The sequence below is a fragment of the Ranitomeya variabilis genome, chromosome 4 (genome assembly GCF_051348905.1).
Source record: "Ranitomeya variabilis isolate aRanVar5 chromosome 4, aRanVar5.hap1, whole genome shotgun sequence".
Classification (NCBI taxonomy): domain Eukaryota; kingdom Metazoa; phylum Chordata; class Amphibia; order Anura; family Dendrobatidae; genus Ranitomeya; species Ranitomeya variabilis.
The window spans coordinates 750,578,267-750,680,437 of record NC_135235.1 but is presented as its reverse complement, the minus strand read 5'-3'; the positions used below and the strand labels follow the sequence as shown (position 1 = coordinate 750,680,437).

General features: G+C 46.8%; 1 protein-coding gene across 1 annotated transcript; it reads right to left on the bottom strand.

The window, feature by feature from the left end:
- Positions 1–9,988: 9,988 nt before the first annotated feature.
- On the bottom strand, positions 9,989–101,792 carry PITPNC1 (phosphatidylinositol transfer protein cytoplasmic 1). The gene is made up of 9 exons (XM_077254697.1): positions 101,575–101,792; positions 57,413–57,561; positions 39,496–39,584; positions 38,875–38,882; positions 34,289–34,360; positions 33,873–33,968; positions 30,143–30,298; positions 29,999–30,062; positions 9,989–14,810 (listed from the first exon to the last, which is right to left on the bottom strand). The coding sequence occupies exons 1-9, from the start codon at positions 101,620–101,622 to the stop codon at positions 14,515–14,517; spliced, it is 978 nt and encodes a 325-aa protein (XP_077110812.1). The 5' UTR covers positions 101,623–101,792; the 3' UTR covers positions 9,989–14,514.
- Positions 101,793–102,171: the final 379 nt, after the last annotated feature.

Below are 102,171 nucleotides of genomic sequence, written 5' to 3'. Positions count from 1 at the left end.
ATAATGGCCACACATGACGCTCCATACTGTACTGTATAATGGCCCCAAATGATGCTGCGTACAGTGTACTGGCCCCACGTGATGCTCCATACAGTATAATGGGCCCACATGATGCTCCATACTGTATAATGGCCCCACATGATGCTGCGTACAGTGTACTGGCCCCACATGATGCTCCATACAGTATAATGGGCCCACATGATGCTCCATACTGTATATTGGCCACATATGATGCTCAATACTATATATTGGCCACACAGTGCTCCATACTGTATAATGGCCACATGATGCTCCATACTGTATAATGGGCCCACATGATGCTCCATACTGTATATTGGCCACATATGATGCTCAATACTATATATTGGCCACACAGTGCTCCATACTGTATAATGGCCACATGATGCTCCATACTGTATAATGGCCACATGATGCTCCATACTGTATAATGGCCACATGATGCTCCATACTGTATAATGGCCCCACATGATGCTCCATACTGTATATTGGCCACACATGATACTCCATACTGTATATTGGCCACACATGATGCTCAATACTATATATTGGCCACACAGTGCTCCATACTGTATAATGGCCACATGATGCTCCATACTGTATAATGGCCCCACATGATGCTCCATACTGTATATTGGCCACACATGATACTCCATACTGTATAATGGCTCGACATGACGCTCCATACTGTATAATGGCCACACATGATGCTCCATACTGTATATTGGCCACACAGTGCTCTATACTGTATAATGGCCACACAGTGCTCCATACTGTATAATGGCCACATGATGCTCCATACTGTATAATGGCCACACATGATGCTCCATACTGTATATTGGCCACACATGATACTCCATACTGTATAATGGCTCGACATGACGCTCCATACTGTATAATGGCCACACATGACGCTCCATACTGTATAATGGCCGTACATGACGCTTCATACTGTATAATGGCCCCACATGATGGTCCATACTGTATAATGACTGCACATGATGCTCCATACTGTATAATGGCCACACATGATGCTCCATACTGTATAATGGCCACACATGATGCTCCATACTGTATATTGGCCACACAGTGGTCCATACTGTATAATGGCCACATGACGCTCCATACTGTATAATGGCCCCACATGATGCTCCATACTGTATAATGACTGCACATGACGCTCCATACTGTATAATGGCCACACATGATGCTCCATACGGTATATTGGCCACACAGTGCTCCATACTGTATAATGGCCACATGACGCTCCATACTGTATAATGGCCACACATGATGCTCCATACTGTATAATGGCCACACATGACGCTCCATACTGTATAATGGCCCCAAATGATGCTGCGTACAGTGTACTGGCCCCACGTGATGCTCCATACAGTATAATGAGCCCACATGATGCTCCATACTGTATATTGGCCACACAGTGCTCCATACTGTATAATGGCCACATGATGCTCCATACTGTATAATGGCCATACATGATGCTCCATACTGTATATTGGCCACACATGATACTCCATACTGTATAATGGCCACACATGATGCTCCATACTGTATATTGGCCACACAGTGCTCCATACTGTATAATGGCCACATGATGCTCCATACTGTATAATGGCCACACATGATGCTCCATACTGTATATTGGCCACACATGATACTCCATACTGTATATTGGCCACACAGTGCTCCATACTGTATAATGGCCACATGATGCTCCATACTGTATAATGGCCACACATGACGCTCCATACTGTATAATGGCCACACATGACGCTCCATACTGTATAATGGCCCCAAATGATGCTGCGTACAGTGTACTGGCCCCACGTGATGCTCCATACAGTATAATGGGCCCACATGATGCTCCATACTGTATATTGGCCACACAGTGCTCCATACTGTATAATGGCCACATGATGCTCCATACTGTATAATGGCCACACATGATGCTCCATACTGTATAATGGCCACACATGATGCTCCATACTGTATAATGGCTCCAAATGATGCTGCGTACATTGTACTGGTGCCACGTGATGCTCCATACTGTATAATGGCCACACATGATGCTCCATACTGTATAATGACCACACATGACGCTCCATACTGTATAATGGCCACACATGACGCTCCATACTGTATAATGGCCCCAAATGATGCTGCCTACAGTGTACTGGCCCCACGTGATGTGTTATGACCCCAATGGCAGAGGGTCTCAGGAATAATGCTAAGTCAGTAAATACAGAAAACCAGCTCATAGGGCAGTGGTAACTGGGCTGACCATATAACTAATCCTAGCACCACAAATACCAGCAGCCGGGGAACGTTCCTACGTTGATCCTAGACGTCTCGCGCCAGCCGGAGAGCTAACTACCCCTAGAAGGGAAAAGAAAGACCTTTCTTGCCTCCAGAGGAAATACCCCAAAAAGTTGGATAGAAGCCCCCCACAAATAATAACGGTGAGGTAAGAGGAAAAGACAAACATAAGAATGAGCTAGGAATTTAGCAAAGAGAGGCCCACTAGCTAATAGCAGAATATAGAAAGATAACTTATATGGTCAGCAAAAAATCCTATCAAAAATATCCACACTGGAAATTCAAGAACCCCCGAACCGTCTAACGGCCCGGGGGGAGAACACCAGCCCCCTAGAGCTTCCAGCAAGGTCAGGAATCACATTTAGTACAAGCTGGACAAAAATGATAGCAAACAAATAACCCAAAAAACAAAGAAGCAAGACTTAGCTTAATTTAACACGAACCAGGACTAGCAAACAGGAGCAAACAGAATGTGTCTGATAACACCGATGCCAGGCATTGGACTAAGGTTCCAGGAGGTTTATATAGCAACACCCCTGAAGTAACGACCCAGCTGGGTGCAGACAGAGGGAAGGAAATCCCAGAGTCATATCACTAGTAACCACTAGAGGGAGCCAAAAAAGTCTAATTCACAACAGTGATGCTCCATACAGTATAATGGGCCCACATGATGCTCCATACTGTATATTGGCCACACAGTGCTCCATACTGTATAAAGGCCACATGATGCTCCATACTGTATAATGGCTACACATGATGCTCCATACTGTATAATGGCCACATGATGCTCCATACTGTATAATGGCCACACATGATGCTCCATACTGTATAATGGCTCCACATGATGCTCCATACTGTATATTGGCCACACAGTGCTCCATACTGTATAATGGCCACACAGTGCTCCATACTGTATAATGGCCACACATGATGCTCCATACTGTATAATGGCCACACAGTGCTCCATACTGTATAATGGCCACACATGATGCTCCATACTGTATAATGGCCACACATGATGCTCCATACTGTATAATGGCCACACATGATGTCCCATACTGTATAATGGCCACATGATGCTCCATACTGTATAATGGCCACATGATGCTCCATACTGTATAATGGCCACACATGATGCTCCATACTGTATAATGGCCATTGGCCACATTATGCTCCATACTGTATAATAGCCCCACATGATGCTTCGTACTGTATAATGGCCACACATGATGCTGCGTACTGTATAATGGCCACACATAATGCTCCATACTGTATAATGACCACATTATGCTCCATACTGTATAATGGCCCCACATGATGCTCCATACTGTATAATGGCCACACATAATGCTCCATACTGTATAATGACCACATTATGCTCCATACTGTATAATGGCCCCACATGATGCTGCGTACAGTATACTTCCCCCACGTGATGGTCCATACAGTATAATGGCCCCACATGATGCTTTGTACAGTATAATGGCCCCACACGATGCTGGGTACAGTATAATGGCCACACATAATGCTGGGTACAGTATAATGGCCACACAGGGTTACCCCTCCCCCATCATTGCCTTCTCCATCACTACACACACATACACACACACACACCTTTCACCGCGCTCCCTCGCAACAGCCGGCAGCTTCCACTCCCACGGCGCTGAATCATCCAGGTGCGCCGCTGACTGCTCACGTCGCTGCAGCTGTGATACGCCACTGATAAAGACCTCCTGTGTCTCCTGTGCCAGTCAGTGTCAGAGTGAGGAGCAATATCTGCTCCGATCCGACAACCAGCGTCTGCTCCGTACACCTCGTACACATGCGACTCCGCTCCATACACCTCGTACACACACGACTCCGCTCCATACACCTTGCACATGCGGCTCCGCTCTGTACACCTCGTACACACACGGCTCCGCTCCATACACATTGCACACGCTGCTCCGCTCAGTATACCTTGCACACACGGCTCCGCTCCGTACATCTCGTACACACACGGCTCCGCTCAGTATACCTTGCACACACGGCTCCGCTCCGTACATCTCGTACACACACGGCACCACTCCGTACACCTCGTACACACATGGCTCCGCTCCATACACCTCATACACACAAGGCTCCACTCCATACACCTCGTACACACACAGCTTCGCTCCGTACACCTCATACACACACAGCTCTGCTCCATACACATTGCAGACGCTGCTCCACTCCGCACACCTCGTACACACGCTGCTCCGCTCTGTACACCTCATACACACGGCTCCATACACCTCGTAGACACGGCTCCACTCTGTACACCTCGTACACACACGGCTCCACTCCGTACACCTCATACACACACGGCTCCACTCCGTACACCTCGCACACACACGGCTCCACTCCGTACACCTCGCACACACACGGCTCCACTCTGTACACCTCGTACACACACGGCTCCACTCCGTACACATTGCACACGCTGCTGCGCTCCGTATACCTTGCACATACGGCTCTGCTCCGTACGCCTCATACACACATGGCTCCGCTCCATACATCTCGTACACACACGGCACCACTCCGTACACCTCGTACACTCACGGCTCCGCTCAATACACATTGCACACGCTGCTCCGCTCAGTATACTTGCACACACACGGCTAAGCTCCGTACACCTTGTACACACACGGCTCCGCTCCATACACCTCATACACACACGGCTCCGCTCCGTATACCTCGTACACACACAGCTCCGCTCCATACACACTGCAGACGCTGCTCCGCTCCCTATACCTTGCACACACACGGCTCCGCTCCGTACACCTCATACACACACGGCTCCTCTCCATACATCTCGTACACACACGGCTCCACTCCATACACTTCGTACACACACGGCTCCGCTCCATACACCTCGCACACACACGGTTCCTCTCCATACATCTCGTACACACACGGCTCCGCTCCATACACCTCGTACACACACGGCTACGCTCCATACACATTGCACACGCTGCTCCACTCCGCACACCTCGTACACACGCTGCTCCGCTCTGTACACCTCATACACACGGCTCCATACACCTCGTACACACGGCTCCGTACACCTCTTACACACACGGCTCTTCTCCATACACCTTTCACATGCTGCTCCACTCCGTACACCTCTTACACACACGGCTCTGCTACATCCACACTGTAAACACCTCCTGACCTCACACATACGCTTACCCTCCTCCAGCGCCATGAGAACCAGCAGAGTCCTGTACACGGAGGTCCTCCCGATCATGTGACCCCCTGACTCCTCCCATCCTGTGACTTCATCACAGGTCCTGTGCGCACAGAGCAGCCAATATGCTGCTCTGCGGGTGCAGGGGCTCAGGGAGCTGACCGGGTGATATTACACACCTCCCAACCAGTGCGGGACAACTAATGTCCCGCCCGGGATCGCGGGGCTGACTGTCAAAATCGGGACAGTCCCGCTGGATCCAGGATGGTTGGGAGGTATGCTTTAAATCAGAGAGTCATAGTGCACAAAATACTTAATACATAACATCTCTCGCATGTCGACTTCACATCAGCACAATTTTGGAATTATTTTTTTTTTGCTAGGAGGTTATAAAGGTTAAAAGTTGACCAGCGGTTTCTCATTTTACTTTTTTTCACAAAAAAATTACTTTAGATCTAAAGTTATTTATATTCACAAAGGTAACAGGAGAACATGGGCCCTAAAAGTTGTGCGATTTCTCCTGAGTACACCGATACCCCATATGTGGGGGGAAACTACTGTGATGACAGATCTGAGTGGGGACTTGCTTTTTTTGTAGATTGAGTTGAAGCTTTTATTGGGAACATTTTACATAACGTTTGGGATCACATTTATCCTGTGCTCTACGCTGAGCACTTTCTTTGGGGTTTCCATCTAAATCTCTTGAGTGACGTGACAGATGAAACCCCCGTGGGATCCATTCACTATGAGCAGGGCTGGCGTTAGCACCTGGCGTACCCGGGCAAGTGCCGGGGCCCTGGCGAGACAGGAGTGGCCCATTCAGGGCCGGCAGCTGCCAGTGCCTGGGGCCCCTGCTCCCCCTGCAGGGGGGCCTGCCTGTCGCAAGCGCCAACTCCCCGCCGCTGCTTTGAACTTTACCGGCGTCTGCCAGTAAAGTTCAAAGCAAATGATGGAGAGAGCGTCACCTGACGCTCCCTCTCCCATCATTCCCTACTCTGCCTCCGACACTGCCGCTGCGCAATGATGTCATCGCGCACTCGCTGTGCGTCAGGCAGTGCAGAGGCAGCCGTCGAGACCTGTGCAGGGAGGGAGCAGCGCAGCGCGGGAACGTTGAGGTGAGGAGTGGTTTTTTTTTGGTAACTATAACTGAGTACTGGACTATGGGGCCATTCTTGGGGGGAGGGGAGCTGTGCTGTATACTACATGTCTGTGCTGTATACTACATGGCTGTTCTATACACTACATGGCTGTGCTATATACTACATGGGCCATGTAATATACTATGTGGGCTGTGTTATATAATATGTGGCTGTGCTATATACTATATGGGCTGTTATATGCTACGTGGGCTGTGCTATATACTACATGGCTGTGTTATATACTACGTGGGCCGTGTTATATCCTATGTGGGCTGTTATATGCTACGTGGGCTGTGCTATATACTACATGGCTGTTCTATAATCTACGTGGGCCGTGTTATATACTATGTGGCTGTGCTATATACTATATGGGCTGTGCTATATACTACATCGCTGTTCTATATACTACGTGGGCTGTGTTATATAATATGTGGCTGTGCTATATACTATGTGGCTGTGTTATATGCTACGTGGGCTGTTATATACTACATGGCTGTGTTATATGCTACGTGGCTGTGCTATATACTACGTGGGCTGTGTTATATACTACATGGCTGTGTTATATGCGGTCATGAATTGTGGTATGTGTTAAAGGGGGGGCCCACTGAGACTCTTTCGCACGGGGCCCTCAAAAACCTGGAGCCGGCCCTGACTATGAGGCAGCAGATTTACTCTGGACTCCGTCTGGCCTCTGTTCAGCGGTGTCCTTTTTGTCAGAAGTCCACAAAACTGTTGCTGACGGCACTTTTATGCAACTATAAAAAGACGGACACCACCATATCGCAGGTCCTATGATGTCCACAGTGCGTCCATCTCCCTCATTATAGGGAATCTTTCCGGAAGTCCTATCTGAATCACGTATTTCAGAGATTTACAGGGAAACACCGATGCAAGCGCTCAGTGTAGAGTGCAGGATAAATGTGCACAGAACCTTACTGCGAATGAAAAAAATCAACAGCATGTTAAGAATTGGTTTTATTTATTTTTGACACCTTTCCTCATGCTGTATAAGTGATTAGGCGACTTTATTCTTCGGGTCGGTGCGATTACAGCGATACCAGATTTATATTGGATTTTTATGATTGGCAGCTGTCACACACTAAAAGACGCTTTTTATTGCGAAAACTAGTTTTTGCATCACCACATTTTGAGAGCTATAATTTATCCATATTTTGGCCCACAGAGTCATATGAGGTCTTGTTTTTTGCGGGACGAGTTGACGTTTTTTATTGATACCATTTTCGGGCACGTGACACTTTTTTGATCGCTTTCTATTACATTGTTATGGAGACAAAATGAACAAAAACCAGCATTTCAGGAATTGCTTTTTGTTTTTTTTTTACACAGTTCCGTGTGCGGTAAAATTGATAAGACCGCTTTATTCTTCAGGGCAGTATGATTACAGCGCATAGTTATAGCGTTACTTTATGTTTTGGCGCTTTTACACAATTAAATCTTTTATAGAAAAAATAATTATTGTAAGAGCTATAACATTTTTATTTTTCTGCTGATGATGCTGTATGGCGGCTCGTTTTTTGCGGGACAAGATGATGTTTTCAGCGGTGCCACGTTAGTTTATATCCGTTTTTTTATTGCGTTTTATTCCACTTTTTGTTCTGCGGTATGATGATAAAGGATTGCTTTTTGCCTCTTTTTTGGGAAAGTTTTAAATGCCGGGTCCTTCCCGATGCGGCGATACCAAATATGTGAACTTTATTCAAATAAATGTATTTATTGGAATAATATTTTTCTTTTTTTTTGTTCTTTATTTGGGAATTTAAAAAAAAATATTTTTACACTTTGCAATAACTTTTTTTTTAAACTTTTTTACATTCTCCCAGGATGGGACATCACTGTGCAGTGACAGATCGCTGACCTGACAGTCTGCAATGATTCTGCACTACAGAGCATCAGGTCAGCATCTGACAGACAGGAAAAGAGGAGTCTCAGCTCGTGCTGTTAGCAGGCGCTCAAAAGCCACTTTGCCTGCAGGACCTTTAAGGACCCCGCAGCCATCTTGTGGCTGGGGGTCCCCATGCAAATCACCAGCACAACGCGATCGCATTGCGTTGTGCTGATTTGAGCACGGAGGGAGCTCACTCCCTGTGTGATGCTCCTCGATGTCGCTGTCACTATTGACAGCGGCTTCAGAGGGGTTAAACATCCACGATCGGTGCTAGCACCGATCGTGAGCATTCCTGCAGGATGTCAGCTCTCACCTAGAGCTGACACTCGCACCGATCGCCGCGGTGCACAGTGTGAACCCACAAGATCACGGCGACGCACATATACATCTCGATGAGCGAATGTAGCTTCCGCAGAACAGTATGTTGGGAAGGGATTAAAAAGACTAAGGACGGCAACACAAAACCACCTAACAGGAACTATAGGGGTTGCTCAGGCACCTCCCAGGTGGGGAAGCCTTTAATGCAAAATGCCTCCCAGATGATAGCTAAGGGCATTGCCATGTGCGCTCTGCCCCTTTAAGAACAGGGGAGTGCACGCATGCGCACACTAGACACAATGTAGTGTGCACACCAGGAAGTGACATAGGCCGGGACACACCGGGGACTGCACCGGCGTCCCAGCACAGGGGAAAAGGGGGCACTGTACAGGGGTGCTGGCAGTATCGCTAATTTTAACTATTTTTCAATATTTTTTAATGATTTCATGATAAGAAAAAAAAATATTTTCGATTGAGAACATAGACGCAGTGGTGTGTAGAGATGTATCTGTGTACCAGTACAACCTACCTGCAATGAAGAAAAATAAAGAACGGTTTCTTATACCTAGCATTGCAGACTGTGGCTCGGAGCTGTTGCTGCTGCCTCCAGTGCTACACGTTGGGGGACTGAATCATGCAGAAAACTAGAGTTCATTTCTTCTGGGGCGGCTGAGATCTGATGTTCTTCGTTTGGGAGGGGGCCAATATCCCCGGCCCTTGCCTAGGCTAGTAATATCAGCCAACAGCTATCTGGTTAGTAAATATAAGGGGGAACCTATGTTATTTTTTATTGGGGGGGAGGGGGGTTCCTCTATAATAACCAGTAAAGGCTAAGCAAACAGCTTTGAGCTCATATTCATAGCCTGGGAACCTTTACGGCTATTGGCCCCTTCCCAGCTGTCAACTTTCCCTCAGCTGTTTATGAACATAAAGGGGAACTCCAAAACTTAGAGGTTGGGTCAGATATATGTAAGTGTCATATTTATGATAATGAGAAGAAGGGGGTCATACGCATATAAATGAGGGGGAGGAGTCAGATTTAAAAGACAACACAAACTCTTGTAAAGATTTTTTGGAAGTTTATTTACAAGACGACATAAGGAGAAAGGAAAAAGAAGACAATAAATAAGGTGAGAAGATGGCAGTCGTGCGGATTATCATGCGCTGGTTTCACAGTCGGTGGTGGCGGGCGATGGGACGAGCCCCCTCACTATTAGTACAGACAGTGGACGCCCGGACACATTTCTAATAATGAAATGTTTCCTTCGCACAGAATAGTGAAGGGGGAGGGAGAAGAGATACACATCCCTGATTAAAAAGGGAAAGATCAACCTTTTTTTTTTTTAACCTTTTGTCGGTTTTTGGCGCCGTTTTACAGTAAAAAAAAACAAACCTACAAATAAAAAGTAAATTAGATTTTGTGTTCAGTCGGGTCCCGGAGAGAAAATTGTTCACAGAAAAAATCATGTAAAAAATCATGAACGAGGCACAAACAACAGTCGCTGCTGGAACCAATCGGGGCCCAAATCTAACAGTAACACGAAAGTTTCCAAAAATCAAAGTTTTTGTACATTTTTTTTATTTTTTAATATATTGGTCCTGAAAAATGTCACAGTCCGACGGAAGAAAATCATCCCAGGAGAAGGGAGCCATAGAACAGGAAAAAATAAGTGACCCCCTATACCAGAAAACGGAAGAGCCGGATCAGCGGCGCCGGGGATGAAGGGCTTTTCTCACTCCCTGAGCTTGTAGATTGGTACGAGCCAAGAACATGGCGACTGTGGCCTCCTCCTATATACGGAGAGATCTACCTGAGGGTCCCGGGACCTAGATTCAGACACTTGCCCACATTACACTGAAAGGTAATTATTGTCGGCCAATCGGATTGTACAATCGGTTGAGACTTGCGAAGGATAGCCAATCCTAACCCTAAACTGAGATTAATGTTGTTCATTGACCCCCTGTCCGGCCCGGATTTTGCTAATCGAATGATCACCAGATGGGGAAAATGGCGGGGCGAAGCCTTGGCTAAATCTGTAACCTCCAGCTCATGGCTAACTTCTTTACTGCAACCTTACTGGCATTGGGCAGCCATTTACCAATGTCATCAGAGTAGACATTAGAAAGGTGTTCAGAAGCCTTTAGGTGGAGGTCGAAGACCCTCTAGGGTGGAGGCTGAAGACCCCCTTGGTTGGAGGATGGACACCCCCTTGAGTGGAGGATGGAGACCCAATTGGGTGGAGGCCGGAGACACCCTTGGCTGGAGGATGGAGACCCCCTTGAGTGGAGGATGGAGACCCATTTGAGTGGAGGCTGGAGACCCAATTGGGTGGAGGATGGAGACCCCCTTGAGTGGAGGATGGAGACCCCCCTTGAGTGGTGTATGGAGACCCAATTGCGTGGAGTACGGAGACCCAATTGGGTGGAGGATGGAGATCCCCTGGGGTGGAGGTTTGAGACCCCCTTGAGTGGAGGCTGGAGACCCCCTTGGTTGAAGGATGGAGACCCCTTTGAGTGGAGGCTGGAGACCCCCTTGGTTGGAGGATGGAGACCCTTTGAGTGGAGGCTGGAGACCCAATTGGGTGGAGGATGGAGACCCAATTGGGTGGAGGATGGAGACCCCCTTGAGTGGAGGATGGAGACCCAATTGGGAGGAGGCCGGAGACCCCCTTGGGTGGAGTATGGAGACCCAATTGGGTGGAGGATTGAGACCCAATTGGGTGGAGGCTGGAGAGCCCCTTGGGTGGAGGATTGAGACCCCCTTGGGTGGAGGTTTGAGACCCCCTTGGGTCCAGGCTGAAGACCCCCTTTAGGTCAATCCTGGAGGTCACTAACCTCCAGCACGAGACCCATGGCCAGAAGAAGGTGCATCCGTAATAAAGTGACCTCATGCCTTCCTGGACGGAAAACTATCAGGAGATCTCTCTCCATGTTTTTTTTTTTTTTTTTCATTTAATTTTTTTTTCCAAAAACATTTAAAAAAATTCTGTACAACATTCCAAAAATCTCCTGTTCTCCCAGTCCATAGGACGTATCCCAAAGATGGAGGCTACCTGACAACGTCAAATCATTATCTGGAGAGACATCTTCCGAAATATGTCCCAGGGCAGCTGTGGATACAACGTATCCCTAACCGTTAACGGCGCCGGTATTATCTGAAAGCTTTAGGAATTTGTGGGGCCGATTAGCCGTGGCGGATCAGTTCTTCTGATTGTGTCGCCGATTCTTCCACTGTATGAGATCATTTTTCTTTCCTTTACAAAAACTATTCTGGAGCCAAATCTGTTCCGTCTGGGTCACAAAATGAACAACCTAATTAGCGGACGGCGATATAGTCGGCCGCCATAATAACGAGTGTAAATACGATGCAAAAACACAAGAAATACGCAAATAATGATATTAGAAAAACATTGAAAACAGAGAAATATATAAAAAAATGGCCAAATGCCAGAAAGTATAAGCGCCCCTACTAGACGTCTAATTATAATATGTGCCGCCCTCTTGTTCTAAGACACAAAATACGAGAAAAAAGCAGAACTAAGATGTGAAGAAATAAAAAGACCCCGATCGTCTGATCTAAAGTGAGAGACTTGTGATGGCTATGTACACATGGCTCCTTATTGACATCTGTGGTTTCCTTGCTGTCCTGAGCCCAGCAAGGTGTCTTCATGCTACATCTGTATGGAGGATGCGCGTACCCGTTAATCTAGAATACAATTATAATGTCTAACATGCAACCAAGCAGAAAGGCACTCCCCTGAGGAAATAAAGCCCCACCCCCAAGGAGTGAAAGACACACCCAAGAGGAAGTGAAAGCCTCTCACCTGATGGGTCAAAGCTCTGACTACAGGAATGAAAGCCCCACCCCCAGGAGAATAAAAACACACCCATGAGTGAAAGCCTCCCACGTGAGAAACGGAAGCCCCACCCCAAGGAGTTAAAGGCACCACCCCCAGGGGAATAAAACACACCCATGAGGAGTGAAAGCCTCCCACGTGGGAACTGAAAGCCCCACCCCCAAGGAGTTAAAGGCACCACCCCCAGGGGAATAAAACACACCCATGAGGAGTGAAAGCCCCACCCTGAAGTAGTGAAAGACACCTCACGAGGAAGTGAAAGCCTCTCACCTGAAGTGTCAAAGCTCTGACCAAAAGAGTGAATGCCCCACCCCCAGGCAGTAAAAGACACCCCATGAGGAAGTGAATGCTTCGCACATGAGGAGTCAAAGCTCTGACCCAAAGGAATGAAAGTCCCACCCTCCAAAGAGAAGAAAACCACACCCATGAGGAGTGAAACCTCTCACCTGAGTGAAAGCCTGACCCTCAAAGAGTAAAGGATATGGAAAGCCTCTCACCTGAGCAGTGAAAGCCCTACACCAAAGGACTAAAATACACCCCCATGAGAAGTGAACATCTTACACCTGAATAGTCAAAGCTTTTACCCAAAAGAGTTAAAGCCCCACCCTCCACGGAGAAGAAAACCACACCCATGAGGAGTGAAAGCCCCACCCTCAAGGAGTAAAGGACACGGAAAGCCTCTCTCACCTGAGGAGTGAAAGCCCCACGCCCAAGGAGTAAAAGACACCCACATGAGAAGTGAAAGCCCCACGCCCAAGGAGTGAAAAACACTCCATGATGAAGTGAATGCTTTGCACATGAGGAGTCAACGCTCCGACACAAAAGAGAGAAAGCCCCCACCCACAAGAAAACCACACCCATGAGGAGTGAAACCTCTCACCTGAAGAGTGAAAGCCCCACCCCCAAGGAGTAAAATACACCACCATGAGAAGTGAAAACCTTACATCCAAGTAGTCAAAGCTTTGACCCATAAAAAGTTAAAGCCCCACCCCCAAGGAGTGAAAGCTACACCCTCGAGGAGCGCCATTTAACTGTTCTATTTCCAGGAATAAGAAGATAAAGACTTCCAGCAATCAAAGTGGTAGCGAAATATTACTAACTAATCGTCTCTGAACTAAACTACAGCTTCCTCTATGCTCGGCAGAAGTAGCACCGGCAAACAACATGGCTCATAAATTGCAACCTCTGAGCGACAGGAGACAACCATACCGACCCGCATTCTATGGATGCTGATGGCCAATGGGGGAACCACTTTTCCATCCCCCATGTTTAGTAATGGGCCCCTACATCTGTCACTGGGGCTCCTGGACGAGGTATCACAGCCTCCCTGCAAGCTCAGTCTGCTCCTGTCATAACCGTTAGTAAAGATTGATACATGCAGATGGTCTCTCCGTAATGCGTACGCAGCTCCGCACTGAGAAGCAGATTCGGGGCTGAGCGAAACGCGTCAGCCAGTTTATACTCCCTGTCTATCGAGGGGTTAAAGCTTTCAGTCTGGAGTTCCCATAAGAAAAACAAAAAAAAAAGTTCTTTGTTCTAGAAGAATACAATATGCGAATGGTCAGACCGACGAAGTCACAGCCTGAATGTCGAAGAACAAGCAACGGGATAAATGAAGGGTGGAGCAGCGGGAAGGAGCGCCCCGGCCAGAGGAGGACATGGCTGTGGCTTCCTCGCTCCTCCTTTTAGGATTTCTACGCCTCCTTTTTGGAAGGGGATTCGGACCAGTTACTCGGGAAGAGCGGACTTGTTACTCTTAAACATGCTTTGTGCGCTAAGGGCGGGGTCCGGCAGCGTTAACGTTTCCGGGGCGGATTTCTTCCGGGGTCGGTCTTTGGGAACAGTCAGAAATTCTGGAGCCTCGGTGGTCAGAGGGGTGGAAGGTGCACTGGAGGGTCCGCTACGGGAACAGGAAGGCAGCGCAATGTCAGTGATGGATATGGCTGGCGGGAAGATCCCAATTTTCCTGTTGGTGGCTTCCTGAATCGTCCGCTCGTACTCCCGCACTTCATCCATCGTCATGTCTGCAAAAAACAAGGAAAAAAGATTCAGGGCAAAGCGACAGCTGTGACATCATCTGATGACATCGCTCCTCCTGGCTGTGTGATGTCATCAGCACTGACCACTTATATCACCACGTCGCCCATGACGGGCGCCCACTGTATTCTCCGGCAAGGTTTTACCCAAGAAGCATCACCAGGGGCGGGATGATGTCTGACCTCATGTCATTATATGAGTGATGTCATCACCAGGGGCGGGCTGATGTCTGACCTCATGTCGTTATATGAGTGATGTCATCACCAGGGGCGGGCTGATGTCTGACCTCATGTCGTTATATGAGAGATGTCATCACCAGGGGCGTGATGATGTCGGACCTCATGTCATTATATGAGTGATGTCATCACCAGGGGCGGGCTGATGTCTGACCTCATGTCATTATATGAGTGATGTCATCACCAGGGGCGGGATGATGTCTGACCTCATGTCATTATATGAGTGATGTCATCACCAGGGGCGGGCTGATGTCTGACCTCATGTCATTATATGAGTGATGTCATCACCAGGGGCGGGCTGATGTCTGATCACATGTCGTTATATGAGTGATGTCATCACCAGGGGCGGGCTGATGTCTGACCTCATGTCGTTATATGAGAGATGTCATCACCAGGGGCGTGATGATGTCTGACCTCATGTCATTATATGAGTGATGTCATCACCAGGGGCGGACTGATGTCTGACCTCATGTCGTTATATGAGTGATGTCATCACCAGGGGCGGGCTGATGTCTGACCTCATGTCATTATATGAGAGATGTCATCACCAGGGGCGGGCTGATGTCTGACCTCATGTCGTTATATGAGTGATGTCATCACCAGGGGCGGGCTGATGTCTGACCTCATGTCATTATATGAGTGATGTCATCACCAGGGGCGGACTGATGTCTGACCTCATGTCGTTATATGAGTGATGTCATCACCAGGGGCGGGCTGATGTCTGACCTCATGTCGTTATATGAGAGATGTCATCACCAGGGGCGGGCTGATGTCTGACCTCATGTCATTATATGAGTGATGTCATCACCAGGGGGCGGGCTGATGTCTGACCTCATGTCGTTATATGAGAGATGTCATCACCAGGGGCGTGATGATGTCTGACCTCATGTCATTATATGAGTGATGTCATCACCAGGGGCGGACTGATGTCTGACCTCATGTCGTTATATGAGTGATGTCATCACCAGGGGCGGGCTGATGTCTGACCTCATGTCGTTATATGAGAGATGTCATCACCAGGGGGCGGGATGATGTCTGACCTCATGTCATTATATGAGTGATGTCATCACCAGGGGCGGGATGATGTCTGACCTCATGTCATTATATGAGTGATGTCATCACCAGGGGCGGGCTGATGTCTGACCTCATGTCATTATATGAGTGATGTCATCACCAGGGGCGGGCTGATGTCTGATCACATGTCGTTATATGAGTGATGTCATCACCAGGGGCGGGCTGATGTCTGACCTCATGTCGTTATATGAGAGATGTCATCACCAGGGGCGTGATGATGTCTGACCTCATGTCATTATATGAGTGATGTCATCACCAGGGGCGGACTGATGTCTGACCTCATGTCGTTATATGAGTGATGTCATCACCAGGGGCGGGCTGATGTCTGACCTCATGTCGTTATATGAGAGATGTCATCACCAGGGGCGGGCTGATGTCTGACCTCATGTCGTTATATGAGAGATGTCATCACCAGGGGGCGGGATGATGTCTGACCTCATGTCATTATATGAGTGATGTCATCACCAGGGGCGGGATGATGTCTGACCTCATGTCATTATATGAGTGATGTCATCACCAGGGGCGGGCTGATGTCTGACCTCATGTCATTATATGAGTGATGTCATCACCAGGGGCGGGCTGATGTCTGATCACATGTCGTTATATGAGTGATGTCATCACCAGGGGCGGGCTGATGTCTGACCTCATGTCGTTATATGAGAGATGTCATCACCAGGGGCGTGATGATGTCTGACCTCATGTCATTATATGAGTGATGTCATCACCAGGGGCGGACTGATGTCTGACCTCATGTCGTTATATGAGTGATGTCATCACCAGGGGCGGGCTGATGTCTGACCTCATGTCATTATATGAGAGATGTCATCACCAGGGGCGGGCTGATGTCTGACCTCATGTCATTATATGAGTGATGTCATCACCAGGGGCGGGCTGATGTCTGACCTCATGTCGTTATATGAGTGATGTCATCACCAGGGGGCGGGCTGATGTCTGACCTCATGTCATTATATGAGTGATGTCATCACCAGGGGCGGGCTGATGTCTGACCTCATGTCGTTATATGAGTGATGTCATCACCAGGGGGCGGGATGATGTCTGACCTCATGTCATTATATGAGTGATGTCATCACCAGGGGCGGGCTGATGTCTGACCTCATGTCATTATATGAGTGATGTCATCACCAGGGGCGGGATGATGTCTGACCTCATGTCATTATATGAGTGATGTCATCACCAGGGGCGGGCTGATGTCTGACCTCATGTCATTATATGAGTGATGTCATCACCAGGGGCGGGCTGATGTCTGATCACATGTCGTTATATGAGTGATGTCATCACCAGGGGCGGGCTGATGTCTGACCTCATGTCGTTATATGAGAGATGTCATCACCAGGGGCGTGATGATGTCTGACCTCATGTCATTATATGAGTGATGTCATCACCAGGGGCGGACTGATGTCTGACCTCATGTCGTTATATGAGTGATGTCATCACCAGGGGCGGGCTGATGTCTGACCTCATGTCGTTATATGAGAGATGTCATCACCAGGGGCGGGCTGATGTCTGACATCATGTCATTATATGAGAGATGTCATCACCAGGGGCGGGCTGATGTCTGACCTCATGTCATTATATGAGTGATGTCATCACCAGGGGGCGGGATGATGTCTGACCTCATGTCATTATATGAGTGATGTCATCACCAGGGCCGGGCTGATGTCTGACCTCATGTCATTATATGAGTGATGTCATCACCAGGGGCGGGCTGATGTCTGACCTCATGTCGTTATATGAGAGATGTCATCACCAGGGGGCGGGCTGATGTCTGACCTCATGTCATTATATGAGTGATGTCATCACCATGGGCAGGATGATGTCTGACCTCATGTCATTATATGAGTGATGTCATCACCAGGGGCGGGCTGATGTCTGACCTCATGTCATTATATGAGTGATGTCATCACCAGGGGCAGGATGATGTCTGACCTCATGTCATTATATGAGTGATGTCATCACCAGGGGCGGGATGATGTCTGACCTCATGTCATTATATGAGTGATGTCATCACCAGGGGCGGGCTGATGTCTGACCTCATGTCATTATATGAGAGATGTCATCACCAGAGGCGGGCTGATGTCTGACCTCATGTCATTATATGAGTGATGTCATCACCAGGGGGCGGGCTGATGTCTGACCTCATGTCGTTATATGAGAGATGTCATCACCAGGGGCGGGCTGATGTCTGATCACATGTCATTATATGAGTGATGTCATCACCAGGGGCGGGCTGATGTCTGACCTCATGTCATTATATGAGTGATGTCATCACCAGGGGCGGGCTGATGTCTGACCTCATGTCGTTATATGAGTGATGTCATCACCAGGGGGCGGGCTGATGTCTGACCTCATGTCATTATATGAGTGATGTCATCACCAGGGGGCGGGCTGATGTCTGACCTCATGTCGTTATATGAGTGATGTCATCACCAGGGGCGGGATGATGTCTGACCTCATGTCATTATATGAGAGATGTCATCACCAGGGGGCGGGATGATGTCTGACCTCATGTCATTATATGAGTGATGTCATCACCAGGGGCGGGATGATGTCTGACCTCATGTCATTATATGAGTGATGTCATCACCAGGGGGCGGGCTGATGTCTGACCTCATGTCATTATATGAGTGATGTCATCACCAGGGGCAGGCTGATGTCTGATCACATGTCATTATATGAGAGATGTCATCACCAGGGGCAGGATGATGTCTGACCTCATGTCATTATATGAGTGATGTCATCACCAGGGGCGGGCTGATGTCTGACCTCATGTCATTATATGAGTGATGTCATCACCAGGGGCGGGCTGATGTCTGACCTCATGTCATTATATGAGTGATGTCATCACCAGGGGCGGGCTGATGTCTGACCCCATGTCATTATATGAGTGATGTCATCACCAGGGGGCGGGCTGATGTCTGACCTCATGTCATTATATGAGTGATGTCATCACCAGGGGCGGGCTGATGTCTGACCTCATGTCATTATATGAGTGATGTCATCACCAGGGGCGGGCTGATGTCTGACCTCATGTCATTATATGAGTGATGTCATCACCAGGGGCAGGATGATATCTGATCACATGTCATTATATGAGTGATGTCATCACCAGGGGCGGGATGATGTCTGACCTCATGTCATTATATGAGAGATGTCATCACCAGGGGCGGGCTGATGTCTGACCTCATGTCATTATATGAGTGATGTCATCACCAGGGGCAGGATGATGTCTGACCTCATGTCATTATGAGTGATGTCATCACCAGGGGCGGGCTGATGTCTGACCTCATGTCATTATATGAGTGATGTCATCACCAGGGGCAGGATGATGTCTGACCTCATGTCATTATATGAGTGATGTCATCACCAGGGGCGGGATGATGTCTGACCTCATGTCATTATATGAGTGATGTCATCACCAGGGGCGGGCTGATGTCTGACCTCATGTCATTATATGAGAGATGTCATCACCAGGGGCGGGCTGATGTCTGACCTCATGTCGTTATATGAGTGATGTCATCACCAGGGGGCGGGCTGATGTCTGACCTCATGTCATTATATGAGTGATGTCATCACCAGGGGGCGGGCTGATGTCTGACCTCATGTCATTATATGAGTGATGTCATCACCAGGGGCGGGATGATGTCTGACCTCATGTCGTTATATGAGTGATGTCATCACCAGGGGCGGGATGATGTCTGACCTCATGTCATTATATGAGAGATGTCATCACCAGGGCCGGCTGATGTCTGACCTCATGTCATTATATGAGTGATGTCATCACCAGGGGCGGGCTGATGTCTGACCTCATGTTGTTATATGAGAGATGTCATCACCAGGGGCAGGCTGATGTCTGACCTCATGTCATTATATGAGTGATGTCATCACCAGGGGCGGGCTGATGTCTGACCTCATGTCATTATATGAGTGATGTCATCACCAGGGGCGGGCTGATGTCTGATCACATGTCATTATATGAGTGATGTCATCACCAGGGGCAGGCTGATGTCTGACCTCATGTCATTATATGAGTGATGTCATCACCAGGGGGCGGGCTGATGTCTGACCTCATGTCATTATATGAGTGATGTCATCACCAGGGGCGGGCTGATGTCTGACCTCATGTCGTTATATGAGTGATGTCATCACCAGGGGCGGGCTGATGTCTGACCTCATGTCGTTATATGAGTGATGTCATCACCAGGGGCGGGCTGATGTCTGACCTCATGTCATTATATGAGTGATGTCATCACCAGGGGCGGGCTGATGTCTGACCTCATGTCATTATATGAGTGATGTCATCACCAGGGGCGGGCTGATGTCTGACCTCATGTCGTTATATGAGAGATGTCATCACCAGGGGCGGGCTGATGTCTGACCTCATGTCATTATATGAGTGATGTCATCACCAGGGGCGGGCTGATGTCTGACCTCATGTCATTATATGAGTGATGTCATCACCAGGGGGCGGGCTGATGTCTGACCTCATGTCATTATATGAGTGATGTCATCACCAGGGGCGGGCTGATGTCTGACCTCATGTCATTATATGAGTGATGTCATCACCAGGGGCGGGCTGATGTCTGACCTCATGTCATTATATGAGTGATGTCATCACCAGGGGCGGGCTGATGTCTGACCTCATGTCATTATATGAGTGATGTCATCACCAGGGGCGGGATGATGTCTGACCTCATGTCATTATATGAGAGATGTCATCACCAGGGGCGGGCTGATGTCTGACCTCATGTCATTATATGAGTGATGTCATCACCAGGGGCGGGCTGATGTCTGACCTCATGTCATTATATGAGTGATGTCATCACCAGGGGCGGGCTGATGTCTGACCTCATGTCATTATATGAGTGATGTCATCACGAGGGGCAGGATGATGTCTGACCTCATGTCATTATATGAGTGATGTCATCACCAGGGGCGGGCTGATGTCTGACCTCATGTCATTATATGAGTGATGTCATCACCAGGGGCGGGCTGATTTCTGATCACATGTCGTTATATGAGTGATGTCATCACCAGGGGCGGGCTGATGTCTGACCTCATGTCATTATATGAGAGATGTCATCACCAGGGGCGGGCTGATGTCTGACCTCATGTCGTTATATGAGTGATGTCATCACCAGGGGGCGGGCTGATGTCTGACCTCATGTCATTATATGAGTGATGTCATCACCAGGGGCGGGCTGATGTCTGACCTCATGTCGTTATATGAGTGATGTCATCACCAGGGGGCGGGATGATGTCTGACCTCATGTCATTATATGAGTGATGTCATCACCAGGGGCGGGATGATGTCTGACCTCATGTCATTATATGAGTGATGTCATCACCAGGGGCGGGCTGATGTCTGACCTCATGTCATTATATGAGTGATGTCATCACCAGGGGCGGGCTGATGTCTGATCACATGTCGTTATATGAGTGATGTCATCACCAGGGGCGGGCTGATGTCTGACCTCATGTCGTTATATGAGAGATGTCATCACCAGGGGCGGGCTGATGTCTGACCTCATGTCATTATATGAGAGATGTCATCACCAGGGGGCGGGATGATGTCTGACCTCATGTCATTATATGAGTGATGTCATCACCAGGGCCGGGCTGATGTCTGACCTCATGTCATTATATGAGTGATGTCATCACCAGGGGCGGGCTGATGTCTGACCTCATGTCGTTATATGAGTGATGTCATCACCAGGGGGCGGGCTGATGTCTGACCTCATGTCATTATATGAGTGATGTCATCACCAGGGGCAGGATGATGTCTGACCTCATGTCATTATATGAGTGATGTCATCACCAGGGGCGGGCTGATGTCTGACCTCATGTCATTATATGAGTGATGTCATCACCAGGGGCAGGATGATGTCTGACCTCATGTCATTATATGAGTGATGTCATCACCAGGGGCGGGATGATGTCTGACCTCATGTCATTATATGAGTGATGTCATCACCAGGGGCGGGCTGATGTCTGACCTCATGTCATTATATGAGAGATGTCATCACCAGGGGCGGGCTGATGTCTGACCTCATGTCATTATATGAGTGATGTCATCACCAGGGGGCGGGCTGATGTCTGACCTCATGTCGTTATATGAGAGATGTCATCACCAGGGGCGGGCTGATGTCTGACCTCATGTCATTATATGAGTGATGTCATCACCAGGGGCGGGCTGATGTCTGACCTCATGTCATTATATGAGTGATGTCATCACCAGGGGCGGGATGATGTCTGACCTCATGTCGTTATATGAGTGATGTCATCACCAGGGGGCGGGCTGATGTCTGACCTCATGTCATTATATGAGTGATGTCATCACCAGGGGGCGGGCTGATGTCTGACCTCATGTCGTTATATGAGTGATGTCATCACCAGGGGCGGGATGATGTCTGACCTCATGTCATTATATGAGAGATGTCATCACCAGGGGGCGGGATGATGTCTGACCTCATGTCATTATATGAGTGATGTCATCACCAGGGGCGGGATGATGTCTGACCTCATGTCATTATATGAGTGATGTCATCACCAGGGGGCGGGCTGATGTCTGACCTCATGTCATTATATGAGTGATGTCATCAAAAGGGGCGGGCTGATGTCTGATCACATGTCATTATATGAGAGATGTCATCACCAGGGGCAGGATGATGTCTGACCTCATGTCATTATATGAGTGATGTCATCACCAGGGGCGGGCTGATGTCTGACCTCATGTCATTATATGAGTGATGTCATCACCAGGGGCGGGCTGATGTCTGACCTCATGTCATTATATGAGTGATGTCATCACCAGGGGCGGGCTGATGTCTGACCCCATGTCATTATATGAGTGATGTCATCACCAGGGGGCGGGCTGATGTCTGACCTCATGTCATTATATGAGTGATGTCATCACCAGGGGCGGGCTGATGTCTGACCTCATGTCATTATATGAGTGATGTCATCACCAGGGGCGGGCTGATGTCTGACCTCATGTCATTATATGAGTGATGTCATCACCAGGGGCAGGATGATATCTGATCACATGTCATTATATGAGTGATGTCATCACCAGGGGCGGGATGATGTCTGACCTCATGTCATTATATGAGAGATGTCATCACCAGGGGCGGGATGATGTCTGACCTCATGTCATTATATGAGTGATGTCATCACCAGGGGCAGGATGATGTCTGACCTCATGTCATTATGAGTGATGTCATCACCAGGGGCGGGCTGATGTCTGACCTCATGTCATTATATGAGTGATGTCATCACCAGGGGCAGGATGATGTCTGACCTCATGTCATTATATGAGTGATGTCATCACCAGGGGCGGGATGATGTCTGACCTCATGTCATTATATGAGTGATGTCATCACCAGGGGCGGGCTGATGTCTGACCTCATGTCATTATATGAGAGATGTCATCACCAGGGGCGGGCTGATGTCTGACCTCATGTCGTTATATGAGTGATGTCATCACCAGGGGGCGGGCTGATGTCTGACCTCATGTCATTATATGAGTGATGTCATCACCAGGGGGCGGGCTGATGTCTGACCTCATGTCATTATATGAGTGATGTCATCACCAGGGGGCGGGCTGATGTCTGACCTCATGTCATTATATGAGTGATGTCATCACCAGGGGCGGGATGATGTCTGACCTCATGTCATTATATGAGAGATGTCATCACCAGGGGCGGGCTGATGTCTGACCTCATGTCGTTATATGAGTGATGTCATCACCAGGGGCGGGATGATGTCTGACCTCATGTCATTATATGAGAGATGTCATCACCAGGGGCGGGCTGATGTCTGACCTCATGTCATTATATGAGTGATGTCATCACCAGGGGCGGGCTGATGTCTGACCTCATGTTGTTATATGAGAGATGTCATCACCAGGGGCGGGCTGATGTCTGACCTCATGTCATTATATGAGTGATGTCATCACCAGGGGCGGGCTGATGTCTGATCACATGTCATTATATGAGTGATGTCATCACCAGGGGCGGGCTGATGTCTGATCACATGTCATTATATGAGTGATGTCATCACCAGGGGCGGGCTGATGTCTGACCTCATGTCATTATATGAGTGATGTCATCACCAGGGGCGGGCTGATGTCTGATCACATGTCATTATATGAGTGATGTCATCACCAGGGGCAGGCTGATGTCTGACCTCATGTCATTATATGAGTGATGTCATCACCAGGGGGCGGGCTGATGTCTGACCTCATGTCATTATATGAGTGATGTCATCACCAGGGGCGGGCTGATGTCTAACCTCATGTCGTTATATGAGTGATGTCATCACCAGGGGCGGGCTGATGTCTGACCTCATGTCGTTATATGAGTGATGTCATCACCAGGGGCGGGCTGATGTCTGACCTCATGTCATTATATGAGTGATGTCATCACCAGGGGCGGGCTGATGTCTGACCTCATGTCATTATATGAGTGATGTCATCACCAGGGGCGGGCTGATGTCTGACCTCATGTCGTTATATGAGAGATGTCATCACCAGGGGCGGGCTGATGTCTGACCTCATGTCATTATATGAGTGATGTCATCACCAGGGGCGGGCTGATGTCTGACCTCATGTCATTATATGAGTGATGTCATCACCAGGGGGCGGGCTGATGTCTGACCTCATGTCATTATATGAGTGATGTCATCACCAGGGGCGGGCTGATGTCTGACCTCATGTCATTATATGAGTGATGTCATCACCAGGGGCGGGCTGATGTCTGACCTCATGTCATTATATGAGTGATGTCATCACCAGGGGCGGGCTGATGTCTGACCTCATGTCATTATATGAGTGATGTCATCACCAGGGGCGGGATGATGTCTGACCTCATGTCATTATATGAGAGATGTCATCACCAGGGGCGGGCTGATGTCTGACCTCATGTCATTATATGAGTGATGTCATCACCAGGGGCGGGCTGATGTCTGACCTCATGTCATTATATGAGTGATGTCATCACCAGGGGCGGGCTGATGTCTGAACTCATGTCATTATATGAGTGATGTCATCACCAGGGGCGGGCTGATGTCTGACCTCATGTCATTATATGAGTGATGTCATCACCAGGGGGCGGGCTGATGTCTGACCTCATGTCATTATATGAGAGATGTCATCACCAGGGGGCGGGCTGATGTCTGATCACATGTCATACGAGTGATGTCATCACCAGGGGGCGGGCTGATGTCTGATCACATGTCATACGAGTGATGTCATCACCAGGGGCGGGGCTGATATCTGATCACATGTCATAGGGGTGATGTCATCACCAGGGGGCGGGATGATGTCTGATCACGTCATACGAGTGATGTCATCACCAGGGGCGGGGCTGATATCTGATCCCATGTCATACGGGTGATGTCATCACCAGGCGGCGGGGCTGATATCTGATCACGTCATACGAGTGATGTCATCACCAGGGGCGGGGCTGATATCTGATCCCATGTCATACGGGTGATGTCATCACCAGGGGCGGGGCTGATGTCTGATCACATGTCATACGAGTGATGTCATCACCAGGGGCGGGGCTGATATCTGATCCCATGTCATACGGGTGATGTCATCACCAGGGGGCGGGCTGATGTCTGATCACATGTCATACGAGTGATGTCATCACCAGGGGGTGGGGCTGACAACCTCTCGCACATGGTGTACAGCTGGTTGTCAGCAGCAGTAGATGAGGAGCTGGGGCTGTAGTAGGTGGCCGTGCTCCTCATCACCGGCGAGCCCCTTTCCCTCCATTACCACTGGTGACCCTATTTCGGGTGTGATAGTAACAGACCGGCACCTACACTTTCCCGGGCGGTGCTGCCTATCTCGTCTGGTGCCGGCGCGGGCTGGCTGCACACTTTTATGTTCGTTTTGAATTGCATATTTTTCTCGAAATGTCGGACGTCCTCCAACGTCATATCTGCAAAGAGTCCAAAGTGACAGATGTGGTGATCGGAGGACAGGGAGCAGAAGAGTCGGTGAAGGATAGGCGTGCGGGCGGGCGAGCAGAGGGCGGGCGGGCGAGCAGAGGGCGGGCGGGCGAGCAGAGGGCGGGATCTGGACGCCGCTAGCTTTATTGAGCGTGTGTCTCATAAAGTTAGTGTGAATCAGAAGAGGATTAGGCGGCGGTGATGCAGGAGGAGCAGGAGAGGTTCAGGGGAAGATGGCAGCCAGGGATCTCTTAGAAAAAGGATTCAAGAGATCGCAACGGAAAGAAGGAAAGTTCTGGAGATTTCTACTTACCTGGAGGGAACGAAACAGGAAGAAAATACTAAATTATTACAAGCTTTCTCCCACCTGGAGCGGTCGCCTGAAGACCGGAACCTGGAGATACGCTAGAGACTAGTGACATCATGAAGGTTCCAAGCAGGATAGATTAGCCATGCCTGCTCGGTATGGTCAGGATAGGGATAGATTAGTCGTGCCTGCTCGGTATGGTCAGGATAGGGATAGATTAGTTGTGCCTGCTCGGTATGGTCAGGATAGGGATAGATTGGCCGTGCCTGCTCGGTATGGTCAGGATAGGGATAGATTAGTCGTGCCTGCTCGGTATGGTCAGGATAGGGATAGATTAGTCGTGCCTGCTCGGTATGGTCAGGATAGGGATAGATTAGCCATGCCTGCTCGGTATGGTCAGGATAGGGATAGATTAGTTATGCCTGCTCAACATGGTCAGGATAGGGATAGATTGGCCGTGCCTGCTCGGTATGGTCAGGATAGGGATAGATTAGCCATGCCTGCTCGGTATGGTCAGGATAGGGATAGATTGGCCGTGCCTGCTCAACATGGTCAGGATAGGGATAGATTAGTCGTGCCTGCTCGGTATGGTCAGGATAGGGATAGATTAGCCATGCCTGCTCGGTATGGTCAGGATAGGGATAGATTGGCCGTGCCTGCTCAACATGGTCAGGATAGAGATAGATTAGTCGTGCCTGCTCGGTATGGTCAGGATAGGGGATTGGCCGTGCCTGCTCGGTATGGTCAGGATAGGGATAGATTGGCCGTGCCTGCTCAACATGGTCAGGATAGGGATAGATTGGCCATGCCTGCTCGGTATGGTCAGGATAGGGATTGGCCGTGCCTGCTCGGTATGGACAGGATAGGGATTGGCCGTGCCTGCTCAACATGGTCAGGATAGGGATAGATTAGTCGTGCCTGCTCGGTATGGTCAGGATAGGGATTGGCTGTGCCTGCTCTGGATGGTCAGGATAGGGATAGATTGGCCGTGCCTGCTCTGGATGGTCAGGATAGGGATAGATTGGTTGTGCCTGCTCTGGATGGTCAGGGTAGGGATTGATTAGCCATGCCTGCTCGGTATGGTCAGGATAGGGATAGATTGGCCGTGCCTGCGCTGGATGGTCAGGATAAGGATTGATTGGCCATGCCTGCTCGGTATGGTCAGGATAGGGATAGATTGGCTGTGCCTGCTGTGGATAGTCAGGATAGGCATAGATTGGCCGTGCCTGCTGTGGATGGTCAGGATAGGGATTGATTGGCCATGCCTGCTCGGTATGGTCAGGATAGGGATAGATTGGCCGTGCCTGCTCTGGATGGTCAGGATAGGGATTGATTGGCCGTGCCTGCTCGGTATGGTCAGGATAGGGATAGATTGGCCGTGCCTGCTCGGTATGGTCAGGATAGGGATAGCTTGGCCGTGCCTGCTGTGGATGGTCAGGATAGGGATAGATTGGCTTTGCCTGCTGTGGATGGTCAGGATAGGGATTGATTGGCCGTGCCTGCTCGGTATGGTCAGGATAGGGATAGATTGGCCGTGCCTGCTCGGTATGGTCAGGATAGGGATAGCTTGGCCGTGCCTGCTGTGGATGGTCAGGATAGGGATAGATTGGCTTTGCCTGCTGTGGATGGTCAGGATAGGGATTGATTGGCCGTGCCTGCTCGGTATGGTCAGGATAGGGATAGCTTGGCCGTGCCTGCTGTGGATAGTCAGGATAGGGATAGATTGGCTTTGCCTGCTGTGGATGGTCAGGATAAGGATTGATTGGCCGCATGGTGGCTCAGTGGATAGCACTGCAGCCTTGCAGCGCTGGAGTCCTGGGTTCTAATCCCACCTTGGACAACATCTGCAAGGAGTTTGTATGTCCTCCCTCATGTTTACTCCAGGTTCTCCAGTTTCCTCCCACATTCCAAAGACATACTGATAGGGAATCTAGATTGTGAACCCCATCGGGGACAATGATGATAATGTGTGCAAAACTGTAAAGCGCTGTAGAATATGTTAGCGCTATATAAAAATAAAGATTATTATTATTGGCTGTGCCTGCTCAGTATGGTCAGGATAGGGATTGATTGGCCGTGCCTGACCAATGTGGGCCAGTTTATTGCCTGCTTTCTATGACTATGGTATATAGTTGGATTGATTAACCTTGCCTGGTCCTTCTGGTTGGACTTGGTCCAATCGTTGATTGGACATGAAAGTTCTGTATGGCTAGGGCATTTAGGTGGATTAGTCATGCCTGATCTTTCTGATTGGACAGGATTAATAGGAACATGGCTGTACCAGAGCTACATGATCCAACCACGGACGTGGCTGATTGGTTATGTCTGTCTGTTATGTTGCACTAAAATAGATGAATTGGCCACACCTGATCTGTGGAATCAATCACTGGATTAATTAGAAATTTCTGTCAAATAGATTATTGGCCGTGGCTGTTTTGGATATATAGATGGATTGTTGTGCAGGGATTGATTGAGCATCCTGCTCTGTTTTCGGGGGGCTTATACTGGGGTTGACTAAGCACCCTGCTCTGTTTCCGGGGGGCTTATACAGGGGTTGAGTGACTAAAGATTTAGCACAGGCAGAATATACCCAGTGCTCTCTGTAGAGATATCCTATTTAGCAGACATGAATAATCGATCCTGCGAGGAGTTCATGTATAGCCTGGTATACAATATATCATCACATAGGACGGCTTGTAAGTGAATGTGCAGTTAAACTCATGCACTGTGGTTTACGACTCCATCCAAACCCCACCCATCCCTACAGCATCATAGAAAGCAAGAAACAGAGGAGATGACACCGATGCTGGGAAGCAAAGAGTTAATAATATTAAAAAATGTCTGTCTTAAAAAATGTCTGTCCAATATATCAGACTGAGTGTCCCCTTTAAAGCGACCATAGTTTAGAACCGCTGCTCCAGCAATCACCACTAGAGGGCAGCAGTCCATAATCTATAAAATCCTCAGCGCCCGATCATGGCTCCTCCAGGCAGATGTCTGCTCCCCTGACACGGCCATTCCAGTAAATACTGGTAAATACTCGGATCCCAAACAATCTAGTCATTCCGGAGCATCTTGTTGGGAACTGTCTGCAGTTTGTCTTCCTGGAAATATAGGTGCTGAGATGTTGCCATTCACATTTTCCTTTCACATTGTTCCTGTACCATCTAATTGGACAGTGTCACATTATGTAGGGACACAATCCACAACTGGTAACACCCAGTTGTCGATTTATTCATACATTTCCAGGAGAAATAACAGCGGAAGTGCACAACCCACGGAGTTCTGTTATGGTGAATAAAACCTTTTTACACTCAAACAGTCGGGTTATCAAAGCCACAAGTCCTTTATGAACAGTCGCAGATAGGAGTGACAGGGACCGCGATGGGTCCATCAGTCAGGCCTAGTGATGCTCGATCTAGAAATTATATAAAATATAAAAGTCTTTTCTCATTTATAGTAATATAGGATCATTATTTACTTTCTGTCTCAGCACCTGAACCCATTATCCTATCCCTCTCATTTGCAGTTCACCTGTTATTTTCTTTGATTTAACCATGTATGAACCACACTGATTACTTACCGTACCACTCATCCACCCAGGCGAAGGCTTGCCGGTGTCCGATGAGTAAGACATCTCTCACCACCTGCACAGAAGAGGATTTATCATTCCACTGGAAGGAGCCATTGCATGAAGATTCACCCCCCCCAGGATGACCACACTCACCTTGTGCACAAACTGCTCCACCCGTGTCTGCAGCCCCCAAACTTCAAACTTCACTGCAACCAACTTATACGAGCACATGATGGGCTGCTGTGACTCCCTCCAGCCGTCCCGGAGAAGCCCCCGTCCTGTCTTCTCAGATTTGAAGGATTTGGGGTCCTGAAACAAGAAAAAATAAAAACTGTGATGTCACCAGCTGGGGAGGGGCTGACAACTTCTCACACACGAATACAGGCTGGTTGTCAGCAGTGATCGATGATTAGCGGTTTCTGTGTGTAGATCTGATTATACCTAATTCTATATGCAGCTTTGGATGTGACTAGAGTATCACCGATTTCTAGATGTTGCTGGATTATCGGTGGCCTCAGTCTAATCATCGGTGGCCAGAGTTTAATCAGAGAAGTGTTATTTAGGGGGAAAGGTGGGGATGTGCATCACCTATATTGTGTGTCCTGGGTCATGGAGAGGAGACACAAGAGTTCATTTCTAGCACCAGCTCCTCCCCTGTATTGTTAGCTCCTCCCCTGCATTGCTAGCTCCTCCTCTGCATTGTTAGCTCCTCCCCTGCATTGGTAGCTCCCCACCCTCATTGTTAGATTAAGCTCCTCACCCTAATTGCTAGGTCCTCACACTCGTTTCCTGCTCTGGCCCCATCCCCTTGGTTTTTAACTCCAGCAACTCCCTCGTTTTCTGCTCTGGCTCCTCCCAAATCTTTGTATCTGGCCACTCCCATTCAATTCTGGCCCCTCCCCTTGTTTATATCTTCTAGCTCCTCACACTCAACAAACAAGGGGGAGGAGCCAGAGAAGGGACAATCTCTGACTGTTCACCATCCCTCCTTTTCTGGCTCCTTCCCCTTATTTGTTCCTCTGGCTCCTCACCCCCTTTTCTGGATCCTTGCTCTTGTTTGTATAGCCGATTCCTCACACTCATTTCCTGCTGTGGCTTCTCCTCCTTGTTTGTATCTCCAGCTCCTCCTCCTGATTTCTGGATTTGTCTTTTTTTATGTTGTCTCTAGCTGTGAATTCTTCCTCATCATTTGTACCTAGTCTTCACGCCCACTTTTCTGTCTCCTCCCCCTTGTTTGTATCTCCAGCTCCTCCTCCTTATTTGAAACCCCTTCTCCTCACCCTTTTTTTTTGGCTCATGCTCCACCCGCTCTTTTCTCTGGCTCGTTCCCCTTGTTTGTATCACTGGCCCCATTCTTTTCTGCCTCCTCCCTTTGTTTATATTTTCAGCTCCTCACATTTGTTACCTGCTCTGACTCCTCCTCATTGTTTGTATCTCCCACCCCTCAACCTCTTTTCTGGCTCCTCTCCTTGTTTATATCCCCAGCTCCTCCCCCTCTTTTCCTCTTCCCCTTGTTTGTATCTCAGGCTCCTCATACTAGTTTCCTGCTCTGGCTCCTCCCTCTTGTTTATATCTCTGGCTCCTCTGCCTCTTTTCTGGCTCCTGACTCTTGTTTATATCTCATGCCCCTCCCCCTCTTTTCTGGATACTCCCCCTTGTTTGTATCTCTGGCTCCTCATACTCATTCTTTGATATGGAATCGGGGCCTCAAAATGTCCCTGGAACCCTATCCATGTAGAGTACCCTAACTGTGCAGAGGGTACTCTTGAAGGTAGAGAGGCCCGAGTCTCTGACCCTTCTATGAAACCTGTTAAACCCTGATCTGTCCCCTCCCCCACCCCATGAGGCCTGGGACAGAATTGTAATGTAAACAAGACACAAAGACAAAACAGGGATAACAGAAAAACCGATGACATTAAAAAGCACTAATCAACAAGAGGGAGGAGGATTAGGACTGGGAGGAATAAACTAAATGGGAACAGGGATCAGGAGATAGACACACATGTACTACAGCAGACCACAGAACACTACTGTCAGGAAATAGGAAAGTTCTGATTACTTCAATTACACATACAGAGCTCTCAGCTGCACTTTCCTGTGCCTGCATGGGTAATCCAAAACCCCTCATTTCACCCTCTTTCAGGAATCTTTATAGCTTGGTGCTGCGAAAGCCAGACTCTGTGTAAAACCCCTCACCCCCCCTCCCACCTGATAGTGGCTAAAACTGGTACAGCAAGCATGGGATTCTATTTGTTCTTTTAAGGTTATGTATATTGGCACCGATCCAGGCAAGAGATATAAGGATTATATATTCCGGATGTCCATCGAGAGATCTATAGCTTACTGAAAACCGTTAGGCGCCAAACCCAACGAGTGTAAGCGGGTCGTGTAACTACGCCATGTTTATACTTAAAAAATTCCCCCCGACATGGTGCCCACCCTGATCATTGTTTTGTTCGTATACGAGGTTCATACAGCAAGCTATGTATAAAAATGGTTTGTCACAGCTCTGAGAAAGAGGAGGATTCAGTCCTGAGTGAGGTCACCACAGGGGGAAGCCTTGGAAACAGGCTGGGAAACAAGTGAGTGAAGCAGCAGTCTTCCAGTGTCTTTTGCCCGGGGTCTAGCTGCAAGACAGGTGTGATGCATCTAGATGTGTCGCCCATCCCCCACAGCACACGGTCAGCCAAGAGATGAAATGATCTGAACGAAATGTAAGTGTTCTTTCAACTTTAAACCCATTTTATTTGTAGTTGTACTGTACAAACAATACTTGTCTTCTTTATAATATCTTTTTATACCTCTGTAAACACTGCCTACCTTTTTTGGAGTAAAATATAAAATTACTAGCTTGTCTCTCTTTGCTCTATAACGTACTGTCATGTCCTCTGAAGTGAATTACGCTACTAATCTGGGTGGGCTCCGGACCTGTTATTAATTAAGAAATCGGAGCTGGTGGCAGCGGAATTGCCCTGTGCGTTCGGGAGGCTTTGTAGCGTCGGCGGTGTTTATAATTATTGTTTCCGCCTGAGTGGGAGTAGTTATATCGCCCTCGCTGCAGTGCGCCCATTAGCCAGTACAAAGTAAGGCAGCCTTTCTGTCGACTAATTATCCTAGGTGCGGTACTGGTCTGACCTGAGGGTAAGGGGGCGCCAGAGAGCTGCAGGTTCCAATCCGGAAGTAGGAAGTGGGATATAGATAAATCCCCTTCAGAAAGGACCAGGGGCAACCAAACAACCCCGGTTCATGACAAATTGGTGTGAGTGGTGGGGATGACAAAGGTATCCTCCCTGGGAACCATGACAACTACTACAACAACTCTACTCCAAACACTTAGCTTTAGCACTCAGCACAGGAAGACAAATCTTTCACTGGCAGGGACAAGTAGGTCTGACCAGTTTCTATAGGAAGAGGTAATGACCAGATCAGAAGCAGCTGAAATGGAGCTGCATGTTTCTGACCAGCATAGAAAGGGTCCTCATACTCGTTTCCTGCTCTAGCTCCTCCCCCTTGTTTATATATCTGGATCCTCCCCCTTTTCTGGCTCCTCCCCCCCTTTTTTTCCCTCAGCTTCTCTCCCCAGTCTCGCTTTCTGCAGCCTGTGTGGGATGCAGCTGGCCTCATCCCTTCACCCCCTGCGGCTGGCAGAGCAGCTAGACCAGAAAGGAGCTGATGCCAGGTGCTATGAATATGAAGCAATTACCTGGCGGAGCGTGGTCGGACGGTGCAGCATTAACCCCTCAGGTCCCACATGGACGCATTCCACTGTTTATTAGGTATATCTCTCCCTGGGAGGGCTGGGGGCCACCAATATGTTCCATCATCTGTAACCACCACTGATGACATCACTGCTCACCGATTCTAAGATTCTGGGGCCACTCACCTCCGACTCCTTGTAGTATCTCTCCGGCACCTCGTCGCACGCGATATCGATGAAGCAGACCTCACGCTCCAGGTCCTTCAGCTCATTGTGAAATATCTGCAAGGATAGAAGACCGGGTGACGCCATATACACACATCGACCAATCAGATTGCAGCTCCGTGGCAGGAGAAACATGACTTTATAATCCAGAATATTTGATAATCCGCCACATTCATTGGACCTAGGCCTGAACTTCCTGCGCTGACCACTAGATGGTGGCACGGCGACACGTTCATCTTTCCATGGGTTTGCACAGAACAGATGTTTTTTCTGTGGTTTACTAAAGGGTTAACTGTCGTCATGTAAATTTATGCTATTGGGGGGGGGGGACTGATAATATCTCCTGACATTACAGGAGGCTCTACGATCATACTCACATCATCATTACTCCCTTTATTGTCCTCGTACTTCGTCTCTATGTGGATGGAGAATTTAGGAAGGAATGAACACTGGAAAAAAAAATAAAAAAAATAATCCTAATCCTGCAATAGAAGAGTAAAATGGCAATCCCACCAGATTGAGCAGAAGCCAAACATACAGAGAGGAGGACGCCAAAAGGGTGTGAGTCTCTGCTAGACGTGTAGTCCTCAAAGGCGTTATATTGGAAGAATAACCCCGCCCCCGCGGAGCTAGAAGCTGGTGGATGGGGTTCTGCTGGATTCTTACCAGACATTTCTCCCAACAGTTCGGGGCTGTAAGGGTTAACAAGTTATCCAATCTACAAACATGGCCCAACGTCCATTAATTATCTGTATGTTAGTTATTTCTTCCAGAAGATTAGATGGAGTTAACCGCTAACACTTTAACAGTGAGTGTATATCACTCGATTTCAGCTCTGGGGACAGGATCTGATCATATCACTAGTTGTTAGATAATCGGGTGACGGTCTAATCATTATATCACCACATAGTCAGCTCCTCAGGGGAAGGGTCTGATCATATTATTACAATGTCAGCTCCTCGAGGGAAGGGTCTAATCATTATATCACCACATAGTCAGCTCCTCAGGGGAAGGGTCTGATCATATTATTACAATGTCAGCTCCTCAGGGAAAGGGTCTAATCATTATATCACCACATAGTCAGCTCCTCAGGGGAAGGGTCTGATCATATTATTACAATGTCAGCTCCTCGAGGGAAGGGTCTAATCATTATATCACCACATAGTCAGCTCCTCAGGGGAAGGGTCTGATCATATTATTACAATGTCAGCTCCTCAGGGAAAGGGTCTAATCATTATATCACCACATAGTCAGCTCCTCAGGGGAAGGGTCTGATCATATTATTACAATGTCAGCTCCTCAGGGAAAGGGTCTAATCATTATATCACCACATAGTCAGCTCCTCAGGGGAAGGGTCTAATCATATTATTACAATGTCAGCTCCTCGAGGGAAGGGTCTAATCATTATATCACCACATAGTCAGCTCCTCAGGGGAAGGGTCTGATCATATTATTACAATGTCAGCTCCTCGAGGGAAGGGTCTAATCATTATATCACCACATAGTCAGCTCCTCAGGGGAAGGGTCTGATCATATTAATACAATCTCAGCTCCTCGAGGGAAGGGTCTAATCATTATATCACCACATAGTCAGCTCCTCAGGGGAAGAGTCTGATGATATTATTATAATGTCAGCTCCTCAGGGAAATGGTCTAATCATTACATCACCACATAGTCACCTTCTCAGGGAAGGTGTCTGATCATATTATTACATTGTCAGCTCCTCAGAGTAAGGGTCTGAACATATTATTACATTGTCCGCTCCTCAGGGAAAGGGTCTCCTCATATTATTACATTGTCAGCTCCTCAGAGTAAGGGTCTGAACATATTATTATATTGTCCGCTCCTCAGGGAAAGGGTCTCCTCATATTACATTGTCAGCTCCTCGAGGGAAGGGTCTGATCATTATATCACCACATAGTCAGCTTCTCAGGGAAGGTGTCTGATCATATTATTACATTGTCAGCTCCTCGAGGGAAGGGTCTGATCATTATATCACCACATAGTCAGCTCCTCAGGGGAAGGGTCTGATCATATTATTACATAGTCAGCTCCTCAGGGGAAGGGTCCGATCATATTATTACATTGTCAGCTCCTCAGGCAAAGGGTCTGATCATTATATTACATTGTCAGCTCCTCAGAGTAAGGGTCTGAACACATTATTACATTGTCAGCTCCTCGAGGGAAGGGTCTGATCATATTATTACAATGTCAGCTCCTCAGGGAAAGGGTCTCATATTATTACATTGTCAGCTCCTCAGAGTAAGGGTCTGAACATATTATTACATTGTCCGCTCCTCAGGGAAAGGGTCTCCTCATATTATTACATTGTCAGCTCCTCAGAGTAAGGGTCTGAACATATTATTATATTGTCTGCTCCTCAGGGAAAGGGTCTCCTCATATTACATTGTCAGCTCCTCGAGGGAAGGGTCTGATCATTATATCACCACATAGTCAGCTTCTCAGGGAAGGTGTCTGATCATATTATTACATTGTCAGCTCCTCGAGGGAAGGGTCTGATCATTATATCACCACATAGTCAGCTCTTCAGGGAACGGGTCTGATCATATTATTACATAGTCAGCTCCTCAGGGAAAGGGTCTCATCACATTATTACATTGTCAGATCCTCGAGGGAAGGGTCTGATCATTATATCACCACATAGTCAGCTTCTCAGGGAAAGGCTCTGATCATATTATTACATTGTCAGCTCCTCGAGGGAAGGGTCTGATCATTATATCACCACAATGTCAGCACCTCAGGGAAAAGGTCTGATCATATAATTACATAGCTCCTCAGGGAAAGGGTCTGATCATTATATCAACAGAACATCAGCTCCTCAGGGGGAAGGGTCTAATAATATTCGTAGATTGTCAGTTCCTCGGGGGAAGGGTATGATCATTATATCGATAGATTTTCAGCTCCATGGGGCCATGGGTGGAGGGACTGATCACTAAATCACTTAATAGCCAGAACCTTGGGGGAAGGATCCGATCATTATATTACTACATTGTTAGCTACTGTGGGAAGGATGTGATTATATTACTAGACTGTCAGCTCCTTAACAGAAGGGTTTCATAATTAGATCACTACATTGTCAGCTCCTCTGAGGAAAGGTCTGATCATATTACTACATTGTCAGCTCCTCAGGGGAAAGGTCTGATCATATTACAAGATTATCAGCTCCTTGGGGGAAAGGTCTGATCATATTACTAGATTATCAGCTCCTCGGGGGAAAGGTCTGATCATATTGCTAGATTATCAGCTCCTCGGGGGAAAGGTCTGATCATATTGCTAGATTATCAGCTCCTCTGGAGAAAGGTCTGATCATATTACTAGATTATCAGCTCCTCGGGAGAAAGGTCTGATCATATTACTAGATTATCAGCTCCTGGGGAAAGGTCTGATCATATTACTAGATTATCAGCTCCTCGGGGGAGAGGTCTGATCATATTACTAGATTATCAGCTCCTCTGGGAAAAGTTCTGATCATATTACTAGATTGTCAGTTTCTTGGCAGAAGGGCCTGATCATTATATCACTACACTGTCAGCTCCTGGGGGAAGGGTCCTGATTATATTAATAGACTGTCAGCTCCTTGGAAGAAAAATCTGATCATTACATCACTAGCTTGTCAGCTCCTCAGGGGAAGGGCCTGATCATTATCACTACCTTGTCAGCTCCTCAGGGGAAGGGCCTGATCATTACATCAGTAGCTTGTCAGCTCCTCAGGGGAAGGGCCTTATCATTATATCACAACATTGTCAGCTCCTCAGGGGAAGGGCCTGATCATTATCACTACCTTGTCAGCTCCTCAGGGGAAGGGCCTGATCATTACATCAGTAGCTTGTCAGCTCCTCAGGGGAAGGGCCTGATCATTATATCACTACCTTGTCAGCCCCTCAGGGGAAGGGCCTTATCATTATATCACAACATTGTCAGCTCCTCAGGGGAAGGGCCTGATCATTATATCACTACCTTGTCAGCTCCTCAGGGGAAGGGTCTGATCATTATGACTACCTTGTTAGCTCCTCAGGGGAAGGGCCTGATCATTATCACTACCTTGTCAGATCCTCAGGGGAACGGCTGGATTTTATCACTAGATTTTCACATATTTACGGAAGTCTTGACTTCCGTCGTCTCTTTTAATATTAATAATTCTGATAAAACCCCGCAGGAGTCATCAGGCTCTGATTAGAGCCCAGTGACGTTGCTGACATCACTACTAGACAATTATAGGTTGTCATTCACAACCGTGATTTTTGTATCAGGCGGCCATATTACACGACACTGGAGCCGCCGACGCTGCAAGTTTTATATGGAAAAATGTTTTCTCTCTTCACGTCGCAGAAGCTGAAGGGTCACGAAAAATGTATTTTAGGTCTCGGGAAGACGTCATAGCACAAGATAGAAAAAGTCGGGATTTTTATCTGGTTGCTAGGCAACCATCCTCAGATTTCTTTTCCTGACGTTTCTTTTGTAGTCGATGATATACAGAGCGTCTCCCCCTAAAATCACAAGTTTACCCCCTCATAAATACACGTCTTGGTGACCACCCACTATGCCGCTCATACAGTCCTATGCTGCTGCCTCGTATCTGGGAAACGTGAGAAATAACCAACATGGCCGCCACCCGGCTTCTCCCACAATAATCATCCCCTATCTGGTAGTAATGTATCCAAAATCCAGACACTGATCCTTCCCTCCCTCATGTCCAGAAAATCCTGATCTTCTTGTTTTGGTGGCGTTCCCCTTTAAATGTGTAGAGTACGGGCGGCCCGCCCACGAAGATCCGTCAACAGAACACATTCATTAATAGAGGGGCCAGTTATAGGGTTAATATCACTAATGGTTCACACCCTGATGCTATGAGGGGCAGCGGACCAGGAGGCCAAGAAGGCGGCCATATTGTGTGTGTCGCTCCCCCCTCCCCCCGACACATAAATCACACGTCCAGACTTACCGTATATTCTACCGCCGGGAAACGACCACCGAGAGAAGGAGAGAAAATACACACCATTAAAGAGCAGCAACCGGGGCCACAGGGGCCCAACAAGAAGAGACCACCAACATGGCTGCACTATCACATCAGAGTGGTACGGTCAGCTGAGACGTGTATCTAATCCTCTCCTGTGTAATACTGACTGCTGAGCCGTGTATCTAATCCTCTCCTGTGTGATACTGACTGCTGAGCCGTGTATCTAATCCTCTCCTGTGTGATACTGACTGCTGAGCCGTGTATCTAATCCTCTCCTGTGTGATACTGACTGCTGAGCCGTGTATCTAATCCTCTCCTGTGTAATACTGACTGCTGAGCCGTGTATCTAATCCTCTCCTGTGTGATACTGACTGCTGAGCCGTGTATCTAATCCTCTCCTGTGTGATACTGACTGCTGAGCCGTGTATCTAATCCTCTCCTGTGTAATACTGACTGCTGAGCCGTGTATCTAATCCTCTCCTGTGTGATACTGACTGCTGAGCTGTGTATCTAATCCTATCCTGTGTGATACTGACTGCTGAGCTGTGTATCTCATCCTCTCCTGTGTGGTACTGGATGCACCGTGTATCTCATCCGCTCCCCTACCTGTGATTGTATAGGGGTAGTAGTTCCAGGCTTTCTCGGTGACGTAGAAGATCTTCGGGACCACGGCGCGCGCCCAACTCGGGAGTTTGCTGGAAGATACACAGAAGTCACATTAACCCCGCAGTGACCAGTGTCACTTCATGAGGCAATAACTCGGGAATGTTTCATCGTACCCCAGGGATTCTCACACTGTTGTTTTGTGCGTTTATATTTATATGGTAAATTTAGTGTTTATATATAAAAAAATATCAGAAATGTAACAAAAAATTCTAAAAATTAGAAAGTGTTAAAATCTACACAACAAAACAGAATAAAAAGCAAATGGAGCATAATTTCACACAAAACCCAAAAAATGGGACGGAAAAAATTATTGGCGCCCTCAGGTCAGAGTCAGAACACCCAATGCCAAAGGCAGCAAAACAGTTCCAAAATATCTGTGACCCTCCACCATGTGTAACTCTAGGTACTATGCTCTTATCTGTGACCCTCCACCATGTCTGACTGTAGGTACTGTGCTCTTGTATGTGAACCTCCACTATGTCTGACTGTAGGTACTGTGCGCTTATATGTGACCCTCCACCATGTTTGACTGTAGATACTGTGCTCTTATATGTAACCCTCCACCATGTCTGACTGTAGGCACTGTGTTCTCATCTTTGTAGCTTCAGTCTGTTTTCAGTAAACAGTAGAATGATGTGCCTTACCAAAAAGCTCTACCTTGTCTCATCTGTCCACAAGATGCTTTCACAGAAGGCTTTTGGTTACTCTGAAGATTTGGCAAACGGAAGTCTAGCCTCATGTTTCTGTGTCAGCAGTGGGGTCCTCCTAGGCACATAGCATTTCATTCACATGTGGACAGATAGTTGTCACTGACACTGATGCCACCTGAGCCTGCAGACAGATTGGATCTATTTGGACCCTACTGGGATTTATCCACCATCGAACTATCATGAATTACGACCTTTCATCAATTTTCCACATCAATAGAGATTAGCTGCAGAGCCAGAGGTAGTAAACGTCTGGACTATGTTGCTGACAGAGGACCATCCAGATTTCTGGAGATGGACCTGTAACCCAGAGATTGGCGATCTCAGTCCTCAGACCGTTCTCTTCTCCTCTTGGTGTTCTCCATGCTTAGTGCGGCACACACAGACACAATGCAAAGATTGGGGCAACGTATCCCATTCTATCTGCTCTCAGGGGTGATTTCCATATTGCCCACACCTGTTACTTGCCACAGGTGAGAGTGAGCGAGCATCACAGGCTGGAAACAAAGGTGTGACCCACAAATCAGAAAAGGGGCAACAATTCTGTCTGGACCATTTTGGGGGTTTTGTGTGAAAATATCTACAATTTTTCTCAGTTTTATTTATTGTTCCAAGAAACAGAAAGGAAATAAACCTGAGAATAAGAAATGCGGGGAATTGTGATAATGTTCTGGGAAAACATATCATCTTCAGAGGTGCCAACACTTTCAGCCATGACTGTATGTGAGTGAGTATACTGGGTGGTTACCTCTGTCGTCAAGCGACAGAGACATCCAGAAAAGCAGTGGCAGAGACATCCGGAAATGCATTATATTCTTCTACGTAGAAGCAGTATTATAGTAGCCATATTCTTGTACATAGGGGCAGTATTATAGTAGTTATATTCTTATACATATGGGGCAGTATTATAGTAGTTATATTCTTGTACATAGGAGCAGTATTATAGTAGCTATATTCTTGTACATAGGGGCAGTATTATAGCAGTTATATTCTTGTACATAGGAGGCAGTATTATAGTAGTTATATTCTTGTACATAGGAGCAGTATTATAGTAGTTATATTCTTGTACATAGGGGCAGTATTATAGTAGTTATATTCTTGTACATAGGGGCAGTATTATAGCAGTTATATTCTTGTACATAGGGGCAGTATTATAGTAGTTATATTCTTGCACATAGGGGCAGTATTATAGTAGTTATATTCTTGCACATAGGGGCAGTATTATAGTAGTAATATTCTTGTACATAGGGGGCAGTATTATAGTAGCTATATTCTTGTACATAAGAGCAGTATTATAGTAGTTATATTCTTCTACATAGGGGCAGTATTATAGTAGTTATATTCTTGTACATAGGGGCAGTATTATAGTAGTTATATTCTTGCACATAAGAGCAGTATTATAGTAGTTATATTCTTGTACGTAGGGGCAGTATTATAGCAGTTATATTTTTGTATATAGGGGGCAGTATTATAGTAGTTATATTCTTGTACATATGAGCAGTATTATAGTAGTTATATTCTTGTACATAGGAGCAGTATTATAGTAGTAATATTCTTGTACATAGGGGGCAGTATTATAGTAGCTATATTCTTGTATATAAGAGCAGTATTATAGTAGTTATATTCTTATACATAGGGGCAGTATTATAGTAGTTATATTCTTGTACATAGGGGCAGTATTATAGTAGTTATATTCCTGTACATAGGGGCAGTATTATAGCAGTTATATTCTTGTATATAGGGGGCAGTATTATAGTAGTTATATTCTTGTACATAGGGGGCAGTATTATAGTAGTTATATTCTTGTACATAGGGGGCAGTATTATAGTACTTATATTCTTGTACATAGGAGCAGTATTATAGTAGTTATATTCTTGTACATAGGGGCAGTATTATAGCAGTTATATTCTTGTATATAGGGGCAGAATTATAGTAGTTATATTCTTGTACATAGGGGCAGCATTATAGTAGTTATATTCTTGTACATATGAGCAGCATTATAGTAGTTATATTCTTGTACATGGGGGCAGTATGATAGTAGTTATATTCTTGTACATAGGAGCAGTATTATAGTAGTTATATTCTTGTACATAGGGGGCAGTATTATAGTAGTTATATTCCTGTACATAGGGGGCAGTATTATAGTAGTTATATTCTTGCACATAGGAGCAGTATTATAATAGTTATATTCTTGTACATAGGGAGCAGTATTATAGTAGTTATATTCTTGTATATAGGGGCAGTATTATAGCAGTTATATTCTTGCATATAGGGGGCAGTATTATAGTAGTTATATTCCTGTACATAGGGGCAGTATTATAGCAGTTGTATTCTTGTATATAGGGGCATTATTATAGTAGTTATATTCTTGTACATAGGGGGCAGTATTATAGTAGTTATATTCCTGTACATAGGAGCAGTATTATAGTAGTTATACTCCTGTACATAGGAGCAGTATTATAGTAGTTATATTCTTGTACATAGAGGGCAGTATTATAGTAGCTATATTCTTACACATAGGGGCAGTATTATAGTACTTATATTCCTGTACATAGGAGCAGTATTATAGTAGTTATACTCCTGTACATAGGAGCAGTATTATAGTAGTTATATTCTTGTACATAGGGGCAGTATTATAGTAGCTATATTCTTACACATAGGGGCAGTATTATAGTAGTAATATTCTTGTACATAGAGGGCAGTATTATAGTAGCTATATTCTTGTACATAAGAGCAGTATTATAGTAGTTATATTCTTGTACATAGGGGCAGTATTATAGTAGTTATATTCCTGTACATAGGTGGCAGTATTATAGTAGTTATATTATTGCACATAGGAGCAGTATTATAGTAGTTAAATTCTTGTACATAGGGGCAGTATTATAGCAGTTATATTCTTGTACATAGCAGTATTATAGTAGTTATATTCTTGTACATAGGAACAGTATTATAGTAGTTATATTCTTGTACATATGGGGCAGTATTATAGTAGTTATATTCTTGTACATAGGGGCAGTATTATAGTAGTTATATTCTTGTACATAGAGGTAGTATTATAGTAGTTATATTCTTGTACATAGGGGCAGTATTATAGTAGTTATATTCTTGTACATAGGGGCAGTATTATAGTAGTTATATTCTTGTACATAGGGGCAGTATTATAGTAGTTATATTCTTGTACATAGAGGTAGTATTATAGTAGTTATATTCTTGTACATAGGGGCAGTATTATAGTAGTTATATTCTTGTACATAGGGGCAGTATTATAGTAGTTATATTCTTGTACATAAATGTAGTATTATATGTTGTGAATTAGACTTTTTTGGCTCCCTCTTGTGGTCACTAGTGATATGACTCTGGGATTGTCTTTCCTCAGTTTGGCACCCACCTGGGTCGTTAGTCCAGGGGTGTTGCTATATAAACTCCCTGGATCCTCAGTCCAGTGCCTGGCATCGTTGTAATCAGATCCTTTCTGTTTGCTCCTGTCTGCTGGTCCGGGTTATTGCAAAATTAAGCTAAGTCCTGCTTCCTTGTTTTTTGGTTATCTGTATTGCTCTTATTTTCTGTCCAGCTTGTACTAAATGTGATTCCTGATTTTGCTGGAAGCTCTAGGGGGCTGGTATTCTCCCCCCGGGCCGTTAGACGGTTCGGGGGTTCTTGAATATCCAGCGTGGAAATTTTGATAGGGTTTTTGCTGACCATATAAGTCATCTTACTATATTCTGCTATTAGTCAGTGGGCCTCTCTTTGCTAAATATCTAGTTCATTCTTACGTTTGTCTTTTCTCCTTACCTCACCGTTATTATTTGTGGGGGGCTTGTATCCAACTTTTGGGGTCTTTTCTCTGGAGGCAAGAAAGGTCTATCTTTTCCCTTCTAGGGTTAGTTAGTTCTCCGGCTGGCGCGAGACGTCTAGAACCAACGTAGGCACGTTCCCCGGCTGCTGCTATTTGTGGTGCTAGGATTAGATATACGGTCAGCCCAGTTACCACTGTCCTATGAGCTGGTTTTTTATGTTTGCAGACTTGGTATGTACTTTTGAGACCCTCTGCCATTGGGGTCATAACAATTATAGTAGTTATATTCTTGTATATAGGGAGCAATGTTATAGTAGTTATATTCTTGTACATAGGAGCAGTATTATAGTAGCTATATTCTTGTAGATAGGGGGCAGTATTATAGTATATTCTTTTACATAGGGGGCAGTATGATAGTAGTTATATTCTTGTACATAGGGGAAGTATTATAGTAGTTATATTCTTGTATATAGGGGCAGTATTATAGTACTTATATTCTTGTACATAGGGGGCAGTATTATAGTAGTTATATTCTAGTACATAGGGGCAGCATTATAGTAGTTATATTCTTGTACATAGGGACAGTATTATAGTAGTTATATTCTTGTATATAGGGGCAGTATTATAGTAGTTATATTCTTGTACATAGGAGAAGTATTATAGTAGTTATTTTCTTGTACATAGGAGCAATATTATAGTAGTTATATTCTTGTACATAGGAGCAGTATTATAGTAGTTATATTCTTGTACATAGGAGAAGTATTATAGTAGTTATTTTCTTGTACATAGGAGCAGTATTATAGTAGTTATATTCTTGTACATAGGAGCAGTACTATAGTAGTTATATTCTTGCACATAGGGGGCAGTATTATAGTAGTTATATTCTTATACATAGGGGGCAGTATTATAGCAGTTATATTCTTGTACATAGGAGCAGTATTATAGTAGTTATATTCTTGTACATAGGAGCAGAATTATAGTAGTTATATTCTTGTACATAGGAACAGTATTATAGTAGTTATATTCTTGTACATAGGGGCAGTATTATAGCAGTTATATTCTTGTACATAGGGGGCAGTATTATAGTAGTTATATTCTTGTACATAGGAGCAGTATTATAGTAGTTATATTCTTGTACATAGGAGCAGAATTATAGTAGTTATATTCTTGTACATAGGAACAGTATTATAGTAGTTATATTCTTGTACATAGGGGCAGTATTATAGTAGTTATATTCTTGTACATAGGAGCAGTATTATAGTAGTTATATTCTTGTACATAGGAGCAGAATTATAGTAGTTATATTCTTGTACATAGGAACAGTATTATAGTAGTTATATTCTTGTACATAGGGGCAGTATTATAGTAGTTATATTCTTGTACATAGGAACAGTATGATAGTAGTTATATTCTTGTACATAGGAACAGTATTATAGTAGTTATATTCTTGTACATAGGGGCAGTATTATAGTAGTTATATTCTTGTACATAGGGGCAGTATTATAGTAGTTATATTCTTGTACATAGGGGCAGTATTATAGTAGTTATATTCTTGTACATAGGGGCAGTATTATAGTAGTTATATTCCTGTACATAGGGGCAGTATTATAGTAGTTATATTCTTGTACATAGGGGCAGTATTATAGTAGTTATATTCTTGTACATAGGGGCAGCATTATAGTAGTTATATTCTTGTACATAGGAACAGTATTATAGTAGTTATATTCTTGTACATAGGGGTAGCATTATAGTAGTTATATTCTTGTACATAGGAACAGTATTATAGTAGTTATATTCTTGTACATAGGAGCAGTATTATAGTAGTTATATTCTTGTACATAGGAGCAGTATTATAGTAGTTATATTCTTGTACATAGGGGGTAGCATTATAGTAGTTATATTCTTGTACATAGGAGCAGTATTATAGTAGTTATATTCTTGTACATAGGAGCAATATTATAGTAGTTATATTCTTGTACATAGGGGGCAGTATTATAGTAGTTATATTCATGTACATAGGAGCAGTATTATAGTAGTTATATTCTTGTACATAGGAGCAGTATTATAGTAGTTATATTCTTGTACATAGGAGCAGAATTATAGTAGTTATATTCTTGTACATAGGGGCAGCATTATAGTAGTTATGTTCTTGTACATAGGGGTAGCATTATAGTAGTTATATTCTTGTACATAGGAGCAGTATTATAGTAGTTATATTCTTGTACATAGGGGCAGCATTATAGTAGTTATATTCTTGTACATAGGAACAGTATTATAGTAGTTATATTCTTGTACATAGGGGTAGCATTATAGTAGTTATATTCTTGTACATAGGAACAGTATTATAGTAGTTATATTCTTGTACATAGGAGCAGTATTATAGTAGTTATATTCTTGTACATAGGAGCAGTATTATAGTAGTTATATTCTTGTACATAGGAGCAGAATTATAGTAGTTATGTTCTTGTACATAGGGGTAGCATTATAGTAGTTATATTCTTGTACATAGGAGCAGTATTATAGTAGTTATATTCTTGTACATAGGAGCAATATTATAGTAGTTATATTCTTGTACATAGGGGGCAGTATTATAGTAGTTATATTCATGTACATAGGAGCAGTATTATAGTAGTTATATTCTTGTACATAGGAGCAGTATTATAGTAGTTATATTCTTGTACATAGGAGCAGAATTATAGTAGTTATATTCTTGTACATAGGGGCAGCATTATAGTAGTTATGTTCTTGTACATAGGGGTAGCATTATAGTAGTTATATTCTTGTACATAGGAGCAGTATTATAGTAGTTATATTCTTGTACATAGGAGCAGTATTATAGTAGTTATATTCTTGTACATAGGAGCAGTATTATAGTAGTTATATTCTTGTACATAGGAGCAGAATTATAGTAGTTATATTCTTGTACATAGGAACAGTATTATAGTAGTTATATTCTTGTACATAGGAGCAGTATTATAGTAGTTATATTCTTGTACATAGGAACAGTATTATAGTAGTTATATTCTTGTACATAGGGGCAGTATTATAGTAGTTATATTCTTGTACATAGGAGCAATATTATAGTAGTTATATTCTTGTACATAGGAGCAGTATTATAGTAGTTATATTCTTGTACATAGGAGCAGAATTATAGTAGTTATATTCTTGTACATAGGAACAGTATTATAGTAGTTATATTCTTGCACATAGGGGCAGTATTATAGTAGTTATATTCTTGAACATAGGGGCAGTATTATAGTAGTTATATTCTTGTACATAGGGGCAGCATTATAGTTGTTATATTCCTGTACATAGGGGCAGTATTATAGTAGTTATATTCTTGTACATAGGAGCAGTATTATAGTAGTTATATTCTTGTACATAGGGGCAGTATTATAATAGTTATATTCTTGTACATAGGGGCAGCATTATAGTAGTTATATTCTTGTACATAGGGGCAGTATTATAATAGTTATATTCTTGTACATAGGGGCAGCATTATAGTAGTTATATTCTTGTACATAGGGGCAGCATTATAGTAGTTATATTCTTGTACATAGGAGCAGTATTATAGTAGTTATATTCTTGTACATAGGAGCAGAATTATAGTAGTTATATTCTTGTACATAGGAACAGTATTATAGTAGTTATATTCTTGCACATAGGGGCAGTATTATAGTAGTTATATTCTTGAACATAGGGGCAGTATTATAGTAGTTATATTCTTGTACATAGGAGCAGTATTATAGTAGTTATATTCCTGTACATAGGGGCAGTATTATAGTAGTTATATTCTTGTACATAGGAGCAGTATTATAGTAGTTATATTCTTGTACATAGGGGCAGTATTATAATAGTTATATTCTTGTACATAGGGGCAGCATTATAGTAGTTATATTCTTGTACATAGGGGCAGTATTATAATAGTTATATTCTTGTACATAGGGGCAGCATTATAGTAGTTATATTCTTGTACATAGGGGCAGCATTATAGTAGTTATATTCTTGTATATAGGAGCAGTATTATAGTAGTTATATTCTTGTACATAGGGGCAGCATTATAGTAGTTATATTATTGTACATAGGAACAGTATTATAGTAGTTATATTCTTGTACATAGGGGCAGCATTATAGTAGTTATATTCTTGCACATAGGGGGCAGTATTATAGTAGTTATATTCTTATACATAGGGGGCAGTATTATAGTAGTTATATTCTTGTATATAGGAGCAGTATTATAGTAGTTATATTCTTGTACATAGGGGCAGCATTATAGTAGTTATATTATTGTACATAGGAACAGTATTATAGTAGTTATATTCTTGTACATAGGGGCAGTATTATAGTAGTTATATTCTTGTACATAGGGGGCAGTATTATAGTAGTTATATTCCTGTACATAGGGGCAGTATTGTAGTAGTTATATTCTTGTACATAGGGGCAGTATTATAGCAGTTATATTCTTGTACATAGGAGGCAGTATTATAGTAGTTATATTCTTATACATAGGGGGCAGTATTGTAGTAGTTATATTCTTGTACATAGGAGCAGTATTATAGTAGTTATATTCTTGTACATAGGAGCAGTATTATAGTAGTTATATTCTTGTACATAGGGGGCAGCATTATAGTAGTTATATTCTTGTACATAGGGGCAGCATTATAGTAGTTATATTCTTGTACATAGGAGCAGTATTATAGTAGTTATATTCTTGTACATAGGAACAGTATGATAGTAGTTATATTCTTGCACATAGGGGCAGTATTATAGTAGCTATATTCTTGTACATAGGGGCAGCATTATAGTAGTTATATTCTTGTACATAGGGGCAGCATTATAGTAGTTATATTCTTGTACTTAGGGGCAGTATTATAGTAGTTATATTCTTGTATATAGGGGCAGTATTATAGTAGTTACATTCTTGTATATAGGGGGCAGTATTATAGTACAGTATTGTGTATGTGGCAGTATTATAATATAGTCTTGCATATAGGGGGCAGTATTATAATGTAGTCTTGTGTATGTGGCAGTATTATAATATAGTCTTGCATATAGGGGCAGTATTATAGTAGTTATATTCTTGTACATAGGAGCAGTATTATAGTAATTATATTCTTGTACATAGGGGGCAGTATTATAGTAGTTATATTCTTGTACATAGGGGCAGTATTATAGTAGTTATATTCTTGTACATAGGAGCAGTATTATAGTAGTTATATTCTTGTACATAGGGGACAGTATTATAGTGTATATAGTCTTGTACATAGGGAGCAGTATTATAGTAGTTATATTCTTGTACATAGGGGGCAGCATTATAGTAGTTATATTCTTGTACATAGGGGCAGCATTATAGTAGTTATATTCTTGTACATAGGAGCAGTATTATAGTAGTTATATTCTTGTACATAGGAACAGTATGATAGTAGTTATATTCTTGCACATAGGGGCAGTATTATAGTAGCTATATTCTTGTACATAGGGGCAGCATTATAGTAGTTATATTCTTGTACATAGGGGCAGCATTATAGTAGTTATATTCTTGTACTTAGGGGCAGTATTATAGTAGTTATATTCTTGTATATAGGGGCAGTATTATAGTAGTTACATTCTTGTATATAGGGGGCAGTATTATAGTACAGTATTGTGTATGTGGCAGTATTATAATATAGTCTTGCATATAGGGGGCAGTATTATAATGTAGTCTTGTGTATGTGGCAGTATTATAATATAGTCTTGCATATAGGGGCAGTATTATAGTAGTTATATTCTTGTACATAGGAGCAGTATTATAGTAATTATATTCTTGTACATAGGGGGCAGTATTATAGTAGTTATATTCTTGTACATAGGGGCAGTATTATAGTAGTTATATTCTTGTACATAGGAGCAGTATTATAGTAGTTATATTCTTGTACATAGGGGACAGTATTATAGTGTATATAGTCTTGTACATAGGGAGCAGTATTATAGTAGTTATATTCTTGTACATATGGGGCAGTGTTATAGTGTAGTCTTGTGTATGGGGCAGTATTATAGTATAGTCTTGCATTTAGGTGACAGTAGTGTATTCTTTTATATGGGGCAGTATTATAGTATAGTCTTGTATATAGGGGGCAGTATTATAGTGTAGTCTTGTGCATGGGGCAGTATTATAGTATAGTCTTGTATATAGGGGCAGTATTATAGTATAGTCTGGTATATAGGGGGCAGTATAATAGTATAGTCTTGTGCATGGGGGAGTTTTATAGTATAGTCTTGTATATAGGGGGCAGTGTTATAGTGTAGTCTTCTATATGGGGCAGTATTATAGTATAGTCTTGTATATGGGGCAGTATTATAGTGTAATGTTGTATATGGGGCAGTATTGCTGTATAGTCTTGTGTATAGGGCAGTATTATTATATAGTCTTGTGTATGGGGCAGTATTATAGTGTAGTCTTCTATATGGGGCAGTATTATAGTGTAGTCTTGTGTATGGGGCAGTATTATAGTGTAGTCTACTATATGGGGCAGTATTATAGTATAGTCTTGTATATGGGGCAGTATTATAGTATAGTCTTGTATATAGGGGCAGTATTATAGTGTAGCCTTGTATATGGGGCAGTATTATAGTATAGTCTTGTATATAGGGGCAGTATTATAGTGTAGTCTTGTATATGGGACAGTATTATAGTAAAGTCTTGTATATAGGGGCAGTATTATAGTGTAGCCTTGTATATGGGGCAGTATTATAGTATAGTCTTGTATATGGGGCAGTATTATAGTGTAGCCTTTTATATGGGGCAGTATTATAGTATAGTCTTGTATATAGGGGCAGTATTATAGTATAGTCTTGTATATGGGGCAGTATTACGGTAGTTTTACATTCCACATGAGATACTCCTGAGTCATTATGGCGCACTTGCTGTGAGTGGCGGTCTTATGACACATGAGTCATCTGTATACACTTCTCCGTACAGTTGGGTATATAAGGCCGGAGCCGGGGGTTTGTTGGCTGTGACAGATGGAGACGCAGCCGCTTCTTCAGAATACGAGCTGTAAACACGACAGATCTTGGGGCGAGCGGGGGCGCCGTGCTGCGAGTTACTGTGGAAATATCGCTCAGCGCTCTGCCAGGGAATCCTGACCGTGTGACTGCCGCCAATTACAACAGTTGCAGGATTGTTGTTTTCCACAGAGATCACACGGCTCTTTCCCTCATGATTTACAGTGCTGCCGTCCTCTCCAGCGGCCCAGATACAGTGAGGAGTCCAGGGCCGGGGACGCAGCACTTCTGTCTCCTGGAAAAAAACCTGAAGAGACAACCGCAGCCCCGGAGGGAAATTACATGGAGAAAGTATCCAAAATAATCCATCACCCCCCAGTACTGGTCACGTGTGAGACCCCCAGGGTCACCCCGTCCTCCAGCGCAGCCCCGCTGTGTCAGCACCGCAGCGGCCAAGACTGCAAACCGCAGCGTATTCCTCAGAAGGCGGGGAGACGGCCTGCAGAAGAGGAAGCACGGACACTGTAGCCAGGCTACACTGCACACCGACACAGCTGAGGGACTGTTACACTGTATCCAGGCTAACCTCCTGCACACTGACACAGCTGAGGGACTGTTACACTGTATCCAGGCTAACCTCCTGCACACTGACACAGCTGAGGGGCTGTTACACTGTATCCAGGCTAACCTCCTGCACACTGACACAGCTGAGGGACTGTTACACTGTATCCAGGCTAACCTCCTGCACACTGACACAGCTGAGGGACTGTTACACTGTATCCAGGCTAACCTCCTGCACACTGACACAGCTGAGGGGTTGTTACACTGTATCCAGGCTACACTGCACACTGACACAGCTGAGGGGCTGTTACACTGTATCCAGGCTAACCTCCTGCACACTGACACAGCTGAGGAGCTGTTACACTGTATCCAGGCTAACCTCCTGCACACTGACACAGCTGAGGGGCTGTTACACTGTATCCAGGCTAACCTCCAGCACACTGACACAGCTGAGGGGCTGTTACACTGTATCCAGGCTAACCTCCTGTACACTGACACAGCTGAGTGGTTGTTACACTGTATCCAGGCTAACCTCCTGTACACTGCACACTGACACAGCTGAGGGGCTGTTACACTGTATCCAGGCTAACCTCCTGCACACTGACACAGCTGAGGGGCTGTTACACTGTATCCAGGCTAACCTCCTGCACACTGACACAGCTGAGGGGCTGTTACACTGTATCCAGGCTAACCTCCTGCACACTGACACAGCTGAGGGGCTGTTACACTGTATCCAGGCTCACCTCCTGTACACTGCACACTGACACAGCTGAGGGGCCGTTACACTGTATCCAGGCTACACTGCACACCGACACAGCTGAGGGGCTGCTACACTGTATCCAGGCTAACCTCCTGCACACTGACACAGCTGAGGGGCTGTTACACTGTATCCAGGCTAACCTCCTGCACACTGACACAGCTGAGGGGCTGTTACACTGTGTCCAGGCTAACCTCCTGCACACTGACACAGCTGAGGGGCTGTTACACTGTATCCAGGCTAACCTCCTGTACACTGACACAGCTGAGGGGCTGTTACACTGTATCCAGGCTGCACTGCACACCGACACAGCTGAGGGGCTGTTACACTGTATCCAGGCTAACCTACTGCACACTGACACAGCTGAGGGGTTGTTACACTGTATCCAGGCTAACCTCCTGTACACTGACACAGCTGAGGGGCTGTTACACTGTATCCAGGCTAACCTCCTGTACACTGACACAGCTGAGGGGCTGTTACACTGTATCCAGGCTAACCACCTGCACACTGACACAGCTGAGGGGCTGTTACACTGTGTCCAGGCTAACCTCCTGCACACTGACACAGCTGAGGGGTTGTTACACTGTATCCAGGCTAACCTCCTGCACACTGCACACTGACACAGCTGAGGGGCTGTTACACTGTATCCAGGCTAACCTCCTGCACACTGACACAGCTGAGGGGCTGTTACACTGTATCCAGGCTAACCTCCTGCACACTGACACAGCTGAGGGGTTGTTACACTGTATCCAGGCTAACCTCCTGCACACTGACACAGCTGAGGGGCTGTTACACTGTATCCAGGCTAACCTCCTGCACACTGACACAGCTGAGGGGTTGTTACACTGTATCCAGGCTAACCTCCTGCACACTGACACAGCTGAGGGGCTGTTACACTGTGTCCAGGCTAACCTACTACACACTGACACAGCTGAGGGGCTGTTACACTGTATCCAGGCTACACTGCACACCGACACAGCTGAGAAACTGTTACACTGTATCCAGGCTACACTGCACACCGACACAGCTGAGGGGCTGTTACACTGTATCCAGGCTAACCTCCTGCACACTGACACAGCTGAGGGGCTGTTACACTGTATCCAGGCTAACCTCGTGTACACTGACACAGCTGAGTGGTTGTTACACTGTATCCAGGCTAACCTACTACACACTGACACAGCTGAGGGGCTGTTACACTGTATCCAGGCTACACTGCACACCGACACAGCTGAGAAACTGTTACACTGTATCCAGGCTACACTGCACACTGACACAGCTGAGGGGCTGTTACACTTTATCCAGGATAACCTCCTGCACACTGACACAGCTGAGGGGCTGTTACACTGTATCCAGGCTAACCTCCTGCACTCTGACACAGCTGAGGGGCTGTTACACTGTATCCAGGCTAACCTCCTGCACACTGACACAGCTGAGGGGCTGTTACACTGTATCCAGGCTAACCTCCTGCACACTGACACAGCTGAGGGGCTGTTACACTGTATCCAGGCTAACCTACTACACACTGACACAGCTGAGGGGTTGTTACACTGTATCCAGCCTAACCTCTTGCACACTGACACAGCTGAGGGGCTGTTACACTGTATCCAGGCTAACCTCCTGCACACTGACACAGCTGAGGGGCTGTTACACTGTATCCAGGCTAACCTCCTGTACACTGACACAGCTGAGGGGCTGTTACACTGTATCCAGGCTAACCTCCTGTACACTGCACACTGACACAGCTGAGGGGTTGTTACACTGTATCCAGGCCAACCTCCTGCACACTGACACAGCTGAGGGGCTGTTACACTGTATCCAGGCTAACCTCCTGCACACTGACACAGCTGAGGGGCTGTTACACTGTATTCAGGCTAACCTCCTGTACACTGACACAGCTGAGTGGTTGTTACACTGTATCCAGGCTAACCTCCTGTACACTGACACAGCTGAGGGGCTGTTACACTGTATCCAGGCTAACCTTGTGTACACTGACACAGCTGAGGGGCTGTTACACTGTATGCAGGCTAACCTTGTGTACACTGACACAGCTGAGGGGTTGTTACACTGTATCCAGGCTAACCTCCTGTACACTGACACAGCTGAGGGGCTGTTACACTGTATCCAGGCTAACCTCCTGTACACTGACACAGCTGAGGGGCTGTTACACTGTATCCAGGCTAACCTCCTGCACACTGACACAGCTGAGTGGTTGTTACACTGTATCCAGGCTAATCTCCTGTACACTGACACAGCTGAGTGGTTGTTACACTGTATCCAGGCTAACCTACTGCACACTGACACAGCTGACAGGTTGTTACACTGTATCCAGGCTAACCTCCTGCACACTGACACAGCTGAGGGGTTGTTACACTGTATCCAGGCTAACCTCCTGCACACTGACACAGCTGAGGGGCTGTTACACTGTATCCAGGCTAACCTCCTGCACACTGACACAGCTGAGGAGCTGTTACACTGTATCCAGGCTAACCTCCTGCACACTGACACAGCTGAGGAGCTGTTACACTGTATCCAGGCTAACCTCCTGCACACTGACACAGCTGAGGGGCTGTTACACTGTATCCAGGCTAACCTCCTGTACACTGACACAGCTGAGTGGTTGTTACACTGTATCCAGGCCAACCTCCTGCACACTGACACAGCTGAGGGGCTGTTACACTGTATCCAGGCTAACCTCCTGCACACTGACACAGCTGAGGGGCTGTTACACTGTATCCAGGCTAACCTCCTGCACACTGACACAGCTGAGGGGCTGTTACACTGTATCCAGGCTAACCTCCTGCACACTGACACAGCTGAGGGGCTGTTACACTGTATCCAGGCTCACCTCCTGTACACTGCACACTGACACAGCTGAGGGGCCGTTACACTGTATCCAGGCTACACTGCACACCGACACAGCTGAGGGGCTGTTACACTGTATCCAGGCTAACCTCCTGCACACTGACACAGCTGAGGGGCTGTTACACTGTATCCAGGCTAACCTCCTGCACACTGACACAGCTGAGGGGCTGTTACACTGTGTCCAGGCTAACCTCCTGCACACTGACACAGCTGAGGGGCTGTTACACTGTATCCAGGCTAACCTCCTGTACACTGACACAGCTGAGGGGCTGTTACACTGTATCCAGGCTGCACTGCACACCGACACAGCTGAGGGGCTGTTACACTGTATCCAGGCTAACCTACTGCACACTGACACAGCTGAGGGGTTGTTACACTGTATCCAGGCTAACCTCCTGTACACTGACACAGCTGAGGGGCTGTTACACTGTATCCAGGCTAACCTCCTGTACACTGACACAGCTGAGGGGCTGTTACACTGTATCCAGGCTAACCACCTGCACACTGACACAGCTGAGGGGCTGTTACACTGTGTCCAGGCTAACCTCCTGCACACTGACACAGCTGAGGGGTTGTTACACTGTATCCAGGCTAACCTCCTGCACACTGCACACTGACACAGCTGAGGGGCTGTTACACTGTATCCAGGCTAACCTCCTGCACACTGACACAGCTGAGGGGCTGTTACACTGTATCCAGGCTAACCTCCTGCACACTGACACAGCTGAGGGGTTGTTACACTGTATCCAGGCTAACCTCCTGCACACTGACACAGCTGAGGGGCTGTTACACTGTATCCAGGCTAACCTCCTGCACACTGACACAGCTGAGGGGTTGTTACACTGTATCCAGGCTAACCTCCTGCACACTGACACAGCTGAGGGGCTGTTACACTGTGTCCAGGCTAACCTACTACACACTGACACAGCTGAGGGGCTGTTACACTGTATCCAGGCTACACTGCACACCGACACAGCTGAGAAACTGTTACACTGTATCCAGGCTACACTGCACACCGACACAGCTGAGGGGCTGTTACACTGTATCCAGGCTAACCTCCTGCACACTGACACAGCTGAGGGGCTGTTACACTGTATCCAGGCTAACCTCGTGTACACTGACACAGCTGAGTGGTTGTTACACTGTATCCAGGCTAACCTACTACACACCGACACAGCTGAGGGGCTGTTACACTGTATCCAGGCTAACCTCCTGCACACTGACACAGCTGAGGGGCTGTTACACTGTATCCAGGCTAACCTCGTGTACACTGACACAGCTGAGTGGTTGTTACACTGTATCCAGGCTAACCTCCTGCACTCTGACACAGCTGAGGGGCTGTTACACTGTATCCAGGCTAACCTCCTGCACACTGACACAGCTGAGGGGCTGTTACACTGTATCCAGGCTAACCTCCTGCACACTGACACAGCTGAGGGGCTGTTACACTGTATCCAGGCTAACCTCCTGCACACTGACACAGCTGAGGGGCTGTTACACTGTATCCAGGCTAACCTCCTGCACACTGACACAGCTGAGGGGCTGTTACACTGTGTCCAGGCTAACCTACTACACACTGACACAGCTGAGGGGCTGTTACACTGTATCCAGGCTAACCTCCTGCACACTGACACAGCTGAGGGGCTGTTACACTGTATCCAGGCTAACCTCCTGTACACTGCACACTGACACAGCTGAGGGGTTGTTACACTGTATCACTGTATCCAGGGTAAACTCCTGTACACTGCACACTGACACAGCTGAGGGGCTGTTACACTGTATCCAGGCTAACCTCCTGTACACTGCACACTGACACAGCTGAGGGGTTGTTACACTGTATCCAGGCTACACTGCACACTGACACAGCTGAGGGGTTGTTACACTGTTTCCAGGCTATCCTCCCATATACTGACACGTTTTCTGCTACATGGTTATAAACTAACTTGTATGGACTGAAGACTTTTTGCAGCTGAAGGTTTGTTACAATGTTTCTCTCTCTTTCCCCTCAGTTTATTCCTCCAGGTGTTTGCTCCAGCTCACACACGGTAACAACCCCTCAGCAGTGTGATCAGGTCACGTTTTCCAGTTTCCATTCACTGGCAACAAGCAGAACCTGAATGTACGAGAACGTTTCTGAAATGCTGCAGCGTGCGACTGCTCTCTGTTATCAGCGCGGGATGCTGGCTGTACCTGTTCAGGTAGACCCTCTTCTCGGTCAGCTGTCCCGGGCCGTGCACAGGGTCCTCGTAGGGCTCGTTCTGGACGACCTCCACACCTTCTCCGCGGTCGCTCTGCTCGTGGCTGTGCTTGCTGATCATGTAGAGCTGCCCGATTCTGTACTGCAAGAAGGACGGAGAACGGTGAGCGACATCAGGGGACCCCCAGGTCACCACACCACAGAGGTACATGCTATATGGCAGGGCAGTTTGGGCCCCTCAGGGCCTGGATGGAGATGTGACTATACATATACCCCTCTTCTGTACATCCTACCCCCACTATGCAAGTGTTCAATCTCCCTGCAGTGCCCCCAGAGGAAAAGTGAGGTATTACACACTGTCTATTAGAATCAATGCTTTTTCTGGGCCGGGTCCTTCATTACTTTCTAGTCACACATATGCTGGGACTTGTATTTCTAATGATGATATAATGGACCTTTGTTTAACAGCAGGCTCTGTGTGCAGTTGGAGTATGACTGGGACCCTCGACATCGATGTTGCCAGCTGCAATCATTCACACGTTTAATCAGACGGGGCATAGAGAGAACACCAAGTGGGTTAGGGGTAATGGCGGCCATATTGGTTGTCACCTAGGTTTCCCAGGAACAGATTAAAAATACCTTTAAGGTTTTTTAATAAATGTTAGGCCAGAATTTAAAGGGTTAAGCCTTCTGAATATTTAATGGTCGACATTTAATAAAAGCGTCTCGCGTCGGAATTGCTGCCATATTTCAGGTCACCTATTGATCCGGAAATCTATAAGTATGCAGCGGCCACGCTGACAGGAGCAGAATGATGGGGGTCCCCCGTCCTGAGTCAGCGGAAAATGGCGCAATGAATCAGGACGGCGGACAGCAACACGTCGGGATGCAGAAACGACGTCCATTACAGAGAGCGACGACGTTCACAGCAACGCCATGAACTCGCGAGTCGGACGGAGGAGCCCTGACAACCTCACACACCACATACAGGCTGGTTGTCAGCACATTTACATGGAGTCGCGGATCCTGCCTTGTTTTCAGGGCAGCCGTTTCAGATTTCCGCTTGTTACACAACACGGGGATCACGTGACGCCCCCCGTATCATGTGCCGCGCCGAGGACTTGTGCAGATGTTATCTGCGGGAATCTTTCCATGTCAGCTGGAGACTAAACTTTTCCGAGTTCACATGTCGGTGCGTGTAACGTGTGCCCTGGCGCCAAGAAACTTAACCCTCGAAAATACCAAACGGAACTGAGAGAAGGCGAAAGTAAGTGCCCCCCGGTAATAATGAGGTGGAAGCAATCATACTATAGGAGGCGGCACTGAGTACGGAGACGAGGACTAATATTAGGGGCGCGCCATTGATTCCCGTGTCTGTTTTTCCAGCTATTGTGTCGTCTCGTGGCAACCGGTGGGGCTCCTGTCAGTGTTTATCCTCAGAGCAGCACATTCTCTGCGTCCATTGTAAAGTAAGAAGCCTGGAGATTACTGCAAAGGCGTCCAGGAATGACAAGAATGCCGAAAATGTCCCGATTCTGCCCCCAAAATACAAGGTTTTCCATAGTTCGTGTCTCACAGGGACAGGGAGGGTCCCACAGACCGAGCCAGGTGGAAACAAAGGCTGCTCCATCTGTTGTGATGGACGTCTTGGAGTGATTAGCGCGATTGTAACCGTGTGGCGTCAAGTCATTAACACATCGTCAGCGCAGGGAGCGTGCGCGACAGCTGGAGGGAAGAGCACAGCAAGAACGCAAGGATAGGACCGGACGGAGAAATGCGTCTGTACGAGCGGCCGAGACCTTATAGTGCAAAGAAGGCACAAACTCGTCTCCAGAGTCACACAACGTGAGACGACCAAGGTTCTGGTCTGGACTCCGGGTGCGAAGGTAAAGTTTAAAGAAGAAGTTGGATCCAAAATCCAAAGCAGCAGGTCCCATGATAGGATTTGGTCCCAGTCCTGAAGAACCTCTGACCCCCACAATACTACAGGGCTTACTTCATCCTGTAGGCAGGAATAGCATATGGGTCCTCAAATGTCACCATTGAAGATATGAAGATCCTAAATGACCCTCTAATTTCTAGGATCTTCCCATTACCGGGGCTCGAGAGTAGTAACTCCATAACTCAAAGAAAGAGAAAAGTCTCATAGACCCTAAGGCCAGACATGACATGGGATTTTCTCCACTAAGTAAATCACCAATAAATATCTGAAGACCGTAAATGACCCTCTAATATCTAGGGTCTTCCCCTAACGGGAGCTCGTGAGTGGTAAGTCCATAACTCAAAAACAGAGAAAAGTCTCGTAGACCCTAAGGCCAGACATGGCATGAGACTTTCTCCAATAAGTGATCACCAATAAATATCTCAAGATCCTAAATGACCTTCTAATATCTAGGGTCTTTCCCTAATGGGGGCTCGTGAGTGGTAAGTGTATAACTCAAAGAAAGAGTAAAATCTCTTAGACCCTATGGCTAGAGATGACATGGGACCTCCTCTTTCTCCATTAAGTGATCACCAATGAATATCTGAAGACCCTAAATGATGCTCTAATTTCTAGGGTCTTCCCCTAACGGGAACTCGTGAGTGGTACGCCCATAACTCAAAGAAAGAGTAAAGTCTCATTGACCCTAAGGCCAGAGATGATATGGGACTTTCTCCACTAAGTGATCACCAATGAATATCTGAAGACCCTAAATGACACTCTAATTTCTAGGGTCTTCCCCTAACAGGAGCTCGTGAGTGGTAAGTCCATAACTCAAAAACAGAGTAAAGTCTCGTAGACCCTAAGGCCAGACATGGCATGAGACTTTCTCCAATAAGTGATCACCAATAAATATCTGAAGATCCTAAATGACCTTCTAATATCTAGGGTCTTTCCCTAACGGGGGCTCGTGAGTGGTAAGTCTATAACTCAAAGAAAGAGTAAAATCTCTTAGACCCTATGGCTAGAGATGACATGGGACCTCCTCTTTCTCCATTAAGTGATCACCAATGAATTTCTGAAGACCCTAAATGACGCTCTAATTTCTAGGGTCTTCCCCTAACGGGAGCTCGTGAGTGGTAAGTCCATAACTCAAAGAAAGAGTAAAGTCTCATTGACCCTAAGGCCAGAGATGATATGGGACTTTCTCCACTAAGTGATCACCAATAAATATCTGGAGACCATTAATGACCCTCTAATATCTAGGGTCTTCCCCTAACGGGAGCTCGTGAGTGGTAAGTCCATTACTCAAAAAAAGAGTAAAGTCTCGTAGACCCTAAGGCCAGACCTGGCATGAGACTTTCTCCAATAAGTGATCACCAATAAATATCTGAAGGCCATAAATAACCTTCTAATATCTGGAGCTGTCCATAACTATGAGCCAAATGTTGTAGACCTTATAGACCCTCTTCTTTATCCGCTATCTGAAAATGTGAAGACCCCAAATAACTCATCCCTGTGGCTTAAACCTAACGGGGGACTTATGAGCAAAAACAGTCTATTACTCAATGAAAGAGTAAAGCCTTGGAGACCCTAAGGGCAGACATGACATGGGCCCGCTTCTTTACCCACCATGTGAGAATGTGAAGACCCCAAACAACTCTCTCATTCCTGTGGCCTTAACCTTATGGGGGCTTATGTGTAGAAATGGTCCATAACTCACAGAGAAAGTAAATTCTCATAGACCCTAAGGGCAGAGATTACATGCATCATCTTCTTTCTCCACTGAGTGATCATCGATGAATATCTGAAGCTCCTAAATGACCCTCTAGTATCTAGGGTCTTCACCCTTTGGGGTCTTGATGGAGGTTATGACCCATAACTAACAAAAATGGTAAATAAAAAAAAAAAAAGTTATGCAAAAAGTGTGGAATAATCTTGAACCTCAGTGTGAGGAGTGTAGTGAGAGAGCTGAGCGTCTACTGACACAAGAGCCGATCAGGGGGCCATTGTCGTAGCTCTCAGACCTCCGTTTTCTCAAATATCTGCCCCTTAAATAATGAAAGTACGAAAAATACTTTAACTTGAGAGGCCGCTGAGGAGGCTCTATAAATTAAGGCAGCGGGACCTCCGCATGTGACCGTCCCTCACGCTCTAACATGAGATGTGACAAAGTCAGGCAGCCCTTCAGTGTTTTCCCAAATGCCTAAAAATAATTGCTGCTTTGCTCGCCCGCTCTGGCACATGCGGCACTGCTGTTCTAGCGCAGAGGCGGAGAGCTGACAGCGCAGATGTACACATGGTATTGTGGACGTGACACTTTCCTTCCTTCAGCTTTTTTTTTCCTATATCCATCTGTGCGAGGAAAGAAAAATCCCTAAAGGTGATAACCCCTTACAGTAGCGCTATTTGTGCAGATCTTTCAGCTCGTCTTCCTTAGTGGGAGATGCTAATTTGGTGTGGGGTCACTTCAGGGTAAGGCTGCCCCTGTGACTGAGGCATCTGCTGACCTCCTTAGGAAAGGTCTAAGACACCTTCTGAGGACACCAATACGGGGTAATGGACATTAGGTGAAAGATGTCTGAACTCATGGAAGTTGGCAGGACTGGCCGAACATAATCCAGGAATGGGGCCTCCTGACTCTCAATCCGACACGTCATCATCTTAGAATTTCAATGCCCGATCCCTAGTTTTCACGGGCAATAAAACCGCTGCCAGAAGTGGCACTGACTTTCTCTTATTTCCTCGCAGAAAATACATGAACGCTCAGGAGAACTTAAGGCTCATGGGTATCGGGGAATCGGGAGAGAAAGACGAAAGCAGAAAGAAGGTTTGTCAGACGCCATCTCATGGAAACGCCCAGCTTGGGAGATCCACCTCTACTAGTTTTTTACCTAGTGAAAGTTTCCTTCTGTTGCACCTCCAACATTTATCCCTTCACTTCATACCCTACACAATAACCATTCCTCCTCTTCTGCCATATTGTCCAAGACTCTCTTCTTGCCCTTCATTTTGGCTAAATCCATCTTACTTGACCTTCATATTGACCAATGTTTCTTCCTAATCCTTCATATTGACCAAGACTCTTCTCCTCCACATTGGCTATGACTCTCTTCTTCGTTTTTCGTATTGACCAAGAGTCTCTTCTTGCTCTTCATATTGACAAAGACTCTTTTCCTTAGCCTTCTTATTGACCAAGAAGGAATCCTCCCCTTTCATATCCGTTAAGACTCTCTTTCTTGCCCTTCATATTGATCAAGACTGTCTTCCTTACCCTTCATATTGACCAAGATTCTTTTCCTCATCCTCCATATTGACCAAGACATTCTTCTTGCCCATCATATTAACCAAGACTCTCCTCTTCCTCCATAAAGACCAAGGCTTTCTTCTTACCCTTCATATTGCCCAAGGCTCTCTAATTCGTCCTTCATATTGACCAAGGTTTATTCCTCATCCTTCATCTAGGCCAAGACACTCTTCTTTTTCCTCCATTTTGGCTAAGACTCTCTACTTTACTCTTCATATTGACCAAGCAAAAATCCTAGCCTTTCATATTGGCAAGGACGCTCTTCCTCCTCCTCCATATTGTCTAAGACTCTCTTCCTCCCCTTCATAATGACCAACACTCTATTCCTTATCATTCATATTGACCAAGACTCTCTTTCTTGCCTTTCACAAAGGAGAATGCTCTCTTCCTTATCCTTCATGTTGACCAAGACTCTCTTCCTTATCCTTCAAATTAACAAAGACTCTCTTCCTCACTATTAATATTGGCTAAGACTCTCTCCTTGCTCGACACATTGACTAACACTGTTTTCCTCGTCATTCATAATGATAAAGACTCACTTCATGCTCTTCATAAAGACCAAGTCTCCCTTCTTGCTCTTCATAAAGACCTAGACTCTCTTATTGCTCTTCGTAAAGACCGAGACTCTCTTCTTGCTCTTAATAAAGACCAAGACTCTCTTCTTGCTCTTCATAAAGACCAAGACTCTCTTATTGCTCTTCATAAAGACCAAGACTCTCTTCTTGCTCTTCCTATTAACCAAGGCTCCGTTTCTTGTCTTTCCTGCCCATCCTTCATATCGACCAAGAAACCTCTGACCCTCATATTGTCCAATACTTTTCCCACATCCTTCATATTGACTAAGACTTCCTCCAGTTCCTTCCTTATTGGCCTGTACTAAGGAGTCTGTAGGACTTTAGTTCTCTGCGCTGGTTCCTACTATACATAAGATCATGGATGGAGACAAGCGGTCATTCATAGCCTCCAATGGGATATCCACTATGTGTGCACTTCTCATCCCACGTCTCGTCCTTCACAACTCCTAATCAATTCCTCTACCTGCAGGAAAGATGAATCCCTCGTAAGTCTGAAGAAAATGAGGGTTCACATATTTCCACCTCATCTGCTTTTCTTCCAGTAATAGTTTGGATAAGGAAGACTATTTTTTCCAAGAAGCATCCCCATATTGGGCACATCTGGCCATGGTCTCCTTCTTCCGCTTTCCTTTTAAGAGCAGAGGGAACTGGTAATAATAAATGACCCTCAAACCCGGTATTTACCCATAAAAAGCCTCTCTCTGGCCGCTGCCATCTACACATGGCTCACAGATGGCAAAGATGCCTTTATATAACTGCATCAAAAGAGGGGGAGGGGAGAACTCCCACATCAAAGACAGACGCGGCCCCCCAACTGCTTCAGCTCTCACAGCCATGGTCTCATCTACAGAAAGTAAACACAGGTGGCTGCTGGGAGCAGAAATAACCCCCAATTATCTGCTAATCACAGCAGGAAGGGAGGGGGACCCCCGAATTACTCATGTATTACTCAGGTGCAGGTGTCTGCATGGGCATCCAAGAGGAGAGGTACTGTGCAGTGTATATATAAGGGAGAGGAGAGGTGGTACTGTGCAGTGTATATATACGGGAGAGGAGAGGTGGTACTGTGCAGTGTATATATACGGGAGAGGAGAGGTGGTACTGTGCAGTGTATATATACAGGAGAGGAGAGGTGGTACTGTGCAGTGTATATATACAGGAGAGGAGAGGTGGTACTGTGCAGTGTATAAATATACAGGAGGAGAGGTACTGTGCAGTGTATATATACGGGAGAGGAGAGGTGGTACTGTGCAGTGTATATATACAGGAGAGGAGAGGTGGTACTGTGCAGTGTATATATACAGGAGAGGAGAGGTGGTACTGTGCAGTGTATAAATATACAGGAGGAGAGGTACTGTGCAGTGTATATATACGGGAGAGGAGAGGTGGTACTGTGCAGTGTATATATACGGGAGAGGAGAGGTGGTACTGTGCAGTGTATATATACGGGAGAGGAGAGGTGGTACTGTGCAGTGTATATATACAGGAGAGGAGAGGTGGTACTGTGCAGTGTATAAATATACAGGAGGAGTGGTACTGTGCAGTGCATATATACGGGAGAGGAGAGGTGGTACTGTGCAGTGTATAAATATACAGGAGGAGTGGTACTGTGCAGTGTATATATACGGGAGAGGAGAGGTGGTACTGTGCAGTGTATATATACGGGAGAGGAGAGGTGGTACTGTGCAGTGTATATATACAGGAGAGGAGAGGTGGTACTGTGCAGTGTATATATACGGGAGAGGAGAGGTGGTACTGTGCAGTGTATATATACAGGAGAGGAGAGGTGGTACTGTGCAGTGTATAAATATACAGGAGGAGAGGTACTGTGCAGTGTATATATACGGGAGAGGAGAGGTGGTACTGTGCAGTGTATATATACGGGAGAGGAGAGGTGGTACTGTGCAGTGTATATATACGGGAGAGGAGAGGTGGTACTGTGCAGTGTATATATACAGGAGAGGAGAGGTGGTACTGTGCAGTGTATAAATATACAGGAGGAGTGGTACTGTGCAGTGCATATATACGGGAGAGGAGAGGTGGTACTGTGCAGTGTATAAATATACAGGAGGAGTGGTACTGTGCAGTGTATATATACGGGAGAGGAGAGGTGGTACTGTGCAGTGTATATATACAGGACAGGAGGAGTGGTACTGTGCAGTGTATATATATACAGGAGGAGTGGTACTGTGCAGTGTATATATACAGGACAGGAGGAGTGGTACTGTGCAGTGTATATATACAGGACAGGAGGAGTGGTACTGTGCAGTGTATATATACAGGACAGGAGGAGTGGTACTGTGCAGTGTATATATACAGGACAGGAGGAGTGGTGCTGTGCAGTGTATATATACAGGACAGGAGGAGTGGTACTGTGCAGTGTATACAGGACAGGAGGAGTGGTACTGTGCAGTGTATATATACAGGACAGGAGGAGTGGTACTGTGCAGTGTATATATACAGGACAGGAGGAGCGGTACTGTGCAGTGTATATATACAGGACAGGAGGAGTGGTACTGTGCGGTGTATATATACAGGACAGGAGGAGAGGTACTGTGCAGTGTATATATACAGGACAGGAAGAGTGGTACTGTATAGTGTATATATACAGGGCAGGAGAAGTGGTACTGTGCAGTGTATATATACAGGACAGGAGGAGTGGTACTGTGCAGTGTATATATACAGGACAGGAAGAGTGGTACTGTGCAGTGTATATATACAGGACAGGAGGAGTGGTACTGTGCAGTGTATATATACAGGACAGGAGGAGAGGTACTGTGCAGTGTATATATACAGGACAGGAAGAGTGGTACTGTATAGTGTATATATACAGGGCAGGAGAAGTGGTACTGTGCAGTGTATATATACAGGACAGGAGGAGTGGTACTGTGCAGTGTATATATACAGGACAGGAAGAGTGGTACTGTGCAGTGTATATATACAGGACAGGAGGAGTGGTACTGTGCAGTGTATATATACAGGAGGAGTGGTACTGTGCAGTGTATATATACAGGACAGGAGGAGTGGTACTGTGCAGTGTATATATACAGGACAGGAGGAGTGGTACTGTGCAGTGTATATATACAGGAGGAGTGGTACTGTGCAGTGTATATATACAGGAGGAGTGGTACTGTGCAGTGTATATATACAGGGCAGGAGGAGTGGTACTGTGCAGTGTATATATACAGGACAGGAGGAGTGGTACTGTGCAGTGTATATATACAGGACAGGAGGAGTGGTACTGAGCAGTGTATATATACAGGAGGAGTGGTACTGTGCAGTGTATATATACAGGACGAGTGGTACTGTGCAGTGTATATATACAGGGCAGGAGGAGTGGTACTGTGCAGTGTATATATACAGGACAGGAGGAGTGGTACTGTGCAGTGTATATAAACAGGAGGAGTGGTACTGTGCAGTGTATATATACAGGGCAGGAGGAGTGGTACTGTGCAGTGTATATATACAGGACAGGAGGAGTGGTACTGTGAAGTGTATATATACAGGAGGAGTGGTACTGTGCAGTGTATATATACGGGAGAGGAGAGGTGGTACTGTGCAGTGTATATATACAGGACAGGAGGAGTGGTACTGTGCAGTGTATATATACAGGAGGAGTGGTACTGTGCAGTGTATATATACACGGGAGAGGAGAGGTGGTACTGTGCAGTGTATATATACAGGACAGGAGGAGTGGTACTGTGCAGTGTATATATACAGGACAGGAGGAGTGGTACTGTGCAGTGTATATATACAGGACAGGAGGAGTGGTACTGTGCAGTGTATATATACAGGACAGGAGGAGCGGTACTGTGCAGTGTATATATACAGGACAGGAGGAGTGGTACTGTGCGGTGTATATATACAGGACAGGAGGAGAGGTACTGTGCAGTGTATATATATACAGGACAGGAGGAGTGGTACTGTGCAGTGTATATATATACAGGAGGAGTGGTACTGTGCAGTGTATATATACAGGACAGGAGGAGTGGTACTGTGCAGTGTATATATACAGGACAGGAGGAGTGGTACTGTGCAGTGTATATATACAGGAGGAGTGGTACTGTGCAGTGTATATATACAGGAGGAGTGGTACTGTGCAGTGTATATATACAGGGCAGGAGGAGTGGTACTGTGCAGTGTATATATACAGGACAGGAGGAGTGGTACTGTGCAGTGTATATATACAGGAGGAGTGGTACTGTGCAGTGTATATATACAGGAGGAGTGGTACTGTGCAGTGTATATATACGGGAGAGGAGAGGTGGTACTGTGCAGTGTATATATACAGGACAGGAGGAGTGGTACTGTGCAGTGTATATATACAGGAGGAGTGGTACTGTGCAGTGTATATATACACGTGAGAGGAGAGGTGGTACTGTGCAGTGTATATATACAGGACAGGAGGAGTGGTACTGTGCAGTGTATATATACAGGACAGGAGGAGTGGTAATGTGCAGTGTATATATACAGGAGGAGTGGTACTGTGCAGTGTATATATACGGGAGAGGAGAGGTGGTACTGTGCAGTGTATATATACAGGACAGGAGGAGTGGTACTGTGCAGTGTATATATACAGGACAGGAGGAGTGGTACTGTGCAGTGTATATATACAGGACAGGAGGAGTGGTACTGTGCAGTGTATATATACAGGAGGAGTGGTACTGTGCAGTGTATATATATACAGGAGGAGAGGTACTGTGCAGTATATATATACAGGGCAGGAGAAGTGGTACTGTGCAGATTATATAAACAGGAGAGAAGGAGTGGTACTGTGCAGTGTATATATACAGGAGGAGTGGTACTGTGCAGTGTATATATACGGGAGAGGAGAGGTGGTACTGTGCAGTGTATATATACAGGACAGGAGGAGTGGTACTGTGCAGTGTATATATACAGGAGGAGTGGTACTGTGCAGTGTATATATACACGGGAGAGGAGAGGTGGTACTGTGCAGTGTATATATACAGGACAGGAGGAGTGGTACTGTGCAGTGTATATATACAGGACAGGAGGAGTGGTACTGTGCAGTGTATATATACAGGACAGGAGGAGTGGTACTGTGCAGTGTATATATACAGGACAGGAGGAGAGGTACTGTGCAGTGTATATATATACAGGACAGGAGGAGTGGTACTGTGCAGTGTATATATATACAGGAGGAGTGGTACTGTGCAGTGTATATATACAGGACAGGAGGAGTGGTACTGTGCAGTGTATATATACAGGACAGGAGGAGTGGTACTGTGCAGTGTATATATACAGGAGGAGTGGTACTGTGCAGTGTATATATACAGGAGGAGTGGTACTGTGCAGTGTATATATACAAGGCAGGAGGAGTGGTACTGTGCAGTGTATATATACAGGACAGGAGGAGTGGTACTCTGCAGTGTATATATACAGGAGGAGTGGTACTGTGCAGTGTATATATACAGGGCAGGAGGAGTGGTACTGTGCAGTGTATATATACAGGACAGGAGGAGTGGTACTGTGCAGTGTATATATACAGGAGGAGTGGTACTGTGCAGTGTATATATACGGGAGAGGAGAGGTGGTACTGTGCAGTGTATATATACAGGACAGGAGGAGTGGTACTGTGCAGTGTATATATACAGGACAGGAGGAGTGGTACTGTGCAGTGTATATATACAGGACAGGAGGAGTGGTACTGTGCAGTGTATATATACAGGAGGAGTGGTACTGTGCAGTGTATATATATACAGGAGGAGAGGTACTGTGCAGTATATATATACAGGGCAGGAGAAGTGGTACTGTGCAGATTATATAAACAGGAGAGAAGGAGTGGTACTGTGCAGTGTATATATACAGGAGGAGTGGTACTGTGCAGTGTAAATATACGGGAGAGGAGAGGTGGTACTGTGCAGTGTATATATACAGGACAGGAGGAGTGGTACTGTGCAGTGTATATATACAGGAGGAGTGGTACTGTGCAGTGTATATATACAGGACAGGAGGAGTGGTACTGTGCAGTGTATATATATACAGGAGGAGTGGTACTGTGCAGTGTATATATACAGGACAGGAGGAGTGGTACTGTGCAGTGTACATATACAGGACAGGAGGAGTGGTACTGTGCAGTGTATATATACAGGACAGGAGGAGCGGTACTGTGCAGTGTATATATATACACAGGAGGAGTGGTACTGTGCAGTGTATATATACAGGGCAGGAGGAGTGGTACTGTGCAGTGTATATATACAGGAGGAGTGGTACTGTGCAGTGTATATATACAGGGCAGGATAAGTGGTACTGTGCAGTGAATATATACAGGGCAGGAGAAGTGGTACTGTGCAGTGTATATATACAGGAGAGGAGAGGTGGTACTGTGCAGTGTATATATATATACAGGAGGAGTGGTACTGTGCAGTGTATATATACAGGACAGGAGGAGTGGTACTGTGCGGTGTATATATACAGGACAGGAGGAGTGGTACTGTGCAGTGTATATATACGGGAGAGGAGAGGTACTGTGCAGTGTATACATACAGGAGAGGTGAGGTACTGTGCAGTGTATATATACAGGACAGGAGGAGTGGTACTGTGCAGTGTATAAGTACAGGACAGGAGGAGTGGTACTGTGCAGTGTATATATACAGGACAGGAGGAGTGGTACTGTGCAGTGTATATATACAGGAGGAGCGGTACTGTGCAGTGTATACAGGACAGGAGGAGTGGTACTGTGCAGTGTATGTATACAGGACAGGAGGAGAGGTACTGTGCAGTGTATATATACAGGACAGGAGGAGCGGTACTGTGCAGTGAATATATACGGGAGAGGAGAGGTACTGTGCAGTGTACATATACAGGACAGGAGGAGAGGTACTGTACAGTGTATATATACAGGACAGGAGGAGTGGTACTGTGCAGTGTATATATACGGGAGAGTAGAGGTACTGTGCAGTGTATATATACAGGACAGGAGGCGTGGTACTGTGCAGTGTATATATACAGGAGGCGTGGTACTGTGCAGTGTATATATACAGGACAGGAGGAGCGGTACTGTGCAGTGTATATATACAGGACAGGAGGAGTGGTACTGTGCAGTGTATATATACAGGACAGGAGGAGTGGTACTGTGCAGTGTGTATATATACAGGACAGGAGGAGTGGTACTGTGCAGTGTATATATACAGGACAGGAGGAGTGGTACTGTGCAGTGTATATATACAGGACAGGAGGAGTGGTACTGTGCAGTGTATATATACAGGACAGGAGGAGTGGTACTGTGCAGTGTATATATACAGGAGGAGTGGTACTGTGCAGTGTATATATACGGGAGAGGAGAGGTGGTACTGTGCAGTGTATATATACAGGACAGGAGGAGTGGTACTGTGCAGTGTATATATACAGGACAGGAGGAGTGGTACTGTGCAGTGTATATATACAGGACAGGAGGAGTGGTACTGTGCAGTGTATATATACAGGAGGAGCGGTACTGTGCAGTGTATATATACGGGAGAGGAGAGGTGGTACTGTGCAGTGTATATATACAGGACAGGAGGAGTGGTACTGTGCAGTGTGTATATATACAGGAGGAGTGGTACTGTGCAGTGTATATATACAGGACAGGAGGCGTGGTACTGTGCAGTGTATATATACAGGACAGGAGGAGTGGTACTGTGCAGTGTATATATACAGGGCAGGAGGAGTGGTACTGTGCAGTGTATATATACAGGACAGGAGGAGTGGTACTGTGCAGTGTATATATACAGGAGGAGTGGTACTGTGCAGTGTATATATACAGGGCAGGAGGAGTGGTACTGTGCAGTGTATATATACAGGACAGGAGGAGTGGTACTGTGCAGTGTATATATACAGGACAGGAGGAGCGGTACTGTCCAGTGTATATATATATATATACACACAGGAGGAGTGGTACTGTGCAGTGTATATATACAGGACAGGAGGAGTGGTACTGTGCAGTGTATATATACAGGAGGAGTGGTACTGTGCAGTGTATATATACAGGGCAGGATAAGTGGTACTGTGCAGTGTATATATACAGGGCAGGAGAAGTGGTACTGTGCAGTGTATATATACAGGACAGGAGGAGTGGTACTGTGCAGTGTATACATACAGGACAGGAGGAGTGGTACTGTGCAGTGTGTATATATACAGGACAGGAGGAGTGGTACTGTGCAGTGTATATATACAGGACAGGAGGAGTGGTACTGTGCAGTGTATATATACAGGACAGGAGGAGTGGTACTGTGCAGTGTATATATACAGGAGGAGTGGTACTGTGCAGTGTATATATACAGGACAGGAGGAGTGGTACTGTGCAGTGTATATATACAGGACAGGAGGAGTGGTACTGTGCGGTGTATATATACAGGACAGGAGGAGTGGTACTGTGCAGTGTATATATACGGGAGAGGAGAGGTACTGTGCAGTGTATACATACAGGAGAGGTGAGGTACTGTGCAGTGTATATATACAGGACAGGAGGAGTGGTACTGTGCAGTGTATAAGTACAGGACAGGAGGAGTGGTACTGTGCAGTGTATATATACAGGACAGGAGGAGTGGTACTGTGCAGTGTATATATACAGGAGGAGCGGTACTGTGCAGTGTATACAGGACAGGAGGAGTGGTACTGTGCAGTGTATATATACAGGACAGGAGGAGAGGTACTGTGCAGTGTATATATACAGGACAGGAGGAGCGGTACTGTGCAGTGTATATATACGGGAGAGGAGAGGTACTGTGCAGTGTATATATACAGGAGGAGTGGTACTGTGCAGTGTATATATACAGGACAGGAGGCGTGGTACTGTGCAGTGTATATATACAGGAGGAGTGGTACTGTGCAGTGTATATATACAGGACAGGAGGAGCGGTACTGTGCAGTGTATATATACAGGACAGGAGGAGTGGTACTGTGCAGTGTGTATATATACAGGACAGGAGGAGTGGTACTGTGCAGTGTATATATACAGGACAGGAGGAGTGGTACTGTGCAGTGTATATATACGGGAGAGGAGAGGTGGTACTGTGCAGTGTATATATACAGGACAGGAGGAGTGGTACTGTGCAGTGTATATATACAGGACAGGAGGAGTGGTACTGTGCAGTGTATATATACAGGACAGGAGGAGTGGTACTGTGCAGTGTATATATACAGGAGGAGTGGTACTGTGCAGTGTATATATATATATATATACAGGAGGAGAGGTACTATGCAGTATATATATACAGGGCAGGAGAAGTGGTACTGTGCAGATTATATAAACAGGAGAGAAGGAGTGGTACTGTGCAGTGTATATATACAGGAGGAGTGGTACTGTGCAGTGTATATATACACGGGAGAGGAGAGGTGGTACTGTGCAGTGTATATATACAGGACAGGAGGAGTGGTACTGTGCAGTGTATATATACAGGACAGGAGGAGTGGTACTGTGCAGTGTATATATACAGGACAGGAGGAGTGGTACTGTGCAGTGTATATATACAGGACAGGAGGAGTGGTACTGTGCAGTGTATATATACAGGACAGGAGGAGTGGTACTGTGCAGTGTATATATACAGGACAGGAGGAGTGGTACTGTGCAGTGTATATATACAGGACAGGAGGAGTGGTACTGTGCTGTGTATATATACAGGACAGGAGGAGTGGTACTGTGCAGTGTATATATACAGGACAGGAGGAGTGGTACTGTGCAGTGTATATATACAGGACAGGAGGAGTGGTACTGTGCAGTGTATATATATACAGGACAGGAGGAGTGGTACTGTGCAGTGTATATATATACAGGAGGAGTGGTACTGTGCAGTGTATATATACAGGACAGGAGGAGTGGTACTGTGCAGTGTATATATACAGGACAGGAGGAGTGGTACTGTGCAGTGTATATATATATACAGGACAGGAGGAGTGGTACTGTGCAGTGTATATATATACAGGAGGAGTGGTACTGTGCAGTGTATATATACAGGACAGGAGGAGTGGTACTGTGCAGTGTATATATACAGGACAGGAGGAGTGGTACTGTGCTGTGTATATATACAGGACAGGAGGAGTGGTACTGTGCAGTGTATATATACAGGACAGGAGGAGTGGTACTGTGCAGTGTATATATACAGGACAGGAGGAGTGGTACTGTGCAGTGTATATATATACAGGACAGGAGGAGTGGTACTGTGCAGTGTATATATATACAGGAGGAGTGGTACTGTGCAGTGTATATATACAGGACAGGAGGAGTGGTACTGTGCAGTGTATATATACAGGACAGGAGGAGTGGTACTGTGCAGTGTATATATACAGGAGGAGTGGTACTGTGCAGTGTATATATACAGGAGGAGTGGTACTGTGCAGTGTATATATACAGGGCAGGAGGAGTGGTACTGTGCAGTGTATATATACAGGACAGGAGGAGTGGTACTGTGCAGTGTATATATACAGGAGGAGTGGTACTGTGCAGTGTATATATACAGGGCAGGAGGAGTGGTACTGTGCAGTGTACATATACAGGACAGGAGGAGTGGTACTGTGCAGTGTATATATACAGGAGGAGTGGTACTGTGCAGTGTATATATACGGGAGAGGAGAGGTGGTACTGTGCAGTGTATATATACAGGACAGGAGGAGTGGTACTGTGCAGTGTATATATACAGGACAGGAGGAGTGGTACTGTGCAGTGTATATATACAGGACAGGAGTAGTGGTACTGTGCAGTGTATATATACAGGAGGAGTGGTACTGTGCAGTGTATATATATACAGGAGGAGAGGTACTGTGCAGTATATATATACAGGGCAGGAGAAGTGGTACTGTGCAGATTATATAAACAGGAGAGAAGGAGTGGTACTGTGCAGTGTATATATACAGGAGGAGTGGTACTGTGCAGTGTATATATACGGGAGAGGAGAGGTGGTACTGTGCAGTGTATATATACAGGACAGGAGGAGTGGTACTGTGCAGTGTATATATACAGGAGGAGTGGTACTGTGCAGTGTATATATACAGGACAGGAGGAGTGGTACTGTGCAGTGTATATATATACAGGAGGAGTGGTACTGTGCAGTGTATATATACAGGACAGGAGGAGTGGTACTGTGCAGTGTATATATACAGGACAGGAGGAGTGGTACTGTGCAGTGTATATATACAGGACAGGAGGAGCGGTACTGTGCAGTGTATATATATATATACACAGGAGGAGTGGTACTGTGCAGTGTATATATACAGGGCAGGAGGAGTGGTACTGTGCAGTGTATATATACAGGGCAGGATAAGTGGTACTGTGCAGTGTATATATACAGGGCAGGAGAAGTGGTACTGTGCAGTGTATATATATACAGGAGGAGTGGTACTGTGCAGTGTATATATATACAGGAGGAGTGGTACTGTGCAGTGTATATATACAGGACAGGAGGAGTGGTACTGTGCGGTGTATATATACAGGACAGGAGGAGTGGTACTGTGCAGTGTATATATACGGGAGAGGAGAGGTACTGTGCAGTGTATACATACAGGAGAGGTGAGGTACTGTGCAGTGTATATATACAGGACAAGAGGAGTGGTACTGTGCAGTGTATAAGTACAGGACAGGAGGAGTGGTACTGTGCAGTGTATATATACAGGACAGGAGGAGTGGTACTGTGCAGTGTATATATACAGGAGGAGCGGTACTGTGCAGTGTATACAGGACAGGAGGAGTGGTACTGTGCAGTGTATATATACAGGACAGGAGGAGAGGTACTGTGCAGTGTATATATACAGGACAGGAGGAGCGGTACTGTGCAGTGTATATATACGGGAGAGGAGAGGTACTGTGCAGTGTACATATACAGGACAGGAGGAGAGGTACTGTACAGTGTATATATACAGGACAGGAGGAGTGGTACTGTGCACTGTATATATACGGGAGAGTAGAGGTACTGTGCAGTGTATATATACAGGACAGGAGGCGTGGTACTGTGCAGTGTATATATACAGGAGGAGTGGTACTGTGCAGTGTATATATACAGGACAGGAGGAGTGGTACTGTGCAGTGTATATACACAGGACAGGAGGAGTGGTACTGTGCAGTGTGTATATATACAGGACAGGAGGAGTGGTACTGTGCAGTGTATATATACAGGACAGGAGGAGTGGTACTGTGCAGTGTATATATACAGGACAGGAGGAGTGGTACTGTGCAGTGTATATATACAGGGCAGGAGGAGTGGTACTGTGCAGTGTATATACACGGGAGAGGAGAGGTGGTACTGTGCAGTGTATATATAAAGGACAGGAGGAGCGGTACTGTGCAGTGTATATATACAGGACAGGAGGAGTGGTACTGTGCAGTGTATATATACAGGACAGGAGGAGTGGTACTGTGCAGTGTATATATACAGGACAGGAGGAGTGGTACTGTGCAGTGTATATATACAGGAGGAGTGGTACTGTGCAGTGTATATATACGGGAGAGGAGAGGTGGTACTGTGCAGTGTATATATACAGGACAGGAGGAGTGGTACTGTGCAGTGTATATATACAGGACAGGAGGAGTGGTACTGTGCAGTGTATATATACAGGGCAGGAGGAGTGGTACTGTGCAGTGTATATATACAGGAGGAGCGGTACTGTGCAGTGTATATATACGGGAGAGGAGAGGTGGTACTGTGCAGTGTATATATACAGGACAGGAGGAGTGGCACTGTGCAGTGTGTATATATACAGGAGGAGTGGTACTGTGCAGTGTATATATACAGGACAGGAGGAGTGGTACTGTGCAGTGTATATATACAGCGCAGGAGGAGTGGTACTGTGCAGTGTATATATACAGGACAGGAGGAGTGGTACTGTGCAGTGTATATATACAGGAGGAGTGGTACTGTGCAGTGTATATATACAGGGCAGGAGGAGTGGTACTGTGCAGTGTATATATACAGGACAGGAGGAGTGGTACTGTGCAGTGTATATATACAGGACAGGAGGAGCGGTACTGTGCAGTGTATATATATATATACACAGGAGGAGTGGTACTGTGCAGTGTATATATACAGGACAGGAGGAGTGGTACTGTGCAGTGTATATATACAGGAGGAGTGGTACTGTGCAGTGTATATATACAGGGCAGGATAAGTGGTACTGTGCAGTGTATATATACAGGGCAGGAGAAGTGGTACTGTGCAGTGTATATATACAGGACAGGAGGAGTGGTACTGTGCAGTGTATATATACAGGAGAGGAGAGGTGGTACTGTGCAGTGTATATATATACAGGAGGAGTGGTACTGTGCAGTGTATATATACAGGACAGGAGGAGTGGTACTGTGCGGTGTATATATACAGGACAGGAGGAGTGGTACTGTGCAGTGTATATATACGGGAGAGGAGAGGTACAGTGCAGTGTATACATACAGGAGAGGTGAGGTACTGTGCAGTGTATATATACAGGACAGGAGGAGTGGTACTGTGCAGTGTATAAGTACAGGACAGGAGGAGTGGTACTGTGCAGTGTATATATACAGGACAGGAGGAGTGGTACTGTGCAGTGTATATATACAGGAGGAGCGGTACTGTGCAGTGTATACAGGACAGGAGGAGTGGTACTGTGCAGTGTATATATACAGGACAGGAGGAGAGGTACTGTGCAGTGTATATATACAGGACAGGAGGAGCGGTACTGTGCAGTGTATATATACGGGAGAGGAGAGGTACTGTGCAGTGTATATATACAGGACAGGAGGAGAGGTACTGTACAGTGTATATATACAGGACAGGAGGAGTGGTACTGTGCAGTGTATATATACGGGAGAGTAGAGGTACTGTGCAGTGTATATATACAGGACAGGAGGCGTGGTACTGTGCAGTGTATATATACAGGAGGAGTGGTACTGTGCAGTGTATATATACAGGACAGGAGGAGCGGTACTGTGCAGTGTATATATACAGGACAGGAGGAGTGGTACTGTGCAGTGTATATATACAGGACAGGAGGAGTGGTACTGTGCAGTGTGTATATATACAGGACAGGAGGAGTGGTACTGTGCAGTGTATATATACAGGACAGGAGGAGTGGTACTGTGCAGTGTATATATACAGGACAGGAGGAGTGGTACTGTGCAGTGTATATATACAGGGCAGGAGGAGTGGTACTGTGCAGTGTATATACACGGGAGAGGAGAGGTGGTACTGTGCAGTGTATATATAAAGGACAGGAGGAGCGGTACTGTGCAGTGTATATATACAGGACAGGAGGAGTGGTACTGTGCAGTGTATATATACAGGACAGGAGGAGTGGTACTGTGCAGTGTATATATACAGGACAGGAGGAGTGGTACTGTGCAGTGTATATATACAGGACAGGAGTGGTACTGTGCAGTGTATATATACAGGACAGGAGGAGTGGTACTGTGCAGTGTATATATATACAGGACAGGAGGAGTGGTACTGTGCAGTGTATATATATACAGGAGTGGTACTGTGCAGTGTATATATACAGGACAGGAGGAGTGGTACTGTGCAGTGTATATATACAGGACAGGAGGAGTGGTACTGTGCAGTGTATATATACAGGAGGAGTGGTACTGTGCAGTGTATATATACAGGAGTAGTGCTACTGTGCAGTGTATATATACAGGGCAGGAGGAGTGGAACTGTGCAGTGTATATATACAGGAGGAGTAGTACTGTGCAGTGTATATATACAGGGCAGGAGGAGTGGTACTGTGCAGTGTATATATACAGGGCAGGAGGAGTGGTACTGTGCAGTGTATATATACAGGACAGGAGGAGTGGTGCTGTGCAGTGTATATATACAGGAGGAGTGGTACTGTGCAGTGTATATATACAGGGCAGGAGGAGTGGAACTGTGCAGTGTATATATACAGGAGGAGTGGTACTGTGCAGTGTATATATACAGGGCAGGAGGAGTGGTACTGTGCAGTGTATATATACAGGACAGGAAGAGTGGTACTGTGCAGTGTATATATACAGGAGGAGTGGTACTGTGCAGTGTATATATACAGGGCAGGAGGAGTGGAACTGTGCAGTGTATATATACAGGAGGAGTGGTACTGTGCAGTGTATATATACAGGGCAGGAGGAGTGGTACTGTGCAGTGTATATATACAGGACAGGAGGAGTGGTGCTGTGCAGTGTATATATACAGGAGGAGTGGTACTGTGCAGTGTATATATATACGGGAGAGGAGAGGTGGTACTGTGCAGTGTATATATACAGGACAGGAGGAGTGGTACTGTGCAGTGTATATATACAGGACAGGAGGAGTGGTACTGTGCAGTGTATATATACAGGACAGGAGGAGTGGTACTGTGCAGTGTATATATACAGGACAGGAGGAGTGGTACTGTGCAGTGTATATATACAGGAGGAGTGGTACTGTGCAGTGTATATATACAGGGCAGGAGGAGTGGTACTGTGCAGTGTATATATACAGGACAGAAGGAGTGGTACTGTGCAGTGTATATATATACAGGAGGAGAGGTACTGTGCAGTATATATATACAGGGCAGGAGAAGTGGTACTGTGCAGATTATATAAACAGGAGAGAAGGAGTGGTACTGTGCAGTGTATATATATACAGGACAGGAGGAGTGGTACTGTGCAGTGTATATATACAGGACAGGAGGAGTGGTACTGTGCAGTGTATATATACAGGAGGAGTGGTACTGTGCAGTGTATATATACAGGGCAGGAGGAGTGGTACTGTGCAGTGTATATATACAGGACAGAAGGAGTGGTACTGTGCAGTATATATATATATACAGGAGGAGAGGTACTGTGCAGTATATATATACAGGGCAGGAGAAGTGGTACTGTGCAGATTATATAAACAGGAGAGAAGGAGTGGTACTGTGCAGTGTATATATACAGGAGGAGTGGTACTGTGCAGTGTATATATACGGGAGAGGAGAGGTGGTACTGTGCAGTGTATATATACAGGACAGGAGGAGTGGTACTGTGCAGTGTATATATACGGGAGAGGAGAGGTGGTACTGTGCAGTGTATATATACAGGACAGGAGGAGTGGTACTGTGCAGTGTATATATACAGGACAGGAGGAGTGGTACTGTGCAGTGTATATATACAGGACAGGAGGAGTGGTACTGTGCAGTGTATATATACAGGACAGGAGGAGTGGTACTGTGCAGTGTATATATACAGGACAGGAGGAGTGGTACTGTGCAGTGTATATATACAGGAGGAGTGGTACTGTGCAGTGTATATATACAGGGCAGGAGGAGTGGTACTGTGCAGTGTATATATACAGGACAGAAGGAGTGGTACTGTGCAGTATATATATATACAGGAGGAGAGGTACTGTGCAGTATATATATACAGGGCAGGAGAAGTGGTACTGTGCAGATTATATAAACAGGAGAGAAGGAGTGGTACTGTGCAGTGTATATATACAGGAGGAGTGGTACTGTGCAGTGTATATATACGGGAGAGGAGAGGTGGTACTGTGCAGTGTATATATACAGGACAGGAGGAGTGGTACTGTGCAGTGTATATATACAGGACAGGAGGAGTGGTACTGTGCAGTGTATATATACAGGACAGGAGGAGCGGTACTGTGCAGTGTATATATATACAGGAGGAGTGGTACTGTGCAGTGTATATATGTGTATATATACAGGGCAGGAGGAGTGGTACTGTGCAGTGTATATATACAGGAGGAGTGGTACTGTGCAGTGTATATATACAGGGCAGGATAAGTGGTACTGTGCAGTGTATATATACAGGGCAGGAGAAGTGGTACTGTGCAGTGTATATATACAGGACAGGAGGAGTGGTACTGTGCAGTGTATATATACAGGAGAGGAGAGGTGGTACTGTGCAGTGTATATATATATATATATACACAGGAGGAGTGGTACTGTGCAGTGTATATATACAGGACAGGAGGAGTGGTACTGTGCGGTGTATATATACAGGACAGGAGGAGTGGTACTGTGCAGTGTATATATACGGGAGAGGAGAGGTACTGTGCAGTGTATACATACAGGAGAGGTGAGGTACTGTCAGTGTATATATACAGGACAGGAGGAGTGGTACTGTGCAGTGTATAAGTACAGGACAGGAGGAGTGGTACTGTGCAGTGTATATATACAGGACAGGAGGAGTGGTACTGTGCAGTGTATATATACAGGACAGGAGGAGAGGTACTGTACAGTGTATATATACAGGACAGGAGGAGTGGTACTGTGCAGTGTATATATACAGGAGGAGTGGTACTGTGCAGTGTATATATACAGGACAGGAGGAGTGGTACTGTGCAGTGTATATATACAGGACAGGAGGAGTGGTACTGTGCAGTGTATATATACGGGAGAGTAGAGGTACTGTGCAGTGTATATATACAGGACAGGAGGCGTGGTACTGTGCAGTGTATATATACAGGAGGAGTGGTACTGTGCAGTGTATATACAGGAGGAGTGGTGCTGTGCAGTGTATATATACAGGACAGGAGGAGCGGTACTGTGCAGTGTATATATACAGGACAGGAGGAGAGGTACTGTGCAGTGTATACAGGACAGGAGGAGTGGTACTGTGCAGTATATATATACACAGGACAGGAGGAGTGGTACTGTGCAGTGTATATATACAGGACAGGAGGAGTGGTACTGTGCAGTGTGTATATATACAGGACAGGAGGAGTGGTACTGTGCAGTGTATATATACAGGGCAGGAGGAGTGGTACTGTGCAGTGTATATATACAGGACAGGAGGAGTGGTACTGTGCAGTGTATATACACGGGAGAGGAGAGGTGGTACTGTGCAGTGTATATACACGGGAGAGGTGGTACTGTGCAGTGTATATATAAAGGACAGGAGGAGCGGTACTGTGCAGTGTATATATACAGGACAGGAGGAGTGGTACTGTGCAGTGTATATATACAGGACAGGAGGAGTGGTACTGTGCAGTGTATATATACAGGACAGGAGGAGTGGTACTGTGCAGTGTATATATACAGGACAGGAGGAGTGGTACTGTGCAGTGTATATATACAGGACAGGAGGAGTGGTACTGTGCAGTGTATATATACAGGACAGGAGGAGTGGTACTGTGCAGTGTATATATACAGGACAGGAGGAGTGGTACTGTGCAGTGTATATATACAGGACAGGAGGAGTGGTACTGTGCAGTGTATATATACAGGACAGGAGGAGAGGTACTGTGCAGTGTATATATACAGGACAGGAGGAGCGGTACTGTGCAGTGTATATATACGGGAGAGGAGAGGTACTGTGCAGTGTATATATACAGGACAGGAGGAGAGGTACTGTGCAGTGTATATATACAGGACAGGAGGAGTGGTACTGTGCAGTGTATATATACAGGACAGGAGGAGTGGTACTGTGCAGTGTATATATACAGGACAGGAGGAGTGGTACTGTGCAGTGTATATATAGGACAGGAGGAGAGGTACTGTGCAGTGTATATATACAGGACAGGAGGAGTGGTACTGTGCAGTGCATATGCACCAGCAGAATAGTGAGTGCAGCTCTGGAGTATAATACAGGATGTAACTCAGGATCAGTAATGTAATTTATGTACACAGTGACTGCACCAGCAGAATAGTGAGTGCAGCTCTGGGGTATAATGCAGGATGTAACTCAGGATCAGTAATGTAATGTATGTACAGTGACTGCACCAGCAGAATAGTGAGTGCAGCTCTAGGGTATAATCCAGGATGTAACTCAGGATCAGTAATGTAATGTATGTATACAGTGACTGCACCAGCAGAATAGTGAGTGCAGCTCTGGAGTATAATACAGGAGGTAACTCAGGATCAGTAATGTAATGTATGTATACAGTGACTGCACCAGCAGAATAGTGAGTGCAGCTCTGGGGTATAATACAGGATGTAACTCAGGATCAGTAATGTAATGTATGTACACAGTGACTGCACCAGCAGAATAGTGAGTGCAGCTCTGGGGTATAATACAGGATGTAACTCAGGATCAGTAATGTAATGTATGTACAGTGACTGCACCAGCAGAATAGTGAGTGCAGCTCTGGAGTATAATACAGGAGGTAACTCAGGATCAGTAATGTAATGTATGTACACAGTGACTGCACCAGCAGAATAGTGAGTGCAGCTCTGGAGTATAATACAGGATGTAACTCAGGATCAGTAATGTAATGTATGTACACAGTGACTGCACCAGCAGAATAGTGAGTGCAGCTCTGGGGTATAATACAGGATGTAACTCAGGATCAGTAATGTAATGTATGTGCACAGTGACTGCACCAGCAGAATAGTGAGTGCAGCTCTGGGGTATAATACCGGATGTAACTCAGGATCAGTAATGTATGTACACAGTGACTGCACCAGCAGAATAGTGAGTGCAGCTCTGGAGTATAATACAGGATGTAACTCAGGATCAGTAATGTAATGTATGTACACAGTGACTGCACCAGCAGAATAGTGAGTGCAGCTCTGGGGTATAATACAGGTGGGGGGAAATTGGTACTGTTGTCTTTACCTGACACACTGTAACAAACCCTCCCCGCCATGGTGGCGATCACCTGGTCACCTGACGATTACTCGCTGTGAATAGCGGCCCGTGACACTTGGGTCATTACTATCCTCGGACGCCGTCGGTGACAATTCTTCCTGGCGCGGATTGTATGAAAAGGACATAGTGACACTTGTGGCCGGGAAGCTGAGAGGCCACCGGGGGCAGCTGTTAAAGTGTCATTCCAGTAATGGGGGGCTTTAGTTTCATTGGGCGGCCTGGGAACCCACCCTGGACATATGACCGATGTCACCATGGTGACATCCAAACAATGGCGTTGGGGGCGCGGGTGTGTAAACTTATTAATAGCCGGCTGTAATCTGCAGGTATCTCCACAAGCAGATAGCGTTACCTCGCTGAAGGGCGCCACGCTAGACTACACATAGCCACCACCCAGCTTTCCCGGGGTCCTGAGTGGGAAGCGCTGGAGACTTATTAATCATATGTCTGGAGCCTGGGAAAGTTGGGTCACAACCCTGTAAGATAGCACTAGGCATTTTAGTCAGTCCGTAACTATGCAGACACTTAGGAAAGCTGGGTGAAAATCCTGTAATGCTAAAAGCTGGAGATTTATCGTAGTGTCATTCTGAATCTTGGTAAAGTTGAGTGGCAATATATATTAAAGGTGTGATTACGCTGATCAGGGCCTGGGAAAGCTGGGTTACCAGTAGTGTGCCATATTTACCCAACATTGTTATGAAGCGATCTATCATCACTGATTAGGGCCTGGGAAAGCTGGGTGACTAGTAGTGTGCCATATTTACATAGCCTTGATATGAAGCGATCTATCATCACTGATCAGGGTTTGGGAAAGCTGGGTGCTATCTACATTGAGCTCTGTACTGCTGCTCACCCAGCTTTCCCAGGGGCAGACAGCATGGCAGCATTGAGGGATTGGTATCTGATCTCGTCCCGGGAGTTTACAACTGAAAACGCGATTATTTCTCGGAGAAGATTACTACGTTTTATCCCAGATCCACTATAAGTCACGGGGAAGTCATTACTGGCGGCACGCCGAGGGTCTTATGCACACACCGTGGCTAGTGCTCTCTGTTATCAGCCAAGTATGGGATCAGGAGAGATCCAGAGGGGCTGACCTACCTGCATTCACAGCTGAGGGGTTGTTACAATGGTAACAATCAGGACTGGTGCAGCTGGACCGTCTGCACTGACACACTGTAACGGCCCCTCAGCTGTGTGAGCAGGACTAGGCCCCAGATGGCCTGTCAGCCTCTGCTTGCTGTCAGTGAATGGACACCTCCTTCATTACGTGGTGCGATGATTTGGCACACTAGTGCTCCGGCCCGGTTACGTACGTCGCGGCCGTCGCCATCATCATCGAGATCAGGTCAGGTCGATGCGTCTAAAAATAAATGGCCCCCGACGTGATCCGCCTGGCAGCGATGGCGGGAACACTGACACGGACCGAGCGGGCTGATGGGGGGTCACCACAGACACAAGGTGCCCACCTGTCCTAGAAATCGCACATGGCGGCGGATGATGTCAGGACCCCAATAATAAACAGAGGGACGAATACACAGCTCCTGGACTATGGGGGAGCGACCCCTCTACCCTGGACTATGGGGGAGCGACCCCTCTACCTACCCTGGACTATGGGGGGAGTGACCCCTCTACCCTGGACTATGGGGGAGCGACCCCTCTACCCTGGACTATGAGGGAGCGACCCCTCTACCCTGGACTATGAGGGAGCGATCCCTCTACCCTGGACTATGGGGGAGCGACCCCTCTACCCTGGACTATGGGGGAGCGACCCCTCTACCTACCCTGGACTATGGGGGGAGCGACCCCTCTACCCTGGACTATGGGGGAGTGACCCCTCTACCCTGGACTATGGGGGGGGCGACCCCTCTACCCTGGACTATGGGGGAGCGACCCCTCTACCCTGGACTATGGGGAGTGACCCCTCTACCCTAGACTATGGGGGAGCGACCCCACTACCCTGGACTATGGGGGAGCGACCCCTCTACCCTGGACTATGGGGGGAGCAACCCCTCTACCCTGGACTATGGGGGGAGCGACCCCTCTACCCTGGACTATGGGGGAGCGACCCCTCTACCCTGGACTATGGGGGAGCGACCCCTCTACCCTGGACTATGGGGGAGCGACCCCTCTACCTACCCTGGACTATGGGGGAGCGACGCCTCTACCCTGGACTATGGGGGAGCGACGCCTCTACCCTGGACTATGGGGGAGTGACCCCTCTTCCTACCCTGGACTATGGGAGGACCCCTCTACCTACCCTGCCCTCTCCTAATTGTTGCTCCCATCCCCCACTGGGTCTCTCCTTCCTGCTGACCCCTCACTGACCTCGTGCCCCCTAAATTCTCTGCCTCCCTCATCTCTCCCTTGCTGCCCCCTGTAGCCTTGTCCCCACGCCCTAAAACCTTTTTCTGTCTCTGTGCCTTCCTGATCTTTCAGTTTTCGCCCCTGTGCCATCTATTGCCTCCATTTTTCCTGTGTGTGCCTCTGCTTCCTCCTCTTCCTTTCTTGTCCCCCTCCACTTCTACCTTGCTGCCCTGCTGTCCACTTTACCTGTTGCCCCCTGTACTACTCCTTCTTTAACCACTTTTAACCTGTTTCCTGCCCCCTCTTTCTTGTTGCCCCCTGTCCTCCTTTAATCTTGTTGCCCCGATTCAGCTCCTCCGTCCCCTATTTGCCCCATTCTTCATCTTCCTCTGTATCTTCGTTACCCGCTTTTCACCCTTGTCCCCCTTATCCCTTGATGCCTTCATCTTCTCATTGTCTCAATTTTCCCTCCATTCCGTCACTCAACCTCCCTGATCACCCCATCCTCCTCTTTTTCCTTGTTGCCCCCAAGCCCTTCCTTGCTTGGCCTCCGATTTGCCCTCAGACCACCTCTTCCTGCTATTAATCCTCTCATCATCTAATTTTCCTCATTTTAATCCTTGTTGCACTTTCTCTCTATTAAGCCCCTACTTGCCCCCTGTCCTCCAGCCTTTTTCCTTGTTACCCAATGCCCTCCTTCCATTGCCCCTTTTTCCTCCTCGTCTTCCTTGATACCCCATCTCCACGTCTTTGCCTCCTTTTCCTCTTTGCTAACCCCATCTCCTACTTCCTTTGCCCCTTTTTCCTCCTCATCTTCCTTGTTATCCTCATCTCCTCCTTCCTTTGCCCCTTTTTCCTTCTCATCTTCTTTGTTACACCATTTCCTCCTCTTCTTGGCCCCCTTTTCCCTAGCTACACCATTTCCTCCACTTATTTACCCCCTTTTCCCTCCTCTCCTTACTTGTTATCCCCATCTCCACCTTCCTTTGCCCCTGTTCCTCCTCTCCTTCCTGGTTACCCCATCTCCTCCTTCCTTTGCCCCCCTTTTCCTCCTCTCTTCTTTGTTATCCCCATCTCCTCCTCTTCTTTGCCCCCTTTTCCCTTGTTACCTCCATTTCCTCCACTTCTTTTCCCCCTTTTCCCTCCTCTCCTTTCTTGTTACCCCATCTCCTCCTTCCTTTGCTCATTTTTACTCCTCTCTTCCTTGTTATCCCCATCTCCTCCTTCCTTTGCCCCTTTTACCTTCTCTCCTTCTTTGCTATCCCCATCTGCTCCTTCCTTTGCCCCCTTTCCTCATCTCCTTCCTTGTTTCCCCCAGCTCCTCCTTCCCTTCCCCCATTTTCCTTCCAGTTTGCCCTGTTATCCCCATCTCCTCTTTCCTTTGCCCCCTTTTCCTCCTCTCCTTCCTTGTTATCCCCATCTCCTCCTTCCTTTGCTCCTTTTTACTCCTCTCTTCCTTGTTTTCCCCATCTCCTTCTTCCTTTGCCCCTTTTTCCTCCTCTCCTTCTTTGTTATACCCATATGCTCCTTCCTTTGCCCCCTTTCCTCCTCTCTTCTTTGTTATCCCCATCTCCTCCTCTTCTTTGCCACCTTTTCCCTTGGTACCCCCATCTCCTCCACTTCTTTGCCCCCTTTTCCCTCCACTCCTTCTTTGTTATCCCCATCTCCTTCCTTTGCCCCTTTTTCCGCCTCTCTTACTTATTATCCCCATCTCCTCCTTCCTTTGCCCCTTTTTCCTTCTCTCCTTCCTTGTTATCCCCAACTCCTCTTTCCTTTGCCCCTTTTTCCTTCTCTCCTTCCTTGTTATCCCCATCTCCTCTTTCCTTTGCCCCCTTTTCCTCCTCTCCTTACTTATTATCCCCATCTCCTCCTTCCTTTGCCCCTTTCCTCCTCTCTTCTTTGTTATTTCCATCTCCTCCTCTTCTTTGCCACCTTTTCCCTTGGTACCCCCATCTCCTCCACTTCTTTGCCTCCTTTTCCCTCCTCTCCTTCCTTGTTATCCCCATCTCCTTCCATTGCCCCTTTTTCCTCCTCTCCTTACTTATTATCCCCATCTCCGCCTTCCTTTGACCCTTTTTCCTTCTCTTCTTCCTTGTTATCCCCATCTGCTTCTTCCTTTTCCCCCCTTTCCTCCTCTGTTCTTTGTTATCCCCATCTCCTCTTTTTTTGCCCCTATTTCCCTTGTTACCCCATTCCCTCCACTTCTTTGTCCTTTTCCCCTCTCCTTCCTTGTTATCCCCATCTCCTCCTTCCATTGCCCCTTTTTCCTCCTTTCCTTCCTTGATATTCCTATCTCCTCTTCTTTGCCCCCTTTCCCTTGTTACCCCATCTCCTGCACTACTTTGCTCCCTTTTCCCTCCCCTCCTTCCTTGTAATTCCCATCTCTCCTCTCCTTCCTTTGCCTTTCTCCTCCTCTTCTTCCTTGTTATCCCCATCTCCTTCTTTTGCCCCTTTTTCCTCATCTCCTTTCTTGTTATCCCCATCTCCTTCCTTAACCCCTTTTGCTTCCTCTCCTTCCTTGTTATCCCCATCTCCTCCTTCCTTGTTATCCCCATCTCCTCCTTCCTTGTTATCCCCATCTCCTCTTTCCTTTGCCACCTTTTCTTCCTCTCCTTCCTTATTATGCCCATCTCCTCATTTTTTCACCCATTTTTCCGCCTCTCCTTCCTTGTTATCCCCATCTCCTCCTTCATTTGCCTCCTTTTTCCTCGTCTCTTCCTTGTTATCTCCATTTGCTCCTTCGTTTGCCCCTTTTTTCCTCCTCTCCTTCCTTGTTATCCCCATCTCCTCCTTCCTTTGCCCCCTTTTTCCTCCTCTCTTGCTTGTTATCCCCATTTGCTCCTTCCTTTGCCCCTTTTTTCCTCCTCTCCTTCCTTGGTATCCCCATCTCCTTCTTCCTTTGCTCCCTCATCTTACTTGTTATCCCCATCTTATCCTTCCTTTGCCCCCAATTTCCTCCTCGTATTCCTTGTTACCTCCATCTTCTCCTTCCTGTCCCCCAATTTCCGCCTCATCTTCCATGTTACCCCCATCTCCACCTTCCTTTGCCTTTCTCCTCCTCTTCTTCCTTGTTATCCCCATCTCCTTCTTTTGCCTTTTTTTCCTCATCTCCTTTCTTGTTATCCCCATCTCCTTCCTTAACCCCTTTTGCTTCCTCTCCTTCCTTGTTATCCCCATCTCCTCCTTCCTTGTTATCCCCATCTCCTCTTTCCTTTGCCACCTTTTCTTCCTCTCCTTCCTTATTATGCCCATCTCCTCATTTTTTCACCCATTTTTCCGCCTCTCCTTCCTTGTTATCCCCATCTCCTCCTTCATTTGCCTCCTTTTTCCTCGTCTCTTCCTTGTTATCTCCATTTGCTCCTTCGTTTGCCCCTTTTTTCCTCCTCTCCTTCCTTGTTATCCCCATCTCCTCCTTCCTTTGCCCCCTTTTTCCTCCTCTCTTGCTTGTTATCCCCATTTGCTCCTTCCTTTGCCCCTTTTTTCCTCCTCTCCTCTCCTTCCTTGGTATCCCCATCTCCTTCTTCCTTTGCTCCCTCATTTTACTTGTTATCCCCATCTTATCCTTCCTTTGCCCCCAATTTCCTCCTCGTCTTCCTTGTTACCTCCATCTTCTCCTTCCTGTCCCCCAATTTCCGCCTCATCTTCCATGTTACCCCCATCTCCACCTTCCTTTGCCCCACACCCCTCCCCATGACCCTGTCTTCCTCCATAACCTTTATCCCTCTTTCGTAACCTTAATTCTGAAAGAAGTATTTGTAAATCTTCTCTGATCCTAAATAGACAGATGTTCCCTAAGAAGACGAAACACTTATGGGTAAGAAGCGCCGCAGCATCACCCCCTCCCCACCAGCCCTCCAATATGTCTCCTGCTTGATCATTCCCTGAAAGAAATTTAATTTAACACAATAATCAGAAGGCAGGAATTAGCGGGATCCTTGTCTGCCGAATTTGGGGGCAGCACTTGACACAGAACGAGACTTCTCACAGCTGAGGGTTTGTTACAATGTATCATATGTGGTCTCCAGCCTGATACAATGTAACAAACGATGGGACAGCAGGGTGACTTATGCTGCGGTATTTGCTTATGTTGCATATCTTCAGCTCTGTGAGCAGGACAAAGGTCCAGGTTGGATTTTCAGACTCTGCATGCTGTCAGTTAATGAGAACATTGTTGGTTACATCTTGCAATTCTCAGTCCACCACAAGCTATCTACATTCATACATTGTAGCAGATCCTCAGCTGTGAGAAGTATGGGGTTCAGTAGGTTTGCAGCCTCTGGATGTCAGTCACTTACAGCAAGTAGAGATATGAAACTGTTGAATAACTGAAGCATAGTCTCAGAGAAGGATATATCTACAGCCTACGGATAATTCTGCGCGTTACCGGACGCCCGTCACGCCCTCCACCCCACTCACAGGAAATGAAAGTTGCTTGTGAGCAGCAGGTTACACGGTCACTTCCACGTGCGAGTCATTAGAAAGGGTTATTTTTGGGCGGTGGTTTCCTCTTTCTTGTTTACTGGAGAGTGTTGTTCTGTGACACTGTGTGGTGACATGAGCATCAACAAAGTATCAATACCAGGAAATAGCAAGACCACAAAGAGAGGACCCCACCATCCCGCGACCATCAGGAGAGGACCCCACAATCACCTGACCACACCGAAAGGATCCCACAATCCCTCGACCACGAGGAGAGGACCCCACAGTCCTCCAAGCACAAGGAGAGGACCCCACAATCCCCCGATCACAAGGAGAGGACCTCACAATTCCCCAAGCACAAGGAGAGGACCCCACAATCCCCTGACCACGATGAAAGGACTCCACAATCCCCTGACCAGGAGGAGAGGACCACACAATCCCCCGACAATGAGGAGAGGACCCCACAATCCCTGAACCGTGAGGAGAGGACCCCAAGATCTCCCGACCACAAGGAGAGGACGCCATGATCCCCCCAACCACGAAAAGAGGACCCCACGATCCCCCAACAAGAGGAGAGGACCCCACAATCCCTCGACCATGAGGAGAGAACCCCACAATCCCTCGATCCCAAGATGACCCCACAATCCCCCGACCATGATGAAAGGACCCCACAATCCCCCGACCATGAGGAGAGGAACCCACAATCCCCCGACCACGACAACAAGACCCACAATCCCCTGAACATGAGGCGAGGAGGACTCCACAATCCCGTGACCACAAGGAGATGACCTCACAATCCCCTGACCATGAGGAGAGGACCCCACGATCTCACGATCACAAGGAGAGGTCCCTATAATTCTGCGACCATTAACAGTACCCCACAATCCACTGACCATGAGGAGAGGACAACACAATCCCCCAATCATGAAGAGATGACTCAATATTCTTCCGACCACGATGAGAGGACCCCACAATCCTCCGACCATGAGTAGAGAACCCCATGATCCCCCGAACATGAAGAGAGGACCTCACAATCTTCCGACAACAACGAGAGGACCTCAAGATCTACCAATCATGAGAAGAGGAACATATAATCCTCCAACCATTAAAAGTACCCTAAAAATTCTCCGACCACGAGGAGAGAACTCCACAATCCCCGACCATAAGGAGAGGACCCTATAAACCTACGACCATGAGAGGATCCCACAATCTTCCAATCAAGAGGAGAGGCCCTCACAATCTCCCGATCATGAGGAGAGGACCCCGCAATCTTCCGATCATGAGGAGAGGACCCCACAATCCCTGACCATGAGGAGAGGACCCCACAATCCCCCGACCACGAGAAGAGGACCACACAATCTTCCGACCATGAGGAGAGGACCTCACAATCCCACAACCATGAGAAGACCCCACGATCCCCCCAACCACGAGATGACCCCACAATCCCCCGACCACGAGGAAAGGACTACACAATCCCCCGACCATGATGAGAGGATACCACAATCCCCCGACCACTGCACATTACCACCTCTCCTGTCCTGTATATACACACTGCACAGTACCACTCCTCCTGTCCTGTATATATACACTGCACAGTACCAGTCCTCCTGTCCTGTATACACTGCACAGTACCGCTCCTCCTGTCCTGTATATATACACTGCACAGTACCACTCCTCCTGTCCTGTATATATACACTGCACAGTACCAGTCCTCCTGTCCTGTATATATACACTGCACAGTACCGCTCCTCCTGTCCTGTATATATACACTGCACAGTACCCCTCCTCCTGTCCTGTATATATACACTGCACAGTACCACTCCTCCTGTATATATACACAGCACAGTACCACTCCTCCTGTCCTGTATATATACACTGCACAGTACCACTCCTCCTGTCCTGTATATATACACTGCACAGTACCACTCCTGTCCTGTATATATACACTGCACAGTACCAGTCCTCCTGTCCTGTATACATACACTGCACAGTACCACTCCACCTGTCCTGTATATATACACTGCACAGTACCACTCCTCCTGTATATATACACTGCACAGTACCACTCCTCCTGTCCTGTATATATACACTGCACAGTACCACTCCTCCTGTCCTGTATATATACACTGCACAGTACCACTCCTCCTGTATATATACACAGCACAGTACCACTCCTCCTGTCCTGTATATATACACTGCACAGTACCACTCCTCCTGTCCTGTATATATACACTGCACAGTACCACTCCTGTCCTGTATATATACACTGCACAGTACCAGTCCTCCTGTCCTGTATACATACACTGCACAGTACCACTCCACCTGTCCTGTATATATACACTGCACAGTACCACTCCTCCTGTATATATACACTGCACAGTACCACTCCTCCTGTCCTGTATATATACACTGCACAGTACCACTCCTCCTGTCCTGTATATATACACTGCACAGTACCACTCCTCCTGTATATATACACTGCACAGCACCACTCCTCCTGTATATATACACTGCACAGTACCACTCCTCCTGTATATATACACTGCACAGCACCACTCCTCCTGTATATATACACTGCACAGCACCACTCCTCCTGTATATATACACTGCACAGTACCACTCCTCCTGTATATATACACTGCACAGTACTACTTCTCTGGTTCTCTGTTATCAGCAGACTCAGCACCATTAGCTTAATTTGTCTGTTTTTCACTGCTTCAGGCCCCTGGAGTCAGGATCCATCTCTTGTTGTCAGAACTGGTTTGTCAGGTAGAGGACAGCCGAGGAGGAGGCAGGTTTCCTTGTTCCGTTGCTATGTGGCCCCAAGTCCATGGACACAGTGGACAAAGTGACAATAGGCAAGAAGGCATTGAGGGAGGGTAGAACGCAGAAGTCAAAATATTTTGAGTCTTCCCATTAATCATCGCATCATTAGCTGCATAGACGATGCGGTGGAATGAGTGGTGGTAGGAGACACGGCAGAGCATGCAGCACCCACGGCACCAACAAATACAGGAGTGGAGAAACAGAGTGGCGCCTGTTATATCACAAAATTGGGCATCTTCCCTGAACCACTGCACTCAAAGCAGCTGTAAACTGCAAAATGTAGTGTATGGCCCTTTAATTGTCCTGGTCCTATAAGAAGTTACTGCTCCTGACCCTGATCATGCAGGAAGTCACGGCTCCTGACTGTGTAGTTACTAGTCCTGACTTCAATCCTGAAGGAAATTATGGTATCTGTTCTCAATCCTGCAGGAAGTTACCGCTCCTGACCCTGATCCTGCAGGAAATCACAGCTCCTGAGCCATCAAGAAGTCACCGCTCCTGATCCTGCAGGAAATCACAGCTCCTGATCCATCAGGAAGTCATCGCTCCTGATCCTGCAGGAAGTCACCGCTCTTGACCCTGATCCTGCAGGAAATCACCGCTCCTGACCCTGATCCTGCAGAAAGTCCCCTCTTCTGACCCTGATCCTGCAGGAAATCACAGCTCCTGATCCATCAGGAAGTCACCGCTACTGATCCTGATTCTGCAGGAAGTCACCGCTTTTGACCCTGATCCTGCAGGAAGTCACCGCTCCTGACCCTGATCCTGCAGAAAGTCCCCTCTTCTGACCCTGATCCTGCAGGAAATCACAGCTCCTGACCCTGTCCTGCAGGAAGTCACCACTCCTGACCCTGATCCTGCAGAAATTCACTGATCCTAACCCTGCAGAAAGTAACCGCTCCTGATCTTGCAGGAAGTCACCGCTCCTGACCCTGATCCTGCAGGAAATCACAGCTCCTGATCCATCAGGAAGTCACCGCTCCTGACCCTGATCCTGCAGGAAGTCACCACTCCTGACCCTGACCCTGCAGAAAGTCCCCTCTTCTGACCCTGATCGTGCAGGAAATCACAGCTCCTGACCCTGTCCTGCAGGAAGTCACCACTCCTGACCCTGATCCTGCAGAAATTCACTGATCCTAACCCTGAAGAAAGTAACCGCTCCTGACCCTGCAGAAAGTCACCGCTCCTGACCCTGATCCTGCAGGAAGTCACCGCTCCTTACCCTGATCCTGCAGGAAGTCACCGCTCCTTACCCTGATCCTGCTAAAAGTTCCCTCTTCTGACCCTGATCCTGCAGGAAATCACCGCTCCTGATCCTGATTCTGCAGGAAGTCACTGCTCTTGACCCTGATCCTGCAGGAAGTCACCGCTCCTGACCCTGATCCTGCAGAAAGTCCCCTCTTCTGACCCTGATCCTGCAGGAAATCACAGCTCCTGACCCTGTCCTGCAGGAAGTCACCACTTCTGACCCGGATCCTGCAGAAATTCACTGATCCTAACCCTGCAGAAAGTAACCGCTCCTGACCCTGCAGAAAGTCACCGCTCCTGACCCTGATTCTGCATGAAGTCACCGCTTCTGACCCTGATCCTGCAGGAAGTTACCGCTCCTGACCCTGATCCTGCAGGAAATCACAGCTCCTGATCCATCAGGAAGTCACCGCTCCTGACCCTGATCCTGCAGGAAGTCACCACTCCTGACCCTGCAGAAAGTCCCCTCTTCTGACCCTGATCGTGCAGGAAATCACAGCTCCTGATCCTGTCCTGCAGGAAGTCACCACTCCTGACCCTGATCCTGCAGAAATTCACTGATCCTAACCCTGAAGAAAGTAACCGCTCCTGACCCTGCAGAAAGTCACCGCTCCTGACCCTGATCCTGCAGGAAGTCACCGCTCCTTACCCTGATCCTGCAGGAAGTCACCGCTCCTTACCCTGATCCTGCTAAAAGTTCCCTCTTCTGACCCTGATCCTGCAGGAAATCACAGCTCCTGATCCATCAGGAAGTCACCGCTACTGATCCTGATTCTGCAGGAAGTCACCGCTTTTGACCCTGATCCTGCAGGAAGTCACCGCTCCTGACCCTGATCCTGCAGAAAGTCCCCTCTTCTGACCCTGATCCTGCAGGAAATCACAGCTCCTGACCCTGTCCTGCAGGAAGTCACCACTTCTGACCCGGATCCTGCAGAAATTCACTGATCCTAACCCTGCAGAAAGTAACCGCTCCTGACCCTGCAGAAAGTCACCGCTCCTGACCCTGATTCTGCATGAAGTCACCGCTCCTGACCCTGATCCTGCAGGAAGTTACCGCTCCTGACCCTGATCCTGCAGGAAATCACAGCTCCTGATCCATTAGGAAGTCACCGCTCCTGACCCTGATCCTGCAGGAAGTCACCGCTCCTGACCCTGATCCTGCAGAAAGTCCCCTCTTCTGACCCTGATCGTGCAGGAAATCACAGCTCCTGACCCTGTCCTGCAGGAAGTCACCACCACTCCTGACACTTGTCTTCTTTATAATATCTTTTTATACTTCTGAAAACACTGCCTACCTTTTTTTGGAGTAAAATATAAAATTACTAGCTTTGTCTCTCCATGATCTATAATTAACTGTCGAGTCCTCTGAGGTGAATTACGCTACTGATTTGGTTTGGCTCCAGACCCGTTAATACTTGGAAAATCAGAGCTGGTGGCAGAATTTGTCCTGTGCAATTGGGAGGCTTAGTAGTGATGGCGGCATTGATAACACAGGTCAACAAAAAAATTTTTTTTTTCTGGTGTCCAAAATATTTTAATGAATTTGGGGTATTTTTGGGGTGCTGATTCTGAATATGCTATCAGTTTTGCCAGATTGGCTCAAGTTTATGACATTTTTGGTATCTTATTTATAGCACTTGTTGGTAAATGCGACGCATCATCTCATTAATTTCTTTGGATTAGTACTTGAACTGAGCAGTTCTCAATATAGTTTTGTGTTAATTAGTGTTCTAAAAGTTTGTTCATAGCTTGATTTTTGCACTAACTTTATGTTGTTGTCTGTTTTCCAGTGAAAAGCATGAACTCATCAAGAAGAAGTTGTCTTAACGATCCAGACTCATTCTGTTACATTTGTGGTGAATACACACTGCCAAAACATAGAAGAAACATAACAGACTTCGTAAAAAAAGTGTATTTTGCCTATTTTGGGGTTATGCTTGGGGACCAAGACAAGTTTTGGGCACCACACATAGTGTGCAAAGCATGTATCGAATTATTACGAAAATGGAGCAAAGGACAAAGAAAAAGCTTCAAATTTGGTGTTCCAATGGTGTGGAGAGAGCCAAAAAATCATCATGATGACTGTTATTTCTGTGCAGTGCAAGTGCAAGGATTCAATAAGCATAAGAAACGAAAATGGGAGTAACATGGAATCTGCAAGAAGGCCTGTCCCTCATTGTGAAGATGTGCCTGTACCTGTGTTTACCATAAATAACAGTCATCATGATGATTTTTTGGCTCTCTCCACACCATTGGAACACCAAATTTGAAGCTTTTTCTTTGTCCTTTGCTCCATTTTCGTAATAATTCGATACATGCTTTGCACACTATGTGTGGTGCCCAAAACTTGTCTTGGTCCCCAAGCATAACCCCAAAATAGGCAAAATACACTTTTTTTACGAAGTCTGTTATGTTTCTTCTATGTTTTGGCAGTGTGTATTCACCACAAATGTAACAGAATGAGTCTGGATCGTTAAGACAACTTCTTCTTGATGAGTTCATGCTTTTCACTGGAAAACAGACAACAACATAAAGTTAGTGCAAAAATCAAGCTATGAACAAACTTTTAGAACACTAATTAACACAAAACTATATTGAGAACTGCTCAGTTCAAGTACTAATCCAAAGAAATTAATGAGATGATGCGTCGCATTTACCAACAAGTGCTATAAATAAGATACCAAAAATCTCAAAAACTTGAGCCAATCTGGCAAAACTGATGACATATTCAGAATCAGCACCCCAAAAATACCCTAAATTCGATGAAATATCTTTGGCACCAAAAATGCTGTTGACCAGTGTAATTATTGTTCCTGCCTGAGTGGGAGTAGTTATATCGCCCTCACTGCAGCGTGCCCAATAGCCAGTACATAGCAGGCCTCCTTTCTGGCGACTAATTACCCTAGGTGCAGTACCCTGACTGACCTGAGGGTAAGGGGGAGCGCCAGAGAGCTGCATGTTCCAAACCAGAAGTGGGATATAGATAAATCCCCTTCAGAAAGAACCAGGGGCAACCAAACAACCTCGGTTCATGACAAATTGGTGTGAGTTGTGGGAATGATAACGGTATGAATCGTGACAATGCTTATGTAGGACTGTGAAATATACACAGAGCAGTGAGCGGTACTGTGCATCCATACATACAGGGAGCAGTGAGCAGCACTGTGCATCCATACATACAGGGAGCAGTGAGCAGCACTGTGCATCCATACATACAGGGAGCAGTGAGCAGCACTGTGCATCCATACATACAGGGAGCAGTGAGCAGCACTGTGCATTCATACATACAGGGAGCAGTGAGCAGCACTGTGCATTCATACATACAGGGAGCAGTGAGCAGCACTGTGCATTCATACATACAGGGAGCAGTGAGCAGCACTGTGCATTCATACACAGCGTTACATGTGCGTTAGTAATAGGCTGTAAACCAGATGCTCTGCATTGCCTGTGTGAACAATGCCACATACAGACTATTATCTCTTATCTTTTTGTGCACTAATGCCAAACAGCCAACACTGGATTGAAAGTGCTTGTTTCATCTGTATTTTTTGCACCTGTGTTTTTGCCATCATTAATCGGGTCCGATGCGCCCTGCTAGCGCATTTGTTTGGAGGCTTCAGCAGGTAATCATCTCTGCTTTTTTCTCTGTGATTTTTATCCATACATACAGGGAGCAGTGATCAGTACTGTGCATCCATACATACAGGGAGCAGTGAGCGTTGCTGTGCATCCATACATACAGGGAGCAGTGAGCAGCACTGTGCATCCATACATACAGGGAGCAGTGAGCAGCACTGTGCATCCATACATACAGGGAGCAGTGAGCATTGCTGTGCATCCATACATACAGGGAGCAGTGAGCAGCACTGTGCATCCATACATACAGGAAGCAGTGAGCGTTGCTGTGCATCCATACATACAGGGAGCAGTGAGCAGCACTGTGCATCCATACATACAGGGAGCAGTGAGCATTGCTGTGCATCCATACATACAGGGAGCAGTGAGCAGCACTGTGCATCCATACATACAGGAAGCAGTGAGCGTTGCTGTGCATCCATACATACAGGGAGCAGTGAGCAGCACTGTGCATCCATACATACAGGGAGCAGTGAGCATTGCTGTGCATCCATACATACAGGGAGCAGTGATCAGTACTGTGCATCCATACATACAGGGACCAGTGAGCGTTGCTGTGCATCGAAACATACAGGGAGCATTGCTGTGCATCCATACATACATAGACGGTATTACATATCAGATATCACTCCTGCAATGTTCTGCTTCCAGAGTTCCTGATATGAAGGGTTAAGGGTGTTACGATTTCTGGTCCGGAGATGCCGGTGAGGATGAGGTGGCTCCGCTCAGCGCTCAGACTAGTCGCTTTAGTGAATGGTTTGTTCCATTAATGTTTTCTGCTCAGATTTCTGAACGGACGAGCGGCGGGTGAATGAGAGGAGGCTGAATGAGCGGCGGTGAATGAGAGGAGGCTGAATGAGCGGCGGTGAATGAGAGGAGGCTGAATGAGCGGCGGTGAATGAGAGGAGGCTGAATGAGCGGCGGGTGAATGAGAGGAGGGTAGCAGTCCGTTCCCATTCACAGACCCCCCTACCACGAGACATGAAGCCCCCCAAACATCAGCACATGGCAATATGTGGCTGTATAACAGCTGGTTAACCCTTCCATCACCGGACACGACAAGCAGCGCCATCATACAGGGCGATTATAAGGAGAGCACAGACGACAGGTGGAGCAGTGTGCACTGCGCTGGACACGTCTGATAGGAAACAGCACAAAGGGAGAGGCAAATGTCAGGTCAACACTGCCCGAGGGCTGACAACCTCACACATACAGGTGGGTTGTCAGCAGTGGAAGATGAGGAGCTGGGGCTGTAGTATAACAGGTGGTCTGAACATTGGGGAGTGTCAGGGGGTTCTGGGTGGGGGTCTACAGTGATATTTCTATACATGTTTCACTCTCCCTCCCCCATTCTTGAGTATGATGAGACTGGTGCAGCTTCTGGTGCAATGTGTCGGTGTCTGTAGGATGTGTAGAGCTGGCAGAGCGCCATCCTGTGGTCAGGAGCAACAATATCTCTGAATACATCATTGTAGCAACCAGCAGAGGAGACAATGTGACAACGTAGCCTGTGCCCCACACTGTATAGGAAAGGGTTAACATCTCACCATCAGAGTGCCCAGAGAGAAGGACCCAAGAGGGTTAATCATCACTGAAAGGGTTATTAGCATATTGCAAGATGCAATGTGGGGGTTACACTTGGTAAAGGGGGACCCCAATGTTGTCCCAGCGCCCCAGTAATGGATTATAGTGATTGGTAAGCTCCAATATGATGGCCCCATGATGGCCCAGCTCCACTGTGATGTCCCAACTCCAATATGATGGCCCCATGATCGCCCAGCTCTACTGTGATGGTCCCACGATGGCCCAGCTCCAATGTAATGGTCCCATGATGGCCCAGTTCCAATGAGATGACCTCATGATGGCCTAGCTCCAGTGTGATGGCCCCATGATGGCACAGCTCCTATGTGATGGCCCAGCTCCAATGTGTTGGCCCCATGATGATCTAGCTTCAATGTGATGCCCCCATGATGGCCCAGCTCTCCTGTGATGCCCCATCATGTCCCAGCTCCAATGTGATGTCTCCATGATGGCCCAGCTCCAATGTGATGGCCCCATGATGGCCCAGCTCCACTGTCATGGCCCCATGATGGCCCAGCTCCACTGTGATGGTCCCATGATGGCACAGTTCCAGTGAGATGACCCCATGATGGCCCAGCTCCAATGTGATGGCCCCATGATGGCCCAGCTCCAATGTGATGGCCCAGCTCCACTGTGATGGCCCCATGATGACCAAGCTTCAATGTGATGCCCCCATGATGGCCCAGCTCAACTGTGATGCTCCATCATGTCCCAGCTCCAATGTGATGGCCTCATGATGGTCCAGCTCTGATGTGATGGCCCCATGATGTCCCAACTCCATTTTAATGACCTCATGATGTCCAAGCTCCAATGTGATGGCCCCATTATGGCCAAGCTTCAATGTGACGCCCCCACGATGGCCCAGCTCTCCTGTGATGCCCCGTGATGGTCCAGCTTCCCCCGTGATGGCCCTATGATGACCCAGCTTCTCTGTGCTGGCCCATAAACATCCAGCCTTCCCCGTGATGGCCCCATGATGACCAGCTCCAATGAGATGGCCTCATGATGGCCCAGCTCTAGAGTGATGACTCCATAATGGCCCAACTCCCCTCTGATGACGCCATAATAGCCCAGTTTCAATGTGATGCCTCATGATAGCCCATCTCCTCTATGATGACCCTGTGATGGCCCAGTTCTCCTGTGATGGCCACGTGATGGTCCAACTCCCACTGTGGTAGTCACATGATGGCCATGCTCCAATGTGATGTCTTAGCTCACCCTGTGATAGCCCCATGATGTTCCAGCTCCGGCCATGATTACCCAACTCCAACGTGATTCCCCATGATGGCCCAGCTACCCTGTGATGACCCTGTAACGGCTCACCTCACCTGTGATGGCCACATGATGGTCCAGCTCCCCCAGTGATAGCCCCATGATAGCCCAACTTCAATGTGATGGCCCAGTGATAGCCACATGATAGCCTAACTACACCGTGATGGCCCAACTCCAGCGTAAAAGCCCCATAATGGCCCAGGGTCCAATGTGATGGCCCAACTCCACCTTGATGGCCCAACTCCAGCCTAATGGCACCATAATGGCCCAGGGTCCAATGTGATGACTCCGTGATAGCCCAACTCCCCCGTGATGGCCCCACAAGGGCTCAGCTCCACTGTGATGCCCCAATGATGGCCCAACTCCCATGTGATGGCCCCATGATGACCCAGCTTTATTGTGATGGTTCTATGATGGTCCAACTCTCCAGTCATGCCCCCCTCATGGCTCAACTCTGCTGTGATGGCCCTATAATGGCCCAGCTCCACCGTGATGGCACCGTGATGGTCCAACTCTCATGTAATGCCCCTTGTGATGGCCCCGCTCTCCGGTGATGGTCCTATGATGGTCCAACTTCCCTGTGATGGCCCCATGATGGCCCAGCTCCAATGTGATGTACTATGTTGGCCCAGCTCCATTGTGATGGTCAAGCTCCAGTGTGATGGCCCCATGATGGCCCAACTCCCCTGTAACGGCTCTATGATGGCCCAACTCTCCTGTGATGGTCCAACTCCAATGTGCTGACTCAATGATGGCCCAGTTCCACTGTGATTTCTCCATGATGGCTCAACTACCCGTGATGGCTCCATGATGGCCCAAACTCCCCTGTGATGGTCCCACAATGGCTCAGCTCCAATGTGATGGCCCCATGATAGCCCAAACCCCAGTGATGGATCATGATGACCCAGCTCTCCTGTGATTGCTCCATGATGGTCCAATTCTCCTGTGATGCCCCTGTTGCCTGTGATGGCCCCATGAAGTCACAACTACCCTATGACGGTCTCATGATGGCCCAGCTCCAATGTGATGGCCCCATGATGGGCAAACTCTTCTGTGATGGCCTCATGATGGCCCAACTCCCCTGTAATAGCTCCTGATGGCCCAAGATAGCCCAGCTCCCCCTTGATGCCCCTATGATTTCCCAGCTCCAATGTGATATCCCAGAACGCCCCAGCTTCTTTGAGATATCCCGATAACAGACCAGCTCCCCTGTAATAACCCCCATAATGTTCCCGCTCTGATTCTCCTAGAAGACCCCCCACCTTAAATTACATGTGGGTGTGAAAGTGGGGAAAATATCACATAATAAATGCAACACAAGCTGAGAGGATTCACCAATCCTGGCACTGAAGGGGTTACTGTGGAGGAATGTATGGCGCAGGGAAGGGGTTACTGGAGAGGAAGAGCTTACTTTTGGAGGAATGCATTCCCTGCAGCAGTGAAGGAGTTAACGGGTCTAATGAGCAGGACCCATCAATGAAGGGTGTTACTACAGTCAAGGGTTAACAGGCCCAGGAATTACCCCTCCCTCCATTATTAACCCTTCCTAGGGCACCTACCTCCTCCACGGTGAGAGGCATACAGATCCTGTACTCCTTCAGCAGCATGGTCAGACTGGGGGATGCCGGAGACGAGGGGGCTTCACAAGATCCCCGGGATGATGCGCTGCACCGCAAAGCCTCAGGCTGGAAGCATCCTCCTCCTGCACACAGACCCACGCGTGGAAATTATGATCACTGCTCTGCAGCCATCACAGATCATCTGCCCTGCAGCCCCCGACCCCAGCTCCCTGCCCTGCAGCCCCCGACCCCAGCTCCCTGCCCTGCAGCCCCCGACCCCAGCTCCCTGCCCTGCAGCCCCCCGACCCCAGCTCCCTGCCCTGCAGCCCCCCGACCCCAGCTCCCTGCCCTGCAGCCCCCCGACCTCAGCTTCTGTCCTGCAGCCCCCCGACCTCAGCTCCCTGCCTTGCAGCCCCCCGACCTCAGCTCCCTGCCTTGCAGCCCCCCGACCTCAGCTCCCTGCCCTGCAGCCCCCCGACCTCAGCTCCCTGCCCTGCAGCCCCCCGACCTCAGCTCCCTGCCCTGCAGCCCCCCGACCTCAGCTCCCTGCCTTGCAGCCCCCTGATCTTAGCTCCCCGCCCTGCATCCCCCCGAACC

Bases quoted from the DNA above. Each gene is read 5' to 3' on its own strand.
- PITPNC1 (XM_077254697.1), bottom strand. From the start codon at position 101,622: ATGCTGCTGAAGGAGTACAGGATCTGTATGCCTCTCACCGTGGAGGAG. The intron at 57,562-101,574 runs GTAGGTGCCCTA...TCCTTCTTGCAG, and splicing joins TGCCTCTCACCGTGGAGGAG to TACAGAATCGGGCAGCTCTA. The intron at 30,299-33,872 runs GTGAGTGGCCCC...TTCTTGTTTCAG, and splicing joins GATACTACAAGGAGTCGGAG to GACCCCAAATCCTTCAAATC.